General features: G+C 35.5%; 2 protein-coding genes, 1 long non-coding RNA gene and 1 pseudogene across 4 annotated transcripts; 1 reads left to right on the forward strand and 3 right to left on the reverse strand.

The window, feature by feature from the left end:
• Positions 1-9,083: 9,083 nt before the first annotated feature.
• LOC121411873 lies at positions 9,084-17,496 on the reverse strand (annotated as a pseudogene).
• Positions 17,497-30,985: 13,489 nt separating this feature from the next.
• On the reverse strand, positions 30,986-68,751 carry LOC121411874 (protein tyrosine phosphatase domain-containing protein 1-like). The gene is given in 15 exon segments (XM_041604757.1): positions 30,986-33,738; positions 34,403-34,486; positions 37,746-37,847; positions 39,578-39,607; positions 40,262-40,867; positions 41,468-41,499; positions 41,502-41,535; positions 41,538-41,568; positions 56,069-56,158; positions 58,605-58,720; positions 59,847-59,947; positions 61,209-61,324; positions 62,809-62,889; positions 63,461-63,727; positions 68,519-68,751. Coding segments are annotated over 14 exon segments (1,968 nt in total). The 5' UTR covers positions 63,562-63,727; positions 68,519-68,751; the 3' UTR covers positions 30,986-33,294.
• Positions 44,866-47,886, forward strand: LOC121411875. Of its 2 annotated transcripts, XR_005969549.1 has the most exons (5): positions 44,866-44,991; positions 45,731-45,881; positions 46,391-46,500; positions 47,561-47,674; positions 47,836-47,886. XR_005969549.1 is itself a non-coding variant. In XM_041604759.1 (2 exons), the coding sequence occupies exons 1-2, from the start codon at positions 46,318-46,320 to the stop codon at positions 47,816-47,818; spliced, it is 441 nt and encodes a 146-aa protein (XP_041460693.1). In that variant the 5' UTR covers positions 46,256-46,317; the 3' UTR covers positions 47,819-47,881. The 2 variants fall into 2 exon arrangements, 1 of the variants encoding a protein (XP_041460693.1); XM_041604759.1 differs by lacking the exons at positions 44,866-44,991; positions 45,731-45,881 and having other exon boundaries at positions 46,256-46,500; positions 47,561-47,881.
• A 4,104-nt stretch (positions 68,752-72,855) lies between the features above and the next one.
• On the reverse strand, positions 72,856-76,704 carry LOC121411876. Its single transcript, XR_005969550.1, has 4 exons — positions 76,659-76,704; positions 75,908-75,963; positions 75,033-75,088; positions 72,856-73,624 (listed from the first exon to the last, which is right to left on the reverse strand). It is a non-coding gene; the product is annotated as an uncharacterized LOC121411876 (long non-coding RNA).
• Between the last annotated feature and the right edge of the window lie 28,133 nt (positions 76,705-104,837).

The following is a 104,837-nucleotide window of genomic DNA, read 5'->3' on the forward strand; positions in this document are numbered from 1 at the left end:
GCAGCATTTTAGATTGTAAAAAGAGGGCAGGAGAATGACCCGCTGCAAGCCAAAATATGACATTGTTCTTGAAATTACTTATCTTGGTCATTTTACCTGCAAAATGACCCCCCCCCAACTGGTGTGCTTGAATATCTGGCTTACACTATGCAAAAAGGCAATCTAAATCAAGATGGTTGATGATAATTGATATAATGGAATTTTTTTGCTTTATAAATACCACACTTATGCCACTTTATAAAAAAAAAATGGGAAGGCGTTCAGTGTCTAATCACTTGATTTAGGCATGCATGAAAGATTTGGAAATTGTAGAAAAAATCACACCCTTCTACATTGGAATTGCCTTCTGTGCATTATTACTGTACAGAGATGCCAGTCATTTTCATTTGCTCGTACATGGTCTGAAAAAAAGCAGGAAAATATCAAAGCCCCCCCCCCTAAAAAGCCTGAAAAGGAAAGTTGTTGGGGCCTTAAATAGGGCAAAAGCCCGGAGACTGGCATCTCTGATAGTAGCCATGATTGGCTGGGTTTCAGGAATATTGTCAATTTTGGCTTGCAATTAAAAAAGTCCCATGACATTTGCTCCTGTGATAATTGCTCCATGGGCAAAAAGTCACACTTCCCCTATAGAGTACCAAAGTGATGATGTCACAATTTTTTTTTGTATTTCAGCATTTTTGTACCATATTTTGATAGTGCATGATGACCCCCCCACCAAAATTTAGTGAGAATCGGTCCAAGGGGGCCTGAGATATGTCCTAACGAATACATAATCAGCCTCATTGAAGTCAATTTATTATTGGGCTAATTATGTATTCAAGAGGTTATATCTTTGGGCCCCATGGACCGATTCTCGCCAAATTTGGGTTGTAGGGTTTTTTCACCATGATCTCCCAAAATAGGGTATAAAAAGCGCTGAAATGCAAAAAGTGAAAATTGATGACATCACACTTCGATAATCTATGGTGCAGGCATGGTGAGTCAAAAACGGATTTTATAAAATTCTATATGAATGGCCAGGTAACCCCCCCAAATGCAAATTGATTATTAAAAAGGCTGTTTTTGACTCGTACAGCCACCATAGGGGAGGGTGACATTATAAGCCAAACATAAACCCTAACCTAAGGGATGGAGTACCTCAAGCCAAGTTCGTGCAGGCTCCACTACCGCTACACTGCACTCCACCTACCCGAGTAGGTGGATGTGTACAGTAGTGTAGTGAAATAAGGTGGAGCCTGCACGAACTTTGCTTGAAGTAGGGATGGAGGAGCAATTGGCACAGGAGCAAATGTCCATTAAAAAGAGAGGGGGGGGGATCATGAATTGAAAGGGGGCAGGACAAGACATGGTGCAAAAAATAATAGAGAGAAGCAAGCTTTTTCATTTTCCAAGGTACTGGTATTTATTAGATTATTTAAAATAAAAAATGTACAAAAAAAAATGACTGGCGGCCAAGAAGATTCATTCAAGTGTGGGGTTTCCATAGCAACTGACTTCTCCATGAAATGGTGCAAACCCTAATCCTCACAAAATGACCAGCAGCCTGATATGAGGCGGGGTCTTCCTGTCAGAATCACACTTGGCGACGTCATTACCCAGAGTCTAATTTTCAAGTGTGCAGGTTGGGGCACTGGACACTCGTGCATGATATACCCCATCTCTAATGTAGGTGCTTATTCAAGTGTTCAATGATACTGTGCAGCCAAGTGTATGCAAGACAATGCAATGAATTTCCAAGCAATTGTGTCCGTGTAGCAAAGGGTTATTTGCAGGGGCTGCGGAACGAATTAAGAGGGGGGGGTCTGACCGAAATCATCTTTTTTTTGGTGGGGGGGTGTTGCAAAATGCTGACCATGCAAAAAATCATGATCAGCTGGCAACTTTAAATTTTTTGTAAAAGTGGGGGAGGGGCTGTAGCCCCCTCCCCCTAGCTCCGCAGCTCCTGAATTGTATTCAAGAGCAACTTTTCTGACATTGTACATTCATTCACATTTGCCTCTTTCTTTTTACCCCCCTCCCCCCAAAAAAGCCATCTTATTTCTTTTAATCTGCACCCTTGCTCATTACCATCTCCTCGATCCCCCTCTTCTCTCCCCCCCCCCCCCCCTCTTCTCTCAACAGTTAATCCACTAATTTTGCTCTCCCAATACCTACCTGTACAATCCATCCAGGGATGCATTTCATGAAGATTTTCGTCAGTAATTTTTACAGTCAGATTTTGTAAGCTACTGTAAATTGGATCTGATTGGCTAACAAAACTCTTCATGAAATGCTCCCCATACATGTCAATCTTCCACCATTTCACATCATTTCAACATTTATCATCCATGACTGATATTGGAATGTTCTAAGTAATTCATTTTGTTTATATCTATGGAAAAAATATTTTTTCAATTTCTATTCATTTATATATTTTTTTAAAATTTATTTTATTTATAATTTTTTTTTTGGGGGAATAATTACAAATTATAATCTAACATTTTCAATTTTTTATTGATTAGCATATTTGCATTTTTTTTTTGGGGGGGCTTTTGCATTTCAAATGAGCAGATGGAAAAATATTACGATTAATTTGCAACTAAATCAACCTTTTCTGTACATGATGCAGTATTGCAGTTGTGTTTTTATGAATATGCACACTGCATGTTGATTAAAATTAAGAAATAAACCAATTTGGAAAAAGAAATTTTGTTTTTTGCTTTGTTTCTTTTATTTTGTCTTCCCTGTCATTTATTCATTCACCACCACATGCCAACCAAATGATTGCCTTCATACCGTATCCACCACTTGTTTCCACACAACTCCGAGAGATAAGGCAAAGGGCAGCCAGAATGTAAGGATATGTGATACGGGTTACCGGTAAACCCTGAACATAGGCTCATCCCGAGGAAGTGCACTTTATATCCCACAATGGTTTAAATAATTAAAGTAATAATTGTAACATTTGAATAGCGCTTCATATTTTGTTTCTAAGTGCTTTACATTGTAATTATTATTAATAATGGCCCATCAATCATTACAGTACAATGCATATATCCTAGTCATAAAGAGCAATGTCAAATTTCAGAGACGGTACCCGATAAAACTTCAAAAGAAAGTCGGCAATTGGAACAATCTACCAAAAGAAGCGATGTCCGTTTTCAGAGACACCATAAAATGTCCAAAATTCTCTCCAGACTGGGATGTAGGAAAGCATTTCTTTAACCATAGTATCATGAAGGAGCAAAATTTCAGAGACAGCACTTCATAAAATGTCCAAACTGAGTTCAAGACTTGGAGTAGGGAACATTCTCTTTAGCCAAATCATCATTGACAGAACAATGTACAACAGAAGAAGCAATGGCAAATTTCACAGGCAGCACCAGACAAAATGTTGAAATCAGGGCCACATTGCATAACAGTTCAATATATACCGTGTTTACACAGTGACACGGCTCGGGGTTCGACACGCGAGCCGTGCTCAACACGGCAATTTCATGCTGTGTAAACGCGATCAGTGTGATCCGCGAGCCGTGTCGAACACGGCTTTTTTGATCCGCCAAAATCGTAGGTTTCAACTCGCGAGCCGAGTCAGACTCGGCAATTTTTTCGTGTGTAAACAGAAAGCCGTGTCGAACTCTCTTGACCAGGTCACTGCGCGCGCTTTCACTTTTGGCATTGTTGTTGTTCACACGGACAAGATTCGATTCCGGCAGTGAATTTCCCGCGTTTAATTTGCGACGTCATAATTCTTCTTCCGTTCAAGATCCGCGAGCCGTGTTGAACTCGCCTTTTTATATGTACGTATAAACGCGATCTCTGATCCCTTCTTCGCAGTGTTCAACCCGGCTCGCGGATTCAACACCCGAGCCGAGTCAATGTGTAAACACGGTAATAGTAACTTTGCCATCCAATGGTATCTTTCATGGAACCCTTGATTTTGATTGGCTGTTGATCAGCGTTACCATGGTAGTTACCACTGGAAGGCAAATTTACCATGATGGTAACTTTTACACAATGGGATCCTGGTTTCAGACAGGATGAGGGAAACCATTCTTTAGCCAAAAGGTCATTGACAGTTGGAACAATTTACCAAAAGTACACATTCAATAACACTCTCTTCTATGTTTAAACAGAAACTTTAAAACCTGGATTAATAACAGGCTAGAGCGTCCCATAGTCCAGTTATTGATCTATACGAGGATGCTGCTGAGGATACCCAAGGTATGAAAACCCTCTTTCCCTGATCACAATGGTCAAGATTCGAAGAGTCGTTCCATTTGCACTTCTTGAGGGTGATTGCACCATGTGTGTGAATGCCGTTTTTTCTGAGCCATAAATCTATTGAAGTAGAAATGGCAATGGTAAGCAGAGGTACACACACCTTACGACTGTTCAACAATCCAATTTTGGAACAATAAATTGCATTTTGCTGTATATTTTCAGAAAATTTGAATGAAAAACACTTTTTAATTGAAGTTCAAATTAACTGTAAGAATTCTCTTGAAACAATTTTGGATGATTGCAAGCCTTTATTTTAGAGTAAAAGGCAAATTGGTTTCAAATTGTAGTACGATTGCTATGGCATTATTGCGGCTCGATATTTAATTTTCTTTTAGGGGCATAGTCACAGATTTTAACGTAAGTATTCATACAATTTAGAACTTTAAACATTAGGATGTTCCATGTCTCAATATTTGCATCAAACTTTACGTTTTGTTTTTTTGCAGACCAATCATGAGTAGTGCGGTAAACTTAATACAACAAAACAGAGGTCTACACTCTCACAGGATAGCAAAGAGAGTTGATTCCAGATGGCATGAACTATGTATATCAAAATGCTATCATATCTCCCAATTACTATTCAGACCATCTGTATGAGACAATCAAAGATGCAGCACCTCATGAAATGTATTCACATCTGAATTCTCAATGGAAAATGTGTGACTTGCATGACGTTTTGAAGAGCACCAGATATCACGTCAGCTGAAGAGCACTCCATCCCTCTTGGTCAGACAGTGCTTGGGGGTAATCACATTACCAGGCGCTTGTTCCATAAAGCGGTTTGTAAGACAGAGTAACTTTACAAACAACTGGTGATCCTTTCTTGGGGTACTTGATATACACAAGATTGTCATTGGTGTTGATTTAGTTCCCAAGAGAGGGCCACCAGTCATTCATAAAGTCTCTCGTAACTTACATACAGTTTTATAAAACACCAGATAAAAGACCAGATTTCCAAACACCAAATACAAAGATTTCTAATACAGTTGAAACAAATTTTCAGACGTTGGCAATGCTCTCTCAAAACATTGTTCAACAGTTCCTTTCTTCCCTTCTTGGTGCAGCCACAAATGGTTATCAGCAGACCTGGGTCAGTTCAACGTCCAGACCTGTCCTTGTTCAACCTCGATCCATGCCAACAAGCCCAAAAGTCATCTTGGCCAAACTGCTCGAACGATAATATCAGACCAAACATGGAAAAAGCCATTACAAATATCGGTCAACTAGAAATCCTAAAATGGCGAGGCTCTTGTATAATGGCTTGAAAAGTAGACGACAATTGCAGGCAACAGACAGAAAAAAATTTGACATTGCACTTCAAGACTAACATGTTTTGCTGTGATTGATGGACCTTTTTTTTTTTTTTTACACATTGTGGATAAACCATTTAAGCACACAATCCTCATAAACATCGGTGAAAACTTTATACTTTATCGGTACTCTAATTGAATGATTTTGGTTTGGCAGATGAACCGATATTCATCCCAAAATCCTACCATTCCAACGCAGGCCGTTATCTCCACACGTTATGCGATTACATGATGGATACACACACGGCATTCGCACAAACGCTTTTTGTATATGGTCCTGCACTCGGCATCAGCACAAACAAGAGGTTTATGGCGGTGAATGAGGAAAGGGCCAACTTCGGCAAAGATTAAATTTGAAATTACTCAAGTTAGTTGGACCAAAAAATTAACATGTACAGAAAAAGGGAAGACCTATATTGCAAATTAATTGATACTTCTTTGTTCATAGGAAATCAATGTAAATAAAAGAAATTTGTTATGCCTTAGCACATTACTATATCAGTCATGGTAAATATCATGTTGCAACAGTGTGAAATAGATGCATTTTGATCAACAGCTATCGAGCAGATAGTACAGGAAGGTAAAGACAGAACACAATGGATCAACAGATAATAGATTTATTGATGGGGTGAGAGGAGAGGGGGAAGTGGAACATGAGGGGAGGAGGTGGCAGTAATGAGAAAGAATTTGGGAATATGGAAGGGAAAATAAGGAAATTGTACTTCAAATCAACAGATTACGGATATGGGAGTGGGGCACAGTAAAAGTAACTGCGAAAAAAATGGGATTTTTCTTTTTTTTTTTGCTTCAGGTTCTAAAAAAATGATAAGAATTGCCTTCAGGAATGGTTTTACAGATTGTTATTAAAAAAAAATAATTCAAAAATTTTTTTTTAAGAAAATGGATAAAAATTTTGATATGGAAGATATTGTTGCCCAATATTTCCACAATGAAGAGTAAAAATTGCTGGAAACTGAAGTTGGTGGTAATGAGCAATGGTGCAGATTAAAGGAAATAAGGTGGTGTGTTTTGTTTTTGCAAAGAAAACAATCTTGAGGTAAACTGTACAATGCGGGTAAAGCTGCTCGCAAATACCACTACCCTTGGCTACACAATCACTTGGAAAACCAATACAATGTCTTGCATACTTTAGGCTACACAGAATACCATTAAAATCATGAATAAAGCACTCACATTAGGGAAGTTGTATATCATGCACAGCAGAGTCCAATGCCCTTCTCTGCACACTGAAAAATAATCCTCTGGGTAGTGATGTCACTGATTGTGCGATTCTGGCAGGAAGATCCCAGCTCAAACCAGACAGGAAGCCATGTTTGTGAGGTTCAGGGCCTACCACCATCACTGGATGAGGTCAATTGCTACAGTCCTCCACCTTGAATGAATCTTCTTGGCTACCGTCTTACATTTTATTTCAAGAAAGAAAAATAAAAACTCATTAATACAAAGTATATGTATAGTACAAGAAATCATAAACTGTTGGGCAGGTCCAAGCTATCTGACATACATGTATATCTAACTTGAGAGATAAATCAGAGGGGTGTTTCGCAAAACATTTAAAGTGTGGCTAACAAAATCCCTCTTAAATTCACAAATAAGTGTAATTAAATGCAAATGGTTATAAACCAGCTTGGCGTTGATGCGGTAAAAAGCATCTTTGCAGAGTTCCTACGGGAGTTACCTCAACAGAAAGTGGAGAATATAATTGATCCCAATAGCCATATTTAGATTGTGCTGTGTATTAATCAATATACTGAGCATCAAATATCATGCACACATTAACACTTAAGCATGACTTTGAGTTGGGTTTATCTACTTGTGAAACACTCCCTAGAACTGGTTTTTGAAGGTCATAAACTTTTCATGAATTTAAATGATCAGAAACATAAAAGCATATTACGAACCCTAAAACTGTACATTTGATTTTTCTTACTAAGAACCAACCCTCCCCCTCCTCCCGATGATGTGCACATTGACACCTAAGCATGACTTTAAGTTGGGTTTATCTACTTGTGAAACATTCCCCAGAATTGTTTTTGAAGGTCATAAACTTTTCACGAATTTAAAAGATCTGAAAACATAAAAGCATCTACAAATCCTATATACTGACTGGCACTATGCATGTTAAATTTAAAACAGATGGACTTTCAACTGCACACAGCTCTGCTATTGCCAGATCTAGATTATATATATCATGCAACCAATTTCTAATATGAAAAAACACTTTGACTTTTGACCAAAATATCTAATCAGATCAGCCTTACTAGACTTAGATGCATTAAACAAGATTGAAAATTAACTCTCGAACAGTTCTTAAATTAATATAAGAAAGATACCATTGTTTGTAATGTACTTTGAAATCTTTGACCTTTACCTCTACCTCATGCCCCCCACCCAATTTAATCATATGGTCCTCACTCCACTATGCTTACATGTAGATGATTAAAGGCATGGTCACACCGGCCGAGCATTGTTGGAGCGATAAGGAAAGAGGGCCGAATTTTGCTCACAAAATTGGGGGAAAAATCTAAAACATAAATAAAAAAAAACAAAAAAAACAATCGAAATCAAAAATGGTGAGCAGTAGCGAGCGGTGATGAATTTTTTTCTCTCCGCTCCATGACCGCTCCAACAATGCTAGGGCAGTGTGACCATGCCTTTAAGTTTGAAGCTGAAGCCTTAACCCTATTTCAACCTGGCTATTTCAAACCAGATTTTTACATTAGATCTTGGTTGCTGATCGCGCAATCGCTGTGAAAATTTTCATGCACACAGAGCTGGATGTAAACTACAAGACTGTAGTAAAACTTTCAAAAAATTGATTTTTATGATAAATTGATTTAATCTATTTATTTGTGCAAGTAAGTGTATAAATTATATTTTTGCCTGTAAATAAATACGCACCATAATTTTTTTTTTGTAACAATTATATGTACAAAAAATTTGCTAAATCTGAATTCATTTCCTATGTATTTTGTAGGACTCTTTTGTGATCATGAACAGCATAAAATAAATCAATTTCAAACGGTAGGATTAAAAATAATCATATATTTATGATTTTTGGTTGAAGCGCAATTTGAATTGTTTTTGTACCCAAAATCAATTTTGGGGCATCTGTAGGGTTGACGTAAATGTATAGAAAATTGTGTCCGATTTTTGCATAATGGGCTCAAAGAATGTGCAAGACTCAAAAATAAAAAGTTGACAAGAAACACCGTCTCAAAATTTTGTGCAGCGGAGCAGTCGTGAACTTTGTTAACTAAAGGAATAAACAATTTTTCAGATATTGTGAAAACAAGATATGTGCACATACCGATTACACTGCGGTTGCATGGTCAACGTCCAAGATAAGCGCCCCCTCCCCCCTGTGTTAAACAATCTACGACAAGTAGATCCAGGGTAAAAAACCAGAGATAAAACTCAATAGGGAAAAACTCTGGAAAACCTTTGGATCAACTTTTGCAGAATTGTCAACACAATACAAACAGAAACTTTGTCAAGATAATGTGAGTTAACTCTACAAATATCTAAAATGCCTAGTTACCACATCATCATCATTCTACTTGCAAATTTTTTCCAACCTCAAGAAAAATTTTACTCAAAGAAACCATTCCTTACAAGTTAAAAATCGGGCAATATGTTTATGAAGCAATATATCATTAAGATACTCTGAGCCAGGGTTCTAGCTAGGACCAATTTAGTGCCAGGTAAAACAAGAATAGGCAAAGGAAGGGGAGATTTTACAACAAAAATAATTTTGCTCAAGATCGATTCCGAGTGTCTGCCAAAAGAATGCATGCAGTATTTGCATTGTGCTTGAAATGTGATCGAATTAGTACACATTCAGCAAATTTTAGTTCTCTTTTTCAGAAAATTTGTGCCGGGCGGCTCATCCAGTTTTAAGCTAAGAGCCGGGCGGTAATTTGCCTTGCCAAGCAGCACTGTCTAGCACGGCTAGAACCCTGCTCTGTGGTATCAGCAAAGAAAAGATAGCTTGGACCTGCCCTTAGAGCTACATAATCAAAAATATGGGTAAATGAGATGTGAATGCTTAGGCATATGCAATTCACAAATTTGATACTAAAAATGTTTTAGAATAGACTGAAATAAATGTTTGAACTGGTTCATCCAGAAATCTCCCATATATATATATAGAAAACCTGAATTTGACTTCTAGAAAACAAGCCCCGGTGATGGATTGCAAATATAAAGCAAATAATCTGATTGGGACCTGATGCATGCAAAATGATCTTCATTGGAATTAGCGACTGATTGCATTCATTCATGTTATGTTGCCCTTACATAAACAAAAACAGTGGGGTATTTAAAATGTAAGTAGCTTTGTTCAGGATTCAAAATCTATTATTCAGTTGGTAATTCAATTACAATTGCAATCCTTTAGATTAGTCATTATTTCCTCCGGAACTTTGGATTCCTTGTTCCGATAAATATTCTTAGTAAATATTTTTCAATTTTCAATTCCAACTTGTCCTATTCTGTAAGTAGGACAAAGTGGTCAGCTTACAATTCTTCACTAATGATAGTTAAAGTTGGTATTTCACTTTGTATCGTGAAATGCACAAATAGGATTTTTTTTTCAGGCCGTAAAATAGCAGATAATTCACATTTAAATTCAGGTTTTTTATCAATTCACCAAATGGGTAGATATTTTAGATGAGAGATTTTGATTATGGTTAACACCAGGCAGAAGTGTAGATAATGACTGGCGTCTCTTTTTTTTATCATATTTCACAAAAATACCATTAACTGTTCAAACCAGACATTTTGGTGTTAACCAGCAATTCTTAAACGTAGATGATGATCCAATTTTGGTGTCAAGTGCGTGTCTTTGGTAGAACATTTCTCGTTTATTTGTGGAAGATGGTTGTCACCAGATAGGGGTGTTTCCATGTCGTACACTGAGTGACATCACTGCAAGTGTAAAGTGAAAGAACAAAATATCATTCTAACAAACCTTTTCCTTTCAAAACATGCATCGCACTGTGGCACGTGTTGTATTTGGATATACTTTGAATGAAGTAATCTATGAACATGCCAAGTGATATATTTACATGTTTTCACAATAAGTATTCACAATTAACAATAAAAGCAAGAATGCATTTTAGAAATAGGTCTCTTAATTCACACAAAGCTTTATGAATGATCACACACTTGATGTGAACACTTAACTGCATATAATGATCAATGTTTTCTAGTGTAAAACAGCCCTACAATCAAGCAACAATCTTTGTGTTACAGGTCCTCATTAGAAAAGTAGGAAAAGCCTACAGAAATATACTCACTGTGGCCAAAAATAAATGACAGGGAAGGAATTTTTACTTTTGGCAAAAACAGTTCATACCAACATGAGAGCAATATGAAATATATGACATATATTTGAAGTTATCAAACTTATAATACATATTGATGTGCTCCTCTATAGACACTGCAAGCAGACCATTGACTTGATTTCAACTATGTAGTGAGTGGAGAAAAAAAAATATTCAACAAAGGAGTCACAGGTGAAAAATAATGAGCTACAAATCTTTATTCATAAAGGATATCTCAATCAATTATGTATTTTGTAACATGAACATACATGTGGGACATGTAACAAGTTCCAATTTTCTCTAACAATTAAAATAGTTAAAATCACCTGTTTTGTGAGTTGTTCTTTGCAAACACTGCAGAGGATGTAGAATTCCTGAGCCAGTATGATGTTCCTGAAAACCAAAGCTGGCCAGTTCAAGCCTCACAATGATCTGTCTATCAGGTACCCACCATGGCTCCTGGTCACGTCTCAATCGCCTATGGACTAGAACAGGATGATGCAAAGTCTTTATGCAGAAATGAGACTGCTGTCGAGATGGAGTTCTGGCAACATGGGGAAGATCAGACAATGCAAAACCGTTTGGTCTGCCCCTCCTACCAGAGACATACACTGCCAAAGATCTGGAGTCATTTAACCTCAAAGCCAGATCTTGTACCCTCCACTGGATAGGACTTGTGTAGTGACCAAAGAAGTAGAAGATGGCTTCTGATCTGGATAGGATCTTCAAGTTCCAAGATAGCTACTGCAACCAGAATATCCCCAATTCTGCAAATTTAGAAATGAGATAAATACATTTTTCTTTAAACCTTACAATGTGTTTAGACACTGCTCAAGGAGTTAAGACATATCATTTGGAAAATTTTCAGAATTTTCAATTTTTCACATCAGCAGTTCAAGCAACATTTAAATAACTTTGAATATCATCTTGAAAAGCAAAGTAATCATCAAGAAAAGCTTTATAAAAGCATATGCTTAGAATCAAAACAACCAAGTTGTGAAGTTGTGATGACTTTCCCGAGCAGCAAGAATGTAAATTTCAATCATACATAATGTACTCATCAACCATACATTATGAAATGTTACATCACAATAAGTGTGATTTTGATATTACTAGACAATAGTAAAACACACACACTTATCGTGTTTTATAAGTCATATAGTAAATATCACACTGAATTGGGAGGCAGCTCAGTCAGTTAGAGAATCTGTTTCAGATAAGATTGTGTGATCTCAACTTGAGTGGGTTGGAGTCCCACTCATGCTGAAACAAAGAAACTGATGCTATTGTAGAGCATTATTTCCATAGATCAGAGAACTTTCATGTACAGGTTAGATTCATTTCAGTATACTATAGGTCAGAGAACTTTCTATAAACAAGTTGGAATGTGAGATGCAATTCAATACATCTGCTCAGTGTTTGTAAATATCACTTCTTTGTTCAGCCAGACATGGAGTTGACCTGGATTATGTGCTTCAGTTCAATGATTCTCTTTATGTTCGGTTACACACACATTGATACACTATACACACCTCTTGCTGATTGGCTATTGATTTCTTTTATGTTGCATGCATTACTTCCTGATTGGTTATCTGATCTATCCTATGTTTCATGTATTATACATGTAGATAGAGTGTGTCCACCCAGAGGACACACTACCTTTTGATTGGTTGATGTTTATGTTAATTGGATGACTATAGTTTTGGAAAGAAGGCAGAAATAAAGTGAGCCATGTGCTCTCGGAGGTCAGACCCTAGCCTTGAATAGAGAAACACCTCTGTGTAATTTATATAGTTAACACCTGTGTAGTGAACCCTAACTCTAACTCCAGTAGCCACCCTATACTATACACTGTGTGCCTCCCTGCTGCATTCAGTGCAGGGGTCAATGCAGTTGGAAAACACTCAGACCATCCGAAAGGTCCCATGTAGAGGAATTTCCCCACCCCTTCGCACATTAGAAAACTGACACAATATTCTTCAAAGAGTTAGGTGTTCCCCCATGAGTGCACCTGCCAGTCCCCGGCAAAAAATCTTCAGGTCAAGTCGATCTTCAATGACAATTGCCACAATGGTAATCAATACTATGATTGTGGGTCCTAACTGAAAGACTAGCACAGACTCAATGCTAGCATAACATTTGCCAAATTAAAATGTTCTTCTATGTGCTTACCATGGTGAGGAAGAGACCATGCTCTTGGATTCAAGCCTACCACATCTCCATCCTTGAAGACAAGCTCCTTCTTTCCCTCTTTCTTGGCAGTAAGTACAATGGCAATCTGCTGTGTAGCTACAGACAGCACAGAAAGCTCAATACCATTGAATTTATCAAAATATCCCCAGATGTTAGAATGAGCAAGTCCTATGTTGGAGAAAGAGTACAAGTAAAGCATATGAAGGACAGTGATTTTCCGTTTAAAAAAAATTGCCTTTTACGATTCAAAAAATCTTTAATTCCGTTTCAGCATGTCAGAAAACGGAATTCCATTTCCCAATAGACTTTGTGTACATGAATATTGACACATTCCGTTTACCCATTCAGTAGCAATATCGCATTGCTCGCGCTGGTCAAAATTTGTATCTACCACTGTACCAACAATGCAGTAGAATCCGCTTTAATCGGATCTATGCGGGTACACAAATAATTTTGTCAAATACATTTAACATGAAAATATCCTTACCTTTCACATTATAGCATTATTTTACATTATTTTTTGAATGAAATTTTATTGATAATTTGGGATTTTTTGGACATAGTTTTGAAAAGTCAACGACTTCAGTCTATCCGCCATTTTGGATTTCAAGGCTGGAATATTGTACTGTTACATCTTCAAACGTAGAGGGCAGCAACACATGACCGTGTTGTTTAATCAAACGATGTCTGCATGTAAATGTTTTTGATACGGCCGACCCCGGCGCCAGCCAAGGCCAGGTGCATGCGAGAGGTACGATCGAGTGTGATGGAGTGAAGATCAGTCATGATGTGTGGATTGTCATGTTTTGTGAGGTTTTGTGGCCATTTAATATTCATATTTTGTTGAGATTTTGGAGTAATTTCTGTGCTGCTTTTGTTTCTGAGGAAAAATATGTTTTCCGTGATTTTCCGTTTGAAATTCCACTTTCCGTTTCAAAAGACCAATTCTGTGAATTCCGTTTTTTTTGCGATTGTGGAAAATCACTGTACCTACATATTATTCATCCTTGACCCTTTTTCTCTTCTAAAAACACTATTCACAATAGAATACACAAATCATTTTTTTTCTTCAAATCCATAAATGCAAATCATTTGAATTTACGAATCAGCTCCAAGAAAAAATGTTAACATGTCAAACACTACACAGTGTATCATAAAAAAGAAGATCTTGGCAACAGATAATTGGAAGGTTATTCACAAGAGAAAAAAGTAGATTTTAAAAAGTAATTAACTGCTACTATGCAAACCATAACTCACTGTTCATGAGTGATAGGAAACTTGTGTTTTATTTAATGTAAAATCATGTAAAAAAAAAAACATGCAGAAATATCGCTTTTGCTATACCTTTGTAAATCCTTTCCAGACCTTCATCGTCCATCTTATCAGAGTAGTCGGAGACCACCACCTAGAGGTTTATCCATATTCTTGTTGGTTGCCGTTGTTTTTCCCTTCCATGCATGACCGGCAGGTGCTCCATCCATGCTCATACCCAACCCCTGGGCTAGTGTGATGTAACGTCTCTATCAAAGTAATGTGTTAATGAATTAATATTTTTGTAACTTAAATTTTTAAAATAGGAATAATACACAAAACAAATGAACAATGCATATTCAAGACATAGATCTGCAAATAGTCAGATTAGGTTGTCAAAGCATGAACGCCTGTAACACCGCACTTTCACACCGCACTTTCACGCATTGCATGCATGCAAAACGCATAAGGGCATTGTGTAAGGGCATTTTTGCACTGTGTGGTGAGCAAAAATGTTTTACTAAGGGTGTTCTCGCACCAACACAATGATTAATGAATACATGAAGATGTTACTGTCTTAAATCCTGAAATGAAGAAGATGTTACTAAAACACATCATCCGTGATATCTATGATTTGGTTTGGTTATTTTCTGAAATACAATAAACTTTGATGAAATGAGATTTGACTTCTCATATTAGGCAGGGCTCGACACTAGCGGCGGTCCGACGGTCCCAGACCGGTAAAAATCGCTGTCGGGCCAGTAGATTTTCAGAAATTGGAAGATTTACTGGTCCGACATGACCAGTAAAAAATATCATTGTCGGGCCAGTAATTTTTCCAAAAATAGCAAGATTTAAGGGTCCGACATGACCAGTAATAAAAACCATTGTTGGGCCAATAACTTTTCCAGAAATGGTCAAATTCACAGCAAACCATTTCCCCCCCACCCCCCCCCGTTAATTTCTGCAATTCACACACAGAATACACACAGAATGAATCGCACGTGTTACTAGAGTACTATACAGCATGCAACAGTACAGTGTACATGTAGTCTGCCACACAAACCACATGGTAAATTCTCCACTGGCCGCACGAACGAAGCCTGGCTAAACTCTGGCAGAAATCTCTCACATAACTGTCAAAATCCAAGGTTCATACTCATGAAAGGCTCTTATAATGTCCATATTTCCTAAAAATTGGAGCAACTCTGTCATTTGTAAGCAGTAAAAGGAGAAATTTTCACTTCTGTTTTGGTTCAAACAGATCGGGTTTCGGGTGATATCGTCTGAATACATAATAGCCCCACATATGCATTTATGTGTGTGTTGATACACTAATGGTATCTGCGACTTTCTTTCGTAGCTATTTTAAATGAGAAAAGAAACTGATAAATTATAATAGTTTTAGCTTTCTTCCTATCTTTCTTTCCTTCTTAATCTTTCTTTGTTTCTTCCCTCGATTTTTTTGTTACTGTCTTTCGTTTTTAATTTCCCTTGTTTTCTTTAATTCATTTTTTCTTTCTATCCTTTTATAAAATATTTTCTCTATTTCCTTTTTCTCTCTTTCTTTCTGATATTTTCTTTCTTTAGTTTTTGAGTCCATCCATCCTTTATTCTTCTCTTCTTCCTTTCTTTCCTTCCTTCTTTTTACCCCTTCCTTCTTTTTACCCCTTCATTCTTTGTTACTTTCTTTGTTTCTCCATCCATCATTTATTTACCCTTTCTTTTTTATTTCTTTTCTCAGCCCTTTCTTTCTTACATTCGTTCCTTCCTTTCTTCTATCTGTCTTGTTCTTTCCTTTTTCCCTTTATTAATTATATCATTTTACCTTTCCTTTCTTTTTTTTTGACTGCTTGCTTCATTTCTCTCCTTTATTCTTTCATTCCTTCCTTTCTTTGTCTCTCGGTCTTTCTTTTTTTATTCCTTTCATCTATTCTTTTACCTTTTCTTTTTTTTATAATTGCTTGCTTCTTTCCTTCCCTTCCTTCATTTATTTCTTTCCTTCTATCATTTTACCTTTCCTTCATTTCTTCCTTAATTCCTTCCTTCTTTCAATCCTTCCTTCTTTCTTTCTTTTGTCTGTCTTTCCATCTCTCCTTTTACCCTTTCTTTTTTATTGCTTCTTCTTTCTTTCCTTTACTACTTTCTGGATTTGTTCTTTCTTTCTGTATTGCTTGCTTCATTTCCTTAATTTCTTTTTTTCTTTTCTTTCTTTCTTATATTTGTTCCTTCTTTATTCCTTCCTTTCCTTCTTTAGTTCTTACTTTTTTTTCTTCCTTCACATCTATCCTTTCTTTACTTTTTTCTTCCTTCCTTTCTTTTATTCTTTCTTTCTTTTCCTTCCTTCCTTCCTTCCTTTCTTTGTTTCTGTCTTTATTCGTTTCTGTCTTGCTTTCTTTTTGTCCTTCATTTTCCTTCATTTTTTTTTTTTTGGGGGTAACGAAAGGCTAAAAAATAAACTTGCGCCTTTTCTTAATGTTTTCTTTATTTTTGGGGACCAGTAGATTTTAGGTTCGGACCAGTAAAAATTTGAAAAACTGGGTATCTACTGGTCCGACATGAATAGGTTGGACCAGTAGAAAAAATGGTTGGTGTGGAGCCCTGTATTAGGTAAAGAAGAAAAATAAAGAATAACATGAATTAATATGTTCATTTTGTTGAGACAATAAACTTTGATCAAATGAGAATTGACTATAGACATATTGGCAAATGAAATATAGAATGAATGGGTTTCACATTTTCCATGAAGCATACTCCACATCCTTTAAATTTTTTCCCCCAAAACACAGCCTTTTTATAGATACCAGATTTCATTATCATCAGCATCACTATCAACATCATCACCCTCATTATCATCCATTTCATTGTTGTCATTATCATCATAACAGCTATAATAATAATGATGGTGATTATGACTGATGATGAGGTGTTTGTAATACTTATGATAATAAAGAAAATAACAGGCATTGGAATATATATATATATATTTATATTCAGAAACAATTTTTTCTAATATGCAAAACAATTACCATAATTGTATGAAAAACTTACCCGACAAGGTTTTTTGCAATGTCTCCACCAACAAGTACATCCTCAAGGTAGACCCATGATAGGCCAGTATTCTGAGCTCTGATTTAAAACTAAAACCATTATCTAAGTTTCGGCTTGAATTATAGGAAGCTAAATTGTCAAGACTTTGTTTACACTGTAAGGCTTCTTTTCAGTTTACTGGGATTTTTTTGGTGTTTTGATGGTGACAAAACATATCATTTTAAAATATCTTTTAATGATTTAAATGCCAAATATAATGATAAACTGATCTAACTATAGAGATTGATGCCACATTTGGCTTCCCAAAATCAAACTACAACTTTATAATTTCAAAATATTTTTTAATGATTTGAATGCCAAATTTGATGATAAATTAATCATCTACTGCCTCATTTGGCTTCCTATAATTAAACCGCAACTTTCGACTATGGTTAAACCCGGGTTCAGAACATGGGCCATCTATAGGCTTTGGGTAGTCATCCAGTTCTCAACGATGTCAGATGAGTTGGAAAGCTTCTCGACTCAGTTCCGGTTGTCCTTCTTGAGTGGAGCATTGTATCTGTTGGGTCAAAATTAATTGGATTTGGAATGAATCTGAAAATCTTCATTGGATGTTGGCATCATCATCATTAGCAGCATTAGAAGTCTATTTTCTCCACTTTGTGGACTAGGTTGGACAGTTCATTTCTTCGATGGCTCTGTTCCATAATGTCCAGTCAGTTGGGTCAATGTGGGGTTATATTTGACACCTTTCTGTCTTCTTTGATAGTTTCCACATGCCTTGCAATGTCTCCCATGAAACAGCCATATCATTTTGAAATTAAATATTGACATGCAATGTAAATCAAAATTAGGAGCTTCAAAAATAAAGCTTCACTTAAAGGGGAAGTTCACCCTGACAAAAAGTTCATTGTAAAAATAGCAGAAAAAATAATTAAAAATATTGCCGAAGGTTTGAGAAAAATTCATCAAATAATTAAAAAGTTATTAGAATTTCAATTATTTGATATGTGACATCATATGCGAGCAGCATTCCTACATAGCGAATGGTAAAAAATCAATGAAATGTCATTTTCTCAGAAAATTGAAAATGGTTTTCACTGTAACTTTTGTATATCAATAGACAAATCTTTTCACACCCATCATGAAAAGAAAATAAAATTAGTCATCAGGAGCCATACAAAATTTGAATTTCATACATTTTATATTACATAACACATGGGGCAGCTGCTCGTTTATGACGTCACAAATCCAGAATTTTAAACTCTAATAACTTTCTTACTCTGACGGATTTTCCTCAAACCTTCACCAATAATTTTACTATTTTTTCTGCTATTTTTACAACAAAGTTTTCTTCAGGGTGAACTTCCCCTTTAAGTTGCTGTAATTGAAAACACAACCTTTCCAGTCCAAATTTTATGTAATTAAAATTCCTTACAATTCCCAACAGTGCATTTTATAAAAATGAAGCATAAATGTTCTTACAATAATAGAGGCTTCTGAGCAGGAAATTGCAAAAGAGGGTCATCATTAAAGACTACATCCAAAGTGTGTTCAGTTTTCATATTTCAAGTAAACTAATAGCAAAGGTCCAAACTATAAACATCAAAATTCCCCTTGATGACTGAAAAGTTACGATAGGAAAATGAAAATGAAATCCTTTCTCCTGATGATTATCAAGACAGATGGACAAAAAAAATCTGATTAAATTGTGAATAGGAATGATTGTACCTATTGCTGAAAAGTGAACCAAAGTGGATGAAAAATCAGATAAAATGGGAGAGATAATGTATGGGTGGGCCTACCCCCCACATTTAATTTTCTAAGTTTTACCTAGTTTTTGTCTGATTTGTACAGAAATTGAGAAGATCAGACTCCCATGTTTGGATTGACGACTCAGATTCTGTATCGGTGACCAACGAATGTGACGATTTCAAATTTGCATACTTGCACCCTTCTTTCAGGACTGACCATCCCCCATACACTAACTTTACGGCAGATTTTTTTCACGCTGTGAAATATTTTGACTATTCCAAATTAGTGCTATGATGTCACCATGCTAAATGATTGTCTCACTACTTCAACTGCTAGCTCCAGCACACGATTCGATACAAAGAGTTAAATGATGACGGATATTTGTTCTAAAGCAATTTCTTAAATCAGTTTTCTTAGTATGAACTGTTTTGCAGGGGGTTCAGGTCTGGTCAATGCAATTTTTAAATAGCAATTTTGATTAATTCTACAGCATTTTTACCTTTTAACCCCCTTTTTCTCTTGTAAAATTAATTCTAATCGTTCCCATGGACACTGCGTCTACTCTTCCACGCTTTGCGTTTGTGATATGCAATAATCTTAATAATCTTAATGCCCGCAGGGTGGTCGATTTCAAAAGAGGTGGTCTAGATTATATAGCTGAGGAGTGAACCCAGGATCATTAAAGAGAAATTCCAGTAGTTGCAGTAAACACTGATTTCATGAGAAAGTCTGTAAAACAAGGCTTAATTGTCAGTATATCGAGGATCTAGATATGGTACAGTTACATAAACTGAACTTTGTGAAATCTTGAAATCTACACTGAAAATGTTCACACAGAAGATCACCAACACAGATAAGTGCATGTGGGACATTGTATAATTATTGCTTTGAATGTCGGGCACGACGCTTTACCCGAATCCTGTGCTTATTTGCTGATTTCTCAGCAATTACACAATTTCTTCCAGAATCCTTTGGCACATATGTTTTATTTATACAAACAGACACTTTGGTGTTAATTTCATTGGATTCTGTATTAACTCATTTTGATATCGTTACCAAAACTGGCATTTACCTTAAACTGTCTTCCCTGTTATTCATTCAATATCACTCAACTGCCTATTATTCAGTCTTTGGAAATTGGATAATTATTACATACATACCATTGATATCTATATGTATATTGATCTATCTGCTACAATCACTGAAGTCTTGGTTACTTTCATCAGTAGCTCTCCTCTATCCTTTACGTTGGCACAGGAAATGGCTTGGGTGTTCAAGTCTGAGGTTCCAGTCACTGACTAGCTAGTGTTGTGTAACCTCAATACCCTTCTATCTGACTGCTGAGATGTACATATCCTGCATGATGAAAAAAAAAAAAACAAGTGCATCAAACATGGATTGATAGGTAATAAGGTTTTAGATTCACAAAACTAAATGGCCCGTATTCTGAACTTTGGGTTGAATTAAACCCTGGTTTAAAGTTGTGGTTTAATATACACATATTGGCAAATAAATATAGAATTAATAGGTTTCACATCAATAGCCAATAGGGTCATAAGTCACTAACAGTACACATCCAATTAATTATCTCATATGACACTCAAATTGTTCATAATTATCAAGGAATAATCACTGAAGTGATAATTCTTCCTTATGAAAGCAAAAGGAAACAAAATAGCAAACATAAGAAATGTACAACATAGACAGAAATTTTATATTTTTGGCTTCCCATATTTTTAGCACAGAGTTAGTCCATGGTCTACGTTAAAATTGACTTCATAATACATGCAAATATGTTTTCTGTACTCAAGTTTAAATTGAACCTTGGTCTAATAAGTCTGGGCTAACAACACAGGAAGCTAAGTTCCAAATATTTGTATACATAAGTTAACTGGGATCTATTCCTTGTTTTAATGGTGGAGAAAAACTATATCATTTTATAATAGGTTGCAATGCTTTGAGTGCCATGTGATGATAGGTTTGGAGCTTTGCATCAAATTTGGCTATCCATATACAGTAAACCCCATCTTTATACCATGGTTGCAGTTAAACAAGAATAGATCAGAATGATTGCTGTCCTGCTCAAGTATTTCATAAATGTAGTTAAAATTCTCAAGTTTACTTCATCTTATCAATGAGGTAAATTATGCAATCATAGAACAATATGCACCGGTTACCTTCTCTTCGTTGAATATTTTCCCAAGTGAAAAAAAAGTGTTATTTAAATCTTTAAGTCAGACTTTGCTTTAATAATTGAAACAAATTTCTATGGTCCCAAGGGGATTTGACTTAATAGCCAGACTCACTTGAATTCTTTTCAAATCTACCAGTTTGTAGATTAACAATAAGATTACAGAGTATATCTGTTGATGTTCACTGACTCTATTTATATGCCAATTTATACATGAAATTAGAATTGGAATTGACTGTGAATGTATTGAAATAAAGCCCTATTTGGGCTTTCTTTGTATAAAGACTCTTAATGAAATGTACAAAATAAATAGTATCAATATGCTTTATGTATTTTATTGATTTTGAAATTCTTATGTATTTCTTTTTTAAAACTGTTTTGATTTTTTCCTCAACAGAACTTGTTTATCATAAATAACATCATATTCGCTGAAAATAATCAGTAAGACTCACTTAGAGTAAAAAAAGCAATACAGATTTCAGCTTTAAGCAAAACAAAAGGTAAAAATTAACTTTAGGCCGGGGCGGCAAAACACTCTCACCCCCCCCCCCCCTTTCCTGGATACGCTAACCACTCAATCCAATTATTCCTAGATCCATGATGCTCCTTGGAATTGAAAACAAGCAGTGAATAGCGATAATAATTGAAGACTGTGCAAATAGCGCCATCTATATCTCTTTGGGTGGATACTAGTGATGGCTGGTGCTAGTTGTAGAAATGACCTGCGCATAATTCGATCTCTGGCGCGTATGCGTATCGGCGAAAAAATGTTCAAGCGAGCTCTGGTATCAAACTAAGCCCAGTAATTTGAGTAATACTTCCTCTTCAAAGTTCAAAGTATGAATAGGATAGTGTCAGTGAGAAAGGTAAATTCAATTTTCTTGATTATTCGAGCAAGTTTCCAAAATTGGGTGGATACTAGGGCATTATCGTGAAAATGGGAACCAGTTCCTAATTTCCACAGGACACTTTTTCACGACAAGACATGACCTACCTACCTTTTCGAGCTTGCTCACTGCTTCACCGCAGCTGGCGCGCTGATTCTAGATAAATCTAATCCTTCAAAGAGCTTAGATCAGAAAGATTGATTGGCGTCGCTGTCTTTTCTCTACTCGCTAAAATGGGAACCAGCGTGGAAAACTCCCCATAGAGTTGTACACACTGGTTCCCATTTTAGCGAGTAAACTAGTTTACTCTACTCGCTGAAATGGGAACCAGCGCGTACAACTCTATGGAAAAATCCCCATAGATTTGTACACGCTGGTTCCCATTTCAGCGAGTAGAGTAAACTAGTTTAATCTACTCGCCAAAATGGGAACCAGCGTGGAAAATTCTCAATAGAGTTGTACATGCTGGTTCCCATTTCAGCGAGTAGATAAAGACAGATTACTAGTGATATTTATTTCGTTAGTGATGATTCTCTGACGAAATAAATTTGATTAATACATAAACTGTCTTTATCTACTCGTGAAAATGGGAACCAGCATTTATAATTCAGGAGAATTTTCCTAGTTGGTTCCCATTTTGAAGAGTAGATATAAAGAGAGATTGCCAATGAGATTTATTTCGTCAGTGATGATTCTGACGAAATAAATCTGACTAATAAATTGTCTTTATCTAGGCCTACTCGTGAAAATGGGAACCAGCATGTACAATTCATAAGAATTTTCCACGCTGGTTGCCATTTCAGTGAGTAGATTAAACTACTTTACTCGCTAAAATGGGAACCAGTGCGTACAACTCTATGGAAAATTCCCCATAGAGTTGTACACGCTGGTTCCCATTTCAGCGAGTAGAGTTAACTAGTTTAATCTACTCGCCAAAATGGGAACCAGCGTGGACAATTCTCAATAGAGTTGTACACGCTGGTTCCCATTTCAGCGAGTAGATAAAGACAGATTACTAGTGGTATTTATTTCGTTAGTGATGATTCTCTGACGAAATAAATTTGATTAATAAATAAACTGTCTTTATCTACTCGTGAAAATGGGAACCAGCATTTATAATTCAGGAGAATTTTCTTAGATGGTTCCCATTTTCACGAGTAGATAATACAGTTTATTAAAGTGATTCATCCCCATATACATCTTGTTTGTGATTTAGTGAATCGACGTAAACAAAGCCTCTCGCATCAATTCTTTTCAAAATCGCCGAAGCGAAGTTTCTTTACATATCGTGGTGAAAAGAGGTACGAGTTCAATTTGGCTACCAGTTCCCAAAAGCACGGAATGGCCGATACTAGTTACTAGTAGTGCCCTTACCTAAATGTCAAGGATTTAAAAAGACATCATCATCATCAGACATCATCATAATAACCTTGTTCATTGAATGAGTGCATCATTCATCATGGAGTCCTCAAAAAGTAGGCGGGGCACACAATGCATTCTTCAAATTCAAGAATCAGGCGACTATTATGAGATCCTCATCTTTCTATAACATACATTGTCTACTCATATGCAATTTGAAAGTACAAAATTCATTCATTCTAATAAATCGGGTACACTAACCTTAAATCATCCTCGTATAGGGGCCTAGGCTAGAAGGCTAGAACTAGAAGAAATCAACTTTGGCTTTTGCACGGTCACGTAAATAATACACAAGTCACATTACTTTGAATATGGCGCCAGTATGGTATCTTCAATCGGTCTTTTATTTGAGTAAATTGTTTTCTTTACTAGTTCGGCAATGAGACTTGCTCATTTTGATAGAGATAGGAATTAGGAAAGACAATGTAATAGGGTCTATAGAGTATATAGGCATATTCGGCACCATAATAGCGATGTGGCAATGGCGTAAAAAAAATGATAATCTGTCAAACGATAAAGGTTGATATTCTTGGACACTGAACTGCGGCATATGAAGTATATATATATATATATATATTCTGAAATGAGGGTCAGAGCCCGGAGAGAGGAGAGCTGAGTAGCCACTACAAATTCCAAGTCTTATTTCATTTCAATTCGAACATTACAAAGTAATATAAATCAGATACATACGGTGCAAATAATTAATTCAACAGAATCGATTATCACGTACAAAGACGGCGAAAAAAAAAAACACAGGCAAGAACGGGCATATAAACTGGGGCATGCAGCCAATGGAAATGAGCCTAAGTCCAGTGTCAAAGTAAATATTGTAAAGTGTGGACCCCCCTCGGCCCCAGTACCCCCGACTACTTGAACATGCAAAAAAAAGTAATTGGGCCGGTACAAGGGGAAAGCTAATCACACATCAAACGGGCCCATGGGGCCCGTTTCATAAAGGACTTGCAACGTTAACAAATGGCAACTACCATGGTAACAGGGCTCAGAAGCCAGTCATAATGAAGGTTACCATGGTAGTTGCCATAATGGCAAAGTTACAACAGTTGCAAGTCCTTTATAAAACGGGCCCCAGATGGGGTTCAAGAATTCTGTGGATGAAGGATATAATTATGTTATACGCATTAGGCAGGAGAGAAAGAAGAAGAATTCTCATAGAAAGACAATTATAGGCCTAAAGGAGACAAGATTGACAAGATAAGAAGAATACAATAAACAAAAAATATAAGAAAAGGAAGAAACAATTGGGAAGGGCTGACAATTACCAGTTTTAATCTGGTGTGATCTAATCAAGCTCTTCTGTAACTTAATGTCAAATCACTTTGCGAGCAATTATGAAACAGGAAAAGGTTCGAGTCACGGAAGTTCTCCCCCTTTTTCATTTGTCCTACCACCAAAGCTATATATGAGGCAGCTAGCGGTTACTTCTATAGCTTCCTACGATTTTAGGGGGTACAAATAGGGGCTAGGACATTAATTTTATACACAATTTTGTTTGATTAAACACGTCTCTGTTTTTCGGACATCATATCACTTTGTTTTTCATCGAATTTCATTCTTTCTACCATATAGGCACTTACATTCCTTTCTTTATCTTCTTTATGCTCGCTGTATGGGAGGCTGGGTTATAGCCCAGTATCGTGGGGACGAGGCCGTTATCCTCAAGTCAATTTAATCCAATCCAATTAACTTACACCATAAATCCTTCCAATCCGCTTTCTCGTATACATGTACTATATCTTAAGCAAAATTTGAAACCTCTGCAGTTACCTATATTTGAAAATATTCTGTTGATTCATATTAACCCCAAAGTATTAATGATAGTAGATTTTTTATGCTTTGTGTATTTTTATAATTCTATTTTGATACTGTTATGTTTAATGCTGTTTTTTTATGTAAAAGTTCTGTACAATTCAGCTCTTGCTGCGAACAGTCTTTGAATAAAATACCATTATTATTATTATTATAATTATTATTATTTTTACCTCTGACTCCATAATTTTCAGTTCTCCCCCTCCTCTTCATTTTATTCCCTTTTCCCTCTCTCTTCCTTTAGAACCCGGACATTCTCTCTTTTTTTAAATCTTCGTTTCCTTGTACTAAAAAAAAAAATTTTTTTTTAAAATACATGTATATGAAACCCTACGTATTATCCTACGCTCTTATAATATGTGTAATTGATCAGATATGATTATTAACGTCTAGGACCAACCTTTAACGTCACCATCCGAAAGACGTGGCCTAGCTGGGGACCGTTTCATCACGGCATTTTTGTCGAACAAGTTGTCAGATCTGACATCTCTCCTTGGTTCTGATTGGCTGAGAGGCACTGTTTCTATAGTAACTGTCGGATAAAATGGGACCTGTCGGATAAAACGTCCGACAAGTCCTTTCATGAAACGCTCCCTTGGGCTCGTACCTCTGCATCAATTTTTAACTTCCCCACAGCTTGGATTACAGTCGCACGCCACAACGCCCAGTCACGCTCTTGTAAGTTAGGAGGCAGTCCTTTTTATCCCGGCCTCCGTTTTCCCCTTTCAATTCCCTTGCCTCTCTTTCCCAATCCTTTCAATTTCTTTTGCTTCTATCTCTTCCCCTTCCTTTCCTATTCTCTCCCACTATCTTTTCTTCCACTCCCCCCCCCTTTTTAAAAATTCCTCCTCGTTTTGTTTCTACCTCTCTCCCTTCTTCATTTTCTGTCAATCCCTTTCCACAATTTCCATTCTCCATCTCCCCCTTTCTTTTCCTTCCCACTCTCTCTTCTTTTCCTTCTCTCACTTTTCCTTGTGTTCTCTCCCCTCTCCCTTTCTCCTTATAATAATAATTATATTCTATTATTTTTTATTTTCATTTATTTATTTTAATTTATATATATATATATATATTTATTTTATTTTCTTTCTTTTTTTTTTTGGGGGGGCGAAACCCCCTTGGCCGCATGGATCCGCAGATGCGCAGGGGTTGCTTTAACGGTCTAAAATATAACAATGGAAAATAGTTTTGACCTTCCTAGCTTGGGAAGGGGAGCGATTTTGATTGGGATAAAACTACTGAAGGTGACTTTTGCTGTATCTTTTTATAATTCTCATTGAAACAAAAGGGCTTTAAAGGGGAAGTTCACTCTGAAGAAAACTTTGTTGTGAAAATAGCAGAAAAAATAGTAAAAAATATTGGTGAAGGTTTTTGAGGAAAATCCGTTAAAGAGTAAGAAAGTTATTAGAGTTCAAAATTTTGGATATGTGACGTCATAAACGAGCAGCTGCCCCATGTTATGTAATATAAAATGTATGAATTTCAAATTTTGTATGGTTCCTGATGACTTAATTTTGTTTTCTTTTCATGATCGGGTGTGAAATGATTTGTCTATTGATATACAAAAGTTACAGTGAAAACCATTTTCAATTTTCTGAGAAAATGACATTTCATTGATTTTTTACCATTCGCTATGTAGGAATGCTGCTCGCATATGACGTCACAAATCAAATAATTGAAATTCTAATAACTTTTTATTTGATGAATTTTTCTCAAACCTTCGGCAATATTTTTTATTATTTTTTCTGCTATTTTTACAATAAACTTTTTGTCAGGGTGAACTTCCCCTTTCATAAGTAATGCTAGGATAAAAAAGTATCAAATTATGAAAAAAACTTGTGATTCTTCGTCTGGACACTAAGAAAAAACAATCATCACAAGAAGAGTATAATGAAATTCTTATATTTCCTAATTATCATTAAAATCACATTTTCATATTACAAACACAGCACAATATTCAGCCTAAGATTTGTATACAATATCAAAAATATATCAAACCAACAAACCAATATCCACAGACTGTGTTAAGGAAGGAAAAAAAATCAATAAGAATGTCAACTTTACAATCTACATACGTATAGACCAGTTCGTAGTTACTTCATGGGCAATTTTGGTCAAATGACCTTTCATTTCTTTCATCATGATAGGCAGATTTCAAAGCAAGATATTACGTAAGCTTGCCTTACATAGCAAGATGAAGAAATTGAATAGACCAGGTGACTAGAATAGCACACAAATGAACACTTAATGAAGGTATTTGTTGCATTCCTACTTTGAATGCATATCTTAGCATGTTGCACAATGTACTTGACAAACTGTGAAATACCAGTCGTTTGTCGAAGCATTGTTGCTTTTCGTGGATGTAAATGAAAACGACAATTCAAAAGAATATATGAATAATCAAGACATCAAAGTTGGTGTTTATCTCATTAGATTTTAAAGCACCATATCACTTCAGTACAAATGATGACCTTCTTCTGATCATGCGTAGAATCTTTTGATCATGCGCAGAAAGGAACTACGAACTGGCTTATTCAGGACTTCCAGTTAGTACACAATATTCTACATGAAGGCACAATGTCTATCAAGATAATAATAATAAACACAGAATTATAAATAAAAAGTTAATAATTATGATAATCATAATAATAATTTGATTTATATGGCGCTTTTCCAGAGGAAACAAAGTGTTGATATTCAGCGATGTGTACAAGACTGTATTTCAGACCAAGATTTTTGACAAGCAAGCAAGCAAAAAAAAAAAAGAGTCACCACTCCCTTTGAGTAATTTAGGTTCTTCTCTTTTACTTTAATAGCTATGAAGTGCTGCATTCTACCCCCTATTATAGACCCACCTTCCCTCCCTTTGTCTAAATCTGCCTCTGCCAACAGAGATCACACAGGATTTACACAAACATAATCATCAATTAGTAATATAACTTTGTGGAAACAAATTGTTATCACCTGAATTAAGATTTGTTTTTCAGTAAACATATTTGTCTTTAAAATGTAACATCCTTGCATATACAGTGCATCTAAAATAATTTAACTTTAGAGGGATAATACTAATAAAAGATTACTAAAAACCACAATATACAATTGTAACACAATAACAATAATAAAATATGTGGCGCACTCGCTCATCACGGTGCTCAAGCTGCATGCAAGCTAAAATGCGCACTGCTCTTGCAGATGAAAAAAACATTGAAACATGTGTATATCTCACCCTGGTTTTAACAAAATGATTGCATTGATTACATTGATCTAATAACCATATTTGTGTAAGTTTTATGAAATAGAGACACAGAGTTGATTTTTCTCAATAAATTACGATTTTGCCAAAAAAATATTTTTTTTTTACAAAAAAATATTTTTTTAAAGAAAAAACATATTTTGGTTGCAAAAATGTACTAAATACGCCAAAAACATACTGGTCGGCAGGTCTGTGTATATAAGGATCCCCTTTTTTATAATGTAACAAGAGTGCAGATTCAGACAAGAGCAAGGTTGGAAGGAATGCTGGAATTTCTTGCTTTTCAATTAATTTGATCATGCAGCTCGATTTGAATACAATTCCTGAATGAGACATGATACATAAAAAATACACACAAAAAAAATTAGCAATGTTTGTTGCAGTGTAGTACAGCAAAATTCCAAATAATTGAGATTATCTTGAAAACATTAATTCAGTCATAAAACAAATTTTCTAAATTATGAAATTCAAAATCCAGTTTACAGTATGAATGGAATACAATAAAGAATTTTGGTCTCATGTACTTGTGCATAGGACTAAGTTAAATGAAGTTTAGAGTTCACATGCCTTCTCTCCTCACAATAATTTTCCAACTGGAAAAATAATCTAACAAAAATAAATCAAGCCTTGTTTTCACTATCAGTCTTCATCTTTGGTTTCTATACTTCAGTTTCTAAAAGGTAAAATTTAATTTAAAAAAATTATGGCAAGCCCAAACTATGAAGCATTCATTAACTCGTATGCAATAGCTATTGCTGTTGGATTGAAAAAACAATTGAGACAAAGGGAGCTTTTCATTCAACAACTAGTCAGCCAATGTCACTGACAACTGTCATAAGCTACTGAAATCCTTGCATCTGATTGGCTAAGAACAAAGCAGTCAGTGAAATTCTCTGACAAGATGCTTTATAAATCACTAACCAGGGTCACGCAACACAAAGGTTAGCAATTAATCGTACACTTTGATTTCCACGCTTGATTGTACATTGTGGTCAATGCAATCAATCATAAAGATATTCTTCTACAATTATTGCTAAGCTTTGTGTTACGGGCCCCCGATTGTATTGAATTACATACTGTACGTCGGGACGTTTCATCTATATATCTAAATATAATAAAGAGCATTTTGTTTGAAATATAATTCCCTTTTATCATTGCACTGTACATCCTCATAATAAATATCTGATATACATTATAAAAAGGCAGCAAAGTTCTCTCTACAAGAATACTCGGTACTCCGTTATTATGACACTTCATATACTAATCCAAAATATACAAAGTGCAATGCACATAAGCTTCATGACAAAATCAAAATTCAATTTACAATATATACATAATATATCATTTATAAAGTATGTAAAAACATTTTTTTTATGATTTACAGCTTAAATATCAAAATACAGAGATTTAGAAACTTCAACGCATGTTTCAATAAACACTTACTACACTATATAAAAGGTGCACAATGTCTTGCAGAATGTTTTTATCATTCTCTAAAACTAGAAAAGAAGACAATATAATTTTTTCCTACATGGTAACAATTCAATTCGAGACAAGAGAGACATGGAGTACTGTTTACCCACACATTTAACACTAAAAAGACGGGGGGGGGGGGGGCTGATTCAGCCCCCCTCGACATTTTTCGCGATAAATCCGCCGCGCAAATTTTTTGACCGCGTCGCTCACTGACTTTTTACTTTCAAGTCTCGCGCAACTTTTGAGACCAAAATTGTGACCCCCGGGTACGCGGTTCCGAAATTATGCAACATTTTGTAAGTGCATGCAGACCAAAAATTACTCAAAAACATGAATTTGTGTACAAATCCAATGCAAATAGTGTTTTTAGCCAAAATTCATTAATATATCATTATTTTTCCTTTTACTTAAATTTTAAATAAAAGTCCCCGACAATCTCCATTGAAAAAGAACAAAAAGTCGAAAAACAAAGAAATACATAAGAAATTTAGAAAACGATAGAATACATATGTGATGTTGAAATTTTTTAAAGCAAATTTGATCAGATGCCTATCTAGAGTATGTGAAACAAAAATTTGCATTTCAGGGGCATTATTTTATTAATTAGAGCAAACTTATGATTTTAGGAATAAATTAGCATAATAAATAAGACATGAGATTTTTTTGCAGAATTTGACGTTATAGTTTTGTAGGTAATGCCATGGGTAATGCATGTGCCAATTTTCGTCGCGATCGCGTGATCGACGGCCGAGATCATAAGGGGGGGGGGGGCTGAATCAGCCCCCCCAGTCTTCTTAGGCGTCGAAATAGCCCAGTCTATTTAGGGTTAAGGGAGTAATTCCACTGTTCAGACTGAGCACATCCTGACAAAATATTTTGCATCACTATCACTGTGCAACTGCTATCAAATTAGATGGGACTCAGCTATGCATTCAAACATTGCTTGACACATCTTTCATAATGCAATGTTATGGGACTGATCAGAGGAAACAAATTCATCAGCCCCATTTTGTTTCACAAAATTAATGTCATGTACTATTAGATATCCTAGGCACTAAATGAAAATGACAAATCTGTTCAATTTGATGGAAATAGGGAGCGTAGCAAAACGTCCATCTTCGTCTTGAGTTAGATTCCCGGCTTTTCCAGGAAGCTTTTTAAGCAAATCCAGATCTATAGCGGCAACAAGAGACGAAGACATTCATGGACCCTATTTTTTCAATGTTTTACCTTTAAGATTATAGTTTTAACTACAATCTTGCAAAGTTCAATGAAAATCTTTATTCGAATCCTCTAGCGTTGAATCAACTTATTTCAAATTCTTATGCATTTAACCATTACGTTTTACACCAATTTAGTTATAAGGATTGCCTATTGATACATTGTAAGTATTGCACGTGTGTTAACCCATTTCTCTTTGCCTACAGCAAAAAATATCATACCATGCAAACGTAAATATGCTTCTAAATCTTGGATAAACGTTTCATCAGAATCCTGGACGGAATGAAGACATATTTTATTATTCTTTTGGTTGATATTTATTCACATCCTTTGGTGATCTTCACATATATGTGATTTTCTGAAGTACACAATTTATAAAGAATTCTTTCAAGATTTACAGTATATGATTAGATCAAACTCAGAATGTTTAGTTCTTTTTATAAGAATAATTGAATTCGTATGTAATCAAACTTGTTTTTTTATACCAGGTGTCCTGAAACAGCATAACATAAGACTTTAAGCAATTTTATTACATAGTGTTTGATATTTGTTTAAATTGTTGGAAGAAGCATCTTCTGACAAAGAGAATGATATCAAGATCATTAGTTTTTATTCTGTGCACATTTCAAAGAATTCAGACATTTTCAAATTACTGCAAACTTGGATGACAGAAAAGAATTAAGTGGAATGAACCTTCAAACGGGTGTATGTCGTATCAGGTAAGGCTATCTATGCATTAAATAGTGAAATGGATAAAGTAATGAAATTGTAATTTACAACCAAATTCTATGATCTTGTTTCATTCCTATTCCAATATTAACAAATTTCAAGTTTTTGTAAGGAAAGTACTTAAAACCTGCCATTCCACTTTCTCCGGAACACCCAAAATATATTCTCTTATTGATAAAAAAGTTCACAAATGTGACAAAGGTTGTGAATCAAGAATACCACATCAACAAACAATAATTACACAATGAATCAATAATTATCAGTTAAATGTAAAAATACATATATTCATTACGTATTATGCTTAATAAGATATAGAGAAATACAAAAATCTCTGCCAGTAAAATTTGAATACAGACTATAGTTATTTTTTTTCAGATTTTTTTTAAAAACTTGCTTTTATACAAGTGTATAAGATAGTATAACTCTTCAAGTAAACTTTCTACATTCAGCAATTTTTTGGCAAAATAATGTTGACAGTAGTCCCAATCCAGCATGAATCTAACAGTGACATAAAAAGATAATAAGAGCACACTACGATTTTGGAAGGATGAAGGAAGAGATTCTCTCAGGAAAAAAATATCCTATATTCATTTCAGATTTGTTACACTTCTAATGGAATGAAGACGGGTAAAGATGCGTTCAAGAGTCAGTCAAAACAGATCTCCTTGACTTGATTGAGAAATGGGAGGCAAAGAATTACCCCTTTGTAAAAGATACGCAGTAAAAAATTACCCCTACTCCAAACATGGAAGGCAAAACATTACCCTTTTCAGAAGGTGAATGGTAAATCGTTACCCCTTTCAGAAGATGAGGGGAAGAACATTACTCCTTTCAGAAGATGATGGGTAGAGCAATATGCCTTTAAGGAGATGAGGGGTAAAGAGTTACCCCTTTTCAGAAGATGAGAGGTAAAGCAATACCCCTTTTCAGAAGGTGAGTGGTAAAGCATCCCCCTTTTCAGAAGATAAGGGGTAAAACACTTACCCCCTCTTTATAAGATAAGGGGCAAAGCATTACCCTTGCACAAAATGAGCGGTAGAGCATTAATCTTTTCAGAAGATGAGAGGTATAAAAGCATTATCCCCTTTCAGAAAATGGGAGGCAGGGTATTACCCTCTTTTCAGAAGATGGGGGGCAGAGCATTGCCCCTTGTCTTTGGAACAACAAATGTCAACGGTTCTTCATCGTCTGACGATCTCTGGTCATTTTCCCTCTCCTGTTTCTTGAGAATCACTTCCTCCTTTCTAGGTGACTTCTCTTTCTTTTTCTTTCCTTTCGCTTTCTTTTTCTCCTCCACCACTTTTTTCTTTTCGGGCACTAAGTCCTTCACCTCTGGTGGCTTTGAAGAGCTGGGATGCGCCCCTCTTGTCTTCACGGGGGGCATAGTTGATTGCAACGCACTGACGTATCCGTTCACAAATTTCAGAAAATCCTTATTATCATCATGATGTCTATGGGTGATTGCTGAAATGAAGCGGTGAATAAGCCTTGCTTCCACATAATCGGATATCGGTCTTAGGCCTGCAATTGTCTTTAGAATGCAATCAACGGTTAACTTCTGCATCTGCATTTGCAAGGAAAAAATAACACAGCATTACAACTAGGGTTCTTTGTTTTGATAGGTTGATAACATAGTAAAGGAAAATGCATTAACCATGAAGTCAAGATTTTTGAAGGAAATCATTTCTATGATGGGCGGAAATAAAATCAGTATTAAATTTCAAAGAATAAAACTGAAACCTCTTGTAAAAAAAAATATAAAAGATAATTTCAATGATCTATTTCATCCATTATTTCAGGTTTTAATGGCTTTTTAATAAATGAAACACAATAAATATGAAATCAAGTGCTTGAAAATACAAGAACTTTAACAAATGAAAACAATGGTGTAAAAAAAAAATAATCAATGCACACTTTATGTATGTTCATGCATTACTTCATATTTATTAGAATACCAAAATTTAAGTGAAATATGGACTGGAGTAGTGATGGAGAAGTTGAATGTGAATGACAGATCTTCATTGCATTGCCAATAGGAAGATCTAAATAGCATTAGTGATCTGAATATTCAAATTAATAATAACCACCCCAATATTCATTTTTTGTCAAACTTTCATCGATCTGTTTGTTTGATATTTTGTATGAATTCAATTGGCTTCACTCCCCTTTAAAAGACCCCCCTCCTCCTACCCAACCACCAATGATAAGGATAATATCAAAGCACTTACTTTTTCAAGTACAGTTAAAGATTTCAGCACGTCTCCAGAATAATCAACCAGTTTCTCCATGTCACTTCCCTGGAGGACTGGTTCCTACAATAAAAACATTACATCATCAAATATTACAACATTCCACTCTTTTCAGATCAAACCTTTAAATGATTATTTAGTGGGCACTGTTTTACAAAAAGATGTTGCAACGGATAGGGTAAAAAAATTTATACCCTTCTGCATCTGATATGCACAAGGGGCTGCGTTTCTTTCAACTCAATTTCAAAGCTACACTGTATGTTAATTTATTAAAGAAGAATCAGACAAGCAGATAGTTCAGACAATAAGAAAGATAGGATATCAAAAGAACTATTTGAAAGTTGTAATCATTATAGAAAAAATATTTTTCTGTTAACATTTCACATGCAACAGACCTATTCTGCTCTTGCAAGCATATAGGAGTCATTTCAGATGATGTCACAGTGAAAGGCATAACAATGATTTATCAGTTTGATGCACAAGTATTTATTATTTGTCATCCATCATGTCTGCTTGTGGGAATGTTTTATACAGTGCATCCCAGAAAAAAAGGAAACCGGGATTCCTACATATTTTTCCTTTAAAGGCAAATTAATTATGATATTTCATTTACATCATCGTACAATTCAATTATTCCTCTACATTTTGATACCTAACATATGACAAACACTTTACACATTAATGAGCAAGACGAGTTTGAAATTTCAATGTCAAAATCAGTTTGCGCAGATAAATTGAACAAAAATTGATTTGTGATACGACAGCCGTGCTTATTTGATGATTCACTCGTTAGCATTTATTTTGTATTGTTTGTTGAGTTTCTGTCACTGATCCCAGTAAAGAGAGTGGATTCAGATTAACATGTGAATTTCTGCGCAAATTGTCATGTTCTAGTAAGGTGCCTCTGCCCATTTCTCACAGAGACAGTAGCCCACCCATAAGTCCCAATCTTTCCCAAGCCACAGGTTCCAGTCCCCATATGGCATTCCATATCTTTCAGTCTGGTATCACCTCCGATATACCAGCAGCGGATGATGACTACCTGATCCAGCCTTGCCTCTTCACCACAGCCCATGACCACCCTCCAGAGTTTTCCCCCTCTCGTACGTCAAGCCCTGGACTTTCATTCCCCTGCCCCATTGCGAGCCATCCCTTTGGACCCCCCATCTACCCTACATCATATGATTTGTGCTTATTAGGTCTGGATCTTATATGTTGTCTGTGTTGACTTTTGCATGTACATTTTCAGGTTGTACTACATTAAACTGCTGTTTACCCCGCTGTTGTGTATGTTTTTTTTTCTTCAACCTGGCTTAATTGTGTTTGATTATATACAATGTACTTAACTTTTTTTTCCCTTTTTAACATGTATTTTGACACTGTAATTAGAGTTAACTGTTGATTTATGTTTTGGATAATTGCTGAGTTTAGGATGTGACTTTTCATTGTTTGTTGATGTCTGAGTTAGCGTATTTGATATTTGCTCACTTGTTTATTACATTGGAGGTAGACAGTGTGCTGAGTAATAGTGTTAGAAGAGTTGACTGGACTGGAATGACTGAAATGGTTGTTTCCATGAATGAGGGTAAGGTGCAAGAATGTACCATGATGCAGGTTGTGTGTTCCTATGAAGTGAAGGTGGGATGAAGAGATAGAGTGAAGAGGTAGAGTGTAAGGTGCAAGAATGTACCATGATGCAGGTTGTGTGTTCCTATGAAGTGAAGGTGGGATGAAGAGATAGAGTGAAGAGGTAGAGTGTAAGGTGCAAGAATGTACCATGATGCAGGTTGTGTGTTCCTATGAAGTGAAGGTGGGATGAAGAGATAGAGTGAAGAGGTAGAGTGTAAGGTGCAAGAATGTACCATGATGCAGGTTGTTATGTTTTCCTACCAGTATGAAGTTAAGGTGGGATAAAGAGATAGAATGAAGAGGTAGAGTGATGAAGAGATTACTACTTGATTGTTATTGGAATTGTAAATGACAGCTGATGGTAAATGAGAGGTAGCACAACTCTTGATGTTTGATTTAATGTATGGTTTGTACTGTTTACACCAGCATACAGTTTAATTATGGAGTAATGTTTTGATAGTTTATTGACAAGTAAATAGTAATCATTGGTAGAAATATAATCATCATGTTGTGGTTTGCTATTTTGCCTACATTAATGTTTAGATTACTTACTAGAGACATTTGTTTATTGGATGTATAACATATCATATCCTTATTCATTTGGATTGAATATAGTCTTATTATATAATTGTTTATCATCATACCTGTCATGTATCTGTTATTGTTGTTTTATCATTTATTTGGTTTAGGCATTATGAATAAATTGTATCCTCCTTTGCTGGTGGGATATTGTATGTATTTAACTTTAACAAAACAGTGCATTTATGTAAATATGTTTGTATGTCAATAGATAGGCAGGATTTATTATGTATGCAGGCAATTATTTGAAAGTTTCTTTCTCTTCATGGATAAGAATCTGATTGGAGTTTTGTATAGCTTTCTTTATCTTTTTAGAGTGTCATTTTATTTTATTGCTGTGTTTTATTATTTTAGCAGACTTACTTCACTCACCATTTTTGAATGTACAGTATATAAGGAGATAAGATAAAATGTTAAATTGACTTATGTGTTTGTTAAAACTACTTAATAGTGAGGATTTGTAATGTGTATATTTGGATGATTGCTGAAGTTTAATGGGATTTTTTTTATATGCAAGTTATATGCAAGTAGTAATGATTTGTGTGTTGAAAAACATTTGATTGGTTTTTTAGTTTGTAGATGATTTAAAGTGTTGAAAGGTAATTTAATATTTTATGCTGTTAAGAGAAAGTAAAACAAATGAGATTTGCTTAACAATTTTTGATTTGTTAGCGAATTAATTGGTGATACATAGAATTGTGTTATGTTAGATTTAGAAGAGTTGTTTTTGTTACTATTGGTTGGATAGTTAGATATTGAGGGAGAAGATAGTATGAAGGAAAAATGAGTCACGCCAATGTGTTGATTATGAATGCATTGTCGCTACATTGTACAGCGCGCGGATATCCGATTATCCGGCCTCTTGGCCGTGTTGTTAATAAACCACACACTCCCACTCAATACTCTGTCTGGTAAATTATCTTTGATCTTATTTAGACTGGCGTTGTTTCTCTGCTCGCCGATATTGTAGTGCTGTAGTCTACATTCAACACTTAACGTGAAGTAATGCATTTTGTGGAGGGGTTCATTAGCTTCTGAGCACAACTGTACTTATTAAACCTAGGCAGGACCTTAAACCTATACAAATGTTCTTGTGTATTTCAATGTTGATTACCTTCAGATGTTCAAGCCACGACCACATGAGGGCAGCAAGCACAAATGGATCTTCCTCCGTCGCTAATATCTTCCACGCTGAATGACTCTGATTCAAATTGTGCTATAAAGTAAACAAAACAAAAATAATGATACTTTGAAATAAATGCTGCACTCAACCCAGAAGAAGTAAATGGGTACCTGGCAGGAAATTGTTCCTTGTAATGCTTAAAGACTGGCCAAGCTAGTACCAGAGTAATAGGCCCATATTCTGAAGTCTGGTGTAACTTAGACTATGATCTAATTTTCTACTTAAATTATGGAAAGCCAAGAATGTGAAAATTTTGCTTACATTGCATATTTCTAATATTTTCTGTACTCCATCGTCATGCCTTCATGATGAAGAAAACTCCCGGGGGGGCCAGTTCCATTCACGAGTGGATACCATGCGCGACCATTGGGTCTCGAAAAGCACCCTAAACACTAATTTCCATATTCTGAAAATGCACCCCTTAACAAGTACTGACGTGTGAAACCCTAAATCTTAACAAGTATTGGAAATAAAACGATACTCTTGGCAAATATTCTCCGAAATGAACCCCTAAACAAGTATAGGAATGTTTTTATTGTTACGGGTCCTTCGGTCGTCGGCTTTACCTTATTTGGTTTAGTTCGACCCCACCTTCTACACCTCGCGCAAATCAGACTCTAAACACGTAGTGTTGGGGCAAAAAGGACATCCTTTATAAAACATTTATTTTTGTTTCATCATCCCCGCAAAATCGACCCTAAACACGTAATTTTCCTAGTGAAATAGATACCCTTTTTTCATTATTTTTGTGTTTTTGACACCCTTATCACGTACGTACGTAACGTGCCCTATCGTGAAAAAGACATCCTTTTTACGTGTTTTTTTTGTCGCGCATGGTGTCCACTCGCCAATGTAAGTGGCCCCCCGGGAGAAAACTGTTTAAGTTACTATTTATAGTTAGATATGATTTATTTAAAGGACAAGTCCACCCCAACAAAAACTTGATTTGAATAAAAGAGAAAAATTAAACAAGCGTAACACTGAAATTTCATCAAAATCGGATGTAAAATAAAAGTTATGGAATTTTTAAGTTTCGCTTATTTTCAACAAAATATTTATATGATCGAGCCAGTTACATCCAAATGAGAGAGTTGATGACATCACTCACTCACTATTTCTTTTGTATTTTATTATATGAAATATGAAATATTTTTATTTTCTCGTCATTGTCATGTGAAATGACGTTTCATTCCTCCCAACACGTGAATTCCATTATTTTAACATTTTTGCTTCAGGCAAGAGGTCCTAATCGTCAAATTCGTAAAAATTGGAATTTTGTATAATTCAAACAATTAAAAACAAAAGAAATAGTGAGTGAGTGACATCATCGACTCTCTCATTTGGTAACTGGCTTGTTCATATAACTATTTTGTTGAAAATAAGCGAAAGTTTTATGTCATAACTTTTCTTATTTTACATCCGATTTTGATGAAATTTTCAGCATTGTGCTGTCTGATTTTTGCTCTATTGATTCATATCAACATTTTTCTGAGGTGGACTTGAATTTTAAGTTTCAAATGAGCAGATAAATTGAACCTGCACCGTTAGATATGTGTGCCACAATTGGCTATCCATAGTTAAACCACAATTTTAGACCAGAGTTTAATTTAAAGTTGACTTCAGAATACAGGCCATAATATCCAAAGTCCCCTGGAAGTGCAAAGAGACATTAGATGGTGCATGTGTGTGATGTGCGCTATACAAGTACTGATAAATTTTATCATTATAATTGTTGTTAATTATTGTCAATTTCATTTACTCACCTGTAATGACTCCACTCTATGCTTGAGATTCTGTTATGAAAAAGGTCAAACAGAATAAATACTTTTATAATAAGTAATCAAGAGAGTCAAAAGGGGCCTAAGCTTTCGATCCTAGCAGAATCTTCTTCGGAGGCAAAATGACAAACATATAAGGTGGAACAACCATAATATAGACCACAGACATTCAACAGCAACAGCTTTCAGCAGCTTCTTTTTGCCATAATAAGTAATCATAAGAATAAACAATTTTGCTGACATTGCAAAAGAAAATATGTTTGATTGAAAAGAGTAGAAAGAACTGGAAACCACAATCACAGAAAAATCACCAAGCTGAGGTTTAAAGTGAAAATGAGACTCATATATACCTAAGGTTTCACAGTCAATAACCATTTATTCTTTAATGAAGAAAATCCTATTTTGAGATAATAAACATGTCTGCATAAGCCTAATCTCTTTGAATCATGGATATCAGCTTGATTTTATATGAAGTAAATAACTCATAATCTGCATTATCTGTTCAGACAACTTGCTTTGAAGTATGACACATTATTTGACTTGAGGTAGGTCCACTTAAGCTAGTAACTTAGGCAAACTCAACTGTTCTTGCATTGTTTCATTTTCTGATGTGTAACATGCTTTGAATTGTGCTTTTCTTGTAAAACCAATCAATATCTTTTATCTTACCAGTAAAGCAGCGGCAACTCCGCCCTCTTCCACTGCATCATTTTGTTCATCCTCCTCATCATCTCCATCCCCATCCCCTTGTCTTAACCTGGTATCCAGACCCATAGCATCTGCTACCAACTCAACATCGCCATCTTCTTGCATGTTCATCACCGAAGAATTGCACAGCAGAGAATCACTGATCCTTGGTCTCGACAGACCGGACGTGCCCAAGGAATCCGCAGAATGGCTCGTCGTAAGTCTCTTATGGTGAGTCTTCCCGATGGACATGGCATCGTCTTCGGAACTGGACACTGTGGCACTGTCATTCAGGTGCAGCTTCCTAAAGTCTAAGTTCGGACTCTTCCGTCCTGGAGAGACCAGCCTGTGAGCCTCGGCAGCGGACGGACTGAGTCCGTTGCTCTCGCTCACTGGGTCAAGACTGTATCTCCTGGTTTTGTCCTCTTCAAGGGCACTGTCCTCTGCGGAATGTCTTTTGTCCTGGAACGCTCCTGGGGTGAGTTTCTTCAGCGTGTCCACGCTGTCGGTCCTGCCTATGATGCTGGACGAGTGGACGTCTTTGATCTTGGCCAGTTGATGGAGACGCACGCATACAATTTTGACAATCTGCATAGCAATACAATATATGAATACAATCATTAACAGACTAGTTACTGTATGAATGAACAAATTCACTTTATTATGTACCCACAGATCAACAGAGAAATAGGAAATTAAAAAATGAACAAGCAAACATAAAGTCTCATTCTTAATCCTTGCTCAATAATATAGGTAAAATAATAAGATAAAAATTTATGTGATTTCTCATTCCATTTTATTCTTTTAAAAAGTTAAATAAAGTCAAACTTAGGTTAACTTAAAAATCAAAGTTAAAGTGATTGACAAAATGGTAGTAATGCAAAAATGACAGATGCACTTCAAGGAAAGCAAGTTTTTACAGCTTATTTTTCCTTGATAAAAAGAAGTAAAAACTAAATTCCTAGAAGTGATGAAATCTCAAAATATATCATGCCTGGCAAAAGAACCCGACATAGCATCTTTTACCACTTTAGCAGTTCCTTGGTTTTTTTTTTAATCCTTAGTGACAATAGCAAAATAATTAATAGTAACAACATGAAGAAGAAGAAGAAAATTAATCATCATCATAATCATCATGAGAATAATAAATAAAAATGATAATCTCTAACATTGTAACTCAGACATTACCTTTGGTATATGCTTTAGTTCTCTGCTCTCTGACCATGGAGGAGATGTTTTTGTCTGTTTAAGAATTGTTTTGTAACGTGAAAGGGAAAGAGCATGGATCACTGTGGAAGGATAAAAATGAAGCATGAATAAGCAGTGTTGTAAAGTGATTAAAACATATCCATATTTTTTTTCAAGAAAATGTACTAAAAAAACAAAGAGAAATAAAATCAAATGGAGGTAAGTCAAACAGATGAATTATAGCATTTAAAATCAATTGTCATGGAGCCCATGACAATTATGGTGATTTGCCAATTGTGCTAATTTTGAATTAGAACAAACACCACTTTCATGATGAACATTTTATTAGACACGTACGGTGAAACTTGTTTTTTAAACCACTGTAGGAATACAAGTGGTATTCATGAACAGGTTCATGTAATACATGTTTCAAAGGGGAAATTATATCCAAGGGTAACCAATGTGTAGTCTTCATATACAGGTTGAATTACTATATGCAGGGGCTATTTATCTGCTAAAGCAAGGCCCTGTCTTACAAAGAGTTATAATTGATCCGATTAATCACAACTATGGAAAGCCAGGAACATCAACATCTATTATGCAGGTTGGTTCAAAATATTTTATAACTATGATGTATATTCATGCATTCATTGTTTTTTTTTTACTGTGCTTCTCTTTGTTTACAAAAAGACATCGTGCACATTTCCTGTAGAAAAAATTATGACACTGATGGATTTCCATAGTTACGATTGATTGGATCAATCATTACCCTTTGTAAGACGGGGCCCAGGGGGGTGTTTCATAAAGAGTCGTTCTTAAGTCCAAGCAGTCGTTCTTAAGTTGGTGAAGTCGCACTTAAGATACGAGCAACTGGAAAAAGGCCGTTTCATAAAGTCGCTCGTAACCTAAGAGCGACTCGATTAATAAAAAAACACTTCGATATTCATGACGAGCCTGTTCTTAAGCAAATTAGATGCAAATGAATGTTGACAAATTTATCAACGTTTCGATCTTCCCGCTGATAATTTTGCCGTCTGCTAAAACGAAGGGTTTCATCGTTCGATTGCTGATATCACAAGGTAAGATTCGTATTCTTATTTTCTGTTTGTGTTTATTAAGAAAATATGGATTTTTTTTACAATTAAAGGATTAGTGAAAAGATATAACCGTGAATAAAGCGACAAAGTCGTGACTGAATGAAATGGCCGGTGTTCGCAGTGTTGTTCGATCGCGGTCAATTCAGTCCACGTGTAGACAATCCCGTAGGGCGCTGCATGGGTAGTCTTGACTTTTTGTCTGACTTTATCTCATCTGTATTTAAATTTTGTGTCTTAAGACTTAAGTTTGTTTCAGATTGTACGACGAATTTTTAGATAAGGGTTGAGTTAAATCTTAATGAAAGTTAAGGATAAATGGTCCTGAATATTTTCATAAAAATATGGGAAACAACATGGACATGTGGATGATCATGAATCATTGATGATGGACTGATTTGAATTAATTTGAGTGTTTTACAGTCTTGATCTTCTAGACTTGTGAAGTTGTGTTACCTACTGTTACGTTGAAGTTAGACCAAAACTGTCGGTCTCTGTTAGTGTAATGTTGGTTGTTCAGCTGAACTCCGTTGGCCTCATTTACCAAATAGAAAGACCGAAGTTCTAACTAGGCCTATCTATAGCAGTATCGTTAGCGCGATGTGGGGACTCAATGGCCATATTATGTTGCGTGACAGCGGAGCTAAATTAAGTCACTGTTATTGAAATTTTGTTCCTTTTAACTTGATTTTTTCCCCGTTTTTTTTTTGGCAATTAATGTTGAGAGGGAATGTTAATTTGCATTTTGGTCGTGTTGATTTTCAAAAGTTTGATTCATAAAAGACAAAAATTGAAGAGCCCCGACGGGGGGATTTTGCATTGTAAGTGCCCTAATGGTTGCTGCACGATAGCGAGCCGTCTGTTTATGAGGAGAAATTAATAAAAAAAAACTCCTTGAAACAGACGGCTGCCAGCTATCTGGCAATAAATAGAATACGTGTGAGTGCTCAAGAGTCTGCTACTTTTTGCTAGCCTAAATAGATATAAGTAAAGTATTTGTAATGTTTGTAACTTAGTAGTAAAGCTAGATAGGGTCTACTAATTATAATGTTAAGTTATAGTTCCGTTTGTAGTAGTAAAGATTTAAATTGTAGACTAGATTTAGGCTTAGCCTTAGTTAGAAACTTTTTTAAAAAATTGAAATCACAATAAAGGAAATAAATTAACAAAGTCCATATACAAAACAAAATAAAAATTAAGATAGGCCCAGGTCATGATGCGTAACTGTTGATGCAGAGCATTTGTACTCAATTGAAAAATCAATGAATATCAATCAGATTCAGACAAAGAGGCATCACAAGACAAGTCACAGACACAGAGTTACAACTTGATACACTTCGACAAAGACCTCTTCAAAATAATATTCAATCATGGCAGTTGAAAAATGGGGAATCTGATATTGGTTTTTCCTTTGGTCTCATATAATATCGAAGCTGGAGGCCAGAGGAATTATTAGGACGAGATTGTTTGTCTCCTGTTTTGTGAAGACTTCGAATCAATACCTAGGTATTTTATTCAGAATGTTCCATGAAAAAAAGAATGAAAACCTTCACCAAAAATGAGCTTGATACCTGGCATGAATATGCGTTTATGGGTGTGGTTTGTTGGAATGTCCTTGTCATGTGCCTCGGTTTGACCTCTAAATTTATATCACGCTTGAATAAGATCAGTTACTTAAAACAATACTTTTGACTATTGTTTGTCAATTTCAGCTGCAGTATGTCAGAACAAGAAGCTGGAACGTCAGCTGGGAGCTCAACCCCATCTGGAAATGGCAAGGTATGTTTCTTATTCACCAATAGTACACAATTAACATCATATATTTATATTTTGTTACTTTAATGGTATTTTTATGATGAGGGATACTTTGGTTAAAAGTACTTATATCATTCAGCAGTGAATATTTGCGCAGTGAGTATTTTCATCTCAGTTAAATGGTGTTCTCGCTTTCAAGATCTAAGAGAAAAGTTACAAATCAAGATAAAGCTGGAGCAAGACCAAGATCTAAATTTTGTGATTTGCTTTATAGCTTTGTTCGCAGGATTGGTTTGACGTTATACTTACTGTTCAATGCCCTGTTTTTTGTTTTCCCCTTGTTTTTATCCCTGATTGTTTTGTAATGTACTTTTTACAATTTTTTTTTTCATATATGTATTGTCTATGTCACGGTGCACTCATCAAAAGGTATGCTTTCTGAGTTGATACCTCCATTGGTAAAGATTTACAAAATATATTAATGCTTTTAGTTTTATTGTTGGAAATAAATTAAGTTTCATTCATTCATGCCCTTTTTTAATTGTTTTTACCTTACCTTTATTACAGAAGAAAAGAAGGGTAAACTATACCAAAGAGGAGCAGTTGCAGCTGGTGGAATTTGTGAAGAGACGAAAAGTGGACCTGTTCGGGAAGGCAGGGTATTGTGGAGTGAAGGTAATGTAAAGTTCTGTGGTCACACTCAAATCCATTATGATTTTTTTTTAAACTATGATCATCATAACCTTTAAAGTATGTGGATCTAATTCATGAAACTTTTACATGCACATAAGAGTAATCAAGTATCACTGAACATCCTGTCTAATACCTGAAATATATTGATGAGAATTTTCGCTGCATCTTCCAATATCAATATAATTATAATCAGGGCCAGTAACTCAAAGGTTTGCAATGAATTGCAAATATGAAAGATTGGCTCCGGTCAGTATTTTAAGCAGGGTACGCATGCAAAGATGATCTGATGATTGGTCATTGGTATTTAGCGATTGAGTGTAAACCTTTGTGTTACGTAGCCCAGGGCAGGATCCAGGATTTTCAAAATGGGGGGGGGGCACATTTTCCCCAAGCAAATTTTGACCCCCCCCAAAAAAAAATGTCCTCACTTGTGAATGAATGATAACCATTAAAATACATTCTGTGACTCTCAAAAGGGGGGGGCACAGGCTGGAGCCCCCCTCGCATTGGATCCGCCTCAGATTATAATAGAATCATAAACAGGAAAGTATTGGGGGGAATATTGTGAGTTCTCAGGTTGTTCTTTTTTTTAAGCCAAGCTTGTTAGACTTTGGAAGGAAAAAAAAAGTGTTTGTACATGAATGTTTTTGATTTCTGATTTTCAATGAAAACATTTTTTCCTGGGGCAAAACAAACTTGATAAAGATATTTGTCTTTTTAGGTTGAGCAGAGAAAGCAAGGGACTTGGAAAGAGCTTGCTATCCTACTCAGAAGCTGTGGGGGTCCAGAGAGGGATTGGAGAGAGTTAAAAAAGAAGTGGCAGGAGCTGAAGAGCAGGGCTCTCAAATGCACGGCCCACGCCAAGCTTACAGGTGAGCATATCTCTGTGAATATATGTTTGTTGTTCACTGTTGCAAGGATGCAGAAGATGACTGATGGTTGATTATGATTAGGCAAATATCAATCAAAATACATGGTCATCAATTTATTTTTTGTCATTCATTGATGTCAGTTTGAATTATTAAATTAATGATAATAATAATGTCCATTTATATAGCGCAATTACTATGTGCATATACTCAACTGCGCTTTGATATTTGGTATCATATTATTACCCCGGCTGTAGCTGAGCGGCCATATTGATAGGCGCTAAAGCGTTCAAGGAGTTAATCCTACCGGGTACCCATTCACCTCACTTGGGTCGAATGCGGCACAATGTGGATAAATTTCTTGCCAAAGGAATTTATGCCATGGCTGGTATTTGGACCGATGACCCTCTGTTTCATAGTCCGAAGACTAGTCCACTGAATGAAATTGAATGAAAATCAAATTTTTGAAATCAATAACGAATCTGTATTTGTTTTTATGCTTCAATATTCAGGAGGAGGACCCCCAAAGTCTATAGATTTTATATCTGAAAAGGTATTGGAAGCCGTAGCAACCGAAGTGAGGGAGGGGCTGGCGAGCTCCCAGAACGAAGCTGGGTTGGGTGTAAGTTATTTTGTTTGTGTGATTGACAATCAAAATTGTATTTTTCTTTCATCAAAAACCAAAATATTAAAAAAAAACTTGAATAATGTAAAAAATTGAATTAATATAAATCATACAAATTACAAAGAATCATTTTGAGTGCTAAGGAAAACATCTATACCTTTATTTAGAATGATTGCGGTTTGCCTGCCATTCCTAAGATATCCTTGTTTTATTTGTATGATATACTTGCTATGTAACTGTGAAAATGCTATTTTTTATAGATCATGAATACAATTTTTAGTAAGTACACAGTTTATGTGAAAGAGCATATCAAAACTATAATTTGATATCAGTTTCTATGATATAATCACTCTTGGAAGTGGCTGTTCACTTCAACTAAAATGTGTCTGCAAAAACTATTATATATCTTTACCCCCCCCCCTCAAAAATTGGGGGGTTAGGGTGACAAAACATCCATGAAGGCATTACTTTCTACATTTTAAAGTTGACAAGGAACAATTCGGGGGTACTCTTTATCTCACTTACCCTATCCTGTTGTGTGAACTTTGTATTCAATGTTAGTGATTGGGGATAATATTAAGAAAACATAATCAGATGGGAAATTGGGGTTTATAAATGATTTTTGTTTTCTTAATAAAAATTTGTAATTCTTATTTTGAAGTACGTAATTTTCTTTTCAACTAGTAGACACAATATCATTCTATTAATACTTGGTTGGAGAACAGTTCAGGGGGTGTTTCACAATGAGTTAAGTATGATTTAAAGTGCAATGCCAGGCATATCCATTTATGATGGTTAAAGTGACTTCAATACCTTCATATATTTTCTTTTTTAATCTTACCAATGAGAAATAATTTTTTTTTATTTAGTTTTTATGAATGATTTTTTTTCTTGACAGGATTTGAAAATAATATGTAGGGGCATATTTTCTTCTCAACCAGCATAAGCATTATAATCTGTTAATACTAGGTTAGTGTTGCAAGATCGGATTTTTAAAAACCCTTCCCATTTTACGATTGTTAATATATTTTTATATTTTTAAAAATCTTATTACTAGGAATGCACAAGCTCCCAGGATTTGGAGGTTGCTGCCCTCGCCGAAGACACGAACCAGAGCATGGTCAATGATGAAGAAGACTTGGACTTGGGAGATGATATTGGGGATATTCAGGTTCTTGAGAACTTGGACACAGTGACACAACTTGTTACTTGTCCCCCCGATGTTATCCATGCTGACCTGTTGAGAATCAGTGGTCAGTTAGATACGATAATAGATCTTCTTGTCAATAGACAGCGGGGAGGCAATGAACAATAATGGTCCACTGTGTTCAGGTTCTCTCTTTACTATTTTAAGTATTTAAAGCTTCTTTTTTAGGGTCAGCCCCATGTCAATTCAACTCGGCCTGTATTCAATTCAATACTTCAGTCTTTTTGAATAAGTTAATTGAAAAAATTGGTAAATAAAATAATTTCGGGATGTATTGACAGGTAATTTTTTTTGTGTGTTTGCAGTCATCCTGAGTTGTGAAGAATTGGGTTTTAGTGCTTTTGGTGAATATATTAAGTGCACAAAGTTGGTGATGTCACATTGTCCAGCATGTTTGGTTTATATATTTTGTTACAAAAGTAAAACAATGTTGACCTGAATGAAAAATAAGAATATTTCTTTGCAGTGTAAAATACATCATAAAATCTTTGTGGAATCCAAGTTTTGAATTGCATAACAGCCCTGATGACAATTTATCCCTCAACTTTGACCAAAGTCCACTAAAAATCCTATGGTATTAAAACAATATATATTAAGCTCACAATGTCATTTTGAGAACCACTAATGACCTGGTGAAACGAAAAAAAAGTATCTTCAGAGATTTATCCAGGATTAGAACTTGAAGAAGTAACAATGAGCCTCAGACAGTGAATATTAAAATTTGCAATTTCTCCAACTGTTAATCCCCAAGAATCAATTAACAATAGGCATAATATACCAGACAATATTATGTTTGTTTCAGTTTACAAAGAAGAAGTTAACAATAAAGAATTGTGATTTGAGCATAGGGTGTATATAGTTTCATTCATGAACAAAATTGCTAATTGTCATTTAAATTTCATTAAATTTATCAGCTAGAAGGATGGTCAAATACTTGAAATTCTAGATCTATAAATATTATATTTGACCAGCCACCCAAAATCAACAAGTCTCCCAGAATAAATTTTGATGTTTTCATTGAGATTGAAAAGCATAGCCTAAACTTTGATATGATATATAACTTGTCAAAATTGATCAAGAATAATTGTTACAAGTACTTGATTGAAAGCAGATGAAATTAAGCGAGAGCTTCAAAAAATATGGAGAAAATAAGGTTTGAAGTTTGTGGTTCACTCAAGCATGAGATGTGCACACTCTGCTAAAACTTGTGTTAGATAGAATTTTGTATCTTGTTTTCTAGTCAACTTCAAATCTTCAGCCTTTGACAGTATGAAGAAGATTTACCCTTTCCAATTAACTTTTTTTTTTCATTTTGAAGACCAAATATTATTTTTGCTATTAAAAGAGCACCTTCAATGACGACTTTTGTTGATCTTTAGGTGGCGGGTCACATATGGTCTAAATAAGAATGTTTATGTATCCATTAAGATAAATCTCCAGGGCCCTCAAATAATGAAAACTTTACAGGTTCCATTCATAATGCAACATGAACATTTCTGGTGAATTGACATGGACTTACTCTTTTCACACATAACGAAAAAGTAACTCTCCCCCTTTTCTAAGTACATAAACATTTAGATGAATTGATTTCATGCAAATAATTTTGCAGCAGTACCATTTAGGCTAATATTTTGAAGAAAAACAATAACAATTGCTCAATCAAGTCATACATGAGTGAGAACACATTGTAAGATAATTTTTTTTCAATGTAACAATTTTCAGTTGAATAAAGAGGAAGGGGGCTACTTTTACATTATTCATATCTACATCTTTTTGTCATGAAAGGTTTTGAATAAAAGATGCATTTTGAATATTAATTCCTGTAAATATAAAATTTTGAAAAAGTATTCACACACTTTAACAAAAGAGAGAAACTCTGTGCAATTTAAATTCTTAAATTACATTGTATTTATTAATATCAACTTTATATAACTATATACAGATCAATTATAGATATATTCAATAATTTCATTACTTATGATACAGTGCTTTTAATTTATTAAATCTGTTGGCAATTCATTTTACATAATGTATATAGAATATAGTTATATACAATTATTTAAAAAAATATACTTTTTACTTGGTAATTTTACTTAATGTACATATTCTTCTTTATGTCTATGAGAATACATTTGTTTATTTGTGTTTAAGATGAAAATAGTTATACCGTGATGAATTATTCAATTGTCAATAAATAGTCTGACATGAATAATAAAGTGCTTCAATTTTCAAGAGTTGCTTTTCTAAACCTTTGTTCATTATATACTGAAATAGGGAAGCTGTTTATTTCAATATGGTGACATGAAACTGTCATTAAAAGTTGCTGTCACAATGCTCATACTTCTTTATTCAATAAATAGCTATCAGTTAAACATCATATGGGTTCAAAATAATATCACAAAAGTAATGGATTACATAATTCACGGTAAGCAATAGATGACATTTGCAATTAAATCACATCTAGAAAATGAAAGTGTTACTGGAGTAATAATAATGACCAACCCTTAGTGATTGATATTATGCTATGATATTGATAAAAAGTATGTAATGCATTCAATGAGACTAATTATATTCCCCAACCGCCAACCCTCAATTACAATTGGGATTATGTTATCAACTTTCTACATTAATCAAAGGTACCAAAGAGAGTCTGCAATGTACCTGAACACATAACTTAAAGACCAAGATTGAAGTTAAATTTACAAGTGGGAATTACATAGTGCAATGTTGTAAGTCTGATATTCACTGCTAGACAGCAGAGTATATTGCCTAAAAAGACTTTATTGATTTTTTTAACAGTTTGAATCATGTGGTGTCAGGAGTGTTAGGATTACAAAGGTTTTTACACAGAAAAAATTGTTGATTTTTTTTAATTTCCAGATTTATATATTCACCTTCATTTGGAGAGGAAAAGGCACTGACAATATTTCAGTTTTTATGTGTACAAACCTAATCACAACATTACTTCACAATTTTTAGGCCGATGAAAAGCACAATAATTAGAGCTATTCTAAAGCAAAATATTCAACTGCTCGGTGGTGAAAAAAAATTACTGATACATTGTTTATTCAGTAGTTTATAAGCTTTTAATCGGTATATGATTTGTCAATTTTACGTTTGGGTCAGGTCTTGGTCTGAAAGAAATATATATGAATTAGACTATGTAAAGAAATCATTAACAATATCCATTTGTACCATCTGGCCAACCTGGTACTCATGATCATCATTTTCTTCCACATTGACTTCATCATTTCTTCCCTCTTCATTTTCAGGCTGTTGATCCGCTTCTTCTTCTTCGTCTGGTGGTTCATTTAATAACTTAGCTATGTTGTACAAGACTGCACATGCAACAACAACATCACAGACTCTCCTTGGTTCCATCTGCATCCCATGCCCCTTCAAGCACCTGAACTTGTTTTTCAGCTGTCCAAACGTCATTTCAATCAAAAGTCGTGTCCGTGCATGTGCCCTGCATTTCAATAAATAAAGATAAACATTTCATAAAGACATTTAAACACTTAAAGGGGAGCCAAATCCAAATAATAACTTGCATTTAGAAGAAAAATCAGACAAGTTGATATCAGACTAACAATAAGAAATATATATTGTATTCACTATATCCATGTAGACTTCAAATTGGCCGCATATATTATGATGTCATTAATGCAATGAATACTCTCCTCTGTACTCCGATAAGCCGATAAGTCCATTAGTTATAATGTAATTTCTTTGGAAAAATGTTTTACTTAAATATATTTTTCTTTCATGAAAACATTGAGCAATATACGTTCTATTTAGATTACTACGTACCCTAGGGGAATTGGTACTTGATTGGCGAAAATCACAAATTCCTGATAACATGGCCTATGTGAAAGAAGTCCTTCCCCTTTTCATAATTTAATTGCCCATGGTTGGCAGTTGAAATATACAAAACGGATTTCAATTTCAAAGCAGCCTTAATTTCCTCATTGCTTGTCCGATTTCTTTCAAACATTCACAACTCTGTTTTATTTATCATTTTCCTTTGAAACAATAACATTTTATGACCAGGGCTGAATTCCCCTTTAAAAATTCTCACATATTTGAATAGCTGAATTCAGGCAAGCCTATAAGGGTAGTTCTATACTTATTACTGTTAGGATGGTTATCTAGCTGGGAAGTTGATATCCTTTTACAAGAAACTTGTCAATTTATTTTATATATAAATGGCGATCATGCATGATAAATTGGTTACTTGATAACATTCCACATACCTGTTATAGGCTTTCTTCGCAGGTGTGTCATCTTTGTCTTGACCAAATGGGGTTTGAATCCATCGTCTTAGGGGGTAGCCACTGTCTCCCAAGAGATAACCACTTTCCCTTCTGTTTTGCAGAAACTCTCCAAGGTGGCTCATGTTAAGGATTCGTGCATCATGGACTGATCCGGGCCATCTGCAAATGACAAAGTAGCATACTCCTTCATGAACATATATTGTGGTTGCCTCTTCAGTATGAATGTAATATAGCATGCATTTTTTTTACCAGACATAATGCATAGATTAAAAATCCGCTCAAGATATTCATTCTTTCTTTAATATCTACTTTTTTTATTCAACTTTTATTTCTTGGAAACATAAATCACTTGATAGGCTTTGGATAAATTCAAATGCACAATAGACTCGCTTCAAGGGGAATCCAACACAAATAAAAAAAGTTGTAGAAGAAAAAGAAAAATGAGACAAATTGATATGGGAAAGTGTGAACAGTATATCGGACAAACAAGAAATTTATGAATTTTCAAAAGTTTAAAAAGTAAGTAATTCAGAAAAAAATCTTTTTAGCCATGTTGTAATTAAAACCATGTTAAATACTCCAATATACAACATGGTTAATTTTTTTTTCAATAATTTAACTTCAAATTATATTTTTCTTTCATGAGGAAATGAAAAAAATACTACCTGGGTAATATCTTAATTACTGCCCCAGGGGGAGTAGGTATACTGAGGGGGAAACCACAAAATCCTGCTAAAAAGAAATGCACATTCTGGTCGGTATGCAAGTTAGGGAACTGATATGCCAACCACTCGCTATTTCTTTTTTATTATATGAGATATGAAATATTTTTATTTTCTCTGATCAAAGTTGTCCTGTAAAACAAAGTTTTATACCTCTCTGAACCCCCTGAACATTAGCATTTTCTTTGATACTTTTTATGGTTCAGTCAGATTGGTCTTTAATGTAAAATATTTAAAACTTTAAAAAAAAGAGATATAGAGAGTGAGAAACATATCTCACTAAGTTGTATAATTGTTTTGTGAAAATTTTTAAATTTCATAACATTCTCATTTAACACTTTGATTTTGATGTTAATTTTCATTATGCTTGTTTAATTTTTTTCTGATGATTCAATTCAAGCTAGGGTTGTCTTGACCTTTAAATAGGTATTTCAACAGTACCTGAAAGATGTAATCGCAAGTAGGGTCACAGGCCTATAAGGACCCTATGAAGGACTATTATTTATAACACTGTTTGAAGTTGGCTATTGTACTAGTAGAAGAATATGCTTCATCTTCGTGTAAGCCAAGGGAACAAACCAATTTTTATGGGGGGGGGGGGGGGAAGGGTCGTCAATCCTAAATACAAATATGATGGGTTGGGTTTATATGACAGAAAATGCATGTTTACAAAGTGTTAGATGATAATTTTTTTTAGAATAAAGTGGGCCACATTTCCGTTTGCACGCTCTCAATATAGCTGACACACCAGCCACCCTGTGCCGTTAACCGTTTGAACAACTATAGTGTAATATTGATTTAAATAATAACATTAATAATCATTAATGATGATATATGACAAAAAAATATTTAGTAATCACTGCTATATACTTCAAATACTACTACTAAATTATCATCATCATTATTATTATTATTATTATCATTATTGTTATTATTATTATTATTATCATTTTTATTATTATTATTATCATTATTACTATTTTTATCATTATTGTAATTATCATTCATTAATTTTCAATGATAATTATAATAATGTGATGAAAATATTAACAATGGTAAAATTAATAATAGTAGTACCTTGCGACGACGTTGGTAATGACGTATTTTGCGTCGCAAACCATCTGCACATTTATGGAGTGCCGAAACTTTCTGTTCACGTAAATTGCCTCGTTTTCCACGAGAACTGCAGAATTCAAGCCGACGTGCGTGCAATCCACAGCTCCCAAAACACTCGGGAAACCTGCTATCACGAAGAAATCATTCTTCACCCGATCAGCCTCAGCTCCGGTAGGGAATTTGATGAACTGTATCGGAAATAAAATGTGAATTAAAGTTTTAAATACTTCTCAACATCACTGAGATCTAGCCCATGTCGAACTCGTATTTTATTCTAACTTCTTTTCTAGCAGGTGGGACTGTCGATAGGGAACGTACCCTTCCGCCAGCCCAAGGCGGCGGTGCCGGGATGACGGAGACGATCGGCTCAGCTCAGTCAGAGCTCGAGTTTAAGCCTAGTCTATCGGCCCGCTATCGTAGACGTGTAAATATTTTACGTTTGGCCCACACCTAGAATATCTATGTTTTGGAATATTGAGCAATGGCATCAGCTCAGGAGGGTATGGACATGGCCTTAGATCTAGGAATAAGTTAGTAGGCCCCTATTTAAATGAATAATTAATGTCAATATGATTTGATTAAATACAAAGGTATCTAGTAAGATTCTAACTTAGTTAAATTGTCATTAGCAGTAATGTATGAACTGAATTTGGCTCTATTTTGCCCATGATTAAAAACACAAACTGCTAGTATATTTTAAAATTTAATATTGTCAAAAAAGGTCACTGCCTACCTCGCTTCTTCGTCGAACGAGTGCCAACGTCACGTTCCGAATACACCTACTCACGGAAGCATTGCTGACTTTGTGGGCACGTGCAATTTGGTACAGCAACGTGCCCCCAGCATAGTACATTAGAGCAATGCAGACTTGGAGTAGCACTGGCAATGCTCTATTTCGATGAGTTCTGTGCTCCAAGTCTGCCCTTATGATGTCTACAATGTGCAGGATCCCATTCCTCGTAAACCGATAAGCTTTCTTGATTTTCCTGTCATCCAGGCCATCAAATGGATCCTCTCTTGGCAGGAAAACCCTCCTCCTTCTTGCAGCCATTTTGTTGCTATGACTATGACTGCACTTACGCACAACTTTACGAACAACCTCTTGAAGTTAAGAACAGCCCAAACCTATCGTAAAGTTACGCATGACTTTTTGGACTTACGCACAACTCAAACCTTTATGAAACGGACCGAGTTGTTCGTATCTTTACGCACGACTTTACGCACAACCTTACGCACAACTCGGAGTACTTACGCACAACTCTGGGCACTTACGCACAACTCAGGGCACTTACGCACAACTCTGGCACTTACGAACAGCTTCATGAAACACCCCCCAGATGTGACAATATATATACTTGTAGTTTGGAAATGTGCATGGACTATGATATCAATATTAATCTTCATATCATAAGGCAAATAAATAACACATTTATTCAGTGGAAAGTACCATTTGACTGACTGACGACTTGAAATGGCACTAAAACATGGGTTTAAATTACATTACAATCTCGTACACATTCGATCCAAAATACTTTGTAAATTAAAGCGCAGTACCGGTAAGTAATCCCTAAATGTATAAGACACCAATATCAAGTTGCCTAATCAAAGGCATCAAGAAAATTGTAACACTATACATTATCTGTTCTTATCCTAAAGGGGAAAAAGGAAAATGGTAACTAATGGTAAGCAATGGGATAATTTTGACTCATTCTGAAAGTGAATACTAAAAACACATATCTTAGGGCTGATCTTTTTTTGCGATTGATTGCAAAGTGCAATCAATTCACTAATAAATTGTGTAAACAAATGCCACGGTTTTGATCCTTGTTAATAAAGAGCAGAGACTTTGGAAAGATTCTTCGCATCCAATATGTCAGTCACAGCATTGGGGCCCAGTGGATTAGTCTCCGGACTTTGAAACTGAGGGTCATGGGTTCTAATCCAAGCCATGGCATAATTTCATTCAGCAAGAAATCGATTCCAAAATGTGCTGCACTCGACCAAGGTGAGCTAAATGGGTACCGGCAGGAAGTAATTCCTCAAAAAGCTGTGAGTACCAGAATCGGATGCCAAGCTTAGCCAAGGTGACATAGGAGCGTCCCCAGCACGTAACAAGGTGGATATGTGCGCTATACAAATATCCTATATTATTATTAATCTAATGACATACCGATGGTTGATTTGGAATCAGTTTTGTGGGTGTGACTGTAAGCATTAACTTTGACATTAGTACCATTAGTACTTACCATGATGAAAATACAACTCGAAGAGGAATGAGAAACTGAGCAAATTGTTGACAGCATTCCACTTGACCCTTCGTCTGAATCGAACCTGGCCTGGAAAGATGAAGAAAACATTCTATTTTGTAAATTATGTCTTATTTTTCTGGTTGTAACCCAAATTCCCCATTCGTGCATTTCATAAATAAATGCACCACCTGTGTGTATCATCAGGGAAGGACTAAAGGCTACCGCACACCTTACGACCCGACTGGCCTGTGACTGGCTTGCGACTGAGTGAGGGGAGATGAATCGTAACGTAGTCATAACGTAGCCTTGACACCGCACACCTTGCGATCCGATCTGCGACTCACGCATGCGCTTTTTGCTTTTTGGCATAGCAACTGAGAAAGTGCGCTTACTACTGCGTATGCGCGTTGTTTATCATATACGCGTCATGCAACTCTGCTTTCTGATTGACTGGAAGTTGGATTTAGCTTGCGATCCAGTCATAAGGATTCAACATGTCAAATCCTTACGATTTTCCTTGCGACTTGTCTCTGACCGGTCTGCGACGCTCAAGCTGACAAGAGCTGTGACGTCACATCTCCCCTCACTCAGTCGCAAGCCAGTTGCCGACCAGTCGGGTCGTAAGGTGTGCGGTGGCCTTAAGTTTCCTTTCTTTTTTTTCTTTCAATGTTGATATATGTAGCTCACATCAAGAGCAAGAAATGAACAATGCAAGAAATATTAAGTGAATGATAAACCCCATGCACAGGGAAGAATGATTTATCAGTAGAATAAGTAGTGAGATAACAGCAAAATTGCAGTATACAAATTAGGTTTTTGATCACTTTTATATGAATAGAAACATTGTGATTTCTACATTTGTATAGAGCTACTGTTGTTGAGGCAGCGTAGCTCAGTCGGTTAGAGCGCATGTTTCGGATAAGATCGTAGATCTCAACGTGAGGGGTTCGAGTCCCGCTCATGCCGAAACGCGTCTAACAAAAAAATCTGATGCTATAGCGTTGTGTGTAAGCGTGCCTCACCACTTTATTCTGTGCAGGTGTGAATGCAGTTGGAAAACACTCCGTCCATCAGAAAGGACGCAAATGTTGGTCTCGTTAAAATGCACGTTAAAACCAATACACTATTCAAATTATTTCAAAAAGTAGGGTGTTCACCCGGTGTATTGCACCTGCCGGTCCCCGGTACTACAATACTGCAAGAATCTTCAAGATTATCTTCAAGATTGAAGGAGGCTGTCAGTGTAGCTTGAAACCTTGACCAATCCCTTTGGATTGAAATGAAGAAGTGCTGTCGCAAAAAGGGGTGCAACTTGCGCGCATGTAAAATGAAACTCACAAATTGTCACCCAAGGTCATATTCTTTGGTTTGAACAACCAGCAATTCTCCATGCATATAAAATTTTGATGCATACTGTAAGTCATGACCGGAACCACTTTTACTTAAATCAATGGAGTTCAGTGAAGCCTGGTCATACATGTGCTACAAGAATCTTGAAATTGATTGCAAGTCAATTTACATCCCAAAGTCAATAAGTCTTGCAATTAATTGCAAATTTACTTTTGATCACTGTTCTGCTTCCTACATCAACATGAATATATTGCTTTGTTTTATTCAAAAATTTATCTTTCTTATGTAAATTTGCAACTGAAATTTGCAATTGATTGCAAATATTTTCTTGCGGCACCACCATAGAAAGATAAATTTGGGAAGCTTTGGAATGCTAACGAGTCATAGTTTTTAAGTAATACGTTTTGTGATTATCATTTGGATAATAATTTGGGTATGGTTTTCTCCAAGGAGACTGACTTGCCCTCTGATAAGCTCTTGTCTGGGAGAGCTGTGCTCTCAAAGAATGTGCATGTGGGAATCATATGTGAAAGAATTGTCCTCCATCCAAACATCTGCATTAAAAAATAATTGTAGAGTATTCCTTTGGAGTCGAGAGCATTAGACTTTCTTCTAACCTTTTGGACTAGTTCCCAAGTATAATACACAATCCTAAGACAATCACAATGTATGTGCAGCAGAACTGCATGTACCTGTTTTACACAATCCATTTACAATACAAGGTTGCTTGGAAACACCATGCTTTAGCTGATTATGAGCGAATTATCATAAGAGTAGGCAAAGTAATAGAGCCATAATGAAATATTCTACATGGAGAGTGTCTGATAAAGGTTCTTATCAATGGCTTTCATTGGCAGCAATTAGCTTGATATATCCTTGAACTTGAAGCGGTGTAATTTCAATGAGAGGAAAGGGCTGCCCAACATGTAACCCCAGGAAAATTTGTATGTGCACATATATAGTGCTGGATGTAAACAACAAGACTGTTGTAGTAAATAAAAAAATTTAATGTTCACATATTTAAGTCATTAATTATGAAAACGCAGTCCAAAACATTCGCAGGGAGGCGTAGTTTCAAATTTTGCCAAGAGGGACCCCCTTGTTAACTATTAAAGGTTAATTTGAAATATATATAAATTAATCAATATGTAACATAAAAATAAATGAAGTCTCAAATTCTCACCTTTTTTCTCTCACAAAATGAATAGCATGGTCTCCATCAAATCTCTTGGCATATATCAGATAACATGCAATCAATACTCCCGTCCTACCAAGGCCAGCATGGCAATGAACAGCAACCTACGACATTAAAACAAAATGATAATTGATATAATTACGGTACATAAAAGTGGACTGCTTCTAGGTTCTTACAGGTAAAGCCTTGTTCAGATAGGAGTAGTTTAAAAAGCTCAGCAGCATTTTTCAAAGTTTTCAGATATGGTAAGAGAGACATATATGGGAGGGAAGCATCTGGGTTTTACCATTTCAAGGTAGATTTTCTGTCTAACAGGTATCAAGACCTAAATTGTTTGAAATATGTTACGGTAAACTCCCATAGGATCTTTGCAAAATGATACTGTGTGAGTAAAAAAAATTGACACCTCACAAATCCCCAATGTAAGGAAAAATTATTTCATAACACTTTTTTTTCAGTAATTTAGACAATTATTTAATAAACAAATTATATGGGAGAAGATACTCTTTCCAGCCATATATAATGATTATGCGTTCATGAGATTTTTTTTCTTCTAAAATTGGGGTTTTGTGAGGTGTCATTTTTGTTTTTACTCACACAGTATAGTTAACATTTTAAGTTATCAGTCAGACCTCATAGATGACAGAAATTAATATCAGGCATTTTTATAATGAAAGAGAAGAAAGCTGCAGAGTTGGAATCTACAGTCACAAAATCAAGATCATGGCCCGTATTCTGAAGTCAGGTTTAACTTAAACTCAGGTCTAAAGTTGTGGTTTAAGTATGGGAAGCCAAAAGTATCAAAATTTTTTATTAAGTTGTATGTTCCTTATGTTTACTGTGCTCTTTCCTGATTCATCGATGGTGAAGACAATCATCTATTTATACTTCCTAGATGATTATAAATGATTTGAGAGCCAAATGAGCTGAAATATGATATCTCTACTGTTAGTGATTTATGTGACAATTGGCTTTCCATATTTAAACTACAACTTTAAATCCGGGCTTAAGTTAAACCTGACTTCAGAATACGGGCCCATGAGTCATGTGCTTTAACCACTAGGCCACACACACTACCCTTTACAGAAGGCAATGGATTTTAAACCCAATTCAAGTTTTAATGTCTCAAAATTGTCAGTATTTTTGTCATGTCATACAACCCTCGTTCATATTTATTCCTTGACAAATCACAGCCACTCACAACATCAAGGAATAACAAGAATGACATACCTTTCCTTCCTTTATTGCAAAGGTCATTACTTTGACCATGTCCAGTATGAAGGTCAAAGACTTGACCCCGTAGTCGTCCCATCCAAAATTGTAGAAGAAAACTGAAAACCAAAAATACATCAATCGTATAATGCATGGTATATTAAACCAATAAAGTAATACCAAAGCTGTCTGTACAAATTGTATGAAGTACCCTTTTCTCTTAGAAGAATTACATATTTCTGGGTATTACACATATCACATTATGATATAATGTCTATATGCACTTCCAAAGGAATTGAATAATATTACTAAGCTACAGGCTAGTATAGTAATTACAGTTGCTTTTCGACCGGTAACCACACTTGATTTTTGTCAAGGACCGGTGGGCTGATAAAATAAAACAAAATCAGTGTCACCAAGCCTATGAACATCAACCATGTTGAACGATTTAAGACCTATATTTCCTTGTCTAGATCTGCACATATTTCCGAACCTTTATTCAACCAAGTTTCTTGCTTGAAATATATAGGCTCGTTAACATTGTAATCCTGGTGCAGGGGCACAGCCATGCCATTTTGTTTGTCAGCAACTCTTAGAAAAAATAACCAGTTGTTTCACCATGTATCAAATGTTTGATACATCGTGAGACAACTGGTTACTAGTATTTCTTTTACTCAATCCTTCACCACAAACTCTTTTTTACTTCACTGTAGACTTGCAGCAGAGTAATTAAAAGAGAACTTATGTATCAAAAGTAGAATTGATAATAATTATCAATGCTCAGTAACTGTCAGTTTAATTTAGCCAACATGACTTGTGCTATCCTTGACTAGCATGATGCTATTTTTTTTTAACTCCAATTGTCAAATACTCTGTATTATGCTACAAAAATGATTGTATATCAGTTCGATTTGGAAATAAATTAAATTAACATTGATTCAATTCAAAATACCAGCTACATCAGTGATTTAAATTTTAGACAAAGTTATTAATCGTCTGTTTGTTTATAACATGAGTTATTCCGTGTTACTTTGATAAATTAGATATGCATGTGTAATATACATCATAATTTCTTTCTTGAGAAGTTATTCTCAAAAGGCTTGTGGCTATTTTTCAAGTTCTCTTTCATGATAATATATTAACAAGGCAATATGTTTTTTTTATATACAATATGGTGTTATTTTGTAATATTTCATGCACTCTTAATTATTTGCAATGCATGTAGATGTACATATGTTGTTTTTAACCTATTAAAATTTGAATGAATCAGCAAATTGAATTGATTTAAATTGGATTAAAGGTAAAGGATCTAATTACCTAGCAATATGCATGGTAATATAATATTGGGAGGAGCTAGGGAAAAAAACAATAGATCTTTACTATCATTATCCATGAATTGTTCTTGATCGTAGGAGAACCCTCCTGGCTCCAAGCCTAGTCCACAATGAGCATGCTCTCCGGGTGTCTGAAGATTTATTACTGCTTTTATTCCATGCCTGTTTAATAGGGGGACATAAAAGCAGATCATCAAATCAATTTCTTACCATATGATCATTTGGATAGTTATTTGCTCATGCCACACTGAACAGCAAATATATTGTGGACATACAAGATTTGGGAAAATTGTGGAAGCATGAGAAGATGATGATGATGGTGGTGATGATGATGATGGTGATGATGGTGATGATGATGGTGATGATGGTGATGATGATGGTGGTGATGATGATGATGGTGTAATGATGGTGATGATGATGGTGATGATGATGAAGGTGATAATGATGGTGATGATGGTGGTGGTGGTGGTGAATATGATGGTGATGATGATGGTGATGATGGTGATAATGATGGTGGTGGTGGTGATAATGATGGTGGTGGTGGTGAATATGATGGTGATGATGATAGTGGTGATGATGATGATGGTGATGATGATGATGGTGATGATGATGGTGGTAGTGGTGATGATGATGATGGTGGTGGTGGTGGTGATGATGATGATGATGATGATAGTGGTGGTGATGATGGTGGTGGTGGTGATGACAATGATAACAACAACAACACAGTTCTTTATAGTGCATACCACAATATACAAATAGCGAATAGGCATGAGTGCGATGGTGCGAGATTTCGCATGAGGTGAAAGAAGGATGCTCTATTCAAGAAGCCATTAGCCGAGTTGAATAGAGCATCTTTTTCTTTCACCAAATGCAAAATCTTGCACCATTGCACAAATAAAAATATTCGCTATTTGTGTTGTACAACACCCCGGAATTTAGTGAAAATATGAAGGAAAAACAAGAGTTTTTCCCTGCAGTAAACTATGAAAAGGGAGCAAAAATTTAAAGCAAAAAGAAAAATCCCACAAGCGCACATGACCTTGGGCAGCATTGCGCATTTAGCCAGCAGGCTTATACGCATATTGCACCTTCATTTTACTGAGCGCAATGAATTGAATCGTATTGTGACGTCACCTCCTAAAGCCGTGCAACGGTACATTTTGGATGGTAGGTCTTGTGTGCAACGGTACAAATTACTGAGCGCAATGAATTAAATTGTACTGACGTCATCTCCTAAAGCCGTGCAACGGTACATTTTGGATGGTACATCCTTCTGTGTAGTACAAATTTTCAGCCTCCCATTTGCTTGCGTACAACAAGCTAAGTAGGCATTGTACAATATAATATAATGGTCATATGCACTTCCAAAGAACAAGGATATTATTACATGCATCAGACATACTAATAAAGCAGATAAAATATTGCATACATTATATAAATTACAATGCATGTTAATTTTTCATATCTAATTAAATATGTGTACCATTTCAGAACAAAAATCCATTTAACCCATATGATTACGTCACCAAATACTGGATAAAACAACAACAAAAAATGAATATCATAGTACAAACTTTATTTAATGATTGTTTGATTTCCTAACAGTGCTGATACATATGTGCATAGAGCTACAATTTATCACTTACTCCTTGAATTGTCCAATGATATCATATTTTTTGACAGCGTCCGTTGATGGTCTGGACATGGCAAGAATCCTCTTGGTCACCCTATATAAATCAAAAGAAATTTAGCTTCAAAACAGCATCTAATCATTTAAGATACAGAGATGCCAACTTTTGAAAACAGAAATTATACTTTGGGAGGATTCGCATAACTTGGACATCAAGTCATGTGGACACACTAAACATCTCAAAGTTAACATTTACAAGCGACAATATTTATTAAACTTTTTAGAAGTTGCGGGATTAACCTCAGAAAGTATGACTACGACATATGCATTTGGGCTGCTAGACTATAGAACTGGACTTTACAATGCAAGCTAGATTTAATTTGATCAGGCACCATGTTGACAATAATTTCCTTAATCATCAGTCCCTGCAGACAGTGGAAAGCATTTTGTTTTATTGAATCTGGGACTTCTCACTCAAAGATTAAACACAGGATGACAATATTAAGTTGAAATCCATATCTTCTGTCCAGCATATATTACCAAAATCACAGCAAATCATAAATCATTTCAGTTTTTGGAGTCTCATATTTGGATGCAGGCTGCGTTACAGTGGAAAACACTCTGTCCCTTGGATAGGATGTTAAATGGAGGGATGCTATACCACATACCAATGAGAAAAAAGTCCTTTGATAGCCATCTGATCCTCGCTCCACTTGGAAGGATTGTCATATTTACAGCCTTTTCCTCCACAGAACATAGAGCATTGCATTGAGCCAGTGGTCAGCACACGGAGGCTATTGGTCAGCTTACTGTACTTGGCCGTCGGACGCTGGGTGGATCCGATGTGCCCCCGTGCTACTGTCCATCTTACCGTTTTCCTCTAGAGACATCTTTTAAGTGGACAGATCTCTGAAAGGTCTCATCTAGAAATAGTTCTATAATTCCGAGGAACAAAAAATTAAAAAAATAAAATATGTGCACCTTTCTCATTAAAACCCACAAATAAATGGATGGGTGTGCAGACATGGGACATGACACCATTGTTTTGTTTTTTTTTAATCTCACAAGTCTCTGGTTGTCAGTATTGAATTGTATTGAACTGAAATTTGATATTTTTGTAATAAATTTGTGTCTTTGTCATAATTGGATAAGTGTAACTATGCAAATCAAATTCAGCTTTGGTGGAATGTTAACAAAATTTGTTTTTGTTAGATAATCTCCACTTCAGCACAATTTGATAGGGCCATTTGGAAAGTTAAAGGAGAATGAAACCCTTGGAACAAGTTTGCAGGAAAGCAGAAAAATCAAAGAATAAGATCAATGAAAGTTTGAGAACCATTGGTAAAACAATAAGAAAGCATTTCAAATGTCGAAATCAGTGATTTTATGGATATCCTCCTATTGGCAATATGACCAATATTTGTGATGTCCATCAGGTACAATTCTCCATTTTGTACTACACTGAAATTACACCCATAAACTTCTGTTTGCTCTTTCTATTGATAGTATAGACTCTTTGTCCATCATCTTGCATCTTTCTAAAGCATATTAGAGATAATTTCATACTCAAAATCAAGGAGATATTACAGGATCATCGATGGTATCTGGAGCATTCTTCTGACAAACCAGCTGTAAACTACAATTTCAATTTCACCCAAGATGTTCTTATTGCCTTTGACTCAAAGCTCCCCCTGGATATCAATGCCAAGCTATTAAAAGCGACTTTGATATATATCACAAAAATCCATAATAGCCGTTCCAGTGCTCTCCTGGCCCGATGAGTCACTAATATTCAGTCATCAAGATACATATACGTCACATGCGGGTTGGACCCGACGATCTCCGAACCAGGCGGAGGGATGAGAACAGAGAAATATATTTTTTGAAACCTCGATCCTCCCATAGAAAAAGGGCACCCTTATTAGATTGATTAAAGTGACAATTTAGGTAAAATATAGGCCTACATGTACATGTATTGTAGGCCATATATAAGAATGAATTAGGGATCTACAAGTGTGATATCACGCATGCTGGTCGCATTGTCAATAGGATTTCTAGATCATTGGTGACCATATTCAATTATTCATTCAAACGCTTATAACTTTTAAGTTTATTTAGTCAAGTTTTCTCAAAGTTATATTTGTTTTTGTTCCTATTTTCAATGTTTACATGCAAGCTAAGTTCTCAAGGTTCATTCTCCTTTGAAATTATTTGCTAACCGAAGGTTCCTAGCCAATCGAGACGCCCAACACTTGTTTGAATCAAATTCAAAAAATATCTGTAGATCTATGTACACAAGGTCTGGCAGGTAAACCCACTTCCATCCTGCAATATGTAAACTTAAGCTTATAAAATACATATTTATCGTTCTGCATGATTTTACAAAATGATTATCAATATCTGACTTTCATAACTTTTCTATGTGAAATTCAAGCCCAAATTTTTGTTTACAGAAACAGAGAGTAAAATCTGCTTATGGGGTCTGGTTCATGATAGTTAGCTCGCTCTCATATTGGCCATCGTCTTGGAAACAATTTTGCAGCCATTTCCAATTGGGCCGGTCACTAAACCAAGCTGCGTGTTTCGATAGTCCAGTTGAGTGGACATGATCGGCCAACTGAAATTGAGCAATTGCCTTCACTTAGTATAGTGAGTGATTGTATTACTGACCGGCCTTGTATTACCGAACGCGCACATCATATGCGTCAGAAAATAATCAAATACGCTCAAACCTTTGCAACTTCCTTCCAAAGGGAACTTAAATAGAAAAATGATGAAAAATTATCAAAAACACAATTTCGAAGTCTTTATATCCTCAAAACAATAAAATATGGTCAAAATAGCTCATCAGTGACTTTGTTGTTTTCCCAACTTTTCCCATAGAAAACACACGTTCGGTAATACGATACCTTTTCAAGTGACCAAAATATTTCACTTGCGAAGAGGGGTCCGATTGGAAGCTGATGTCGTAAAAATGAAAAACAATTTCGGCAAAATTTCTGCATGTTTATATTTTGTAGGTATTTGTGTATTTATGGTGAAAGTTTGGTGAATTTTATTGGAATAATGTGTTTGATATGATCAAATTCATGAAGTGTTCGGTAATACAATCCACTACCATCATGACCATACTACCTTCACTTCAGCTTTCCATGATATTAACAGAGGCATATTAACATCAGCAATTTTTCCTGTCAAGAGACCTAATAATAATACTAGAATTTAATTCGTCATGCGGACGAATTAGGTGGTCTGTCATGATTTGTCATTCAGTGTCGGCTGATGTATGAAATAAATCATTTAGATGTCATTGATAATCTTGATCGTAGACATCCTAAGAATAAGTTTTGACCATTACTAAATGTGATTATTGATGTGGTGATGACAATCGTCAGACATACATCTTCAAACAGATACATACAAGATAGATGATTATACCTCACGGATCAACACGGCAATGCCGGCATGATCCGTGAGGTCCGGGATAGTTTTGCCCCAGATGACTGTGAACACGGCATCAACACGGCAGCTTCACACGGATCTACACGGATCATGCCGGCAGAGCACGTCGTCAACACGGACCAATACGTCAGCAACACGGACCTACACGTCAGCTACACGGACCACCACGTCAGCAACACGGACCTACACGTCAGCAATACGGACGAACACGTCAAATGCGTTATCCATTGAGCTAGCATATTCCCCATAGAGATTACACGTAAGCAAATTTGAGAATTACAATTCCAATTTTGCAAGCGAAATACGGGCATGATCCTGGCATCTGATCAAAAAATGGTGGGCACACTTGCGAAAGCTTAGAATCTCAGCTACAACATACTAAAAGCTTAAAGAAAACTGACAAGAAAAAATGGAGATATGGCTCACGAAATAGAGGAATGTAGAATCTAGTTATGAGAAAAGGTCATGTCCCATAGAGATTACACGCAAAATACATGTGATATGAAAAAAAGTAATTATAATCTGTTTTATCTTGCTAAATTTAAACTTTTATACCTTTAAATTATCATAAAGGATCATGTAAGAAGTGGCAAAAAGAAAAAAAAGTGAAAAAAAAATTCATCTTGTTCACCCCAGGACTCGAACCCGCGCCCTTAAGAAAGCAGTCAAAGCCACGATATTCCCCATAGAGAATACACGTAAGCAATTTTGAGAATTACAAGTCCAATTTTGCAAGTGAAATACGGGCATGATCCCGGCATCTGATCAAAAAATGAAGGGCACACCTGCGAGAGCTTAGAATCTCAGCTACAACATACTAAAAGCTTAAAGAAAACTGACATGAAAAAATGGAGATATGGCTCACGAAATAGAGGAATGTCGAATCTGGTTTTGAGAAAAAGTCATGTCCCATAGAGATTACACGCAAAATGAGGAAAAATGACATGCCTCTTTTCATCGCTGTTTTACGCAATGATGCAATTCTCAAAACGAATATTTATGTTAACTAAGGAGAAAGAGTACATTCTAAACTACAACATATCGAAATCTGGGCGAAAAACGATCTATATTCGAGAAGTTACAACCAAATTTGCATAAATTTGATGACGTCATTTTTGAAAAAATGAAATTTTTAGTTTAGGCGCCATTTTGATGACGTCACGATATAATTTAGGGACAATGGTGACATGAAATCAAATCTACAACTCATACTCTATCGATATATGAAAAAAAAATTGGGGGTCAACGGACTATTTAAAGAGTTACAGTGAATTTTTAATAGGCATGTTTTTGCCCATATATGGCCTATAGTGAGAGCTCGCGCGCACACGTGCTGCAGACTTTAACGGGTGTTAATTTCGTCATTAATGGTCGTAGAGAGCTAAATTCGGTATCAAATTGCTCAGAATTATATTATCAATGCAATGATGTAAAAAAAACGGTGTTTCTGAGTTTTGTTAAGGCGTTACGCGCGGAAAACGCGCGCACATACGTGCGCGCGCGCAAATTTTTGAAATGCTTAAAATGACCTAAAACGTACTCTACTTTGGTAAAAAAGTGATTTTGAGCATTTTGAAATTTTGACGCACGCGCACGCGCGCGCACATGACCTCCAGGTGACCTCTGATGACATGACCTGATGACCCTTGACCTGAAGTTGAAGTGATGTAAATATTGTCAATTTTTGATAATTGATAATGGAAATATGATTGATAATGTGATTTTACAAAATGGCGCCTAGATGACGTCATCATGACCTGATGACATCAAAAAGCAAATTTTGACGTTTCCATAAGAGACCCTATGTATGATATAAACTTCAATGAAATTAATTTTGTCAAACTCGAGATAACTTGGCGACAAAAACCTTGCCATTAAAAAGAATAAAAATAAAAAAATTCTGACGAAATTAAGAGGTGATCTGTCATAAATGACAGACCACCTAATAAGTTAAAAGAATAGCAATTAGCATTTTATAAAATGAAAGTCAGATTTTGATATTATTAACACTTTTTTGTAAAAATGCCTGGCCTAACGTAATATTAGATTTGAATTTATCAAGAAATGGATCGGCCAGATTTGGTGTTGCTTTTGTAGCAAATGATTTTTAATCTCAAAGCCTCCTGGTTACCGCATCAGTCCCCCCTCCTCCCCCTCTCTCTTTTCGTATTGCACACAATCATGCATACCGGAGCTGAAGCGGTGCGTTGGCTAGACGACGGAACCTCGCTCTACCACGGGCCTGGCCTGAGCGGTCCCGGTACCTGAACTGGCTGCACTGGTCACTCACGGCATCGCGTCCTGTGTTACCGTTAGTTACAAGTAAATTCCATCATATCATCATTACTCTACCCAGTTTGCTGCTAATGTAAATATTTCGAAGTGACGAAGGATGGCAGTCTGAGATTCGATGGCGATTGTCACGTAATCTAAAGTCGAATTAATAAATAAAAGTGGAATTTATTATTATCGACACCCAGCTGCTGATGCTGTGAGAAATTCGTGAGCAATTCTCGTAAATACTAAGTATTCAGTATTAGAGATCGTAGAGGGCGCAGTGTCTAATTTTCGTAAATTGAGGTTGATCGTGTACTGTAAATGTAGTAATTCTCTTGATATACTTGTAAGATTATATTAATTAATATTTTTTGTTAAATAATAATATGGGGCGCTGTCAAGAAAGAGCCCCCAAAAGGTCGAATAGGGATTACCCAACCCCCTTATCTGATTAAGGTTACTCTGAAAAAGGGACTTTCTCTCTTCCAGATGAGGGCACACTAAAAGGGGCCCGCCAAGGGGGTGCTTCCGCCTTTGACCGCCTCTTCTTATCAATTATTAGTTCAGATTAGAATCCAATTATTGCCATCAATCATTTTCTTTAACTTTCATATTTTCCAATCAATAAGTATATCATTATATAAAAAAAGAGATCCCGTCTTGACTCCAACACCCATTAATCCTGGCGATATTAACCCAAGAATAAAGTAGGCCTACAGCCGGGGCCTACACTAGCTTGAAATTATTTTTTTCTTCAGAAGACTGCAATTTGCACTTACTCCTGATATCATTTTTTTGTCATATATGCCAATTATTCAAAATCTTCCCTTTTCATTTCAAAATAATCGTTTTTCTTTTTTAAATAGCAACTTGACACTTTCTTGGATACTCCCATTCACTTTGCTTGTAATGCCCTTAACCTTCTTTCTTCCATGCTTTTCCATCTCTCTCTAATTATTGTACCTCTCCCCTCTCTGTCTCTCACTCCTTTTCACTGTCTTCACTCTATTTTTCTGCTCCTCCCTCTCTCCTACCGATCTCGCTAACTCCCTTTCTCACCAACTCCCTCTCTTTTGTCCTCAATTCCTTTTTCTGCCACACACTCCATTTCTCTTCCCCTCACTCCATTTTTCTGCACCTCACTCCATTTCTCTGCCCCTCACTCCATTTCTCTGCCCCTCCCTCTGTCCCTTACTCCTTTTCTCTGTCCCTAACTCCCTTTCTCTGTCACTAACTCCCTCTTTTCTGTCACTCACTTCCTTTCTATACCCCTCGTTCCCTTTCTCTGTCCCTCTCTCCCTTTCACTACACCCTGTACCATTGTGATTTTCACTGACTAATTTCATTTTCACTGACAATTTAGCTATCACCGACTCAATTCCATTTCATGAAAATTGGGCATGCAAAAAAAAAAGTTTACAGTTCACCAGAGATTGAAAGTCGTCCACAAAAAAATTGACAAGCCGCCCCCAAAAGGTCCTCACTTGGGTAAAAACAGCAAATGTACATTAAAAATGAAAAAAAAAAGAGGGGGCATGGCCGGATGTGCCCCTCCCTGGACTGGCCACTGCCCTGTACCTCATCCCTTCTTTATTCCATTCAAACTAACCCATTGCGATCCTTCTATCTTCAGACGAAAGAGACCATTTTCAGACAAAATTACATTCAAACTTTATTTTATGTAAATTCATGCTGTACATTTTCAAGACCTCCATTTACTGACAAATTTGCTACCAGCCAGAGATCAAAGTCCCTTACAAGTAAGGACTTTTCAGGCCCCATTTTTTTATTAAAAAAAACAAACTTTGTTTCTCGGATTCAACAAAGACATTCAAAAGAAGTCTACCATTAACAGCTCTTCTTACAGCTTGTTCCTTTCATTTCAAATATGACATTGCATTCCAAGCTTGTTGGTTCTTTATACACTTCCAACACATCTCTCTACAATCAGATGAAGAACTCTAAGTCTCACAGACTGGCAATGTTCTCCCATAAAAACAACATGATTCCTAGTTCAACACAGATTTTTAACAGATTTCCATTAAGAACAGCTTATCTTCCCACTTGCTCCTATCATTTCAAATGACACATTTCACAATTGTTTGTTTTTCTACAGTTCCAACACATCCCTCTGCAATTAGTGTCAGAGTACCATGATAGAATATAAAAGACTTATTTCATACACAATCACAGATATGGTTATGTTAAACTTTAAACTTACCTAAAGCATTATGGTCAATTAAATAATTCACTATGCAAAACTCTGAAAATTGATTGAATATTGGAATGCCATCTGGGATTCCCACAGCACTTTAATCCAACAAACTGGTCTCAATTTTGAGACTTGCTCAACATTAATTTCTTGTAATGCAATGTAAATAATATTGGATGAGAACGATCAACAACAAAAAGACAAAAAAATAACAATGTTCTTGAATATTTGAAGTTTATGCATGACTTTATGAATCAGAAACAGTGATAATAACAAATGGGCTGTATGCAAATTAATGACCTGTCATAATCTGATCAACTTTGTTTCTCTCTTTTACTATATTGACTTGCATTGAAATGTATTAATATTAAATAAATTTACAGTAAAAAAGTGTTGATCTTAAACAGGAAGGCTAGAAAGGGGGCTTGACCTGGGAGATAAGGCACTTTGGGTATTTAACTACTAATGAGCTGGAATGAAAATGAGATCATAATACATTACAATCTTCAACAACTAAATTAGGATATCCCCCTTCAAGGAAAGCAAATTTTATCCCGAAAAGGCTGAAATATAAAAAAAAAATCCTAATCTTTCTTGTCAATAACATCATCCATTTTAGATAAATTACCAGTAGATCCTTATACACAATAGGAATTTATTTTGCCCACATGAATATCGGAAGCACTGTGTCATTTAACACTGAGCATTAAAGCACCAGTTTGACCATTATAAAGCATTTCTGTTGCAAAAAATAACAAACTCATTAATATTCATTGAAAGGAATGTCACAAAAATATGGATAGCCTTTTGTGTACAGATTCAATTTATCACATTTTTAGCTCATGCGGCCCGAAGGGCAAGATGAGCTTATGCCGTTGCGTGGCGTCCTTCGTCTGTCCACAATTTCAAAATGCTACTACTTCGCCATTTAAAGTCCGATTTCAATTCTGTTTGCTTCATATGATAGCACTAGGTGGGGATTCAAAACTTCTACACAGAATTTTGAAATTCATTAAATATGCTAATTTATGCGCATTCTTCAAAATTCACAAAAATGCTACTGCTTCATTTGTAGACCGATTTTAATTTTTTTGCTTCCATCTGGTAGAGCATCATGAGGTTCACCAAACTTCTATACAGAATTTTGACCAGAACAATTTTTATGCTAATTTATGCGAAAGTAATTTATGAATATTTTTTAAAATTCACATAAAATGCTTTTCTTCTTTATTTGTTGACCGATTTTGATTTTTTTTCCTTCCATCCTTAGAGCTTCATGAGGTTCACCAATCTTCTTCACAGAATTTTGAAATTTTGACTAGAACAATTTTTATGCTAATTTATGCAAAATTAATTTATTCATATTTTTAAAAATTCACATAAAATGCTTTTTCTTCTTTGTGTTGACCGATTTTTACCTTTTTCTTCTTTCATCTTGTAGAACTTTATAAGGTTCACCAAACTTCTACAAAGAATTTTGAAATTTTCAGTAGAAAGCTATTTATGCAAAATTTATTCATAAATCACGGAAAATGCCTCTTCTTCTTTATTTGTTGACAGATGTTGATTTTTTTTCTTCCATCTGGTAGAGCTGCATGAGGTTCACCAAACTTGTACACAAAATTTTGAAATTTTGTCTGGAAAATTATTTATTCTAATTTATGCAAAATTTATTCATAAATCACATTTTTTTTTCTTCATTTGTTGATCAATTTCAATTTGTTGAGTATGATAGCTCGAGGTGGTGATACAAAATTTCAACATAGAATTTTGAAACTCATTAAATATGCTAATTTATTCATATGTTTTCAAAACTCACAAAAATTACTTATTTATTTGTTGATCGATTTTGGTTATTTTTGTTCCATCTGAGAGCTACATTAGGTTGACCAAGGTTCTACCCAGAGTTAAGAAACTTTGACTAGATAATTATGAATACTTAATTCATATGAAATTTATTCATAGATCACAAAAAATGCTTTTATGTCATTTCTTCATCAATTTATGTCACCAATATAATTCACTACAGTGTCAACTGGGCTGAAATTAAAATTGTGTTAAATTTTGTTGCGAGATGCCGGATGAGCTCCACATCATTGATGTGAGTTTTACACTGTCTGTTTTATAGGTGTCTATTAGACCAAATGGCAATGAACCGATTCGGACGGCAGTTTCTTTCAAATGGCTGTTTGAAGGTTGAATAATTAATTCAAAACTTGTGGAAACTGATCAGAATGGCGTCTTTCAAATGGCTGTTTGAAGGTTAAATAATTAATTCAAACCTTGTGGAAACTGATAATGGTGTATTTTAAAAATATAGTCTCAACACACTATTTCTTCTTCAGCATTCTTTTTTTTAAATATTTTTTTTTACATTTTTGGCTTCCCATAACTATTTTAGAAGAGAATTAGGCCGTGCCCAAACTTAAATTGGACTTCACTGCGGGCTTATGTCTTCACAGAGTTGACTCCACTCCTGCTCAGTGTCTCGTCAAGACTTCCCTGATGACATTTCCTTCCATTCATGCTTCCTGTCCCTAGAACATGTTGATTCTCAACCCTCGACTTAAGCACTCAGCTTCCATTCTTTGACTTGCATGAATGATAGTGGTTTCAGAAGCAATCAAGGTAAAATCTTCACTTTGCAATCTCCAACGTCATCTTCGCAGTCTAATTCAACTCTCATCTCTTTAAAGAGATTTCTTCTGCTCCATCTTCCAACTCCTCTATCAATACCGCCCTCGTTCTCTTCTCCAATATCATCCTCCTCCTCTGTATTCATCTTTTGTTCCATTGCGCGTGACATATGGAGGTTGCTCTTTCATTGAGAACATTCAGTTGAATGATCATCTCATCATCCACATGTGCCTTGATTGGGATTCTGTTTAAAAATCAATCAAGATTTTGATTTTAATTACTGCAACAGATGAAAAAGTAAAACAATTAGCTTCAAAGATAACCAAAATTAGTTAATTGATTTCCATGTGAAAGTGTGTAAAACCCAGGTCAATTGACATCACTGTAGATCTAGGATCTGGTGGAGTTACATTAACTCAACATTGTGAAATCATGAAATCTAAGCTGAAAACCGATAATGATTTTAAGATCACCAACACAAACAAGCACATGTGGCAAGGCATATTGTTACTGCTTGGAAAAAGACCCAACAATTTCATGCTTGTTTTGCTAATCTATCAGCAATTGCACTTTTTCTTCCAGAAGCCTTGCAACTAGCATTAGTCTTAGGTAGTCCTATGTTTACCCAGGGAAGCCACTTAAGTTATGAAAACTGTTCTCCCAGTGGGCCCTGCTATTATTATTACCCCAGCTTTAGCTGGGCTGCCTAGGCGCTCAAGCATTCAAGAAATTTCTTCCCTACCAGGTACTCATTCACCTCACCTGGGTTGAGTACAGCACAATGTGGATGAATTTCTTGCTGAAGGAAATTACGCCATGGCTGGGATTCGAACCCACGACCCTCTGGTTCAAGTCAGAAGACTAATCCACTGGGCCACGACGCTCCACCACTGTACGTAAAGGGTTAAAGGACAAGTCCACCCCAACAAAAACTTGATTTGAATAAAAAGAGTAAAATTCAACAAGCACAACACTGAAAATTTCATCAAACTCGGATGTAAAATAGGAAAGTTATGGCATTCTAAAGTTTCGCTTATTTTCAACAAAATAGTTATATGAACGAGCCAGTTACATCCAAATGAGAGAGTTCATGACATCACTCACTCACTATTTCTTTTGTATTTTATTATATGAAATATTTTGATTTTCTCGTCACTGTCATGTAAAATTAAGTTTCATTCCTCCCTAAACACGTGGAATTCCATTATTTTAACATTTTGTGCTTCAGGCAAGGAGGTCCTAATTGTCAAATTCGTAAAAATTGAAATATTGTATAATTCAAACAATAAAAAAACAAAAGAGATAGTGAGTGACATCATCGACTCTCTCATTTGGATGTAACTGGCTCGTTCATATAACTATTTTGTTGAAAATAAGCGAAACTTTGAAATGTCATAACTTTCTTATTTTACATCCGATTTTGATGAAATTTTCAGCATTGTGCTTGTCTGATTTTTCTCTATTGATTCAAATCAACATTTTCTGAGGTGGACTTGACCTTTAATATGGAAACATTTTGGGCCTACATGGACTCTACATAATCGGTGAGCGTGAGCTTTTACCTTGACACCAAACACTAATTTGATCATCACTCTTTACAGACAAACTCTATTTATAGCATTTAGTATTGATTAAGTTTTGGATCAACATACATTTTACCTTTCTTTTCTTGGTTGGCTTTTCAGGTGATGACTCTTCCTCATCCTCACTGAAATGAGAAGGAAAACATCAATATTTTACCATCAATCACCATCATCATCATAATCATCATCATCATCATAATCATTACCATCAATATCATTACCACAATTATCAAAATAATCATCATCTTCATCATTTTTACGAAAATTATTGTCATCAGCATCATAATCAAAATCGTCATCATCATCATCATCATCATCAAAATCATCATCATCATCATCAAAATCATCTCCATTACAAAAATCACCATCATCATTATCATCAAAGAAATCATAACAATCAGCATCATCATCATCATCAAATCATCATTATCATCATCATCTCCATAATATTCTATCATCACCACCACCATCATCATCATTAGCAGCACCATCATCACATCATCATCAAAATCATTAAAACCATTATCATAATCATACCACCATCAAAATCTTCATCATCATTATCCTCATTTAAATCAAAATCATCATCACCTATCATCATCAAAATCACTATATCTTCATCACTATCACTATTATTTATCATCATCATTTTCAGTGGCGGACCGTGACCTGCAGGAGACAAAGCATTGGAGGGGCACTGTAGTGTTTGTGAATGCTTTGTCTCCTCCGGGTCACGGTCCGCCACTGACGGTTTTCATCATCATCATAAAAATAAATCACCAGGTTGGAAACGTTACTCATTAGACAGTTAAAAAAACTTGTATTGCCCTTTTAGCACTCCCTGAAAAAGGTCACCAGGGATCAGCCATCCCCCCTCATCGATACACTTATGCCCTCTGGCGACACCCAATAATTATTAAATAAGTTATTGAAGCATTACTTACTCATCATCTTCATCATCATATTCATCAGTTTCATTGTCATCTTCCCCGAGGGACATCTGTGAAAGAAAAAAAAGATATTGATGCACATAACATGTACTTGTACAGTAAATGTGTACCAAAAGAACGAGGGTTTCGCAATGCTATTTGTGAATTTATTCATATTGTATACTTACATGTATATTGCTATATATCTTTATAACTATTTGAACCTACCTTTTTCCTTAATAACAATAGGCATTTATATAGTTCATCTATCTAGAAATATTCTATTCCGATGCGCGTTGTTATTATTATCATCATTCTTACACCGGCTTTAGCTCGAACTGCCTTTCAGCGCTCATGCGTTCGAGGAATTAATCCTGCTGGGTACCCATTCACCTCACCTGGGTTGAGTGCAGCACAATGTGAATAAATTTCTTGCTGAAGGAAATTACGCCATGGCTGGGATTCGAACCCACGACCCTCTGTTTCAAAGTCAGAAGACTAATACATTGGGCCACAACGCTCCACCACATAGCACTTAAAGATTGATTTAATTAGTCATTATAATTATAAACACTATAAAACTGAACATTATTATGATTAAGTGGATTTGAGGGAGGCACCAACTGTTAAATATTTCATTCTATTATCTTCTTGCCATCACATGAAATGACAGAGGATCAAATAAAACATCAAAGGATCAGAAGTTAGAACACGGGTGTAGGTGTGAGAGGAGTAGAAGTTGGTCTCTATTCTATGTCAGACAAACCTTTGAATCTAATGCATCTTCATCATCATCCTCCTCATCATCATCATCATCCTCCTCCTCTTCATCATCCTCCTCTTCATCTCCCTCCTCCTCATCATCCTCCTCTTCAGCATCTTCATCTTCAGCATCTTCATCTTCAGCATCTTCATCATCATGAGCTGAGTTTGACACCTTGAAACAAAAACAAAATATTGACAGAGAAAAAAATGAAGCCGTTGAATTTTTTTTCCTTCTGCTGTTGCTGACAGACCAATAAAGCTGCGAAGAAAAAAATAGTCGCATCCAAAAATGGGGGGAAAAATACTTGCAAATGGAGATGTCATGATAAAAAAAAAGACTAGCAAAAACTAGACAGATTCTATACTGCAACACACAATAAAATTAACACCTTCGCCATAGCCAGATCTGAACTATATTGCATACTTTATTCTGATATTGTGAAAACCATCAAATTTCTAATCACATTGTTTATCTAGAAATTGGATTGTAATATGAACAAGCCATTCCCCCTAACTAGATCATTGTCATTTTATACAAGCCATATGCTTGTATAAACCGAATTTGAAGTCAGTCCTTCAAACATTTCTTGAATCATCACAACAGAGTACTGAAGTGATGATGTCGCAAAAAAAAATCTTTTTGTCTGCATTTCAGCATTTTGATACCATGTTTTGGTAGAGCATGATGACTCAACTACCAAAATTTGGAGCAAATCGGTCCATGGGGGCCTGAGATATGAACTCAATTAGCCCCCATTGAAATCAAAGAATTACTGGCCTGGTTCTAAAATTTAGGAACCAGGCTAATAATACATTGACTTCAGTGGGGGCTAATTATGTATTCATGAGGTCACATCTCAGGACCCCATGGACCAATTCGCTCCAAATTTTGGTAGTGGAGGTATTTCACAAAAATATGGTATGAAAAATGCTGAAATGCAAAAATTGATAACGTCACACTTTGGTACTCTTATCATATATGTCAAGATGTATGACCTGTGTGACCTTTGATCCTTCAAACTAATCAGGTCAATGTCACTCCAGTAAGCATACATGCACATCTTCCAAGTCTGAAGTTCAATGAGCAATCACAAGCTATTTTAAGATATATTTTGATCTCTGTGACCTTGAACCTTTGACCTTGTTACCTGCAAGAATTGATCAGATCAACACCACACCATCATATTATGTAAAATGATCCAAGTTTGGAGTATATATGTCACAAGGTCCTTGAGTCCCCCCCCCGTATCTGTAATGACATCTGTGATTTTAAAACTTTGAACTTCAAAAAAAAAATGGAACAGATGGATGGGAGGACAACCCAGACCACAGAATTTTAGTTTCCATCCTTCCCATAACCGTTTTGGGGCTACTGCATCGATAAATCTAGTAATGAAATGAAATACTATTCCATTTCATTACTAGATGACATACACATATACAGGCGGATTTATCAAAGCTTCATACAGGCTTTGATGTTTTAAAGTATGAATCTACAGTATTTACACAGTATCAACTTAAATGTGTATTTTATATTCATTTTCAAATGCAAATGTGATTGTTTTTCAGTATGTAAAATGGTTATAGCAATGTCACTGCTCCACAAACCTCAACAACAGAATTCTTCAACTGCAAATCATCATTCCTTTGGGTTTGTACAAAGTGGTGAAAAGCAATCCTGGACTTTGATACTCCCAAACGCTTTAGGGCTGATAGTGTCTAGGGGGGGGGGGGGTGAAGATAATGGATATAAATATGTTGATTAGCTAATGATTATAGATGGAAATTTCCTTTTTGTCTCTCTTCATAATTTTTAATAGGATGATCCCTTTGCAAATAAAGTTATGGACTTAAAGTGATTGGCTAACATTGATTTGACTTTAAAAAATCTGAGCTAGAACTTAGGTCACACTTGTCACCTGTGTCTGTGATACATCACAAAAATTAAGCCCAGAAAAAATTGCGTCCGAAAACCGTTTAGTGCTTCAAAAAGTGAAATATATAGTGACCAGAAACACCATCTTAATTTCATCCCATACACTTATATGTTCTATTTAAGTGTCTTCGAGATGCCTAATTACAAAATTGGGGTTTGCCTTGTATTTTTAGCTTTTCATTCTCAATAATGGTTGTTTTCAGGGTTTTATATTTCTAATACATGTACTTGTACACATGTTTCATCTTGGTTTGAGAATTTTTTAAATCAGCTGCTCACAAAGTTAAATAATACCTTTAAATGGAAATTGTGACCTAAAGACTTCATCGATTGCAGAGCTGCCAACTTGAACGAGAATTCAATTTCATATCAAGTATTCATTTCCAAATTCATTAAAAAGAACAAAATGAGAACAAAATTATGTATATACACAAAGAAAATACATTTAATAACAAAAACAAAGGTATCAACAGAACATAACTGGAATAGTAAAATAATAGTTGGAACATAATTATAACAATATATAGGTGAAACAAAATAATGAATGGAAATGGAACACTTTAGTATTTTTAAAGCTGAAAATCAGTATTTTCACAGAAATACCTCGGATAACATTATAGAAATGAAACTATAATTTGCATGAAACCATCAGTTTGTCTTCTCATTTTTCAGCACTCAAATGTATACTTTCATTGTAATCTCATTTATCATTTGAGTAAGTTTTCCATAAATATGCAAATGCATATGTAGGTGAAAATACTTCAAATGAGTTTCAAAATCCATCTATCATCAGAAAAAACACAATTCTTGGACACGCACCCATTGCTGCGAACGGTTATTGTATAATTGATTTTAATGGAAACATATACCTTTCTTTTGCTACCACATCTCCAGGGCATTGAAGCAATTAATAGGGGGAGGCACTGATGGATGAGCTGTTTTCGATGATGAAGAGGAATCATATACATCATCCCTAAACTGGCAGTCGCACTTTTCTTACAGTCCCTGAAAGTAAAAAAAAAATAAATCAATATTGAAATTGATTTTCGCCTATTGCAGGTTTTTACTAAATAGAAAATGTAAACATCGATCCCCTTCCTTACATATAATATACACTTGAAAGAAGTATTTAGAAGCATTTTGAATATCTAATTCTTAATTAACAAAGATCAATATTTTTGTTCCAGCCAAGAAAAAAAACCATAACAAACATATATACCAAGTTGTTGCATTTAAAATTTCACTCAACTAAACTCACATATTTTATTTGAAAATGACAATCTATGAAGTAAACAGAATGAGTTTGGTCACACATGAGATATTGCACAAACTCAACCTTGCAACCTCAGAGGACTATTTGTAGTAAAAAAAATATTACATATACATGTATGCCCCTTTTAACCCTATCTAGGCTGGGGTATTTTGGGAGTTCATATGGCTGGGGGGGGGCCTCCCAGGCCCCCCTTGAGATCTTGGCCATCGAACGCCTGATCACGGCGAAAATTGGCACGCAGGCTGTCTAGGACATAATCTACAAAATCGTGTAGTAATTTATTTCATGCGAATTGCTATTACGTGATTATGCTAATAATTTTTCCTCTAACTCCCTAAATAAAGCTCCAAATGTTCTAATTTTCAATATAAAGAAACTCTTTGTGGTGTTCTTAGCAAGGGTACATGAACAAAATTGTGATATCAAATCATTTTCTTATGCATTATATTGTTTTTTGCAAATTCTTATGTATTTCTTTGTTTTGTTGATCTTTTGTTTTTCATTGCTTTTTCAATCAAATTTGTTGGGGACTCTTGAGATCATAAAAAACATGAAATTAATAAATTTAGACCACCAAAACTAAAAAAAATTCATACATTTCTGATTTTTGGTTGAAAACCAATTTGCATTGACTTTGTACACAAAATCACATTTTTGAGCAACTTTTGGTCTAACATGTACTTACATAATGTTGCGTAAATTTCAAAACCACGTACCCGGATGACGCAAAATTGCTCTCAAAAGTTGCGCAAGACTTGAAAGTGAAAAGTCAGCGAGCGGCGTGGTAAAAAAAATTTGCACAGCGAAAATATTGCGCGAATTGTTGAGGGGGGCCTCTGAGGCCCCCTCCCCTAGATAGGGTTAAAGATAATAAATAGTAGTTGCAATCAACACTGATTTCATATGAAAGTAGATATTAAAAACCAAGGTCAATTTTCACTACATACATATCTGATTTTCTATAAAAAAAATACAACAGAATGAAAGATCCATTAAGTCCTGGACCAGCAACCAGGAAAAACCAACAATAAGTCGACAGGGACGTTTCACTGTAAATAGCCAAAATAGTACTTTGATCTCCAACCTAAAAAAAAAATTAAATAGCTTATTTAAAAGAGTAAATTTTCTTCCTGATACTTTCAAAATTTCCAGTTTGTAAAGTTGAACAGAAAAAAAGATACAAGAGTGCATAGTATGCATATCTTATGCTTGAGCAAACCCCAAGCTTTTCTCCTTATTTTGTGGAGCTCTCAGTTTCTTCTGCATTCAATTACGTCAATTTTGACAAATTATGTATCGATTTCAAGCTAAGGATGTGCTTTTCAAAATCAGTAAAATTCTCAAAATTCTTTTTTCCAGTGACTTATTTTTGTTTTTTTGGGGTGGCTGGTAACATACACAAAAGAACATCAAGAACGATTGGTATATGTACCTCTCTGCATCCTTGGACCTTGTAAACAGGGCCAGCAAAATACGGTAGATTACTGGCGTTTCTCTCTTGAGCTCTTTGATAATGTTGTCCCAGTCAAACTGCTCAAGAGCTGGAGAATTGCTAGGGAAGATGTTCCTGTTTTTTTCTATTTTTCTCATTTCATCTCGAACCGTCTTCCGGAGATCGTCTAGCCACGCCTTTTTTGCACTCTTTGTCTCTTTCATTTTTTTGATAGCTAGAAGGTACCGTGAATTTCGAATGAGGTCGATGACACGTGACTTTTTCGTGAAGCTTTTATGTTTTTCAATGATCACTTTTGGGAGTGGGTATCCTGTTCTTTCGAAAAAGTCGGCACCAGCCAAGTTAATTTTCATTTCAGCACTTGACCATTCTGAAAAAGAATAAAATAGAAATGAAGATTACAAATGTGCAAATACTTCAATACCAAATGGAAGCAACATAGTTGTATGATAAGGTGCCCCAAGTCTGCACAGGGCCCCTTGTCTGCGCACATGTGTATCTGTGCGATTCTAATAAAAGAAGATATGCAACGATTGCAAACTTTACACTTAAAATACATCTACAGATATTAATTAGAATATAGAGTCAATATGCATCTCGTAGCTTAGCTACTAACAAAGAAAGCAAGATTACTACATGAACATCAATTTCCCCGTCTTCTCAAAATATATTTCTCGGTTATTTTTTAATGAATATTTGTTTCAAAACGAAATTGTTATTCTATAAATGTTGGAAATGAAGTTCTAGCCCATTCACATGATTTAGGGCTAGATTTTTCAACAGGGAAAGTAGAAATCTTGGGGGCAAAAAAATTGCGATGAGTGGCCTGGGGTAGTCTTGAGGATTCCATGATGATGTTTTATTACTATTTAGATATCGGTATATACTTCTTCATCTTCAGAGTCTTGAACCCCCGGTCATATTTGAGTAAGAGACCTATGTAAACAAAGATGGATTTCCCTAGGAAATCCATCTTTTATTAATCAACATTTAGTTTAAAGAAATGGTCAACAGAAAATTTTTTTAAATGAAGGTTTCTTTAATACCAGACTGATCTCGTGTAGATCCCTCGATCCACATGTAAACAACGCAAAAACAATAGGGTCGGCCCTTGAACCGCTTACATGTATGTATGACGTACATCCGGTTAGTGATGCCGTTTTGAAGAAAAAATTTATAGATAAAAATTATTATTTCACAAATAATATAATTTAATATGTGATTATAAATAATTAGTAGTATTATGCTAATTATTTACAATCACATATTAGATTTTAGTATTTATGAAATTAAAAAATATCTATAAATTGGCATCGCTAAACCGGATGTACGTCATACACAAGGCTCGACATTAGCGGCAGGGTGACCAGACGTCCCGGGATTGTCCCGTATTTTGCTCCTTTGTCCCGGCGTCCCGACAAACCCTTCCCGGAGGCCTATTTGTCCCGTATTTCAGAATTTTGAACAAAATATAGTTAATACATTTAAAAGTGACAAATTTTCATTAAATAACCAACAGATGACCATCGAAGCAGAGACAACAATTAAATCAATAACTGTAAACCTTTGCAAGTTCTGCGGTGATTTTCTTGCTAACCCAATGCATTGAAAACGAACTGGCCTCCTGCCTGTATGTGGCAGGATACTCGGCATGTAGGATCAGAGCAAATTCTCAATGGTGCAAACAATCTCACATGATAAAAAGTTTTTCCACCAAAATAATCATAAAAATCGGTGGGAAATTCTTATAATACTAACATGGATTCTCAGATTAATGATTTGGAGATGTAATTGGAGAACGAGTTATTGACTTTTCATAGATCTAGTTGTTTCAACTTTCGTTTCGAGTCTTGGTGTGTACGATGCTGCGATGTTTCATCTAATTTTTAAGTTTGACACTATGTTTCACTTTGAAATTTTATTCATTTCTAAAACATTTTACTTTTTTGAAATGTTTAAAATAAATTAAAAAAAAACACCAAAATATCATTATGATTTTATTAAATGATTGGAATTTTTTGTTTGCTTGAAGCTTCAACTTTTTTCCTTTGTCTTTCTTATCTACACTATCCTTCCTGCTTGCCTTTTTTTGGTTCCATCTATCTTTATTTCCTTTCTTTCTTTACTGATCATTTTGTTCTCTCTGTTCACTTTTCTTTCTTTACTTCATTCTCTTACTTTCCTTCTTTATTAAATTTCCTTTTTTATATCCTTGATTCTTTCTTTCCTTACAATTATATTGGCTTCCTTCTCTTTTCCTCTCCTGTTTCTCTTCGTTCTTTCTCTCCTTCCATTATTTTCTCTTTTTTCGTTCTCTCCTCCCTTCATTCTTCTTCCCTCCCTCTCTTTCTTCCTTTCTTCATTTTATTTTTTCCTTCTAATTCTTATCCCTTTTTCTTTCTTTCCCTTCCTTCTTTTCTCCCTCCCTTTCTGTTTTCTTCTTTCTTTCAAAGAATAAAGAAAACATATTTCTTTCCTTCATTCTTTCTTTCCTCCTCCTTAGTTCTGACATTTTCCCTTAATTCTCTCCCATTATTTTTGTCTTTCATACATTTATTCATCTTATCTTCCTTTCTTTTTCATTCTTTCTTTCTATATTCATTTCAAAGAATGACAGAAACCTTTTCTATCTCTTACTCTTTCTTTATTCTAACTTTCTGTTATTTTTTTGTTTTCCTTCATTTTCTTTCCTTCTCAATTCATTTCTTTTCTTTCTCTCCTTCATTCTTTCATTCACCCTCTCTTCCAATTCTTTATGTTTTTTCACAAGTCTAACACTGTGTGTGGGCTTCTATGTTGATCTTTGTTTGTCAATTGTCCCATATTTCATTTTCTGAAATCTGGTCACCCTGATTATTCACCTCGGGCAACCATTATTGAAAAAAATGTTAAGTTTTGGTGGCCCGAATCGGGAAACCAATAGTTTTTAAAGTAGCACAATTTTTAGTGCATTTTCGGGGACCCCGCTTCTTGAATCTGAACTAATCCGTCGCGTGCTTTGGAAATATGGCGCAGAAAAATCAATTTTAGTGACGTAAATTTGTATTTCGGCGGGGTTTTTGGTGAGTGATAGCACCTATACTTCGATGTGTGTTACGGTGATTGACTGTGCTTGTTGTGACTCTGTTGGGTAATGCATGACTTGTGTGCTGGGATGATGTTATTGACTGTGCTGGCGCAACATGTGAATTTTGAAATCAATTGAGTTTCTAACGTCAGCAGGCAGTGCATTGAATATTCAAAAAATAATTTCAAGTGGGTTATTCTTTATGAAGATTGAAAATCATTAATGGGATTCCAAGAAGTGCCAATTCTGTTCAAATTTGATAAACTTTATTCTTCCTTGAGCTATTCAATTTGATGGAAAATTGTAAAACTAAAAATTAGTTAGTAAATATATCTAACACTTACTTACAAACATGAAATAATAAACATTATGTGAACAATTAACAATTAATTCAATCATCATTTAACATTTGATATCAATTGAACAGTATTAAACAACATATATAAGCAGCTGGAAAACTGCGATGCGAAACCATGCCCAGAGCTAAAAAGAGATTGGCTCTGGAAAACTAAACATGGCTCCATGGTAATGAAAATGACCCCACCCCCATGCTTTTTTTACCTTTTGCAATATATAGATATATATATAGGCCTATATTAATATAGAATAAATGTTTAAATCATTCACTTGACATGAACGTTTTGTTTTACAATACAGTACTGGTATACATACATCAATAGATTTTTATCGCATAATACATTTTCCATGCATACATTTCTACTCATTTATTATCAATATTAAGCATGCATCGATCACATATTTCGAGCTTGACATGGCTTGACAACCATTAGAACAAAAAATAGCAAAAAAAATAGCAAATAGTAAGGACCTCCCTCATCATTGATGTAAAGAATGGGCCGAGAAAATGCCTCCTTGTTTTTAAAAAAAATAGTAAGATAGCAAATACATGTAGTAAGGACCTCCCTCATCACGGCTCTCAAAAAACCCGGACGATCAACTACTTTCTTTTTTACTTGGCCTGAGGGGTTGGTGACTTCGGCAGACAGAGACTCCTGAGGGGTAGTATTTGCTGTGCCATCACTTCTTTATATGAAACTGATAGAGAAAAGCCTGCTCTTTTGCCTCCAAGTGATTTATAGACAATAAAAGTGTTTTCTTTGTAGCAAAACACTGCTTTGTCTCATTGGGGGGGCTCCAAAAAGCATGATATTTTTAATAATTGAGCTACGGATAAGAGGTAACTCTGACAAGCTATTGCGGGACTATGCTTTGATGTTCTTGAACGTAATTGCATGCAGAGCAATGCATCCTCTAACTTTTTCTAAGAGATTTCATTAACATAAAAGTTGCTTTAATATGTAGAAAAAGCCCTTTGCCCACATATCAATAAGTAATATACACCTTTCTATCGCTATACGTCATTGTATTTACACGTGTTAGGCACACCAATAAAGCCGAGGCAAGACCGATTTAATCTAATGTACTATTTTCAAAGGCATGCCAGCGATCGCGTTGTAGTCGATATCAAAAGAGTGACTGAGACACGGACGTTGGTTTTTTGGTGTCATTTTATCGCAATATCGCATAATACATTCGAATGTATTTGCCCTTAATCTAAGCAAGTTAAGATATTAATACTGTTATGAAGCATATCAATTTTCTCGTTGATATATCCCCTTTCTTGTTAAATGCTGATACTTTACACTAGTTGTTGATGCTAATGATAAAACAGAAAGATATCAATGCACATGCAAATTTTTGACCGAAAACACAGAAATTTTGGCATATAAAATTCTCACATTTTTCGAAAAATATTAATCGGACAGTCCCGGAAACGATTGCAATCGATTTTGATATCTTAATCATAGTGAATTGCATATTCATTTCAAGATTTGTCCATTATCTGTACCAAAAATTAAGGATAGGCCCAGGGTAGGAATTAATTATTTTTTTTTAGGGCTACTTTTTTTTTTTAATTGGGGCTACCACTGAATATCTTGGGCTATTTTCAAATAAATGGGGCTACTTTTTTTTATCACATATCAGCAATTACCTTTTGACTACGAGACTCACTGTGACACCTAACAGCTCAGAACATTTTTTTATATCCAGGTGGTGGGGAATGCCCTACAGGCCTTACAATAATCAACAGTGATCCCATCAGTCACCTTCAACTTCACACACTTCAGATTTGAGCCAATCGAGGCCCCGAATGGCTTATTCAAACATTTAAGAAATCAGATTTAAATGTTTAAGTGTGTTTTGACACCTCACTCCACATCCCCTTTACAACCACACACACATGGGCTTATTTATTTTTCATCTTTAATGAACAATGAACCCCCCCCCCCCCCAAAAAAAAAAATCTAAATAAAATTAATGAATAAAACAAACATAAAGGAGAGAGGGAGAGATGGAAAAGAGAATTCAGATTAAATTTTAAAAAATATATATTTTTTTTCATGGTTAGAATCACGGGTGTGGGTGAGTGTTTGTGTGTGATTGTGACTATGAAGTGCACTTGGATTGCATATAAATTGTTAAAGAAATGAAATCAATATCTTACTCAGTCTATTCAAATTCCGACACATAGCCACAGGCTATGTACATAATATTGTAGGTTCATGTACCTTAAGTTTTTCGCAAGTTATTTTGAAAACGCAGATCTCCACAGAAAATGCCTTTCATTCTGGGAGAGTCTAAATTCGGTGAAAATGTATTCATTAATAACTTAAATATTAATCTCAATGAAGAAATCATAAAGTGTTTGGACAGTTTTCAAAAATTAACATGAAATCCAAACTCTATCTGAAACAGAAAATCACCATCACTTAGGCCATTACTGATAGAATTCTCACCCAGAGCTCTGGCAGAGAACATGAGCTCTAACTGGCTAGCTAACAGCATGCAAGTACCACACTCAAGTGCACGGCGTCCTCCTATTTTTTTTTTAGATTGAGCCTTGTTTGATGATTTATTGTCTGATATTTACCCCTCTTCAAGAAAGAAATTAAAAAGTTATAATTCACAACTATAAGCAAAGTGATTTTGGATTATTAAGGCTTCGTTTTGACAAGCAAAGACAGCGACTGTGAGGATAAAAGACTCACACATCGTATGTGCTGTGAACAGGGATTTATTTCCTGAGCAATTAAAATTACGATATCACAGAATTGTGATATCCCGAATGGGAAATGTGTGCATTAGATATTGCACATGGTGAAGTATGGAGAAACCATGGTATTGAAAAAGAGACGCACTTGGCAATTTGAAACTGTGCTTATTGTAAATTGAAATTTACTTGATTTCAGCTTTCCAGATATTTAAATTTATACATGTACGATATGGCTTCGCTGCTTATCCATCTCGCACTCCGACTCGACGATGTCGATAAGCAGAGGCCAGAGCTGTCACAATCACCAGCTGATCGCTTCCACCGCCTACCGTACGATGCATGTGGTCTCGTTACCAGCTGTGCAGTCTAATCGTGCACGCGTACATATACATAAGCCATGCGGCAAGTGCGTCAACAATTCTAAAAAGCCTGTGCTAAAGTCTATGCGTACTCCGCATCCCATATTGCATTTCGCGTTTATTTACAATCGCGAAGCTTCCGGTGTTGCGGAAGGCTCGGATATTGCATCAACCGTTCAACTTGAAGCTGGAAAGGGCGATATAATAGATGCGCTTGCTCCGCCGCCGGGAACGTAATTGTATGAAGTATTGTTTGCATTGGCAATGGTATTTTATTGGGGCGATTCTAAAATAAATAGTCGCCCCAAAGCATTGGTTTTGAGAATTTTTAGGGCGATTTGGGCTGTCATGGGGGCGAAATCGCCCGTCGCCCCCGTGTAATTCCGACGCTGGATAGGCCTATGCTATGCCATGGGCATGGCATATCAATTAATTTTGGCAGCCATCTTGTATTGGATATGCAAATTAGACGCCTTTCCCCTATTCGGAAAGTTTGGGAAAGTTTTAGTTTTAGTAGTATTAGTATTAGTATGTTGTATACCCAGTTGTTGTGTATCCGGACGGGTTGTGTGTCCGGACGATCAATTTTAGAATGTCATTTGGAAAAATTACAAGCGAAGTTTCATCAATTTTTAGTATAAAATGTTGGGAAATATTATAAAGAACAAAATAGATAATGATTACAAGTAATGAATTCATATTTATAGTGTAATCCACAGACAAAAAAGAAGGCTTCAAAAGATAGAGTGTCCGGACACCCGACCCCCATCCTACTAGGGACCTCATAGAAATGTATTGTTATAAAAAAAATTTTGTTGCAATTTGTGCGATGGCAATGGCATGCCATACCGTATTTACTTACTGCCTAGAATTTTAAAACATGGGGTGCAGCATAGCTTTGAAGTCCATGTATTTCTTCTTCCTACTCTCCACCCCATTCGTTTTAGCAACTCGCCGATCTGAATGTTGGAATATTTAAAGTAGGTATGCAGTCTTCTTCCTGACTGTGGCTGCTGCCCGCACAATAAACATTCTGAAGACATTTCTGCCACGAGACTCCTAAGACTAAGTTAAGTACCGGTACGGTACAGGTTGATCGGCCCAGACCCGCCGGGGACGTCCCCACTTCGTGTTCGGCGTTCGTTCGGGCTGTCCCAGCTCAGCTCAGCCTCATGGAATTCGCGTTGTATTTTCAAGGTATTCCTCAGATTTCTTGCCTGCCTTTAAATTGGCACTTCTCAGTACAAATACTACAATTCAACAAAACAGTTAATTGATCAGAAAACGATAAAAAAGATGAGATCCTCGTAAAATAAAGAGGCTTTTAGTTTTAAAGAGCAATTCGGTCCATGTGTATCGTACAATCTTAGATAGCGCCATCTGCAGGCAATGATATTCCCTGAATCAAGCTAGTGTGTGTGTGTGTATTTGAGTTTTGTCAGACGTGTATCAATCAGATATGATTATTTACGTCTGGGACCGACCTTTAACGTCACCATCCGAAAGACGAGACCAGGGCTCGAACCTCGAACCTCTGCATCAATTTGTAACTTCCCCACAGCTTGGATTACAGGCGCACGCCACAACGCCCAGTTGAAGTGCCCTAGAGTACGAGTAGGTTCTGCTCCCGGTTCTGCTTTTATTAAAATTCATGATTTAGATCAAAGCAACAAGCTCGTAGAACTCCCTGTAAGTAGAACTAATGGCAAATTGCAAAATGTTACAATATAAATCAAACAAAACACTGTTCATAAAGACAAATAATTATTCCTCATACAGAAAATTGTTCAAAAAAAAAATAATACAGACCGCTATATCATTCATTCAATCATTGTACAACCCCCATACTTTCATATACTGACATTTGACCATGATCATGTGACCTAGAGTGCAAGATGATCAGTGATATTTGATTACCCGTATGTCCACATTTCATGATATATATCCATAAGCTTTCAAACTTTTTTTAAAAAACATGCATGTGCACTCCTAGTGAGCAATAGTGCATATAGCATTTCTATTTATTTGAAAGCAGGATAAAAGAGCATTATAGATTAAATGCCATGCTCATGGGTGCCACGGCCGGGGATCGAACCCGGACTTTCCATGTATATAGCCAGGCGCCTTAGACCTCTCGGCCACGGCACCTCCTATGATGGCAATTCAACGATTACCCCTGGCGTGGCCAAAGTTCATTAACCTTAAATGAAATGACCTTTGATCTTGGTAATGAGTTCTCAGCCTTTTCTCAGTAAAACTCGTATGGGATGTTCAGCGATACTTGATTACTCTTATTTCCTAGTTTTATGAAGTTGATTATGGTGGCAACATGGCCAAATTTCATTGACTCAATAGCTATAATGACATGACCATGTGACCTGAAACCAGGGTGACCGGGGAGCGTTTCATGAAAGGACTTGTCGGACGTTTTATCCGACAAGTCTTGTTTTATCAGACAGTTACTATAGTAACAGTGCTTCTCAACCAATCAGAATCCAGAAAGTTGTCAGATCTGACAACTTGTAAGATGAAAATATTGATGAAATGCCCCCCAGATTTCACAAAATGAAATACGGGACAATCGACAAAGCACGCGGCACCGGCACGAGCGGATCGACCAAGCCAGGGGACCGTTTCATCAACATTTTTGTCTGACAAGTTGTCAGATCTGACATCTTTTCCTGATTCTGTTTGGCTGAGAGGCACTGTTACTATAGTAACTGTCGGATAAAATGGGACTTGTCGGATACAACGTCCAACAAGTCCTTTCATGAAACGCTCCCCAGGTCTAGTGGTTAGGATCCGGCGCTCTCACCGCTGGCCCGGGTTCGATTCCGGCCCGGTGTGGGAACCAAATATTTCTTTCATTTTGTGGAGGTGTCGTGGCTGAGTGGTCTGAGGCGCCTGGCTATACATGGAAAGTCCGGAGTTCGATCCCCGGCCGCGGCATCTATATATATGCCCGTGAGCAAGGCATATTTAATCTACAATGCTCTTTTATCCTGCTTTCAAATAAATAGAAATGCTATATGCATTATTGGTAACGAGGTGTGCACTTGTAGGCTATTAAAAAAAATAATAAAAAATATAATCCAGGGCGGGGGGGGGCTCGACCAAAAAAGTGGTGGGGTGTGCCGCGGGCGAGACAAAAAACGGGGGCCGGATGCATGGAGCGGGCTTATTGTAAAAAGGAAGGTATTCGGAACTACAAATGTTTGTGAAAACGGGGGTCCTGCCGCCGGGTGGGCTCGCGCAGAGGCGATTGTCGGACGGTGTTCTGCGGCCGATTTTCACCAAAATCGCAGCTCATTGTAGCGGATCAATGCGACCGGAACGGCGTAACGAAAAATATGCGAAGCTTTGGAGCGGATTTCTTTCTTCTTTTTCCTCGGTAAGAAGAAAATGAACAAATAAGGCTACACATGCAGTCGGTTTGCAAACTTATAAAAGAAAAGGAAGGGAGGGTGAATGAAAGAATGAAGGAGAGAAAGAAAAGAGATTAATTGAGAGGAAAGAAAGAAAAACTTGGGGAAAATTAAGTTAAGGAAACAAGAAAAAAATATTTACAAAAATAAGAAAGAAAGTTAGAATAAGAGAAGGATGATCGAAATAAAGAAAGACAAAAGATTTCCGTCATGCTTTGAAATAATAATATATTTACATTGCGCACATACAGGTGCTCAAGGCGCTCCTATATTACCCGGCTAAGCTAGGTGTTCATAGCGCACAAAGCTTAGGAATTACTTTCTACCGGTACCCATACCTCACCTGCATGGGTTGAGTGCAGCACACTGTGGATCAGTTTCTTGCTGAAGGAAATTACGCTATGGCTGGGATGAATAAAGAAAGAAAGAAAGAAAAAGATAGGAATAAAGGGAATTAATTTGTGAAAAAAATAAAGGACCGTAAGGAAAAATGAAAGTGAGAAAAAAAGGAGGAAGAGAGATTAAAGAACGAAGGAAAGAAAAGTTTCCTTCATTCTTTGAAAGAAAGAAACAATGAAAGAAAAAAGAAAACAGGAGGGGATGAAAGAAATTAAAAAAAGAAAAAGAATTGGAAGGGAAAAATAAAATAAAGAATGAAAGAAAGAAAGGATGAATTAAGGAAAGGGAGGAAAGAAAGAAGGGATGAGAAAAAAGGAAAGAAAATAATGGAAGGAAAGAAAGAACAAACTGAAGAAAAAGGGAGGAAGGCGGAGAAGGAAGCAAAGAAAAGTAAGGAAAGAAAGAATGAATGAAATTAAAACAAGGAACCAAGTTAAAAAAGAAGGGAAGGAAGAGAAAGAAGGAAAGACAAATGAACAGAGAGAGAGAGAGAAAGGATCAGAAAACTGAGAAAGATAGGAAAGATTGGAAATAAAGATAGAAGGAACAAAAAAAGGCAAGCAGGAAGGATAAAAGGATGAAGAAAGAACGTTATAATAGAAAAGAAATAAAAATGAATAAAGAGGAAAAGTTCAAACTTAGAGCAAACAAAAAAAATCCAATCATTTTAAACAAAATCTATAATAATGTTAATTTGAGTTTTTAAATATCGAAATCTAAAAGTTTTTAAAAACTAAAATGTTTTAGAAATGGAAAAAAAATTAAAATAAAAACATTGTCAAACTTGTCAGCATCAAACACAGGCATCTCTCATCCCATTAAGTTCGCACCTACCACAACAAGACTTAAAACAAAAACTGAAAAAGTAATGAAAACTCAATATTTTTCTCCTCCGATTACATCACCAAATCAGTAATCTGAGAATCCATAATACAGTTATACAGATTTCCTATCGATTTTGTGATTATTTTGGTGGAAAAACTGTTTGTCATGTGAGATTTTTTGCACCATTGATAATCTGTTCCGACCCAACATGCCTAGTAGCCTGTCACACACAGGCAGGAGGCCTGGGGCCGATTGAACGAAAGGGTCTTTGCAACGACCGTCTTTTGTGTCGCCCATTCTTTTATGATGCGCCATGTGAAACGAATTTTAAATAAATCATCTGCAAACATATTTTATTCGTCCGTTAAAATAAACAAAATATTTGTTTATAAAATGATGTGATATATCATGAAATTGTATAAAAATTTGATTTAAAAGCAAGCTAACGAATCTTATTCTTTATCATAAATTTCAGAAACACCCCGCTTATAGCGTATCATAAAAGATGGGCGACACGAACGACGGTCCTTGGAAAGACCCTTTCGTGCAATCGGCCCCAGTTCGTTTGCAATGTATTACTATTGGGTAGCAAGACAATCGCCGTAGAACTTGCAAAAGTTAGCAGTTATCGATTTTATTGTTATCTCTGCTTCGTCATCTGTTGGTTATATCATGGACCTAATAGGTCCATGGTTATATGATGAATATTCTTCACTTTTCTATGTATTAATTATACTTCGTTCAGTATTCTGAAATACGGGACAAATAGGCGTCCCGGGAAGGGTTTGTCGGGACGCCGGGACCGTGAGAGGAGGAAAATACGTGACGATCCCGGGAAATACGGGACGTCTGGTCACCCTGCCTGAAACTCGAGCAGGATATACTTCATTACCCTTATCATGCTTATGTATACAGGGGCGGATCCAGCTTTCACCAATATAGGGGGGGGGGAATATTTTCATCAATATTTTTCTCGATTGGCCGCTATAATCTGATTTTTTTTTCAGGAGTTAGTCCTAACAAAAGACTGACGTTTGAAGTATAATGTGGTCTTAATGTATAATCCGAGTGCGAAGTGCGAGCTAATATTCTTTGATATTTTATGTCCTTAGAACTGAAGATTCTGAGCATTTTTTACAATCATGAACAAAGATAAGTATCCAACTAAACAATGCGAGCGCGAAGCGCGAGCCAAAATTTTATTATAGTACATGAAAAGGGACTCAATTAGGACTATTTTTAATGATTAATGAAGAGGATACAAGTATCACCAATTAAATAATGGGAGTGCGAAGCGCGAGCTCAAAATGTTTGATATTCCGACCTGAAAACTGAACAGTCAAAACGCGTTTTTATGTAAATAAAGAACAAGCTGTGTGTCTCAAACAATTAAATGCGAGCGCGAAACGAGCTAAATTTTTTATGGAAAGGCTATTTTCCAATTTCCCCCTTACCCTTTTTTGTTTCCTTTCGGGGTTGGGTCGGCCGTTACAAGGCTGTAAATTATACATCATGGGTATAATACCTCTTTCTTACTTTTCTTGCAGTGTTTTCGTATAGTTTCTATCAAGTTAAAGAGTACAATTATTTTGCAGGTTGTCATAGGGGGCTGGGGCCGGCTCGGCCCCCTCCTGGATCCGCGCCTGGTATAACTAGGTCCATATACTTTTTAAGTTATGATTACATTTCAAAAACTTGACCCTTAACTTGGTCCAAGTTCATTGATCCTAAATGACCTTTGACCTTGGTCGTGTGACATGAAACTGAAGCAGGATCTTAAGTATAACCCTTCTGTCCAAGTTTCATGAACTAGATTCATATACTTTCTCAGTTATGACATTTCAAAAACTCAACATATGTTAAGATTAGATGTTGACGCCGCCGCAGTCGGAAAAGCGACCCCTTTATATTCTCGCTCTCATGCAGGCGAGACAAAAACTAAGACTAAAAAAAACAAAAAAAACACAAAGGCATGTTTAATTGTTATGCAGAAGATTCGCATAAAGAAAATAAACGAAAATTTATAGTTGAAAAAACCTAAAAGAGAAAGAAAGGAAGAAAGAAATTAAAGAAAGAAAGACTATGAAAGAAAGAAAGAGAGGGAGAGAGAGAGAGAAAGAAAGAAGGTAAGATATTAATGAAATATTATTCTCATTTTCTCCTCATTGTCCTGTTATACAAAGTTTTATTCTTCCCTGCTAGACGTTTGGATTTACCATTGTTTTAACATTTTGTGGTTTATCCAGTCAAGCTAGTTTTTCAGTTCTGTAAAAGAAATAAGAAGAAATATTGCAAAATGTAAACAATGATAGGCCTAACTAAAGAAACATTGAGTGAGGGACATCGCCCGGGGACATCGACTCTCTCATTTGAATAACAATGGGTTGTGCACTATAAGCCAAACTTAAAGGACAAGTCTACCCCAACAAAAACTTGATTTGAATAAAAAGAGAAAAATTCAACAAGCATATTAAACACTAAAAATTTCATCAAAATGGGATGTAAAATAAGAAAGTTATGGCATTTTAAAGTTTCGCTTCATTTCACAAAACAGTTATATGCACATCTAGGTCGGTATGCAAATGAGGTACTGATGACATCACTCACTCACTATTTCTTTTGTATTTTATTATAATATGAAATATTTTTATTTTCTCGTCATTGTCATGTGAAATGAAGTTTCATTCCTCCCTGAACACGTGGAATTCCATTATTTTAACATTTTGTTCTTCAGGCAAGGAGGTCCTAATCGTCAAATTCATAAAAATTGAAATAATGTCTCATTCAAACAATAAATAACAAAAGAAAATTGGTTAGTAACATCGACTCTCTCATTTGGATGTAACTGGCTCGTTCATATAACTATTTTGTTAAAAATAAGCGAAACTTTGAAATGTCATAACTTTCTTATTTTACATCCGATTTTAATGAAATTTTCAGCAATGTGCTTGTCTGATTTTTCTCTGTTGATTCGAATCAACATTTTTCTGAGGTGGACTTGACCTTTAAAATGTCATGACTTACTTATTTTACATCCGATATTGACGAAACTCTCATTGTTATATTTTCTCGAAAGAGTCAACCTCGACAATATAGGAAGAGATGGGCTCCCTCTATTGGACAAAATAGGAGAGAGTCAAACTTGGGTTATAACCACAGAAATACAATTCGTTGGTTATAACAACAGGACTAGTAATGATAATAAATAATAATAACGATAATGATGATGATCATGATGATGATAATAATAATAATAATAATAATAATAATAATGATAATACCAACGATAATAAAAAATATTAATAGGAAGATTAAAAAACATGATTTATATGAAAGTGTTTGCATTAGTTTGATTAGTGAGTATTTATCATAGAGATATATAATTAGTATTCATCTCTATGGTATTCATCCTCTTCATGAATTTACCACAAATGGTCAAGTAGTTTCGCGCCCTTTTTCGCATTTATTATTTAGTAACAGCCGTTAAGAATTTTATACAGAGCTATTTACTGAGCCTCAGTTAATTACAGTATTTATTTAACAGTTTAATCAAGTTGTGTTTAAGAATAAAAAATAGGACCTACATGTTAAGTCTTTGATGTTTGATTCTAAATAAATTATACACAGTCGTTTAAACTAAACTACTGCAAGGTTCATATAGCATTGTATACGTGACAACAGTGTTTTTTTAACCATGTACACGTTTGCTTATTGTTACAAAAGTATTTATTATCAAAAGTTACAATATCCCGTTTTTTAGGTCTAAATAATATGTCATGCGTCTATTTGGTGAGATCCATGTCCTCTTGATGATTTTCCTAGAAATATGAATGCATGGACCTGTGTCCATTTAGTGAAGAAAGGAGAGAAATTGGAAGAAATAAAGAGAACGTGTGTGATCTGTGTTATGTAATTGTTAATCACCCACTATCCAAAGTTCATTCTACTAAAATTTTTTTCCACTTTCATAAAAGATAACTTTTCAATATGAATTATACAAAATTAAAAGTATATATTTTGGGATTTTTTAATATTTCACAGCCTGTCAATATATTTTTGTTAGCATCGATTGCTAATTCCTTTACGGACAGTTATAAAAGGCAAACAAAACATATACTAATATTTTGGGCTAACCTATCTTTATGCATAGTCTTACTTAAAAGAATATAAAATTGAATGTTAAAGCCTGGTAACATTGGTTTTACTCAAAAATTTTAAAAAGTTGTCACTAATTAACTTTTAACTTGAAATGATTTGCTTTGAAATAGGAAAATTAAAAGCAGCATTGCTCATAAAAAAAGACAGATCCTTTTTCTGGATGGTTTATTTTGCATGATTTTATTTTTCTTTCTCTTGTATTTTCTGACTCGTTTCTGTTACCTACTCCCATTTATCATATTTATTCACTCTTAGGTCTTATTGACGGTGCCAGGTAAAAATGGCAGAGGTGAAAATGGCAGAGCTAAAAATGGCAGAGGAAATAATGGCAGAGGTAAAAATGGCAGAGGTAAAAATGGCATAGGTAATAATGGCAGAGGTAAAAATGGCAGAGGTAAAGATGGCGTAGGTAATGGCAGAGGTAAAAAATGGCAGAGGTAAAAATGGCAGAGGAAATAATGGCAGAGGTAAAAATGGCAGAGGTAAAAATGGCAGAGGTAATAATGGCAGAGGTAAAAATGGCAGAGGTAATAATGGCAGAGGTAAAAATGGCAGAGGTAATAATGGCAGAGGTAAAAATGGCAGAGATAATAATGGCAGAGGTAAAAATGGCAGAGGTAAAAATGGCAGAGGTAAAAATGGCAGAGATAATAATGGCAGAGGTAAAAATGGCAGAGGTAAAAATGGCAGAGGTAAAAATGGCGGAGGTAATAATGGCAGAGGTAAAAATGGCAGAGGTAATAATGGCAGAGGTAAAAATGGCAGAGGTAAAAATGGCAGAGGTAAAAATGGCAGAGGTAATAATGGCAGAGGTAAAAATGGCAGAGGTAATAATGGCAGAGGTAAAAATGGCAGAGGTAAAAAATGGCAGAGGTAAAAATGGCAGAGGTAAAAATGGTAGAGGTAAAAATGGCAGAGGTAAATGGCAGAGGTAAAAATGGCAGAGGTAAAAATGGCAGAGGTAAAAATGGCAGAGGTAAAAATGGCAGAGGTAAAAATGGCAGAGGTAATAATGGCAGAGGTAAAAATGGCAGAGGTAATAATGGCAGAGGTAAAAATGGCAGAGGTAAAAATGGCAGAGGTAAAAATGGCAGAGGTGAAAATGGCAAGAGTTGAAAATGACTGAGGTAAAGATCATGACATACTACATCAACAAGGAAAAGACAGAACCTTTCCAGCTAACATCATTCATAATTATTGGCCTTGAATGGAATCCTAACGACGGAATGAGCATTATGAACTGAAAAGATATTATTCAGATTTTTTAATCATTTTAGGTCAGCTCTATACTTTATCTTTGATTTGATTAAACCCTAACATTTCCATGCCAGAATGATTTCAGTTAGTGAGTGATGAAAGGATTTCATCTTGGCATTTTGTAGAGTAGAACAGCACTTCATCACATACATACCAAACTAATTTAATGTAAACACCAAAATTTGCGCTACCATTAACACACTGAAATAGAAAAGTTCGGGATTTCTTCGAACCACTTGCATTACTTGGATAACAGAAAAATAACAAAACGTTCTGTAATAAAAGTAATTTTTCATATTTCAACATCATAATGGATCCAAATAGATATTGATATGATACGTATATTGTTAATAGTACATGATGTAATAATAGCAATTAGAGTTTAAATTTAATACCTCATTGCAGCTAGTCCAGTGGAAGGCAGGTTCCTAAACTAGTTTCTATGGTAACAGTTACCGCCTGAATTTGGAAAAGTGAAGCGAATCAAGGATTTTATTTCAAATTTATAGGCTTTTCTTAGGTACCATTCTATCGACCTGTTTTGAAGGGGAAGTTCACCCAGACAAATGATTTACTGTAAAAAAAAGCAGAAAATTTTATTGGTGAAGGTTTACGGAAAACCCATCAAAGATTAAGAAAGTTATTTGAAGTTTGAGTTTTTGATCTGTGACGTCATATATGAGCAGGGAGCTCATTTCGTTTTCGGACTAACGAACCTTCGGAATTACGCCTCTCCTTATCTTTTCAGATTAACGAACCTTCGGTATTACCCCACAAATGTTCGGATTAACGAACCCTTTTTCGTTTTCGGATTAATGAACATCGAGGTATAGGCAATTTACGTGTTTCGGAATTATGAACCTTCGGAATTACGAACGTTCGGAATTACGAAGTGTAACCGACCGGTATTAGGTATTACAAATTTTTAATCAGTGGTTCATGATTGCTAAAAAAGTCTTTCAGGAGCGGATGTGAAATGATTTGTATGTTGATATACTACAATAATTATTTAGAGGGGTCCATGCAATACAAGCACTGGTTTTTAGTGGACCCCCCCATTTTCTCAGAATTTTATAATATTTTGCTATTATATAATACTTTGTTTTATGGAAAATATAATTTGTACATGCCTCAATTTATATTGTCTTTATAAGTTCATTGTAATTATTTTGACCACTTTACTTCGTTCTGTTGAAAATGAAATAAATTGAAAAAAATTGAAAAACCAAAAAAGGCATTTCATTGATATTTTTTGTTATAACAGATTTGGAAAAAAAATGCTCGGAAATGACGTCACCATTAAGATATAAAATTCTACAACAGCTTTTTGAATCTTTGATGAATTCCCTTAAACCCTAACCAATATCATTTTAATTATTTTCTGCTTTTTTTACAATAAACTTTATGTCAGGTTAAATTTCCCCTTTAATGAACTAATTACAATACTTGGGATCCAAAGTATGCTTCAAATTTGAATATTAGAAGAGCAATTTGACATGAGACGGCTGTTCATGTAAGTCCAGGAATTAAGAAAAACCAACTCGGGTGTTATCAATTTGGGGCAGAAAGATTACAGTATGATTTAAAAATGTTACCCTTCCCATTAGTCAAACATTATAATTCTTTTTTTCTTCCCAGAACCTTTCTTATTTAATCTACTGTACATGGAGGGGCTTTTGGATTTTTTGGCATGGGAGTTTAAGGCTGGCCATTTATACCTCTGTCATTTTTACCTCTAACATATACCTCTGCCATTATTACCTCTGTCAATTTTACCTCTGCCATTTTTACCTCTGCCATTTTTACCTCTGCCATTTTTTCCTCTGCCATTATTACCTCTGCCATTTTTACCTCTGCCATTTTTACCTCTGCCATTTTTACCTCTGCCATTTTTACCTCTGCCATTTTTACCTTTGCCATTTTTACCTCTTCCATTTTTACACCGGGTCTTATTGACAACACCCAGGGGCGGAAATCTCTCCCAAAAGGTAGGGGGGACAAGGGTTTGGAAAATTTGACAAGCAAAAAAAAAGGGTATTACCTAAAATTCAAGGTCATTTCGACGAAAATATATTTGACAAGCAAAAAAAAAAGAAAAAGGTCATCTCGTCCCAAAACGCACATTTTATTCCCATTTTCAGTGATATATTTCTTAGCATCACCAAAGACCCAAACTAGCAGGGGGGACATTTGATATTATGTCCCCCCTACTATTATGAGTAGGGGGGACACGGCCCCCCTGTCCCCCCTGGGATTTCCGCCCATGACAACACACACACACTGCACGCCCAGGCTGCACACATTAACAGGCTTTCACAATTGCTCGTGCGATTGTTTGCGATCACTTGGTCACGATATATGTTGCATACAATCACAACGGTTGCAAGCAGTCGCACCAACAGTTGTGAAAGGGGGCTTTAGCAACATTAAATCAAATAGCAAAAGAGCTATAATTCAGATATGTCCAGATCAAGTTTATTTTGAGCTTTCATGCATTTCTGTAAAATACAGAATCATTTTACACATCAATATTGCTAAAATAACAATTAAGCAACAATATTTTTGTTTCAAAACTGACAGTATACCAAGTGACTGTGTCTATATACAATTTTCTATGAATACACATCATTCTTTAAATAATCTGCTATCAGTTCTTCTCCCTAATACTGCAACCATAATGAATCAAATTTAAGAGGTTTGCATAATCTTGCCATCAGTAAACAAATAAAAACATAAAACCGATGAAAGCTAAATAAAATATGGAACAAATTGGCTAGAATTTATTATTATCCGAAAGTCAACAGGGCATTAAAAAGCTGATATGGCATGCAACTTTTCACAAAATATTATATACAACAAATATATATAAACACTTTGCTTTAAAAGACAATATTTTTCTAAAATTTATACAATCATGTAGACAATTTTAATGAATACCATTTGATAGCAACTATAAATATATTAGCAAAAATATCATCTGACAGTTTGCTATTAATATTACATTATATATATTTGCATTAATGATTTGAAGAAAAATAGCAATAACTTAATTTAAAACATCCACTGAAAAGACTTAAACCATAGAGCTTGTTCTTTGCATGTTCATTATAAAATATATGTAACATGAGTCCACGTCTACAGTGTATTGTAGAAGTAATGTGGATGAGTGGATAAGTGTCTGGACTATTAGCCACAAGGTCCAGGGTTCAAACTGCACTGCAACACTTGCATCTTCTGGCAAGGCATTTATCTACACTTGTCACTCTCCACCCAGGTGTAGTAAATGGGTAGGAAGAAATTCCTCAGCTAAAGCCGGGGCAATAATAACATTATCATGTTAAGCATGGCCCGCTGGCCCAATTTTCGGACCTGAAGTGGCTACCCTGGTTATATTATGACTTTATTATCATTATCATAATTACTGAAGATATATTCATTAGAAAATTCACAACAAATGCAATGATTTTTTTTTTCATTTTTGACACATTTTGGCATCATTCTCATTTTAAACAAAATTTATTCAGATATTTATGATTCTGCTAGTTAGCTTTGAATTTTTTCCCCATCTAACAAGAAAAACAAAAATCATGAAGTATTATCTAAGCACTGTAACGCAATAAAATGAAATCAATATTTACATTTAATTGTAAGTTTTGTGCCTGGTTCGCTAGAGACTTGCAGATAAAAATCGATAGTATAACTGACACTTTTATGCGACCGGACCATGATAACACAAACATGCAACAAATATAACAGAAATAATAAATAACCAACACAAAAATCAAGTTTCTGTATACAAACAGCTTTCATTCATTGCACAAACTAATCACAAGTCCTGCACTGAGCAATACCTCATTGATAACTTCCACTTATCGACAAGAACATCGCACCTTCAGTAATTTGAATTTCTTTGAAACAAATCCTGGAATCCGTTATTTCCACATCTTCAATCATCCCTAGCTACCTGTTCCAACCACACCAAAGCCGTTTGTCATCAACCACTAGGAGAAACATTAAGCAGGTATTTCCTGGGGAGAGATGAAACACAAATTGGTGCTGCCCAACCCCCCAAGAGATTTAGGACAGCCCGTGAGGACAGGTAGCTGATTATTCATCGCTTTTTTGCGGCTTTGATTACACTGCAGCATCAGGTCTTCTTAGTATAGCCCCTCCTACCTTAATACTGGATCATTCATTCAATTTCTTGGTACTGCATTCATCATCTATATTTATACAGCGGCAGAGAATATGCAATTGCTTCCAGATATCTTAGTGTATTTCCACATTGTATGTCTCATTTCATAAAGGCTTGTTATTTTAACGAATGGGCAATATCTATAACAAGCTCAATATAAGCCAGTCAAATTGATTGATTTCAGTAGCTTTTAACTGTTAATATTTTTATAAGTTTTATGGAACAGGTCCCTGTGACATCTAACTTAGTGACTGACAGTGAGGTTGATATTTATGATTGATAGCATTGATTATTGTGAATATAATAAATCATTAAAAAATCAGTCCAGTGATCGGTTAATGTTTCTTGGCTCAGTCATTATTTTGATTGAAAAAACAATATCTTTTTTGAAGGTGTTGATGAGTGATGACTGTAACTCCGAGATATAATTATTTTCATTTCTATTGGTTTTAAGAATTTCTTGTCTTTATCCATATTTCTAAATAAAAACTTCTTTATCCTTTTTTTATGTCATGTGCTTTGTACACTTTTAAGAAAAGATGGCATAGAAATCATCATATATTGATATCTTAATAATAATAACATTTCTCATTAATTAATATCACATTTCCATATCTCCTTTAAATCTCGCAAGCCATCACTATGAAACATGAATCAATAAGTACATGATTGTAGTTATTCTGCATGAACTACAAGGTATTAGAATATTCGGATATAATTTTTTTCCATCAAGTGCTCAGAACTTAGCCATGAAAGAAATATCAATCCACAAAACAACAATACTGAAATATTCATTTTCATAAATATCCTGTGTGTTGATTTTATTTTTTTACCAAAAAAGAAAAGAACAATTGGTTGAAAGATTATATTCAATTGATTTATAACACATCATTGTTTCAGTCAAGATTTTTTCCAGCACAGGCACGGAATTCTAGCTCTGTATATTTTAACAACTTTGTGCTAAAATCTCAATGTACCACAGAATGCTACTAGCATGTCACCCATTATTATAATCATAGTAATAATTATGATACTAAACGTAAAGTGCAGTAGTGTATTAATATCGTAGCTGCGCTATATAAATGATTATTATTATTATCATTAGGCAGTTCACAATTGTGGAATCTTCAACTAAAAAGACAGCAATCTTTTCATCTCATAGGATAAAAAATTGGAAGAGAAATTTGTATTAACAAGAATTACTAACTTAAATAATATAATACATACAAATTCGATTTGCATATTCATGAAATTAAACATTTATTTTTGCATCACATTTGAACAATTATGAAAAATATATAACCAGTTTGGCTGCATTGTGTACACTTTAGAACAAAAACAACAAATATAAAGATGGTAACTCCAACTTTCTAGCAAATAATAAATCTCACTATTTAAACAATAAAATATTGCTCTTTAATCAATCACAGTGCAAAATAATCTAATCAGAACAGAGATCTACAGTGCGTCCCAAAAAAACTATACACTTTTGAAATGGCTGCCAAATAAGAAATGTAGCACTTTGGGGGAAAAGACTTATAGATATGGAAAGCCAATAAAGTCAACTTTCAAATGACACCAAAAAGTTGGAAAATTATTCATGCTTGAGCGAGCACTGCCCACTGAAACAGAGGGTATGCAAATTAGGGTGGGCTGGAATTAGCCTTCCAATTTCTTTCAGATTTTTTGTTTGGTACTTGCAAAGTTGAAGGTTATTTGGTGAGTTAAAGATCAGATGTTATCAGTTTGTTGTTTGTGAAAATTTCATACGTTATTAAATTGAAATTTAATGCATGAGTGATCATGAATTGCAATTTTTAGTGCAGCTTTATCATGTGGATCTTAACAATGTGTTCATGACAGTCAGGAGAAGAGGGGGTAATATGACTTAGGTAGGTGAAGTAAGTTGATGGGCTTAAGGTCAACAGAACATTTAGCAACCCCTCCCTCCATCTCTACCCCTCCCCCCACTTCTCTCCTCCTGGGAGACTAAGCTTGGCTAGGCTGGGCAGGAATTAGCCATACAGTTTTTTGAGAGGTTAGTCCTTTGGAACTTACAAAGCTAAGGGTGTTCTGCTATTCATGAGTGAGATAAGTTTTGGTTTTAATAGGCAAATTTCATGAATTTCTCAATTGAAATGTACCGCATGAGTGAACAGGAATTGCAATTTTAGTGTAGCATATTCATCTTGTGGACATCAGAAGTGTGTTCATGAGAGTCAGAGTAATGTGATGGTACATGTACCTGTTACAAGCAAGAGGGCGAGGTATGCTAAGACTTGGTTAAAAGGGCATTCCTCTTCATTTTGTCCTTTTACAAATTAAAAGTCATAGGTACCCTCCCCTCTTCACCTCCATTTTCCAGCCCCCCTCTCTCTCTCTCTGTCTCATCTCCTGGATTGTAGCCTTTTCAAAACTTAACTGCCAAGTGACCAGTGGCTGATGGTCAGTTTGAATGATTACCAAAAAAATTTAATGATTATGATGATTAATGAAATAATTTATTAGAAAAAACATGAATGTTTATTGATCACATTGCACATTGAATGAGTTAATGTACTGATAAATTGTTGATTGAATGATTGATAGGAAAAAGTTGATGCCCTAATTCAGAATTAATCATTAAACCAACATTCTGCTCTGGACTTAATTCACGCGTACATAATAGCCATCAGTCTCTCAACAGGAGGGGAGGGTGGGAAAGAGGGAGGGGGCGGGGCTGAATGTTCTGTTGACCCTTATTCCATCAACCTACTT

Source organism: Lytechinus variegatus, chromosome 3, assembly GCF_018143015.1.
Source record: "Lytechinus variegatus isolate NC3 chromosome 3, Lvar_3.0, whole genome shotgun sequence".
NCBI classification, from domain to species: Eukaryota; Metazoa; Echinodermata; class Echinoidea; order Temnopleuroida; family Toxopneustidae; genus Lytechinus; species Lytechinus variegatus.

Coding starts and splice junctions, on each gene's coding strand:
- LOC121411875 (XM_041604759.1), top strand. CDS start 46,318: ATGAAATTGAATGAAAATCAAATTTTTGAAATCAATAACGAATCTGTA. Junction 46,501..47,560: donor AGAACGAAGCTGGGTTGGGT/GTAAGTTATTTT, acceptor TCTTATTACTAG/GAATGCACAAGCTCCCAGGA.